The sequence below is a fragment of the Xiphophorus couchianus genome, chromosome 4, assembly GCF_001444195.1.
Source record: "Xiphophorus couchianus chromosome 4, X_couchianus-1.0, whole genome shotgun sequence".
Lineage (NCBI taxonomy): Eukaryota > Metazoa > Chordata > Actinopteri > Cyprinodontiformes > Poeciliidae > Xiphophorus > Xiphophorus couchianus.
Window position 1 is genome coordinate 34,247,319 of NC_040231.1, and position 144,179 is coordinate 34,391,497.

The 144,179-nt window shown below is 39.0% G+C and overlaps 5 protein-coding genes and 2 long non-coding RNA genes across 8 annotated transcripts; 4 read left to right on the plus strand and 3 right to left on the minus strand.

Moving 5' to 3' along the window:
• The first annotated feature begins 661 nt into the window (after positions 1-661).
• On the plus strand, positions 662-3,113 carry LOC114143152 (uncharacterized). The gene is made up of 2 exons (XR_003595180.1): positions 662-932; positions 2,763-3,113. It is a non-coding gene; the product is annotated as an uncharacterized LOC114143152 (long non-coding RNA).
• Positions 3,114-4,416: 1,303 nt separating this feature from the next.
• LOC114143113 (carboxypeptidase A1-like) lies at positions 4,417-11,981 on the minus strand. Its single transcript, XM_028014888.1, has 11 exons — positions 11,724-11,981; positions 9,904-9,985; positions 9,690-9,812; positions 9,472-9,567; positions 7,134-7,235; positions 6,893-6,994; positions 6,684-6,794; positions 6,414-6,504; positions 5,812-6,011; positions 5,593-5,677; positions 4,417-4,689 (listed from the first exon to the last, which is right to left on the minus strand). The coding sequence occupies exons 1-11, from the start codon at positions 11,825-11,827 to the stop codon at positions 4,502-4,504; spliced, it is 1,284 nt and encodes a 427-aa protein (XP_027870689.1). The 5' UTR covers positions 11,828-11,981; the 3' UTR covers positions 4,417-4,501.
• Positions 11,982-26,865: 14,884 nt separating this feature from the next.
• Positions 26,866-86,383, minus strand: LOC114143095 (voltage-dependent calcium channel subunit alpha-2/delta-4-like). 2 transcript variants are annotated; one of them, XM_028014852.1, is made up of 39 exons: positions 85,786-86,382; positions 84,356-84,437; positions 83,195-83,311; positions 78,739-78,798; positions 76,227-76,389; positions 76,009-76,140; positions 74,114-74,174; positions 73,168-73,318; positions 71,754-71,828; positions 70,757-70,846; positions 70,500-70,613; positions 68,956-69,034; positions 68,705-68,838; positions 68,534-68,551; positions 67,909-67,986; positions 67,275-67,355; positions 67,106-67,180; positions 66,145-66,231; positions 65,776-65,847; positions 64,676-64,737; positions 63,952-64,019; positions 63,684-63,729; positions 62,606-62,703; positions 62,409-62,499; positions 62,184-62,276; positions 61,583-61,704; positions 61,410-61,478; positions 51,794-51,855; positions 49,958-49,972; positions 49,826-49,870; positions 49,656-49,718; positions 41,807-41,877; positions 41,651-41,726; positions 41,434-41,486; positions 41,147-41,202; positions 32,007-32,027; positions 31,760-31,877; positions 27,997-28,383; positions 26,866-27,859 (listed from the first exon to the last, which is right to left on the minus strand). In XM_028014852.1, exons 1-38 carry the CDS (start codon positions 85,884-85,886, stop codon positions 28,230-28,232), a joined length of 3,153 nt encoding a protein of 1,050 aa, XP_027870653.1. In that variant the 5' UTR covers positions 85,887-86,382; the 3' UTR covers positions 26,866-27,859; positions 27,997-28,229. The 2 variants fall into 2 exon arrangements, with proteins under 2 accessions (XP_027870653.1, XP_027870654.1); XM_028014853.1 differs by lacking the exon at positions 32,007-32,027 and having other exon boundaries at positions 85,786-86,383.
• On the plus strand, positions 53,596-59,206 carry LOC114143116 (leucine-rich repeat and transmembrane domain-containing protein 2-like). Its single transcript, XM_028014896.1, has 5 exons — positions 53,596-53,742; positions 53,840-53,929; positions 57,373-57,493; positions 57,653-58,327; positions 58,419-59,206. The coding sequence occupies exons 3-5, from the start codon at positions 57,460-57,462 to the stop codon at positions 58,880-58,882; spliced, it is 1,173 nt and encodes a 390-aa protein (XP_027870697.1). The 5' UTR covers positions 53,596-53,742; positions 53,840-53,929; positions 57,373-57,459; the 3' UTR covers positions 58,883-59,206.
• Positions 86,384-106,346: 19,963 nt separating the features above from the next.
• LOC114142729 (uncharacterized) lies at positions 106,347-107,630 on the plus strand. Its single transcript, XM_028014142.1, has 3 exons — positions 106,347-106,475; positions 106,637-107,563; positions 107,610-107,630. The coding sequence occupies exons 1-3, from the start codon at positions 106,347-106,349 to the stop codon at positions 107,628-107,630; spliced, it is 1,077 nt and encodes a 358-aa protein (XP_027869943.1).
• Positions 107,631-108,133: 503 nt separating this feature from the next.
• On the minus strand, positions 108,134-110,334 carry LOC114143150 (uncharacterized). Its single transcript, XR_003595178.1, has 2 exons — positions 109,272-110,334; positions 108,134-108,996 (listed from the first exon to the last, which is right to left on the minus strand). It is a non-coding gene; the product is annotated as an uncharacterized LOC114143150 (long non-coding RNA).
• Positions 110,335-138,534: 28,200 nt separating this feature from the next.
• On the plus strand, positions 138,535-142,727 carry myod1 (myogenic differentiation 1). The gene is made up of 3 exons (XM_028014899.1): positions 138,535-140,592; positions 141,346-141,415; positions 141,731-142,727. The coding sequence occupies exons 1-3, from the start codon at positions 139,855-139,857 to the stop codon at positions 141,961-141,963; spliced, it is 1,041 nt and encodes a 346-aa protein (XP_027870700.1). The 5' UTR covers positions 138,535-139,854; the 3' UTR covers positions 141,964-142,727.
• Positions 142,728-144,179: the final 1,452 nt, after the last annotated feature.

Genomic DNA, 144,179 nt, shown 5'->3' on the forward strand with positions numbered 1-144,179 from the left:
GCCTCACCTCGTTTCTGATCGCTCTTCAGCACATGAAACACCTTACGCACACAGTTGGTGACAAAAAAACCACTGTAGCCTACATTATATACATAAGCTAAATTATGGAAAATCAGTTCATACATTAAATGTTTTTTAGCCATTTTATTGGCGACGTACAGACAGGAGGAACATGCTCTCAGAATGGCAGCCAGTGCAGTTAGCGAGAGGTTGCGCAATCCCAGGTGAGGCTCAGCTCGCTGCTGCCTCACGAGCTTCGCTTCCGAGCGTTTGAATGGGAAAATGCAGAAAATCAGCGATTTTGAAGAAAAAGTAATCTGAACGTTTTTAAATTAGATGAAAAATAGGTATAGTACAAACCACAAACCAGGGTGAAAATAGCAATATAAATGATTTTATCATTACTATTTTTCCATGATTACAGGTGAGGCAGAGCCTCACCTGCCTCCCCTGTTGTCTCCCCGTCACTGTTGTCTACAATTGCTACTCAGTGGTGGTTGTTGTGTGTCTTGTCTCTATGCTGCTGTAACTGCGAAATAATTTCCCTGCTGGGATGAATAAAGTAATTCTATTCTATTCTATTCACTTAGTATATTATTTTTTACAAGGGTTAATAATGTACTTTTCTCATTTTGAAGCAATATTATTTATGTTTACATTGTGCACATATTCAGAATTATAGAAAGCAGACTGTATCCCTGGTTTCTTGTGCCTTGGTACAAGTAAAGCAGAAATAATAAGATTTTTTCTCACACACTGTACTGTAGTCAAAGGTCAGAAGAAGGTTTGCTGGCTCACTTACCCGTGGAAGTCTTCTTTGTTGAGAACAGCAACAAGAAGAGCAGCAAATGCAACAAGTTTCTTCATCATAATGGAATAACTCAAACACTAGCCAGCCTGGGGCTTTGAGAATCTCGTCATACTCTGTGGGGGTAAGAGCTGGCAATCTTTTTGTCTTTGGCAAACCAAACTTCATCTCAAAATTACTGGTACACTGCAAAATCGTACCAAGTCTTTTTGGTCTAATTTTATGTGCAAATGTCCTACCACATTGGAGACATGCCTAAGGTAACTTACAAATAACTTATCAGCAAGACATAAGAGTTTGTTTTAAGTCAATAATTCTGTAATGCTGATGAAAAGGTTCCACTTATAATTTGGAGGAAAATGTCTTGTTATAAGTGAAATAGTCTACCAGAGAAACTAGAACTTTCCCAGTTATAAAAGCAACTTCTGAATCAGTTTCAGTAATGATGGTTCTTTGCTGGGAGCCTGTCAGGTAGGTACATCTTGCCTCAGTATTTTCATTTCTTGCCTTGCAAAACATCTCCAAACCTGTTCGATTTTAAAGATATTTCTTGTCCGCAACCCCTTTCAGTCCTTTTAGATTCAGTACTGAGCTCTGGCTAGGCTTAACATTCTTGTAAATAACCTTTTTTATTATTATTATTTGGATGTATGTTGGAGTCGCTACAAGTTCGACTTGTGTGCACTTTGAATGCAGATGCTTGACATTTTGCTCTACACCTGGCGTTTTGCCTGTCTGGTTTACATTCAACGGGCACCTCGAGGGCCTGTTACTGCACATTTCACAGCGCTATTTGAAGCGTTTTTAGTGTTTGACGCGTCCAACAAATAGGCCGGCAGTGGAAAACAAAGGCTAGAGCGATTTTGATGTGTGACGAGTTCTTGACATGCCTCCACATAGACTTTGAATGTAAACCCGACGCTTGGAATGGTAGGTGTAGAGCAAAATGTCAAGAGTCTGGGGTGCTATGGTAGCGCAGGAGTTAAGCACAACCCACATAAGTAGGCCTTATTCCTGGCTGTTACAAGTTTGATTCCCAGCTTGGTGACCTTTGCCACATGTCTTCTGCCCTACTCTCATTACCCACTTTCCTGTCAATTCACCAACAAATAAAGCCTACTAGAGCCAAAAAAACCCTTTTTTTAAAAAAAGGCAAGCATCTGTATTCAAAGTGCACGTGCTTAGGATGCGTTTTTGATGCACATAATGCTTTTTGTGTGAATGCACAATAAACCTAACTGATAACCCCAAAACACCAATTGTTATGTCCCACAAGGAGCAGCTGGTCCACACAACATAGTATGTGTTAGTAAAATAATCCTTACAATGTGTCAAATGCAAAGACACACACACACACTTTTCTTTTCTCTCTCACATCCTTAGCAGTTTTTCAAGTAATTATTTTTTCTACCTGCATGTCCAGTTACACATTAAATGGCAGACATTCTGTAAATTTTTTTTACACATTTTGTCACTGAACAGTGAGTTTAAGAAAGCAGCTTTTCAGGAAATGATCGTGCAGTTTTCCCAACCAAGTAGAAGCACATTTAGTCTTAGTAAAGACTTCACTTTACTAGTCACAGACATGTGATGGCTGTTCATGTGAGATCCTGCTACCTATCAGTGAGTTAGACATAAAAATGAATAATTACCAAGCAAAAAAAAGGAGTTATCTCTGCATCATCTCTTATGCTGTAAAACACAATGTTCTTTAGCTTGACTGCGTAATATGACCAATAACCAGCAGCTGTTTCTCAACTTCCTGTTTTCATAAACACGCAACATTAAGCGATTCATGAGCAGGTATTTCCTTAAAGTATTTTTTTTTTCATTCTATTTCTCAGTTTGCACCTCTTTCATCTAATTATTGGATTCCCTTGATTGTCAACCAATATTTTAGTTAAGCAATGTTCATGTTCAAGAGCCTTTGCTTTTCTCTTTCCTCTTCTCCAAGGTCTCAAGGTAATCGCCCAGAAGTTTCTAAGTGGAATGACAACCGACTCCTTCCCAGAGTCATGCCTGTCCGCTCCCAAATCCTCCAAGGAAAGGAAATTGTCTGTGGCCCAGCAGTCGGCGCAGGACGCCAAGAAACGCTGGATGTTTACGTTAGACAAGCTGGATAAGATCCAGGAGCAGATGGAGGAGCTGATCATCTCCAGTTACTCAAACAGTAAGACTGAAGCCAGTCAGAAACTAAAAAAAATAAAATAAAATAAAGAAACTGAAGGTACAATTAGAAATGTGAGAGTTAGCAGAAAGCATTTAGAAAGACTTACTTAAGTATAATAAAGTATAATTTCCTGTGCAGAGTTTCAGTTCATTTAAATTTTTTGCGGCTTTAATTTGGGGTGAACCGATTCTGATTTTGGCTGATCCAAAATTTTTTATTTATTTTTTTGTAAAACAATGACCCAAGTCATTTTTTGCCAAAAGTGGGGGGTTATGGCCATAGTTGTTTTTGCCATAAAATGACTTTTGCCATTATTTTAGGCCTAAATCTAACATTTAGATAAGATCAGTGTATAAGATCAGTTTCTCATAAGTATTAATCAATCTCCCAAAATTAAAGAAATTTGGACCAATTTCTTGTCCAACTGATTTACTGATGCATCCCTATTTATTATGGTTGGATAAAAATGACCATATGCATTTATTCTTTTGCCAAAATGTAAAAAGCCTTGACTGCTGTAAAAAAAAATCCAGTAAGCTGTCCAGTCGCACATCATTCAGCAACAGCCGGTCCAGAGCTACATAGGTCAGAACAGCAGACTCTGGAAATAACCCTGCAATCCCTTCAACAAGTGATGTTTAACTTAAATGAAGTGGTTGCATAATTTTATTCGTAAATAATGAATTTGACTTTTTTTTCCTGGAAAGACGAATTAGCTTGACTCGAACAAGAAGAAACCATGAATAAACTGACAAAAACAACCTGGGATAACAACTTAAGTCGCTCAGTTCAATTCTCCAGATACTCATTTCTGACGTCCATCATGGCGCTTCAAAGGATTAAGTAATGTAGTTGCAAAGGGTCAATTGATACATAAAAATGTTACTAGGGGAAATCATCCTGTAGTCGATGCTCGGCTCGTTTATTAGGAATCAAGCTTAGCATGTCTCAGTGGCTAAAGCTAACCGTCTGCTCAAAGTTTTATAAAACCTAACAATTTATACAACTATTTACAGAAATATCTATAAACGAAGATAGGGACGTTTGTCCTGTAAAAGACATTGAAAGTATTTCTGGTCAGAGCAACTTAGATAAAAGTGATTTGGTGAAAAACGCTAAATGTTTATACCGGTGGCCAAGGTGAATGCTATTTTACTATTACCAGTCTTTTGAGGTCAAATTCGTATTATGACGGCATTAGACGTACGCTTTACAATTTTCCCTTTTTATCTGAAGGTAAACGCATGGATGAATTGGTCAAGATCTTTATGGGGCATTATTCTTTCAATCCTGGAAATGTTCTTGAGGTGATAGAAGACCGACTTTGTAGTTATAACACATATAAGACCATGTTTCTATATATTTTTAACTAACCCGGATATAAAATGCAGAATCATTTTCAAAGTACTTGTTGCAAAAGTAAAACAATAATCCTTTATTTTAATGTATGCATTTTTATTTTCTTTGTTTTATATTTGCAAATAAAACTACATGGAAGGCCTCAAGGCTTTCACTCTGTTCTTTTAGTACGGGTTCTTGAAGGTGTGATCCATAATGACCTTCAGAGCCAGCCATGTCTCATTGGCAGTGGGAACAATTTGATTGGCAGGAAGGATGAAGCCAAAGTGGCCGGTGTCCCTCAGTTCAAAGGTATAGGAGTACTTGATTCCCTGGTTGTAGGTCCAGTCGATGGAGCCTCCACTAGATTGGTCTGCAGTGAAAACAAAGGTACTTTACACAATTGTTGTCTGATTTCCTCTGACTATTCAAATTAAGGTATGTTGCTGTACACTAGCTTAACAAGAAAAGGTTATATTAGTTATATTTATACACCAAAACACTACTGGTACTGGTAGACGTTTCTTGTATGCTGTAAGTGAGTCTGAATTGTTATGTACACCTGTTTTCTCTCAAGTATGGGGTGCTGTTAGTAAAATCACACCGGAAAAAAACATTGACTGCAATATTTTGGTTTCGTTAGCCAGTCTTAGAGGTGGGTGTTCATTTTTCAAAGTCAACATGTTATTCAGATATTTATAAAAATCAGAATCTCAAAATAAATACTTATTTCACAAGCTGAATATTTAGATTATAAACTATATTTAGTTTTCAAATTATATTTAGTCTTCAAATATTTAGTTAGGAAGCTAAGTATTTAGTTTTCAAAATATTTAATTCCCAATTGAATGTTTAAGTCTGAGCTAAATATTTATTTTGTAAACTAAATATTTAATCTCCAAGCCAAACTTTTTTTTTTTTACAAACTAAATACTTAGCTTGCTAACTAAATATTTAGACCACTAGCCAAATATTTAGCCCAGACTTAAACATTTAGTCTGGAACTAAATAACTAGTTTGCAAATTAAATATTTAGCTTTATAACCAAATTTTTAATTAGAAAGCTAAGTTTTCGTACTAACTATTTAGCTTCTAACTTAAATATTTAGTGAAAACATGACTTTGAAAAATTAACTCCCGCTCTTTTCCCCCTAAACCTAGAAATTGCTGTTAACCTTTTACTGTGTAACTTTACAAACAGCACCTTGTGCTGAGGATATAATCTCTTGCAAATGCACAATGAAGTTTACTGTGGCCAAATGATTTGGGGACTCACAGATAGTGGTGATGATGCTGCCATATCTGTAGCTGGTGCCATACAAGGAGGCCAGAGCAGTGATGGCCTTTTGAGCAACTTGGTCCTGCAGAATGAAACTGACCATAGTTACCAAACAAAAGCGCTTCAAAGGGATACAAGAAACCTTATATAAATTTTCTTGTTTTGAGTAAGCATAACAGACTTCTGTGCAAATGACTAGAGCAGATGTGTTTCTACCAGCTCAGCCTGGTCTTTGGCAGGTTTCCTGGTGTAACCGTAGGGGAACAAAAGCATCTGTGAGTAGGAATGGATGGAGATGAAGGCCTTGATGTTGCCGTGAGACCTCACAAAGTTTACAATGGACTTGACTTCAGGCTCAGAATGAGCCCTGGTTCCACGATAGATCTCTGAGCATGGATTGTTGCTGGAACCATGTCCTAAATGTTTTAAGCATCATAGAACAAAACAGGGAAGACAAAAAGTTTTATATACATTTTTTACATGGATTAAATTGAATTAAGTAAAAAAAAAATGCATCATGGAATTTACGAGATCTAAAGGAATGTCACTTATTGATAAGACACGGCACAACATTAAAGCTGATCAGAGTGTTGCACAGGGTTAGAGGAATAACTCACTAAATAAATTAAATAAGAATTAAAATGAAAGTTCAGTTAATTTACTAACCACCATTTTTCCATTTCTTATCCTGATTGTTATAGTTTTGGTTTAAAACCTAAACTACAACAATAGTTATATTGTTATAGTTAGTGCAACTAACTTTTTAGTTTTGCTCATCACCGATTGTTTGAATTTTCCTTAAGGACAAAAAGTTCTACCTCCAAACCCAGCATTCCAGTTCCGGTTTAGGTCCACACCAACACACGTGGAGCCCCGATTCTGCTTCCTGTTCTTACGCCACATTCGGTTCTGGAAACAACAGAGAAACTGTTTGATATTCTCTTTTCTTTTTCCTTTTCAGTTATCTACTTATGTACACCTGATCTGACATGTTGTTCAAATGACAAAGTTCCTAAAAAGATGCATATTTTCAGTTGTCTTAAGAACAACAGGGTCCTATAGTTTATGTTTAACTGTGCCCGTCTCACGTTGGTGTGGGTGAAGTGGTATCCATCAGGGTTGACCACCATCTCTAAGAAAACATCCATTCTGTTAAGGATTTCAGTGACAGCAGAGTCTGTTCCATATTCTGTCACAATCTGCGAACAAAACGCAACAAATAAATATTAATAAATATTTTTTTTTCCTGCTCAGAGGCAACAGGTACTGAGGTGTAAAATGTAAAGTATCAAACCACCTTCTTGGCGAACACAATGCCACTGGCCTGAGTGACCCACTCTCTGGCGTGGATTCCAGTGTCGATCCAGATAGCGGGACGGTTGCTTCCACCAGTACTGAACTGTAGAGACAAGAAGCAGAAGAAGAAGTCAGACACAACAAAGCGCAAATGGTAAATGTGTTGGTTGTGTGATTTCCCTTTCCATTTGAAGTCAGGGTTTCATTTAGAAAGAGAGTAGATTTTCTGAAACGTCTTCTACCTTGAGAACATTAAGCGGACGACCCTCATAGCTCTGACCGATCACCGTCTTGCTGACCAACTTTGGATTCTCAGCCACTAACATGTCCTGGAAACTGTAGATCTGAAAGGAAGTCAAAAAGATTAACCCTGACTCTGAAGTTGAATTTTGGAATCTTTGGTGCCATTTTTATTATGTAAGACAAAAGTAGGGCTGTATAATTATATCGATTCTACGATATTTATAAAAAAAATTCCCCCCTCGGAAAGTATCGATTTTTCATCTGCGGGTATCAATTATAAATTATGGGGGTCCAGAAGCTTATACACGCCTTTTTAACATGTCTGATTTGTGATGCCGTAGCAGCAAGACTCCGCCTCCCCCAGTCTCACTTTCAACTTGTGTTTAAAGTGCACATTATGAACTACACATTAGTTTTTAAATTGTGTTAATAGGGCAAGTAACAATGGATTTATGCCAAAATAAGTAAACCATATTTTTCCAAATGTCAGAGAAATGTCAAAAACCGGCTTTTCTGGGAATGTGAAAGGGAATGAGCTTAAAGCAAGTAAAATGAAACGCACCTGACAATTGACCTAGATAAAAATGTCTTCGTTATGACAACTTGACATTAACCAAGACATCATGATCTGACATAAACTTGTTATAAAAGTATTACCGATTAAACTTTAAAATTATATAGCTTTATGTTATTAAAGCTAAAGTTTAATCAGTAATACTTTTATAACAAATTTATGTCGGATCATGATGTCTTGGTTAATGTCAAGTTGTCATAACAAAGACATTTTGAATAATGTCAACTTTGTATTAAATGTGTCATGATTTACCGAATGACACTTTATGACAACAGTCATAAATGTTCATGAAGACTTACTCATGTTCCTGACAGGTGTTATGTCATGTTTATGACAGTGTCATGACAGTCTTATTCACAACCCGTCAAATAAAGTGTTATCCGCAACACTAGATTCCCTTGTCTTTGGAAATCTCAAATCTTAAATAACGATGGGCTGTATTTTGTTACTAAGGAACTAAGTAAAGTTGCGCAAGTAATCGTGAAAGAGAAACGGGAACGGAGTACTGGCAAATACAGTGAGATCGCAAAATTGATCGGAGCGATCGGTGTCATCCACTTAGTAATTTATTTTTAGCTTAGTGGTTTCTGTTCGGTATGTAAAGATTTATGTTAAGAATGAATCCGCAGCAGGCAGTGGCGCTCTGTTTTGAGCTGGAAGACAAAGTCGGGAAACTCGCAGCTGAAGTCTGTGGTGCAGTAAGGACTGCCATGATGGCGATGGCTGATTGATCATTCATATTAGTAACTGATAAAGAGAATGAGAGTATGATGAGATCCTAGCAGTCTGAGAGGCCACTATTCAGAGACCCCAGCAGGGGAATGGCAGCGCTATGCAGCTGCAAGGAGTCGATCACTACTGGGTGAGGCAATGCCACTCCCCCAGCAGCTAGTAGTAAGCAGCTTCCAGCCACGGCTAACTCCGGGAGCCAAGAAAAGCCTTTTTCCCATAGTCCAAACAACAGTCCAAAATTATAGCCATACACACACACAATTATACATTTTTGGCATTTTGTTTTGTCAAAAATTTTATACAAACAATTGAGAAATTGCCTTCATTTTCATTCTAATAATGTTATAAAACTATGTTACTTGCAATATTTTTACATCAGTTTAAGAAATGTAGACTATATATTGTCATTCTAAATTATAAAAAACTTTCATTATGAATATTTGAGGGTTTCAGTGAAATAAATTTTCATTTTTCCAAATCGGATTTCATGTTTTTCTGTGACTCAAGGTCCAAAATGCAAAAACAGTATGTACAAAAGAAAAAAATACGTGCAATCATTTGCATATTGAGAGTCTACAGAGGCTGATAATCTCCCCACTCAGCTACCGGATCACTGTTGAAACTTTGAGTTTTATGTCAAATCCACATGAATTAAATGACAGAAGCTCATTTTCTCACCACATCTTTGACTCATTTTGTCCAGCTGTACGTCTCTGTCCAATCAGAGCCAGGTATTGTGTAGTTGGTGCTTTTATTCAGTTTTCAGTTAATTCAATCCAACGGAACAATCAGAAAATGTCACCAAAATCACTCTGTCCCTCTAAAATCTTTCAGAAAATTGTAAAAGTGTATAGAATCGTATCATTTGCTGAAAATTGTGATATATATCGTATCATGAGCAGAATATTGTGTATTGTATCGTGAGATTATTGTATCGCCACAGCCCTAGACAAAACCCGATGTTATTATAATAAACATTCTCCATCTAATATTCAGCTCTGCGTATACACTGATAATGAACTTAAACTAACCTCACTGAGGGTGTGGTAGGTGGTGTAGTGGAAGGTGTCAGTGTTTCCAGCAGGAGCGATGGACTTCATCTGCCTCTGCTCCTCATCCAGCAAAGCCTGCAACATAGCTTGGTTAAGTGATGCCTCAGAATCAAAGAGTGTGATAGAACACCAACGCAGTTTCACAAACCTCGCCCTATAGAAGGTTACACTACATATTGCTGAGTTTTGTAGCATACCTGTAAGTCTTTAATCATGGTGAAGTACTTGATGCAGTGATTCTCTAGGTAGGTCTTGACAACCTGCAGGCTATGAGAGGGAACTCTGACATCCACAGGCGTCACCCATCTCCAGAAGTCCAGCTGTAAAAACACACAGATGTTTCACATGCTGCATAAATCTGTGTTGTTTCAACTTCTGCTGTCAAATGAATAGTTTCAATTGCAAAATTACCTCCAAGTCCAATATGTCTTCCAAAACTCTAACAAGGGCCAATTGGACATCATCTTTCGGGACAATCCGGAAAACCTGATGCCTACAAAAAAACACAGTGATATTATTCCAGCAAGTTACTTACTGAGGTGGTAGCACATGAAAAAAAAAAAAGTTGTGTGGCTCTGCTTTTGCAGATGTTGGATACTAAAAAAAACATTTATCTTCGCCAAGCAGCTCTGACATTGTTTTTTTTTTACCTTGGCCCTGTCTGAGTGTGAAATAAACAAAACCCTACTTCCTGAAAGGCTATGTGTCACTCTTGGAGAGTAATAGTACTTATGAAATGAACATTTTAATTGTCTTTATTTGCGAATTGCAAGCACCCAAGATCACATCTGACAATTTTGCTTTGGGAAAACAGTTTTACTATTCCTCCATGAATTATGGTGCAGGATTTTTTTAAAACTACTAATGAAAACTGAGATACATTTTTCTCAATGAGTAGTAATTGATGTTTTTTTAATATAAAGGACAAGTGCATGCTAGGAGTTAGCCAAATGACTGAGCAAGGATGTAAGGAATATGGTGTGCTTGGAGACAGAAGCTGTGTCTCCATTGACCATATTATATTAATTACTCAATTTGACATTTTGAAATTAAGTTTGCTTCATGGAAACACCAATTTTTAAAAAGGTTTTGCAGGTAGGATGAGGTGATCGCTTGAATAAACTCATTCATGCGTGATTGTAATTATCTTTTTTATTCAATGGAAACACCGCAATCGCAAAATTGTTGTTTTTTTTTTACATTAGTGGAATATTAGCAAAGTACTGTGCACATATAGAATGTAAGTGCTGCTAGAGTGTAAGAGGTGAAACAATAGCACCGCTGTTTTGTCATTCTGCCTTTTATGTCTTGGACCACAAGATGGGTTATTTACGGCTATGAGATGGATGCACGATGTACACCTGCCAGTCATTTTTCTCCTGCACATGAGTTGGTTACCATTTACACTTTTAAATGGTAACCAACTGACGGGGTTACCATCAGTTGTAAATATGTCCACCAAACATGTCCTCTGTTTCTGTGTGAAAATAATTCTGTTTTAGACTCATTTGTCCAACGAACATTATTCCAGACCCAGTCTTTTTCTTCAGTTTCTGTGATTATTTTCTGGCTTCATGTTTTTCCTACAAAGCAAAAGTTTCCTTCTCCTTATAAAGTCTGTTTCTGACTGTGCAAACATGGACTTTAATATAACCAGCAGTAAGAGTCAGCTGTAGGCCCCATGATGAGATTTTAGGGGTTTTGGAGTACATTTCTTCAGGAGCAGACCAAGCTGCTCCTGAAGAAATGGCTCAACAACTCAAACCTCCTTCAGAATGCAGAGTCATGAGGTTCTAATAATGTTCTTCCGACTCAATATGTCTATGCATATTTTCGGCAATTTTAAGTGGAAATGACAGTGGGGTATCCCAATCAACCCACAAGACACAGATTTTTAAATTTTTTTATATCATAATTCACTTAAAAAATTTAAAATGCATTTTCTTCATTTAAATTACTTGAAATTATCACTTACTTAGTGCAAACGTAAGTAAAAAAAAAATCTAAAACATCACTGATGTTTGCTTAATAACGTATGTTTCAAATTTTGAAGCATTATTACTTATTACTTGTATGTTGTCAACATTGTGTACATTCATAATAATTACAAAGCAGACTTTGCTCCGTGTGCCTTCCTTCTTGCACACTGATAAAAAAATAAGCAAAAATAACAGAATTTTGCTTGACTCAGTGTAGTCAATGGTCAGAAGAAGGTTTGCTGGCTCACTTACCCATGGAAGTCTCCCTTGCTGAGAACAGCAACAAGCAGAGCAGCAAACGCAACGAGCTTCTTCATCATGATGGAATAACTCAAACACACTCTTGGACCAAACATCTTTTTAAAGGCTGCAGTGGGTCAAATCCATCCTCAGTCCATATTCAGGAATACATTTGGGTTTCGTCAGCAGGAGTTGCACCATGCTGATTGAAGTTTAGGCTTTTAGACAAACATATGTTGCGTCCAGTTTACCAAGAAAGAGGAAGCTAGTTCAAAGCTTGTTTTGTCACACAGCAATATAACACACTTCCTCATAGGTGCATCTATGCACATTCTGTAAGAAATGTGGTCTGAATGTTGTTTGTTTCCCTGTTGCATTTTTTTTTCATATTGATATAAAATATATAAGCTTGGGAGTTACAGTATATGAAGGTGTTGTATTGTAAAGAAATAAATAATAGCTATTAATTGCGTGAAAAGTGTTCCATTTATGAGTTATTGTCTTATTTGTTTTGTTGGGTGTGTGCTTAGAACTTATTTTATGAACTTCAAAATAAATTTTGTGAGATATGCAGATACCACAGCAACCTTGCTGTTTTTCGTCCCAGACTGGTATAGATTTACCCTTAATCAAGCTAAATTAAAAACATTTAGCTTGATTAAGCTAAACTGATAAAACTGAAACTGAACATGTACTGTAGGTCCACATGTTTTTACATAAATGTAGTCTATAGACGTAAATTCAAACTGGGAGACTCTCTTCAGCCAACAGGTGTTATGCATCAATTACCACGCCTCCGTCTCAGCCAACCAGCACCAGACTGTCGCTTTGCTCCAGCCAATCACCACGCAAGAGCTCCTCCAAAAGGCCAAATAACCACAGATCCACCTGCTTCAGTCGTGCTTCGACCCACCTCCTCCCCGTCTCCATCCTCATTCTCCCGGGCATCTTCCAGACTCCCTCCAGGCTCCTTCCTCTCCAGGCTCCACTCCACCACCAGTGTCCGGGTCCGGGTTAAGACTACCCTGAGCTTCGCCCCGAGCCAATCATCCAAGCTCTCGAGAAGGACCTCGCTGCAGCAAACAGAAAGGGGCGGGGACGGACCTTTCCGTCAGTCCCATACCTTATTTGGGAATGGGACTATTGCATTCCGGAAATGAAGGGGGCGCTATTTTCATAATCACTGGTATAAATACCTTAAGACGCAGGTTAAGAGGAAAGGAAGAAGAAAGAAAGAAGTTTGAGAGGTTCTTCCACTGGTGTTCGGCACACGATCAACAATGCAAAACTCACAAAGTCAACAAAAGGTATTTTTACCTTCTTAAAATTTTTTCACATAGTAAATCAATACGCTTTTCTAGATTAGGTTGAAAATACAATTAACAGCTGTAAACTAGTGAAATTCGTAATTCATCCAGGGGAAGGCTAATTTTAGCATGTACCATAGCTAATTATTATCCCGCAGGGCACCATTAGATAAAAATAGAAAAGTAGATAACGTGTATAATTGAGAAATGTATTTTATTCTCAAACTTTGTTTTTTATTTTCATTATACAGATCCACGTATATATTTGCAACATGAACATAAATATTGCTATTCCCTTTGCTCATACAAGCTACAGAACCATTTAGCACAAACTGCTATGGTTCAACATAATGGTATGTATAACTACACTTGAAAAATATAAAATATTTTTTACATACCAGTTTTCTAGTGTTTCTCTTTTATTTTTAAAGGTTAATTGGTGTACAATATGTTTTGTACACCAATGTTAAATTTCTGGAAAGTCTAATATATTTTATAAACTAACAGCTGCCATTATATTTGGGTGTAGTACCCAGATGTGATACTCTAAAGACGAGTAGCACTACTTCAATATAGTTTTAGTAAGTAACTGCAATAAACTACACTAGTAAGAGTAACAAAGTATTTGGTGAAATGGCTATTATTAACTGCTGTTTTACTGATCATAATGTGCAATGTGATTTTTTATTTTGTTTGGTTTTTTGTTTTTTTCAGATGCCTCTGAAGGTTCTTGAAGCTGTTCTCCAGGAGGTGATACCGGCACAGGGAGACTCAGCTTACCTCACCTTGGCATTGACCTGCAAGTGCTTTGAAGCCGTTGTGTCTGAGCCAGTTTTCAGGAAGATGACTCACTTTGCTTAACTGGATGGTAAGGACCTTTGACCTTTTTCACCTAAAACATGTGAAATTAGATTTCAACTACATGAAATTGATTTTTCATTAACAGGTGAGATCAACTGGGGCAAATTTTCAAAAACATTCAAGGCAGAAAACCGGATTCCTTTTGCGGTTGTAACGTGTTCTTCCTGCAACCGGTAATATAAAGACTGTGGGCTTCACCGGCAATGGAAGACGAGGAGAGTACCCTGGTTACTACTGTGATGGCCGACCTGGACACTGCCCTGACTTCTCCTGAATGCAAGGAGAATATTAGTTGCTTTCCTCAGTCTTTCACACATTTCAGTTGTCACACATTGTTTGTTTATTTTTTTTGTGACATGCCATTTTAAATCATTTCTGCTAAAGAATATTTGCCTTTTGACTTGTGCAGTCATCCTTTTTAATAATTTTCAATATTATTTACATTTTTGAATGTTCCTTTTGTTGTAGTTCAGTTGATTTACATTATTTAGTTTTCATAGAAATGGTGCCGTTTCCACACGAAGTTACATTGTGGCTGTAATTTGTTGGAGAGAGTAGAACCAATAAAGTAGTTGTAAATATATTGTAACAGCGTTATTTAACAATAGGATAACCTTGTTTTAAAAATTTTAAATGCAAGCATAGCTAATAACTTGCAATATTTTATATGTGTAAATACAATGTTTTCTATACTTTTTGAACAATGACTGGAATCAATACAAATTTTCTTTACAAACCTGACATACAGCCAAGTTGTTTATGTTTGAACAGAATCAACTGTTGGGGTTTTTGTAATAAAGTAAGCACATACAGAAACATATTGTTCGGTTACAAAGTCATAATACAAACATAACATTAAAGGTATCCTGAGCCGGACTTGATGAAGGGAGATGAGCCCGGCGCCGTTAGACTGGGATGGAGACACATGATCAGGTGATTGGCTGAGCAGGTGAGATGAAGACAGTTATAGTTAGAAATTACACATTGGTTTAATTAATGTAACCAGTGACTTTATTCAAAAAGGTTTTCATATAGAAAAAAGATCATTCTCTCTGGCAGTTACCAGCGCAGTGTCTACTGCCGGGGTCCGAGTCCCAAAGATTATTTCTTGTCAAATAAACTTTCTAAAACCTACTTTCTGTGAGTCTTTCCAGGCTGAAGCTACATTTAAAGTTTTAAATGAATCCCTTTGGGTTTTGCAACAATTGGATATTTAAGGTCTTTATTTTATGAATCAATTGATAGAATTGATATGGGATTTCTAAATGGAATAGTGGGACACCAATCAGTTTACTGGTTGAACTGGAGTCCTTATAGCAAAAGTTTCCAATGAGACATTATGGTAAACAATGATAATAGCAGAGCCAGGTCACCTGCAACCAAAAATATTCTAGTTTTCAGAATGGCACTTGTTAGAAGTTCAGAAGTCCTTTGGTTTGTTTGTAAATTATATTCACAATGTGAATAATAAGAAAAGTATTAGGCAAATAAACAACAAAAGTGCCCTGTGAATGGACGTACTAAGTTGGCCAAAATTGTTGACTAAATGTTTTACTGACCAAACCTCTTTTCCATCTAGTTCTTATTTAATAAGCCAGAGGCTGTTATATTTTAGATTTTAACTTATTTATTTTAAGAGTACCATTCACAACATCAAAATATATTATTTGAACTTCATTTGTTTATATCTGTTTTCTTAATCTGCGATGGACTGGCGATCTGTCCAGGGTCAGCAGCCCTCATGACCCCACTATAGGGATCAATCATGATAATTAATGGATGGATAAATGTGCTCTTAATGTAATGTACATTTGTCTCCAAAATATTGATTTGATTCATGTTTTATGACTTTTGTTTGAGATAGATTGGGTGTAAGGATAGATAAATACATCTCCATAATGTTTCCTTATTGTTGCTTATTCTAGATCGTTTGTTACTAATATAATTTTAAATAAAGATTTAATAAAGATTTGAAAATAAAAAAAGTGACTTACCACGTGACAGACATACCACGTGACATATCACGTTTCGTAGCCATTTCTTTACTATTTAATTTGTATTTTTAACGTTGAACGTGTTCTTGGGTGTTTTAAAAGGCGTTGTCAAATAAAATACGTTATTATTAGTATAATTATTATAACACGATCGGCACAGGAAATAGTGTCACTAGCGCCCCCTTCATTTCCGGAATGAAATAGTCCCATTTCCATATAAGGTATGAGACTGACAGTTGTCCGTCCCCGCCCCATTCTGTTTGCTGCAGCGAGGTGTACGTACTTGAAGCTCACGGCAATTCTCAGAACGCACGTCTTCTGCCGGTGTCCGAGCGCCAAAGAACTTAGGGTCAATAAAACTTTCTAACTGCTGCTTTTCTCTGTGTGAGTCTCTCCAGATTGAAATAAAATTATAAGAAAACTGCATTGTACAGACGCAGATCAGGGCCACTGAAAAAAAGAAAGAATTTTGACTTTTGGTCTCAGAAGACTGAAGTAAAATTTCTGACATTAAAATTCTAAGCAGCTGATAATTTTATTAATTAATTCTGAAATTTTTATTTAGAGGAAGCTAATTGTGCTAAATATTTTCAATGTTAGCAAAAACGCTAAGTCTCAAGCACTAAACTGAAAATTAGCCCAACTACTATGGAGTGAAAATAGTGTCAAAAAGATTTGTGTGTGTGTAAAACGAGTGCACAACTATTTTTGAGACTCATTTCACGCCTCGGTGGAAGCTCCAAGATTTGTGTGTAGATGGTGCGTTTACATGCTAGTAAAAGCTGGGACATCTGAGTTTTCTTCGGAACTGTTTCTTTTTTCCATAGTTCAATACGCATTTCTCTCTTTACTTGTCTCGTGGCTTAGACATATTTTTGTGAGAGAAAAATACATATGTCATTACACCCACGTCTACTTTTTAATACTATAAGATTGTTTATATATGAATCCGCATTTGGGACCTATACAACTGTAATTACTTGGGTAAAAAATTCGACCACTAGGTGGTGGAAGTTTATTCCGCTCTGACTGGGAAAAGCATTAATTCAAACTGAGAGAAGAAACAAGAGAATGGCGGGTCAGCCGAGTGATCGTGTTTGTGGTCTACCGTCCGAAGTAAGTGGATGTTAAAATTTGCACGTTTTACTGACCGTTGTAATGCGTATTTTTTAGATTATTTCATATTACGTTTTACGTTTCAAGTAGTTCGACCCAAAGTTCTCGCCCTTCTATGTTAGCAATAGCTCATGTCTACGTTAGCTAAGCTACCATTAGTCCTCGATTAGTATCACGCATCGGTATAGTTTAAAACAGTATCTTCCTGGCCCATTACAGCTATGTCCAATATGTTCAATATAAAGTTCACATTCAATTGGGGCATGTAAATATGCTGTCTTTACATCCATCTGGTGAACAAACATGTTCTCCTGTACCACCTTTTGCATCAACACTCTGATGCTCGTCATGCTAGCAGTTGGTGAAAACGTTTCATCATAGTTCATACCTTTCTTTTGACTGAATGCTTTAGCAAAAATATCTAGCCTTATATTTGTCTGATCCATCACTATTCTTTTTGATTGCATAAACCCATTTACCCCCCACTACAGTTTTACCCTCAGGTAAATTGGTCAGGGAAAAAGTAAAATTGTCGTTTAATGATTGGATTTCCTCATCCATTGCTGTAACCCACTCTTTTGCATTCACAGATGTTACAGCTTCTTTGTAGGTTTGAGGTACTCCACTTATCAGTCTATAACAATAATCAATGTTAGCTATCTGTTCTTCATCATCAATGCCACATACATAGTCATCTAAATAACCTGGTTTCTTTCTTTCTCTGACAGGGTATCGCCTCTCAGGTTCTTCATGTCTTGTTGTGTGACTGGTACTCGCCATTGGTTCTTCTTCTGTGCTCAATTTCTGGTCAGAAACATTTACTGGATCAGCCTCTGAAGTTTTGGTTGCTCTGGGACTAATTCTAATCATATCATCATCATCATCCAAATTTACACCCGTCTCATTTTTCTCTCTGGATACAAATTTCACAAGCCTATGTTTCTGGATTTTCCTGCTGTTTGGAAAATAGACCATATAGGCTGGACTATTCTTGTCATACCCTATAAAAATGCCTTTTTCACACCTTGAATCCAGCTTCCCTTTCTCTCGTTTGTAAGTGTAACAAACACATCCAAACTTGTGCATCCTAGAAATGTTAGGCTGTCTGCCCGTCAACATGAAATAAGGCGTTTGGTTTGTGCGATTATTAAAACATCTATTTCGCACTACAGCAGCTGTCTGAACTGCATACGACCATAACATTTTTGGCATCTCACCATCAATTAACATACATCTAGCCATGTCAAACAAAGTTCTCCAATTTCGTTCTGCCGTACCAATTTGATGTGGAGAATATGGTGCTGAGGTCTCATGTCTAATACCATTTCTACTCAGTAATGCCTGATACTCTTTTCCTGTGAATTCTGAATTCTGTACCATTGTCTGACCTCATACATTTAATCTTTCCATGTGGAGCCATGTCAGCAATAAGCTTTTCAGTAGCTTGTACTGTGTCACTCTTGTTTTTCAAAAAGTATACAAAGACTGCACTGGAATAATCATCTGTGAAGGATAATGCATATCTGTGACCATCTTTGGACATTGGGTCTATAGGTCCTGCTAAATCTGTGTGGTCCATTTCTAGCGGTTCTTTAGCTCTTGCATCTAGCTCCTTGTTCCTAGTTTGAACACATTTTCCTTTTGTGCAGACTTCACAATATGGCTTCGGTTCACCTCTCCCTTTAATTTCCATGCCTTGAACAACATTTTCTAGCTTCAGTACATCTCTGTAATTGCAGTGTCCAAGAATCTCATGCCAACTTTGTAAGTCATAACATTTTTTACACTGATCACCACATTCGTTGTCCATCGTTTGTAAGTAATACAATTTGTTACATACGTGAATGGGGAACTTGGTATTGCCTCTGAGAAGTACGTTCTTTCCTTCTTTGAAGGTCACCGTTGCTCCGCTGGATGTTACAGCTTTCACTGAGAAGATGTCTTGCGGATATGAACTGATGTATAATGCATTCCTCAGCACTGTTTTAAGACGTCGACCTCTACTGTCGATCAAACACACTTCCGCGTCTCCTCGTTGCTTAGCAACCCCAAGACACCTGGATCCATCAGCCAATTCCATGCAGTGCGTCTCGGCCTGGAAACTCCCATCAAGCTTCCAAAACTTCCTGATGTCGGTGATTATGTGCGACGTCGCCCCAGCGTCCACCATCAGACATCTCCTCTTGATGTCGTCCACTTGCGTGTCAGCGTCGCTCACCCGGAAAGCAAACTCTTTATCGCCGCCCGTTTCTTCGGCTACTTTCCGTGCGTTTGTTACACAGCAGGAAATGATGGGCCGAGTCACTCCTCGTGCAGTATATTTATTCTGTTTAAACTGTAAAAAGAAAATACAGCGGTTACAGTAGAGCTCCCAGCATCCGCTGCAACAAGCTGTCCTCTCTGCAATGGCGGACTCCTACAGCCTGCCAGAGCGTCACCCGCTGTTGTATATGGTACTACAACAAATACACATGCTCTCTACTGACATCACTGTACATCTACATCCAACATACTTTCATTAACTCAACTGAACTCAAACAATACATAAGTTTAAAACACATGTTGCGGCCCTATTAAGCCGACCCACCGAGCCCACATAAGCGCGAGCCAAGCGTGAGCCGTTAGCCTCGCTACTTTAGCCTGGTGCTAACTCCTGCTTTATATCTAGCTCAGTAATGCAGCTATACTGAAGCGCCTTTGTTGTGTCATTCCGTACCCATCGGAGGCTACTGGCGTTACGAGCTATACATTCTAATACTCAGCTTACCTGTAAAAAGAAAATACAGCGGTTACAGTAGCGCTCCCAGCATCCGCTGCAACAAGCTGTCCTCTCTGCAATGGCGGACTCCTACAGCCTGCCAGAGCGTCACCCGCTGTTGTATGTGGTACTGAGCGCCCTCCGATGGCGAAACCAAAACATTGTTAACTCTAATAAACATTAACTCTAATAAACATTGTTAACTCTAATAAATTCTAACGCTAGGCTGTGAGTGATCATCACCAAAAACAAAATGTGGGGGGGGCTAGTTTCATGCCTCACTTTCCTAGTGCCACACGTTGTCTCGTTTTCTCCATCTGCAGGTTGCGTTGCTGTGACTGTTATTCTTACAGTAACTGCACCACTGCTTCCGCTGGCAGGTTCTGCTTATGTGGCCTTTACTCCCACATTTAAAACACACAATCTCAGAACTTCCTGCTCCAGGATCATTTGCACTTCTTGGTGCGCATTTCGTGCCAAAATGTGCCTTAGCTTTCATCACATTGTCCTCAGATACTGTGGCACGCATATTTTCAATGTCTTCAAAACTTCTGAGTTTAGTCTTAAACTCTGCAAAAGTCAACTTATCACCATCTTCACTTTGAGTGATATAAATAGCAAATGGCTTAAATGTCCCTGGAAGTCCTTTCAGGACCATGGCGATCAGAAGTCCGTCGCTCAGCTCCTCACCTGCACTCCTCAACGCGGTGATCGCGGTCTCAGCTCTGATGATGTACTCGGTAACTGTCTCACAGGGTGATTTCTGCAGTGAAATCAGCTCGGTATACAGGTTAATCACTCTGGGCTGTCCTTTGCCGGCGTAATGGGCCCGCAGGATTCCAAGCGCCGCACGTCCGTTGTCTGCCGCGTCATGCATGACTCTTGTCATCCAAAAACTGAATGAGCTCTGCATAAGCCTCAGCGTTTTTCTTTTCGTCTTCCTCTTCATCGTCTTCATCGGTGGGGCTTTTCAAAATTGTCTCTTTCAGCCCTTGCAATCGTAGATGTCCTAAAAACTTTGTCTCCCATAGTTTGTAATTTTTCTCGTCTCCATCAAAGAGAAGTCTTGACCAGCGGCTGTGCGGCAAGTCTTTTTCTCTTCTGTTCATTTTCCTTGTTTACTTACACAGCAGGTGTTCACTGTCTGTCGGGACATTTACCCGTTTCTTCATTGACTCTGGGCCCATAACCTGTTAGCAGAGTCACTCTTCGGCACAGCGTTCAACGTGACAGCATGAGACTCACACGGGTTGTGGCTTTTGTGTTGAACCCTCTTTGCATGAAGGACACACCCTTTATTGTACAGGAGTGTTTTAAATTAGACAGGTCACGTGATGTGACACACAATAATCCAATAATGATAAAAACAACAACAAATGAGAGCACAAAAACATTCATACTGTCAACAATGTCCTGTGTTTAAACATGTAACAGAGACACGAACTTTTAGCTCCTAACATATTTTTAAAATGGATGGCGTTATCAAAAACGACAAATGCTTACCTTACTTCTCTATGACTCCAGCTCACTTCGCATTTCGAAAAAATGTCCCGCCGAATTTGAACGCCTTTGGACTGAGGTCTTGGAAAAAATGGTATTCATCCGCGACTTTGCTTTCGACGTCCTTAATCTGGTCAGGTGGTGTTCCTCTTCTTTATTTAATATGCAATTCTAACTGGGATGGAGAACTTTATAAAGTTTGACTAAATCTTACATCATATTTAGTCCCTTATCAGATAAAGAGCGAATTTCCGGCACTATTTGTATCTCGCATTAATACTGCCAGTGGTGATCAGTTTTTATAAGATCCGGTTACCATTTTAAAACTCAGATTGTCAAGTTATGTTCACACATTTAAATTTATGTTTCACTGAACTGACTCACATCCTCGAGTTGAAATGCCAATAACTCAGGAAATTAAGTTGAAATTACATAACTCATTATGTTAATTGGAAGTAACTTATAGAAAAATGTTAATTGAGGGCATGACTTTTAACAGTGTACAGTCTAGTAGTACAATTTCACACTGATTTTGAGTTAATGGGGCACACGATTTGGAAACTATTGAAGAAAACATTATTTAATATTCAAATTTTTAAAATATTGAATATTACTTAAAATTTTAATAGAGGATAGTGTGCCTCGTGTAATAGCATGAATGATCACTTTTTTGTATCAGTTGGTCACAAGGCAAGGCATTTATTTACAGGAGTGTTTGGTTCGGAAATTGACGGTCTCCGAACCTCCGAGAGCTTGAGGAGGGAGCGGTAGAGAACAGCTGGCCGGAATTAGCGTTCATAAATTGGATCAACCTTGAGCTAAACGCCCCTTACTCCGCGGAGTGCGAAAATTCAATATCCAACTTGAAAACAACTTCAATGCGGTCGGTAGCACAATGAAAACGGGAATAAAGTTTGTTTTGATCTGTGGACTCAAAAACTGGCACCGAGCGACTGCGCGATATCTAAAATTCACACGCAGTGACGTCAATTCCAAAGCTCTATAACCTGATGTAAAAATTGTCAAGGCTTTTATTTTGACATTTTTATTAAGATTAATTTAAAATTGCCACACTAACCCTGTGTGTAACAATGGTTGGTTAAAATCAGTTATAAAATGCAGAAAACACAAGCAATTCTAAAGGCAGGCTCATTCCTCCTCTGTAGTAACTGACAGTTCTGCCATCTTGTAGTTCTAACCTGTATGTTCTGCCATAGTTCCATAGTTAGAACTACAGTGATGCGTTTTTGTAGTACTAATCAGCTGCTCTGCTCTGCTCTTTGTTCTGTTGCTCTGGTAATGAAGCCAGACAGAATTCTATTTCTTTGAGCCAGCCAGTTTGACTGAAAAAAGCAGTCCGCAAAAACTCCTTCCCGTTTGGGAACTGTGCTACGTATTCGAAAACCGTTTGAAGCGTCTGAGAGAGCTATTTGTCATCTCCAATAGTACCACGATTCATATCTCTAGCTCACTCAGTAATAACAGTGATGAGAGAAAGATGGTGTGCGCTGAGCTCAGAAATTTTTCAGAAATACATGGAAGTCAATCTGTGATTATCCTCAGAGGGATATAGAGGCTTTTATCTTGAAATTTTCAGTAAGCTTCATATAGAATTGTTGTTTGGGTTAAATTAGTTATTTACTGGCAAACAGCCAGTTGTTCTAAATGGCAGCTCAGTCCTCTGTTTTAACTGAGTGTTAGCTAGAACTACAGATATGGCGTATTTGTAGTCCTATCCATTAGCATTAGCCTTTGACCCTTTCCCTTACCTGAAAGAACAAGATAAAGCAGGCTAATATTATTGCATCGCCTATGGCGGTGCACTAACCTGACAGGAATTTGTGGCTTTTATTTTGAAATTTTCAGTAAGCTTCATTTAAAATGGCCACACTAATCCCATGTGTAACAATGGTTGTGTAAAATCAATTATATAATGCCCAAAAGAGCAATTAACTGATCTAAAAATTGTCAAGGCTTTTATTTTGAAATTTTAATTAAGCTTAATTATAAATTGCCACACTAAACCCATGTGTAACAATGGTTGGGTAAAATCAGTTATAAAAAGCCCAAAACACAAGTAATTCTAAAGGCCAGCTCAGTCCTCCTCAGTAGTAACTGACAGTTCCACCATGTTGTAGTGCTGACATTCAGCTCTGACCTCTTTTGTAGGCACTGAGTGTCCTCCATGTTGTAGTCCTAACCTTGAGTCATTGTAGTTCTAAAGAGCGGCTCAGCTGTCATGTGTGTGTGAGACAGAAAGGTGGAGAAAGAATTCTATCTTTGTGAGATACCCAGTCAGTTTATATGATAAAAGCAGTCTGAACAACTCCTTCCCATTCAGGAACCGAGAGATGTATTCAAAATCCGTTTGAAATGTATTAGAGGGCTATTTGTCGTCTCCGATAGTACCGCGATTCATATCTGTAGCCAGTGATGGCATAGTTACTTTGAAAAAGTAACTTTAATCGGATCACTGATTACTCCTTGAAAAAGTAACTCAGTTAGATTACTGACTACTTGATTTGGAAAGTAACTAAGTTACATTAAAAGTAACTTTTTTAGTTACTTTCAGCAGCTGCTAACAACAACACTGTGAAAATTACATTGATCTTTGCCAATACTTAATTGGAAGCTATTTTATATATAACATCAACAATGTGTCTCCACTAATAAGGTTGAACTGAAGGGGAGATTTTTTAATGGTTACAGTACAAAAAAACGTTAGTAATTTGTGCATGTTTCTGTATGGTCCACTATTGTCTGGAAAACTCTAAGAAGGATTTTAAATCCCCCCCCCCCCCCCAGCCTTCAGGCTGCATTACGGCCCTGCGTTTGGTGTCAGAGCGCAGTGCTCCTCCTGCGGCTCCACAATTCAGATGGCTGCTGCACAGATTTGTGACACTTATCTTAATATTAATAATTATAATGGCCTTTAGTTGCACAACTTTACGGACTCGTTCATTCGTGGCTATTTTCACATTTATTGCGCTGTTCATATTAGTCTCGATGTTTCCAATGTTCTGGATAGCTGGACGTAATTGACAGGTATTAACTTGACATTAACACAGACACAGCGGGACGGATCATCCGGGAAATGGACAGGGAGAGCCCGAGTAAAACTAATTGGAGGTTGGACACATTCTGGGGTTTATGTCTGCTTATTTTCAAGCCCAAATGAGCAACTTCACGTTCAAAAACGAGCCCAAAAAGAGCAAGCAGCGACTCATTAAATTTGCTAGCGACTTTAAAAAAAAGAAAAGCCCACAACCGCTTATAATAATCGGACTTGGCGACAGAAACTCAAAATAATTCCTGTTTTTTTTTTTACCAACAAAATGCGCATCTCCCGCTTCCCTCCATTGTTTACGTTTCTGTCGCTGCTGATACTGTCGCATAAAAACGGCGATCACTCGACAAGACGCGAAGAGGAAATAAAATTAGATTCCAAAAGAAAATAGTAACGCACAGTAACGCAAAAATGATTTTGATAAGTAACTTATAGAAAAATCTATTCTGGATATGAAATAGCAACGTGTTAGATTACTCGTTACTGAAAAAAGTGGTCCGACATCAGTAACGCGTTACTGACATCACTGGTTATGAATGTTACCTGTGATCTGTTTAGCCATATGTCTTTCTGTGAGAATGTTTATGTACAGAAGAAAAAACAAAAACAAATACATTGTATATTGTTTATATAGTAAAATTACTGGGAGTTACCATGAGAATGAAGTGTGTAGAATAACTTTCAGAAATCAAAATAAGGGACCCCCACCACAGCGCCTCGTCCTACTCTCGTGGGGTGGGACGTCCGCTGCAGTGATATACGTTATTTTATGGCAGTGTTTTTTGTCTAAGTGATCCATAGAGCAATCGTTCATGCATAGAGGTCAGTTAGAATACCCCCAAATTGTGCTCTAATTAGGGTAGCATACCTTAAACACGTTTAATTAAGCAAGTGTAATAAGTATTTGGTAAACTTCTCAAGTACTGAGTAATTGATCATAACACCTGATTTAATATTCAAAATGTATCCTCAGACTGCTAAAAGTGTACAAGTTATGTGAACATTCTGGTATTGTAAAGAGTATTACCAAAATATTTATACAAATATTCATGCAAAGAATATAGGCCTATTCATGCACCGCAAGCCTCTGGAGGATCCTCCACCTTGAGGTTCCAGAGGCAACAGCAGCTTCAAATAACTGTTTGCTGCTTTGTAAGGACATTTTAATAGCTGCTCTCTTAATCCGATGAATTTGTCTAACAGAAACCTTCCTCATTATGTCTTTATCTGTACAAACCCATAAACCCATCTTTGTTCTGAATCAGTCACAAATCTCTTCGCAGTACAATAATGCTTCAGTTTTTGTTAAATATCTAATGTTTTTATACCTTGTCATACGGCACTACACTATCTGATGATTTTCCAGCAGAGATCCTTTCTCTTTCCCATATTGCTTGAAGCCTGTGGCCTGCTTAATAACGTGGAACATCCTTCTTAAGTAGATTCCCTTTAATTGAGCTCATCAGACAAACTAATCAACCAGCTCTCTGAAATTAATTATAGTGATTCAAAGAACCCTGTCACACAATACCATCTATAAATTTAATAGCACAACAAAAATTTTTTATCTTTATGACAAATCCAATTTGCATAATAATTTGGAACACAGTGTAAATGCAGTGTAGATTTTTATCCAAACATGGTTCCTGTGATTGTGGCCAAATACTTAAATTTTGGACTCATCTGTCCAGAGAATGGACTTCCAAGTGCTTTCTGGCAAAGTTTAAATGGGCAACTTTGTTCTTTCTTGAGAGCAGAGGCTTCCTTCTAGCAACTCTCCCATGAATACCACGTTTATTGATATTTCACCTGATTGTAGACACATGTATATTTATCCCAGATGTCTGCAGCTCTCTGGAGGTGATGTGTGGGTTGATCTTTACCTGCATTATTGTTTTTTTGATGCTTCTTTCTGTAAGTTTTGACAGCCGTCCACTTCTTGGCAGAGTTGTGGTGACTCCTAGTGCCCTCCATTTGTAAATGATTTCTCTTACAGTGGATGGACGAAGCTGGACTCTTTTAGAGATGGTCTTGTAGCTTTCCCCAGACTGATAGGCAGTCACCACCTTCTTCCTGATGTCCTCAGGTGTCTCCTTTCCTCTCGTCATTGTTGATCTGTTCTTTACGCCTTGACCCAACAGTGGTTTGGTTAGTTTCCTCTCCCTTGCGCCTCAAAACGTTTCCCAATTATGTCTCATTTGATTGGTCTGCTTAGTTGATTACTTGAGCAATCACATGTGTTACACCTGAGTCTTTTACCTAATTGACTTTACCAGTGCAGCTGTGGTTCAATTACTTTTGCAGATGCTCTAATTCCATGTTTCATGTAGTCTGCTTGCAACTCACACATTTCCCTCAAAACAAGTACGGTAAATGGAATCGATGAACATAAACCTGACATTTCATATACAAAAACTGGTAATGAGAAAATAAGAAAATTGTGGCTAAAAAAAAAAGAAAAATCTAAACTACTCAACCAGTTCACTAGCTTCCAAGCAGCATATACTGTATATATTTATATTTGATCTTCTTTCACTACTTGGCCACAGTGTCACTTGACAGTATGCTTCATTGGGTTGCTAATCCCTTCACAATTTACATAACATCCTGCCTCAGTTGTCATCACTGTAATCCAGCCTTTAGTTTAATATATATTAATGACAATGTCTCAAAATATCAGTTAAGGTCAGAAGAAATTCTAGAAGATTCAGGACCTACTAGGTGCACGATAATTTAATGTCTTCTGAGTTTACAGCTAGCAACTAGATTATTTCTGACTCACCCTGTTGGTGCTAAAATAGCTTTTTCTGTCAATAACTATGTTGTCTTTGTTTATAGGTTCAACTCAAGGAAGTCCGCAGGAATATGCTGATCCATTGTGTTTTGGGTACTGAGTGTTTCATGAGTTAATAAAAACAAACAAAAAAATAAATATAAATTTTAAAGACTTGGAAAGTCTTGTGATATTTACAAATATTACAAAGAAAAGCAAGCAAAAGGAAATGAATCATGACTAAAGACTTTCACAGAGTGGTGTGTTCCCGGTAACCTCTGACCAACAGATATTTTTTACAATGTAAATCTCAACGCATACACAACATTTCTGTATGAAAAAGTAACAAGAATGCTACATCTCTGAGTACAACGGCAACGACTCGCACGCTGAAGCTGCACTTCTTAAACCTGACCAGCAGGAGGCAACAACTTCCCCCACAACAAGTCAGCTCAGGAGAGTTGGCTGCTGTTTCTGCTTCTACATATTTTTGATCCGATAATACGTATTTCAAAAATATTCTAAATTGAATTAAACAAAAAATATTATGGAAAAAAAATAGTCCTACACACAGTTAGCAAAGAAAAACACAGAATGCTTGTTTAAAACTGACTACAGCAAAAAATGCTTGGTGTTTTCTTGTCTTCTGGTGGTTTGATGGGTTTTTCCTGGTTTATGTCCACTGGAGGAGCACTGAGAAAAGCAGAGATGCAGCAAAAAGACAAAGAGACATGGAGATGGCAGATGCTCCTCCACAGTCCTTGGCATCCTCCTGGTGAACCAATCACACATTTTGACATTTTGTTAAAAATAATATTTGCTAAAACATGCCCAGATTTTGCCTATGTAGTTGCTCAGCACTTAAAAATATAAACCTGCAACATTAACATGTTCACTCTCAGCACTGACCTTTGGGTGGTAGGAGTGGCAGGACTCTGGACGCCTTCGCACCTTCTGAGATTTCATCCTGTTGCACTTCACAGTTGCGTTATGTTTACAGATATTAAGAAAAGCTTTCCATACACAGAGGGCAGGTGCTGAGCAGATCTCAAGGTACAGCAGCTACTGACGAGACGATATCAGAGATCTCGCTCTTATTTTTTATTCTTTTTCCAAGACCAGAACAGAACCTATGTATGCATTTAGTTGGGAGCCGTTTTGTTGAACAGTAGAAGGATATATTTAATTTCCTTTGGCTGCAGCAGGATGGGTCCAAACTGACGGGAGCAGTCACAGGTGGCTTGTGTCACAACCAGAACTAAGTTACTGTCAGGAACCTGCTGCACCACAAACATCCTGAAACACAAACGATGATGCCAAGTGAATTTAAAGCGACAGAGACCCACTGTCAAGGCCTTAAATTACAAAGTCAAATTTCCTTTTAAATCCTATTTGATATACAGTATATATCATTCTTATATAAACTGAAGGCACTATAGTAACTTGATTATGCTACACTGTTGAAAATGGACCAATTAATATAACTGTGTGTGTAGCACTTTAAGAGCTCAGGAAGCCGCCTGAGTAATGTTTGCTGTGATTGGTTCTGAGCAATGTTAAGCTGATAATGAGAGCACATGTTCAGTGGTAGACAAGCAGAAAGTTGAAGAAGTTGGAGATCGTTCAGAGCTGTTGTACAAAGACTGAGAGCATGTAAATGAATGAAAGTAAGTCTTGTTAGTGTTCGATCAGCATTTGTATACCTGTGCAGTTTAAATATGTATGGCAATGTAAAGAGTTAAGTTTGTGATAATGTGCTTTGTGGTTGGTTTGTTTGTGGTCTCTTGCTGCCATCTGGTGGACAAATGGGAAATAACCGTTTATAGCGAGCGAAAAATAATGGCTTTTTTGTTGTCTTCTGTATTTCTTGTAGAGCCACTCTCAGCTCGGTTAAAAAACCAAGACCGGAAAACTCTCCTCATTCTTTACCGGATGCTCGTGGTGGCTGTACTATTTAAGGAACTAACTCACAAAATAAAGGGAGCACAACATATACAATAGCACGATGTGTCTGGAAAATAGATACTGCTCCTTAAAAGCTGCTTCTTTTATTAGTATCATCTATATGCCACAAGCCTTAATCTCCTTATTTTTTATGTTGACAAAGATTAATAGGAGGTTAAAATTAATATCTGGATCATATATTGAATAAAGGTCTATTTTATTGCTTTTAAGGAGTTCTTTTTTTGTATTTGAATGAAGTTATATCAGATTTCTTAAAAGGTTGAACAGTAATTGAATGCAAACTTCAGAAATTCAAAATTGGTGATGTTGATAAGGGAACAAAACGATGAGGCGTTTTAGTTTTAAGCATATCTCTTTTTTAACAGTGATTTTGATTATGAGTTTTGTTATGGTTTAATAAACCATAGAAGAGTTAAACATAATCTTATTGAAAATATGTCACTTAGAATTTTTTGAATGGAGATGAGTAAAAAAACAAAAGCTGATTATTGTCCCACGATGCAGCCTTGCTGAAGCCCGGACTAAGTTAATACCTAGCCATAATAATAACTCATAATTCAGTGACTTTCCCTTCAAAACTGTGTTGACAGACAACAATACATTAAACATCTGCACAAGCAAGGTTTATCAATAAAAGCATTAGCTCCTTTCTAAAAGCAGTTCTGCAATAAACTCGCAAATGTAGAGGGGTGGAAAAACAAGTTATTAGTGAATAAAAACCAAGAAGTAGAAAAATAGGCACCCCAACATTATTTTTCATTTTGTATTTTTAATTTTTGTAATAAGTTAGATAGTTTTGTTTAATTTCGTCCGTGCACTTCCGCGCGCGGCCGCTAGGGACGCTGTCGCGTTGGTGGTATAGAAAGGACTGAGCACACAAGAAGAATAAATCTTCCTGTTATGCTGGCAAAAGCTTAACGTGTGTGCCTCATCTTTTCTATACCACAGGTTGGTAAAATGTATTTTTTATACATATATATTGATGACCGTCGGGAGTTAAAGAGCTCAGTGAATCGGTTGTTGACTAATGAGTCATTTTGTCCGGTTTGCGTTGAGTATTGAGTGGAAAACGGGACACAGTTCTGGAGGTTGGGGTATGCTAATGCTAGCGGACTTTGGTTTCTATGTATTAAGCTAGCTGAGAAACGGCCAAAGAACTACCAATTTCATATTGTTTCTTTTCAGTTTTGTATCTATTTATCTGGCAGATAGCTGTTGTAAGATAAGATGCTTGGACATTAAAGTGTGTTTTACCTATGCAGAATAGGTCGTGAAGGCTATTAAAATATCGAAAAGCAAATTCATGCACTTTTATTTGAATTGTTAAAAAAACAAATATTTGAACATATGTTCATTACAGGATTGCACAGTGGCGCAGTTGGTAGCACTGTTGCCTTGCAGCAAGAAGGTCCTGGGTTCGATTCCCGGCCGGGGTCTTTCTGCATGGAGTTTGCATGTTCTCCCTGTGCATGCGTGGGTTCTCTCCGGGTACTCCGGCTTCCTCCCACAGTCCAAAAACATGACTGTCAGGTCAATTGGTTTCTCTAAATTCTCCCTAGGTGTGAGTGTGTGTGTGAATGGTTGTTTGTCCTGTATGTCTCTGTGTTGCCCTGCGACAGACTGGCGACCTGTCCGGGGTGTACCCCGCCTCTCGCCCGGAACGTAGCTGGAGATGGGCACCAGCAACCCTCCCGACCCCATTAGGGACAAGGGTGAACAGAAAATGGATGGATGGATGTTCATTACAGAAGAAGAATAAATCTTCCTGTTATGCTGGCAAAAGCTTAACGTGTGTGCCTCATCTTTTCTATACCACAGCACCACACGTTGAGGGAAGACCATCACCTACATTACCCTCAGCCCTCCAAGGTTGCGGGGTAACACAAAGTTGAACTGCCTCTAAGCTCTTTATGACCAGTCATAAATCAATTGAAGATGGCGATATGCTGCAGAGCTGGCAGTTTTAACAAAATAAATCCTGAATTGTAAAATACCACAATTCCACAACAACACCTGCTATCAATGCAGGTGTTGTGCTGCATCAGCAGCATGCATGCATAATATCTGAAGGCTCTCATACCATAACTCCATATTACGCTCTACGATAATTTGTGTCTTCATTGTAGGTTTGTTCTGGATTCTTGGAGCCATTTTGCTCAGCCACACCCTGCCGGGAAGCTCCACCACTGTTGTTCACTGAAGTTCCAAATATTTAGAAATGGTTTTCCAAACTTATAGATGTCAGTTATTTTGTTTTTCATTTATTCTTAAATGTCACTAGACTTTAAGAAAAGTCTGGTGACTTATGTCTTACTTCCTCAGGAAGTCTTACTTCCTGAGGAAGTAAGATATGTTACTTCCTGAGGTCTTTCAGCCTACTTCAGATGGGATCTATTTAAATAATTATTGATTGTAGAAGTAACCATGTGCATGGCTAATAAGACTGATTCCAAGAAATTGGAAATCATAGTTCATTTTTGATTTAACAAAGGGGCATTTACTTGGACATCTCTCTCCCCAGTACATGGAACCATTGTTTGAAAACTGCAATTTATTTAAACCTAAGGTATATCTGATATTAAAATTTGCTTAAAGATGTTAGCACAGTTTGGTCCCTTATAAAGATGATCTGAATAAAGAAATAGGCCATAAAAACAGGACGTTATTGGAAAGTTTTAGATTTGTGTGTGTGTGTTAACATTCATACTTCTGACAGCGTCCACACTTGATGAGACTGTTGGCCTCCCTGACCGATGAGTCATACATGAAGCCGGGGTAAGCAGTGTCACAGGGCTGCAGCGCATCCACTTTCTTTTGCTTATGAGCTGAAAATACAAAAGCACAACATGAATGAATGTTTACATTTCTGATCAGTTCAGATGAGATAAATTTAAAACAGGATTTTCTTAGTAGTTGTCCTAATACCACCACACACTCAGGCATGTTGTACTCACATGTGTGATAGCCAGCTTTGGCTGAATGCATGGAGAATGGTAGTGACCACACAGAATGAGAGGATGGTGTTGGAAGTGATGATGATGATGAAAATGAAACAGCGTGTTGCATTTGAAAATGAGAGATAAAGCTGTCATATGACGAAACGTAGAGCAAAAATAACACATCTCCAGGCATCATGATTATCACACACAGTTTCGGAATGAGTTGGGTTTCTGGACAAAAAGAACTAATGAAGCAGCACCTGTCATTAACTATGGACACTTCCTATTGAAATGATTCCGGGAGCAACAGATGAGCCTGACTACTGCAGCAAGACAACAGCTGCTCACTCAGTCTCATCCATATCTTACGGAGTCCCCTAGGGAGCATGGGGGAAAAAAATTATTTTGCATTCCCTTGCAAAAGAAAATTTTGCAGGAACTATTGTGTTACCGCTCAATAAGTTTTGCATTCCCTCACAAAACCTATTTTGCATACTGTCAGAAACGTCAATTCAAAATTTCAAGTATACACATAAAAGAGACTCAGTGAAAACGTGTTTATATATTCCTAACTCTGGTGCAAAAAACTGATTAAAAACTGATTTATTCACTGCATGTTTACAAAACAAGGTTAAAATGACTTAACTTCACAAATGTTGTCAATAAATCTAATACAAAGAAAGTACAACACAATCATCATAAAAAGTATCAGAAATAATTAAATATAATCTAATTCTTCATCTAGTCGACAACATACAAGTGGTCATATGATTGGTTTCACTCAGTCTGTGTTTGGATGCAGACTCATCTAAATACTTTAGAGCTGCTTTATGTTCTAAAGCAGCTGGTTTTGAGCATAAAGCAACTCTAGATGATCACAGACAGTGTTTCAAATTCAAAATAAAAAAAAAGAAATCATTCCAATCATACATACATTCCAATTGAGCCTAGTTACTGTGCAGTGCATTCAGGTTCTAATTACTAAAAAATTGGTTCAAAAATGTTTTCTGTTTTAAGAAATCCAGCAGATTGCATCGAGTCATTGACTTTCTGCATCCACTCCTGGACATAGCAACAACAGACAACGACCTGCATTATGTCAGTAACTTTGCAGCAATCCACCTGGTGGTGGTTTGAGAATACACAGCACACAAACAAAAAAGAAATAGGAGCTCTAATTCCGGAGTACTGTGTATAAGTCAAAAAGAAGACATTAATAGCAGTTGTAGCTCTCTTAGTAGCTTCATCTAGGAGAGAAGCATCTCTGAGATGAGTTATGACCTGGATTTAAAGGCTAGAGGGTAAAAGAGAAGATATGCAGTTAGTCACAGCAAAAGCTTGACTAGCAGCTTTACAGGAGACTGGGCTAAACACTGAAAAACACCATCAGCTGTATCATGTATAGAAAGAAAACATTAAAACTGCCAGATCAGATGTGGCTGTAATGAAGAGTAACAGACAGAGAACATGAAGCTTAAAGTTGAAATAACAGCAAGTAAGTTAATTTGGAGACGAGCAGATCCAGCGCTCACGTAGCAGACCTCACTTCATTTAAGCGACCTGACTCTAACTTCCCAGAGGATCCATCACTCTGCGTTTCTGAGGTCTGAGGCCGGGGTCCAGATTTTATCTTTACACCCTTCTTACTCCAGAATGTGTCTGGCCCCCCGGCACTGTCCGGGTCACTACAAGAAAATTTACAAGAAACAGAAACATAAAATACAGCTGTTTTCAAACATCAGACTGTTCCCTTGCCTAAAGGAACCTCAGACTGAAGAACTCTTGGCCTCCAAGTCACTTAAACTAGCTCTTTTTTCCATTTTTTTCTCCGAAGAGTTTTTGCGGCGCTAGTGGCTCGTATTTTTTTCGACAGTAGGCAGACAGGAAGGAGGGAAGACATGCGGCAAAGGTCGTCGGGACCGGGAGTCGAACCCGCGACATCCGCGTCGAGGACTAAGGCCTCCAAACGTGGGGCGTGCTAACCCCCTGCACCACCACGGCATGCCCCTAAACTAGCTCTAAATACAAGATCTATCTGTGCTAAAGCTCTATTAATTAATGATTTAATCACTGAGCATAATATCGATGTTATGTTTCTGACAGAAACATGGTTGAATGATAATAATGAACCGATCGTACTAATTGAATCTGCGCCTCCTAACTACAATTTCTTCAGTGAGAATAGAAAACACAAAAAAGGAGGAGGCGTGGCTTCAATATTTAAGAATACCATAAATTGTAGTAAAATCTCTTTGGGTCTCTTCACCTCTTTTGAGTATCTTGGAATTGAGGTTAAAGGCCACAAACGAACTTTGACAGTAACTCTATACAAAACTCCAACTTTTGTGGAAAATTTCTTTACTGACTTGAATGAGCTTCTATCTCTCATATGTATTGATTATGATTGTTTAATAATTGTCGGTGATTTCAACATTCATGTTGACAACCCCCAAGACAGAGGGGCAAAAAAGCTCGCTAATATTTTAGAGACTTTTGGTCTAACACAACATGTCAAACAAGCAACACACACTCAAGGACACACACTGGACCTGGTTATCAGTAAGGGTGTGAATATTTCCAATGTCTCTGTAACTGATGTCGCCCTGTCGCATCACTTCCTGTTATCTTTGAAAGTTCTTTATCTTTTAACCCACTTATACAAACAGCAACCATCACAAAACGTTCTCTCACTGAAAACACAGCAGAAACTTTTAATCAAATCTACTCTTCTTCCTCACCCTTAAGCTGTAATGATGTAGATAAGTTGGTAAATGATTTTCAGTCTAAAGTCTCGGATATTATTGATTCCATTGCCCCAATTAAAATGAAGGTTGTGTCTGGTAAAAAAGAAATCTCCATGGAGAAATACACAAACAGTTAGATCTGCAAGACAACTTTGCTGTAAGGCAGAACAAAAATGGCGTAAAACTCAACTCCATGTTCATTATGACCAGAGGTGGGGACTCGAGTCACATGACTTGGACTCGAGTCAGACTTGAGTCGTTAAAATCACGACTTGAGACTTGACTTGAAAAAATGCTCAAAGACTCGGACTTGACTTTGACTTTCATGCCATTGACTTGGGACTTGACTCGACTTGAAGCTGTTTACTTGAAAAGACTTGATATTTTTTACTCAAAGTCTTAAAATTTAAAACACATTATTTATAAAGTGGCGTCATTAATTAATGTCACTCATTCCGTATCAATATGCGCAGACCGTCACTATGGTTTTCCTCTCTCCTTATGTATGTATGTGTACGTAGCTGCAGCACAACCAATCAAATTAACAGGATTTGGACGTTTAAAAAAACGCGGCAAAGCTACAGAGCTCAGGGAACGAAATACGAAATAACCGCTTGAATATGCTTCCGCGAGTAATTTCTTTTGACTACGTAGGTTATGAACTTTCGACTAAAAAACGAACTGCAACTTGTAAAACATGCAAGAAGAGAATATCGGATGGAGATGCCACGACGTCCAACTTTGTCCGGCATTTGAAGCTTCACAAAGATCGGTAGGTGGCGCTTTTCTTTTGCTGTAAGATAGTTGACTTTAGCTAACTTCGTGTTAGCATGTGTACTCCGGGTTAAATTGGTGATGATTTACCATAAATCCGGTCCTTCAAATGCCTCCACAAATAATGTGCACCGTGTTAGCTCAGGAAGCCGGTGGATAGTGAGCGGGGCTCCGGAACAGAAAGCAGATTCTGGACCTGAACACAGGGAACAGAGTCTCTCTGTCCCATCATGATGATGAGCCGGGTCTAGTATCATCTAAGGATGGTTGGTGTATTTGAAGACATCTACGTTGGGAAATTATATTGACAATATATTGTTTTGACAGGTCAGAAAAGAGGAAAAAAACTGCTGTTATGGTTCTTTGTATTGTGCTGTGGAAATGTCAGCATTTTCGTCTTTTTTTATTGAATATCAAGTTTAACAGAACTGGGCAATAAAGTGGTCCAATTTAAAAATGTTTTTTATACTTTGTGTTCAGCTACACATGTTCTATCATTTGAGATGAATGCATATTTTAAAACGAACAAATGGTCTATTATTTGAATTTTATGTATAATTGCAAATTATAAAAAAAAAATACAATAAAAACGACTCGAAATGACTTGAAATTAAAGGTTCCTGACTTGAGACTTGACTCGACTTTTGCCTGTCTTTACTTGAGACTTGACTCGGACTTGAGGACAAAGACTTGAGACTTACTTGAGACTTGCAACACAGTGACTTGGTCACACCTCTGATTATGACATCTATAAAGAAAGACTACGTAACTATCATTTAACACTAAAACATGCAAGAGAGGCTTTCTTTGCAGATGTCATAAACAAAAACATTAACAATGCTCGAGCTTTATTTGCAACAGTTGACAGAATCACAAACCCTCCTGTGACGTTACCGCCTGAATTCCAATGTATTGCCGCCTGCAACCAGTTTTCCAGCTTCTTTTCAGAGAAAATTCAAAAAATCAGAGGATTAATCTGTACATCCACTATAAAGTCAGTACCAATGCTGTGCCCAAACAAAACAAATACAGGAAAAATGACCCAATTCCAACTACTTAATTATAAAATCCTACAGGAAATCATAAGTCAACTAAGCTCCAGTTCCTGCTGTCTGGATGTTTTACCCACACATTTCTTTAAGAAAGTCCTGCCTGTTATTGCTGATGACCTGATCCAAAGAGTAAACTCATCGCTCTCATCAGGCGTTTTGCACCAGGCTTTGAAAACAACAGTAATCAAACCACTGATAAAAAAGAACAATCTGGACAAATTACTACTGCAGAATTACAGGCCGATCTCCGACCTCCCATTCATCAGCAAAGTTATTGAAAAAGCTGTGCGTAAACAATTAACTAGTTTCCTAACAATAACCAACCGCTTAGACTCCTTCCAGTCTGGTTTCCATGGTTACCACAGCACGGAGACCCCCCTCGTAAAAGTGTTCAATGACATACGATAAATACGGACTGTGGGAGAACCACAGTGTTGGTTCTGTAGGACCTCAGTGTTGACCATGACATATTACTGAATCGACTGGAGAGTTGGGTCGGACTCTCTGGTCCAGTGCTTAACTGGTTTGAATCCTACATAAAGAACAGGAATTTCTTTGATTCAATTGAAAACTTTTCATTAAAGAGGTCAAAGGTCACATGTGGGGTACCCCAAGGTTCAATCCTAGGACCCCTCTTATTCAATAGTTATACGCTCCCACTAGCTCAGGTTATAACAGGAAATAATATTAGCTACCATAACTATGCAGATGACACACAGCTCTACATTACGATGTCACCAGGTGACTCTGAACCCATCCAATCACTGAACAGATGCTTAGAACAGATAAATGTGTGGATGTGCCAAAACTTTCTCCAGCTGAACAGAAACAAAACTGAAGTTATTATTTTTGGACCTAAAGAGGAACGATCTAGAGTCAATGCAGAGCTTCAGTTATTACAACTGAAAACCAGCGATCAGGCCCGAAACCTGAGAGTAGTGATGGACTCTGACCTGAACCTCCAGAGCCACATAAAGACAGTTACAAAGTCGACCTTCTATCACCTGAAGAACATTTCCAGGATTAAAGGACTAATGTCTCAGCAAGATCTAGAGAAACTCATCCATGCGTTTATCTTCAGTCGTATTGATTATTGAAAATGCATACTGCGCCACAGCCCTGCCCCCCCTTGGCAGGTCGGACCACATCTTGGTAAGGATGACTCCCAAGTATGTCCCTTTATTGAGTAGGCAGCCTGTGCGCATCAGGACGGTGAGGAGGTGGACACAGGAGGCAGCTGAGGCACTGCAGGACTGCTTTGGGTCGACAGACTGGGATGTGCTCTGTGGGCCTCATGGGGAGGACATCGACAGCATGTCTGACTGCATCACGGACAACATCAGATTCTGTGAGGACACTGTCATGCCAGCCCGGACCGTGAGCTGCTTCTCCAACAACAAACCCTGGATTACCAGTGACCTGAAGGCACTCCTAAACAAAAAGAAGATAGCTTTCAGGTCTGGAGATAAGGAGGAGCAGAGGAGAGTCCAGCGTGAACTCAGAGAGGCACTGAGGACATGCAAGGACTACTACAGGAGGAAGCTTGAGTCTAAACTCGAGCAGAACAGTGGGAGAGATGTGTGGAAAGGAACGAAGCAAATCGCTGGGATGAAGGGGAAAGACACACAGACATCTGGGAGCCTGGATAGAGCAAACCAGTTCAACCAGTTTTTCAACAGGTTTAGCTCACCTCCTGCTACTCCCCTACCACCACCATCCCCCCACACATCCACACTGCCCCAAGTTGTTCAATCCACCTACCGGCCTCTGCTACTGGATGAGAAGCTGCGGAGGATGGGTGTCAACGACTAAGTGATCTCCTGGGTGACTGACTACTTGACAGGCAGGCCACAGTTTGTCCGTCTGGGCAGTGTCCTGTCTGATGTGGTGGTCAGTGACATAGGAGCTCCACAGGGAACTGTGCTTTCTCCCTTTCTCTTCACCTTGTACACCACTGATTTCCAGTACAACTCTGAGTCATGTCGCCTACAGAAGTTTTCTGATGACTCAGCGGTTGTCGGGTGTATAAGGGATGGAGGGGAGGGGGAGTACAGGACACTGGTGGACGGCTTTGTGGAGTGGTCTGAGCAGAATCACCTGAGGCTCAACATTAGTAAGACCAAAGAGATGGTGATTGACTTCAGAAGGAAGAAGATACCTTCACGGCCACTGAAGATCAAAGGGGAAGTGGTGGAGGAGGTGGAGGATTACAAATACCTGGGAGTTGTAATCGGCAACATACTGGACTGGGCATCTAACACTGACGCTGTGTGCAAGAAGGAGATGAACAGACTCTATTTTTTAAGGAAGCTGAGATCCTTCAATGTGTGCAGCAAGATGTTGGAGACCTTTTATCACAGTGTTGTTGCTGGTGCCATCTTCTTTGCTGCTGTGTGTTGGGGAAGCAGCATCAGAGCCAGCGACTCTAATAGACTAGACAAAATCATCAGGAAAGCTGGCTCTGTACTGGGACTAAGGCTGTAGTCCCTGGAAACTGTGGTGGAGAGGAGGACACTGAAGAAGGTTCTGTCTATTATGGACAATAAACAGCACCCTCTCCACCACATAGTGGACAGACAGCGGAGCACCTTCTCACATAGGCTGCTCCAGCTCCGCTGTCGTAGGGACAGATACAGGAAACCCTTCCTGCCACATGCCATCTCACTGTACAATAAAAGCTAAATCATTGTTCTGCACTAATCAGTCCAATTTTGCACAACTGCACTGTGGCACACTTGCTGTACATATATTTACATATACATATCTGCATTTTTTGAATCTGCAAGGACTGCTCTAAGTTGCTTTTTATATTAACAGCATTTTATATTTTACAATTTATAGCATTTTATATATATTTTTTTAAATTTGTATTTTATCTACAACTAATACTCAGTGGTAGTTGTTATTGTGTCTTGTCTCTATGCTGTAACTGCGAAGTAATTTCCCTGCTGGGATGAATAAAGTACTTCTATTCTATTCTATTCTATTCTATTCTATTATTGCAACAGCGTCTTCACAGGTCTGTCCAACAAATCAATCAAACAGCTGCAGCTGGTCCAGAATGCTGCTGCTCGTGTTCTCACTGAAACCAGGAAGATAGAGCACATAACACCAGTTTTAAAGTCCCTACACTGGCTCCATGTAGCTCAAAGAATAGACTTTAAAATACTGCTGTTAGTTTATAAATCACTGAACGGCTTAACACCACAATACATTAAAGATCTGCTGTTATTATATCAACCCTCCAGATCTCTCAGGTCTTCCGGTTCTGGTCTACTCTGCATCCCAAGAACCAGAACCAAACGAGGAGAAGCATCTTTCAGCATCTATGCACCACAAATTTGGAACAAACTTCCAGAAAACTGTAAAACAGCTGAAACACTAACTTCTTTTAAATCTAAACTAAAAACCCACCTGTTTAGAATTGTATTTGAAATGTAATCAATTACAAATTTAATGATGGAACTTGACTTAATGTCATGTTTTGATTGTTGATTCTAAGTTGCATTGTGTTTCTGTGTTTGTAATGATGTAAAGCACTTTGAAATGCCTTGCTGCTGAAATGTGCTATACAAATAAAATTTGATTGATTGATTGATTGATTGATCCAGGAGAAATGGTCAGTTTGTCCTCCTGCAGACTAGATCTACAGTATAGCAGCATAGCTACAGAGGTTAGCCTAAGCTACTATAAGAGTACTATAAGGTAGTATAGCCTAAGCTCTAAGTTTTAAGCTTAGTGTTAAAACAAGACAGGTTGTCTGTGTCACAGACTTAAACTGAGAGCTGGTTCCACAGCAGAGTGGTCTGAGAACTAAAGGATCTGACTCATATTCTACTTTTGCTAATTCTAGGAACCAGCAGTGAACCTGCAGTCTGAGAGCAAAGTGTTCTGTCAGGAATATATGGACCAATCAGGTCTCTGGTGTATGATGAAGTTGGTTATTGAGAGAATCTTATATTTTATTCTGGATTTAACAGGGAGACAATGAAGAGAAGCTAAAACAGGAGAACATAGAATAAATATGATCTTTCTAAAATTATAATCTCTAAGGTTCCAGTTCTGTAATAGGTGCTAAATCTTACCTTAAGTCCATCCCACCACAACAGCTATTCACTAGTTGCTTTATTTTATGATAAATCCAGGTCAAACTGGTTTCCAATATGTGTGCAAGGAAGCATAACTCTAGACCTGCTCAAAGTCATATGCCTTTACTTCAAAACGCCAAACTCTCCCTGCTTCAGAAACACGGTAGAAGACTGTGCCTCAAAGTTCTAACTCACACTGCAAACATCAGAAAAAAATGTCTTGCATGGAGATTCTCTGATCACCTGGCGTTATGGGACATTTTGTGAAATAAACTCATCTCAAATTGGAAAAATGGGTGTTCGGTGCAATCAGTTTATAACGCTTTCTGACTAAACTAACTTCACAGAGTTCTAATGTATAGCTTAGCATTTTTGGATGAGTACACACATTTTTATTTGAAATATTTTATTCAGACTTTTTCTTTTTTTAACTGTGTTTGGGAGAGCTTAAAAATATATAATAACTAAGATTGATGACCATATTAACTTCATCTTACCATCAACAAAATAGTCAGAGTGCCAGAGACCGCAGAAGTTGAAGTCCAGCACAAACCTAAAGGATAAAACAAACACACACCTTAGAAAAAAACAGTAGTTTGATTTACCAGGAGTCACTGAATGTGAACATTAAAACGCTGGGTTGGGGCCAGTCTAATTTTCTTCTCTGTTACTGACCCAACAGTTGAAACTTTCTTTGGTACCAGTGTTTGAGTGGTGGAAATCAGATCCACAGTAATCACAGAGTATACGGCACTGATCCTCCATTACAGATACAGATACTTACATCAAAGCGTTGGAGAAGAGCCATCTCATCAAAGCCAAAATCATGTAGAACGGCTAAACAGGAGGAAGGAATTTGCAGATTTCAAAGGAAAAAAAATATGTTGAACTACACACAATAATAATAACAGTCATAATAAATGATTTCCTGTGATTCACTCTGATCTATGCTGTCAGAACTCTATTATATCACAAGTTGCTAAGTGTGCTGAGAGACTTACACTAAGCAAAGGTCGAGCACTGCTGGCATGATGGTGGCTGTTCTTGCACATAGCCTGGTAGTCAAACAGAGACACTCTGCAAATAAACATTCAGGTTGGGTTGAGGTTGGCAGCAAACAGAACGGCTCAGCTGAAAGGTGTCTGACAAAGTCCTACTTTTTAAACATTCCCATTTTGATCAGTGAAGCCATGACGGACCCATCCACCTCCCCAAAGAAACGACCAACCTGCAAAGAATATTGTGTTTTATTACACTCCCATAACATAGACATATAGCACAGTTCTATTTAAATTAATGTTAGCATTTAGCAAACTGGTGCTTCATGTACTATACACTGTACTGCTCTTCTGACTGGTTTCTGTCAGAATGTAAAAAATACAAGTCAGAGCATAATAACACTGAAGATCCAGTCTGCGGTCACCTATAACAGTACTTATGTGAAAAATTTGACTATGCTTGTGATAAACAATGGAATACCATTTGAATGAAGGAGAGATTATCATTTTTTGTATATTAGAAGTTTGACAACATCGGACTGTTTAATGAAATTTCTTGTAAAATTGTTATAAAAGTCACCCTATGCTTTTACAAGTGTAGCCCAAACTATAACACTGTTATAGCTTTCTAAATTAGAAGGAGTTAAACTAGAAGGAGTTCTGACCACAGGTGACCTTCCTGTTTACATAAATAACCAACTATTGTTTAGATTTGCTTATTCGGACAGGGAAGCTGGTGCCTATCTCTAGCGGTCACTAGGTAAGAGGCGATGTACAAATCTCTAGTCCATCAGACTGTATGACAAACGACCATACACGCAAACCAATTCAGTTTATTTATAATGTAGCGCCGATTCACAATGCATTTTTCACAGCACTCAAATCATACAGTTCAAATCACATACACGCAGTTCAGTTGCATACATTCCAAATTGATTCTACAATGTGCGCACAATTATGCAAGTCTTAATTTGAGAATTGATCACAGGGCTCCCTTAATCCAAAATGTTTATATACTTCAAACATCAACGTTTAAGAAAGCAAATGAGGTTTTGGTTTTCTTAGGAGAATATCTGTATATCACTGTCATTGTGCAAAATTATTAGGCAACTGTCATGACTCAGCTCATGCCAAAACAGAGCAGTAGAACTGCTTGCTATGGGGAGAGTAAGAGCAGTCTGTGGTGGAGTTAGTAGCTGACTATGTGATCCCAGTGAGTTGCCACACCCACGACCAAAAAGAAAGGATCCCAAAGGGAACCCTACAAATGTTATACAAAACAAAACTGGCAAAAATGTCTTAGCCAATACCATGGCTAGACCTAGTGATACTAGGTCTGTCTCACTACCTTCCTCACTCTGGAAACTGGAAAAAGTGTAAGGGGTTTGGACGGAGCAATAAAGAGAGCCTTAAGAAGTTGCATGAACCCTTCATATGTCTTTCCTTAAACTTGGGTCAGGTTAAATGACCCAACAGGGCATTTATTGCACAGAGATTTGAGATTCTTTATTGGACTATACACCATTTGGTCATCCAAACAGTTTGCTTCTAGGAGGACAGCATGCTCTGCTCTGCCAGGTCTAGCTGGATTAATCACTGATTTCTACTTATGAAGTACAAACTAATTGTAAATGGCCTTTACTTCTATAGTGCTTTATCAAATCCAAAGGACCCCAAAGCAGTTTATACTACATTTACACAGATTCACACCCTGATGGTGTCATGCTACATCATAGCCACAGCTGCCTGAGGTCAGACTGACAGAAGAGAAGCTGCCATGAACCATCGGCGGCCACCAGCAGACAAGGCAGACAACTGAGACAGACAGAGTGGGAGTTAGAACCGCCAACCCACCGGTAACAGGATGAACTCCTACCTAGGCCTAGGCTGTCACAATAACAAATTTTGCTGAGCGATTAATTGTCTCAAAAATTATTGCAATAAACAATAATATTGTTTGAATACCTTTGTGCAGTGATAGACATTATTTTATGGCAGTGTTTTTTTTTCTAAGTGATCCATAGAGCAATCGTTCATGCATAGAGGTCAGTTAGAATAGGTCGTCAGTGTTTTTCCATGGCAACACTTGAAAAAGAATGAAACAAAAAAAAACACAGAGCAATACTTCATTTGAATAAGTGAGCCAAAGAGCCACTTGTGTCACCAGAGATCCAGGTTGCAGATCCTTGGCAGATGGAAAGCATGATCATATACAGTAGCTAAAAGTGGAGCAATATAATTTTTAATTAATTGTTAAAGTAAATTTATGAAGGTTAAAAAAATCCACCACTGAATATTAACATGAGACATTTAGTATAATAACTGCTCTCCCTATGCATTGCTATGGGCAGGGCCCAACTAGAAAATCCCTGAAGAAATTTAACTGCCTGCCAAAGTGTGCCCGTAGGTTTGGACCCAGCGTTCTGATGCTAAAAATTAGCATCAATGCTTAAAAAAAGCTGCAATGTAATCAATAGCATGAGGAGAATGACAAGAATGTTTACTAACATAGACTTGCACCATTCAGTTTGATAAAGTAAGTGTATCAGCTAAAATTAGCCAAAATGCTAATGTTAGTGTGAATGCTGTCAGTAGCATGTGGGGCATCACTAGGATGTTGTCTATAATTGACTTACTCCATTCAGTATGCTAGACATGGCTAATAAGTCAGAAAAATAGCTAATACCTTATTTAAGCTAAAAGGTTAATGCTAATTGACCCAGCGAACTGCCTTGCATAGCAAGGCAGTTCACTAACCTAAGAGAGAAGATACAGGCTAATATTATTGCACCGCCTATGGCGGTGCACTAACCAGGGGGGAGTATTAAGGCTTTTATTTTGAAATTTTAAGTAAGCTTCATTTTAAATGTCCAAACAAATCCCATGAGTAACAGTGATTGGGTTAAATCATTTCTATAATGCTCAAAAGAGCAATAATCTCATGTAAAATTTGTCAAGGCTTTTATTTTTAAATTTTCAGTAAGCTTCATGTTAAATGGCCACACTAATCCCATGTGTAACAATGGTTGGTTAAAATCAGTTATATAACGCCCAAAAGAGCAATTACCTGATGTAAAAATGGACTGTTCATTCAGCAATAAGCTGTAGCACTCATAAACAATTAGCATTGTCATTAACGATCCAAGGAGAAAATTTTAAGCACCTTATGAATGTTGATGTTAGTTCTCTGAAAAGACATTTCAGATTAAACTTGTCTAATCTATTTTTATATAGAAAAATATTTAATTCCTTCAGTTTTCTAGTTTCTAATCTAGAGGATGAATCACAGGTATTTGGATATAATAGTTAACATTTTTGCAACACAAACTTAAAATCTCTACTCAAGCCTTTTTTGTTTTTTGCTGGGTCGCCATGCTCCCTACAATTTTCTCTGCTCTTGTTTATTCTTATTAGTAGTGATGTCATTTCTCTACTGTAAAAGTGTTTGTTGCAATATTCTGTAGGCCTAATGTTTACGTAATGGTGGTGTAGCACTTGGTAGATTCTCGGTGTTTCCACACCTGCCTGCAAAACTCAGAGCTCAGCAAACACGTCAAAGCAGCACTTTGTCATATGCTTAGTAATGCCACTGGGAATACAGTCAACATGCAAATGAAAAATGAGCTTCTTCTGCAGGTCACTTTAGATCAGACTATATCTGGGTACGTAGTTGTATTTTCTACATTTGAACACCACTTAGCTGGTAAGTCTAAACCTTACCGATTAAACATTTTTGATTTAAAAAAAGGTTTAAATAGAATAATTTATCTGTTTTGTAAAGTACAGCTGACCTGCCGGACGTGTGTGAATGTGGTGAATAAGTATATTTATAGCAAGTTGGTGGGTTTAGGATTAATCCTCATGCTATGATTCTTAGCAGTTAATCCCGATCTCACAGGCAGCTGTAATGTGGACATCAGATTACTAATCCATTTCTGTCTTGAGTATACAGTATTACACTTCTACACAAACTCCAAAATTTTACAAATCCTACCCCAATCAGGAACGTAAAAAGTCTACTGACATAATTTAATAAGTCTAAAAACAAGCTGTACTATTTGATGCATAAAATAAATGCACAATTTGCAGATTTTAACCAAATCTCGAAAGACCAAAAGTGCTGATTACTAGCAAATAGCTCTCCTTATGCATTGCTATGGGCAGGCCCCAATAAAGAGGAGTTCTATTGGGTGTAGAACAATAGGTGCCTGCCATGCAATGCATGGAGGCCCATAGCAAAACAATGTCTCACAAAAGGACTTATCCTTCAGGGAGGGAGAAAAGAAAGAGGAAAAATAGAAAAAGCCAAGATAAAGGTGTATTTTAATGTGTCTTGGTAACATAATGTAATGTAAAAGATTTATAAAGCTGCTAACAGAAATTAGCTGGACCTGGAATGGTCCAGTTCAACAGCCAAACATTTATGCTAGGTTCTTTGTGTTTGTATGAAACTGAGTTTAAACTTTAAAGGAGTTGATTCTCCTGCTTGGCTCTGTATATTTCTGAGGTATTTTTGACTTGAAAACAGTGTGTTTCATAACGTTTGATAACAATAATTAAAACTTGTCAATGTTTGACATTGTCTAGCAAAATGTTTTTATGTCAGGCTACATAGCTGCTACGTGGACCTTAAAAAGCTCCGCCCACAACCGACCGACGCAAGTCTCACAAACAAAGCCTTTGTTTCTATGTAAACATGACTGGATTAGTGCATCATTTCTACCGGATTTTCACAATATATCAGCTACTACAATGGACAGAGGAACTAATAAGTCCATGTCATCATCTGGGAGCAGGTTACTGGTTTCTCAGTCACAAGCTGGTTGCAAACCTGAGGCCAGCAGGTGTCAGTCAGTTATGGTAGATCTGAAATTTGGTTTGATGACTGAAATATGAGAAGCTACAGACTGATAGGAGGAACCAAAGAGCTCTGTAAAGGTAAAGGCAAATCTTCTGAAGTTGAGATATAATTAATTTAATTTCACGTAATTACCACGGTAATTATGTGAAATATATTTGTTCTATTTGATATTTGTTGTGAATGACGTATACTCACAAACGACCGAGGAAATTAGTCCAACATTTAGAAACTACAGCGGCTGTAATGCGCCACAGCAAAGGTAAACAAAGATAAAATAACCCGAACAGGTGATCAACTCAAAACCACTCTCTCTCCCTCTTTGTAGTTTAAGCACACCTGTTACCGTGGCAATCGCCGGCGCCCCGCAAGACGAGCAAAGATTACGTTAAAAACATAACATTCAGTTCGTCACAATATCAAGTTTCCAGGCTTGATATTTATTTCTCGGTTATTAATCAGCGCTTCCCTGAAGCGGGGCTGAAGCGCTGATTAATAACGGCGATGGTTGATTGACTAGCTGTACTTAGTGTACTAGAGTGGCTAACAGTTTAGTCCAAAGCCTTTTCTGCTCAAATAAAATCTTTAGTGTATGTCAGATACAGACACATTGGATATTGATCTGTTTAGCTAACGTAAGACTGTGTAGCAGACAGGCTTCAAGGTGTAGAAGTTGTATCAGTACTGCCATTACGCTGTAACGGAAGCGTGTGTTTGTGAGACGGCCACGCACGTGACCATGTAGAATTAGCATCAGCCAATGAAAAGCAGTCCCTGTGGTAAGGTCCATTGATGAACTGCTCTATGCTGTAGTTGGGGATATGTTTCTTGCTGCTGAGCATAATCATTTTGTGGCTGAAACAAACATTGTTTTTACATCAACTTCTAAGTTATGTGAAACTTCTGTTAAAATCATTTGAAGGCTCAGAATCAGTCCGGTACCGGTCCACATTATCAAGTGAGAAAAACTCGCCTGGTATAAATTACATTTTTAGCTATTGGAGTAACGCTTAAGAGAAATTTATTTAATCAAAGAATGTTATGAATATGTGTGCATGTATTCCATCTTAAGTTGGACTGCACTGATTGCAGTTTTCTGGCCGATCCCTGGTTACTGATCTTTAAAAAGCCTGACCTGCCAATTTTGATTTTGGTTGATATGAATTTTTTTTTGTCTGAAATGTTGCTAAATGTAGCAAGAAAGTCGCTGAGTTGGCAACAGTAAATATTGCTAACTCTAAATGTTCAGACCTGACCTGGTGGGTCAGTCTGTCAGTCACACCTCTCACTGTAGAGCAGAAGAGGACAGAGACTGATTTTTAAACCTTTGATGACAAAGATAAGATTAGGAGATAACATGGGCTTCACATGTAAGTACCGGCCAATCATGATCCCCCAAAATTAAGGAAATAGACGCCCAGAAATCAACTGGTCAATAAATCAGTTGGCCAATAAATGTATCCTATTATACATGTACATAATGTAAACAGCACTGCCAGAGATGCAATACGTTTATAGCAGGTGTGTGAATGGTCTAATGATCGGACTGCTGATTACAGCCAGTCCACATTGTTAGCAGAACTAGAGGGGCCCAAAACCAAATTTTGCTTAGGTTCCCATGGAGGCTTGGCCCGGCCCTGCTGCTCAGTCTCGTCTGACAGACATAACATTGTACAGTTTTTTGAAAAGCAGGTTTGATGAATTTCCCTGCATGGATATAAACCATCAGACCTTCTGCAAACTGGCACCTCTCTATAATGCTCCACCAAGGTCAGATGACGCTAGCAGGTGTAACAGCTGCTGTAATCTCCTTAATGCAGCATAAACACGTGGGTTAAATCCTAATCTGCATTTAAATCCCATGAACCATCCAGATGTTTTTGATAAGACCATAAAATGATCCAAAGAGTCGCAAAACCCTGAAATTCCTTTTTCATCCAAAATAACAGTCAGAGAGATGAAGAGCAGTTCCACAACTAAATCTGAATAATTATTTTAAAAAAAATGCAGCTTTGGGATTCCAAGTAGCCTGGACTTATTGGTTCAAAAATAAATCAAACTTAAATTAATTTCAAAAACACTTTGCTCACCACCATAAGGAAAAATATCTTTAGAAAGTATTTAATCAATATGTACCTTTTGCTTAATGCAGATCTTTGAAATACAATACAGGACTACTGAGAACTGCAGATGAAACCGATGCATTTTATGACTTTATGTTAGGTTAAACCCCAAACTACTTAAATCATTGGGAGACTTTGGTAAAAAGTCATTTTTTTATCAGCATTTTTCTTTTTACTGGAAGAAATATTAACATCTGTTCCAAAATTCTCAAAATATTAAAAAAACTATTTGTTTTTTGATAATTGCATTGAGAAATCAGCTGACCGGGAGTAACTATTTAAATGTAACAGACTCACATCGAGGCGATTCCCACTTAATAAGAAAATTACAATATTAATAATAATCACAAGAAAGTCAACATGTTACTTTAAATGTTTTGTCATATTTAGTAGGGTTTCTATTTGTTGGCGTAGTCAGTGACATTGCAAATGAGAAAGGTACTAAGACACTTTGAAATACCTACTGAAGAAAAACCAAAATACAAAAAAACATATTGATCACAGTAATTTGTCAATATTGCACAAAGAACCATGTGTGATTTTATATTTTGCTTCCAAAGTTTTAGATTAAGAAACCTCTGGGAGCAGAATTGGTTACTCAAAGAATCAGATTAAACATTTCATTGTCTGGCTGTGCTGCCATTTTGTTGCGCTTCTCTCTCAGACTATTTTAACGAATACAAAACTGTTGTCTTTAAATTATTACATGAGACAAGATGTCTTCAGCTAAAGTGAAATAAATAACTAAATGCTAAAAAAACCCTCCAGAATCAAGTTTTTATTAAAAAGGAATATCATAGTGTTTTAACTCCATTATGACCACGTTTATATGTAAAACTAATTTTGATTTTATGGCTGTAGAAGTAAGGATTCCACACAGACAGGCACCAGATATTACTTCTTTTTTTAGCTGCTCTTGTGGTTTAATTGTAAATAAAATATAACTTACCTGTTATTGCACAACTGTAGTATTTGTTTAAAGCTACATCAGAGTTATAACAAGAGCAGAATTGCCGATGAAACTTACTTCATTCCTCTCTTTAGACAGCAGGATGAAACCATTGTTGTCAACTAGGTAGCAACTCAGGTCCTGATAAAATATGAGCAAAACTAATTCTTGTAGTTATTTGTTGTTAAAATCAAAGGGAATAGCTTTTGTGAAGATCATCATATAAAAAGGTAAAGTCATGTACTTACATCACTTTCACAGCTCAGAGGACACACCCCCTCAACATTTGAGCACTGAAAACAAAAGAAAGAAGGTCACTTTAACTTGATGAGATAAAATTGATGTGGTAAAAATAATAATAATAAAACCTAATTACTTACATCTGTGTCACTGGGCTAGAAGAAACACACACAAAGAAAAGTGATGAAGACAAAAAGATACAGATTTAAATCAGTTCAACATTATCATGCTCCACACACCAGTTAGTCCTATATTTATGACTTGGGAGGGAATAATTTGAGGGAATGGGAAAACAAAAGTATTTTCTGATGCATCAAGATGGACGATTCTGACTTTATTTACAAAAGACAAAATTTGATTATCTTCATGATTTGAGAATCTGGGCATTTTGATGTTGAATATAACATAAAAAAACAGAATCACTTTTCCAGGATCCATGGCATGGGCAGAATGAGTGACAATGAAATTAAATTACTTGAAATACAAAAAAATAAAACAATATTAAAAGTTTCAGTTTGGAGGTTGATGAAAAACAACACTGCAAGCCAGAAGCCAGTCAAGCTAATGATTCCAAACATTTCTTGTTAGTCAAATAGGCATTCCACTAAAACCTGATCCTGAACCTTTACCTACCGAACACAACAGGTAAAAAACATCTAACAGTGATCTATTTTGATACAATCTTACATCACATATGCATATTGTCATATTTTCAGCATGTTGTCTGCTCCAGACAGGAACAGTGAAGAAGAATCATGAGTGTCCAGTAGAGGGATTTAGTTTAGTTAGAGATAAAGCAGGTTTGTGGCTGGTCCTTCCCACCTCTAAACAACAGAGCAAATCACTGATTCCCTTCTTTTCACTTTTGCTTTATCTCATCTTCATGTTTGCATAAGTCTGGTTATGGTTAATTTAGGAATGTCTATTAATAATGATAATAAAAATGATTATGATTGTATCTTCTATTTCATATTATCTTAAGGCACCAAGATCAAATATAACTTAACATCTTGTTCCATGATTGTCTTTCATTTTCCATTTTTGTTACCCAGACAGTATTGACCAGTGAACAGCAAAATACTAAGCAGATAAACCAACAAAAAAAGAAAGGAAAAAAAACCCTGTATGAGTCTTTTGGGGGTCTGTGAGCTAGCTGCTGTCGCTCACCAGACATTTAGACTTTGAGTTTCAGTTTAGTTGAGGACAGATATTTAATACAGAATATATACTTAGCTACTAAAACAACAGCTGGAAAAAAGTATCTTTAGCTTGCTTTTTTTTTTTTTTTTACTGAATGTAAGTATCAGAAATTAAAAAGGGATTTTTGGAAATGTTAACATTGTGGAAAAGAGTCTTTGTTATGTCACTAAGCAAAGATATGTTTAGTTCTACATTGTGCAACAAGCAGTCTGTAAGAAGATGTTTTTATGTTTACAGAAAAACTATCTCAATTTTCACTTTTTTACACAGATTGAGGATGATGCATCAAGAAACACAATAAAATAAGGAAGGTTCAATGGTAGTGTGAGGTATCTATTAGGAGTGCACCAATTGCAGTTTTCTGGCCAATTACCAATCTTTAAATCATGAGTGCCGAGTGAAATGTCGCTAAATATAGCAAGAAAGTCATTGAGTTGATAACAGTGGGAACGATTGGACATGACCTGGTAGGTCAGTCAATCCTCTCTCACAGCAGAGCAGAAGAGAACAGTTGATTTGTAGACCTTTGCTGAGGTAGATAAGATCAGAGAATAAGATCAACTTCACATGGAAGTATCAGCCGATCATCAATCCCCCAGAATTAAAGAAATCAAGGCTGATTCATCAGCTGGTCGATTTATCGATTCACCCCTAATAAATATGAACTTGAGCAAAGGAGGGCACTTAAAAATAAAAAGAGACGACTAACAGTCAACATCATTCAGTTTATCAAACATCCCACAAATTGCTCATGAGTGCTTTTGTCTTGCATTCACCTGCTTGGCAATGGCCCAGAACCTTTTTTCCAGCCAATCCAAGGACATCTGTACCCCGATAGCTAAAAATAGGAGACACAAACACACACACAGTGTCAGAACAGCTGCAAGACAAGTTGGAATCTGCAGAGGTAACATTTTGTTTTGTTTGCCAAAGAAGGACTAAGGGCAGAAAATCGCCCAAGCCTTACCTCTGTCTGTACAGAGGATGGAGCTGTTAGCACTTTTGCTTACAGTGGCATCTTTCTGCTTAGAAATGAGCATATCCCACCTGTGCATATATTGGTAGGATACATGCACAGGTAAGAGCTTTCTCCCCCTACCCCAAAACATGCAGGTTATGTTTACTGGCCTCTGAGTTGCCATTAAGTGTGAGTGTGTGCATGTTTTTTTTGTCTATTTTTTGTGTCTCTAGTTTGTCCGGTGTTGGACCTGCGACCTGTCCAATGTGGACTCTCCTTTTCTCATAGGAATAGAAAATGGATGGATGGATTTATGGAAATAGGAATTTAACTTTTGCTTAAATGACTGTAAAATTTTACTGACATGTGTTCTGTTTCCCTTCATGATAAATATAGAAGCTGTCAGACAAAAGTCCTGCATCTTCATTTTAGGTAGTGGTGGGACTCTATTAAAATTGCAGGGTCTGTAAATAATTAATCATAATTAATCACGTTTTAATCAAACTATTTATTATCAAAATAAGCAACATTTCAAATTCAAAGTCCCTTTATGTTGCTAAATTATTGAATAGACACATGAGCTCAACATCAAAGATATTTAATGTTTTTAGTCTTTTATTTAGGTTATTTAAGCATCAGAATGGTGCAAAGTGTTGCTATACCCATTAGAATTCAAGTGTTTCAGGAAATGTGAACTGTGAGTGTTAGCATTAGCATTGGCGACATCTGTGCTGCTGTTAAATGTTTAGCATTGAGATGCTATTTTAGTCTTGAAAAGCTTCGCTGCAAGGCTAACTGCTTTTAGCAAACCTTGAACACAGTCTTACAGAGAATTAGCTCTCACTGGGAGAAGCAACTTAATCGTCAACGCTGTTGTTTCTAAACTCTGATTGTGCATCAGATATATGGGCATACCAGAAACACACAAATACAAAGGCACCTTTGTATGTAAAAAAAAAATTAATTAATTGCGTAAAAAATTTCAATGTGTTAAAATCTATGCAATTCTTTAATCAAAAGTAACCACGGTTTATCCTGGTCCTATTTTTAAGTAATTTAGTTTTTGTGTAAGAATCCAATCTACTGGTCATCTTTTGTGTTGCTGTCTGGTTCCCATTAATTAATAAACTCACATTGGAGATAGAAGGTTTAAGTTCAACAGAGATAACCATATTTATTTTTTTATAGAACATAAATTATTAGTCAAACTCCAAGTGAAAACTTTTAGGTCATCTGTAAAGAATGACCTTTAAGTCATTAAATGTTCAAAGAAATGATTACAATGATGATGCTGATGATAACTCATCTGTATTATAAAGAAATATTTCATGATAGAAAACAGATTAGGAACTATTTTGGAAAAGTAGGTGGAGTTAAAATAGCATAAAAGCTTTCCAAAACTTAGTACTAAACCTAATCTAAAAGCAGCACTTCTTATGAGGCCCAGGCTTCGGGAACGATAAGAAGAAAAACATAGTATTTGTTGGGAAATACTGTGGAGAACTGTGTGTGTGTGTGCAAGAACACACACCCCAACACACGCCCGCACACACACAGCAGGAGCTCTGTGTGTCTTGTCTAGTCTCTGTTTGCTCTCTTTCTCTCTCCTCTGCTCAGTAAGTTGGCAGATTGCACGGTGGATGGAGAGCTCTGCCTGACCTAGGAAGCTCAGTGAGCCAGTGATGACGATGAAGAGGAGGAGGCAATAATCACGGGTGGATGAACTGGACTCAAATCCAGCTATAGATTCCTACTTTACAAAGAAGAGTAAGTTCCTGTAGGTTTTATACATTTTCCCTTTCAGGGTAATTCTAGCTCGTTCAGAGTCAAGATTTTTTTCAAGCTTAAACCCTTTTCCGTATAGCAGGTACCTCAGTGAAAAATGCAGATAAAGAAGAACAGGAATGATCTATCTTCGCTGCCTCTCTCTGGAGTCTAAAAAGCCGAGCAGACGGTGAGTTGCTTGACAGTTTTGTGCAGATTATGTGCACAAAATACAATAACCTAAGTTAAGTCGTTCTTCTGGACGTTGTAAAATTTCAATGCTGCAATAAACCACACATAATATGGTAATCATAATAGCTTACAATCTATTTCTTATTATCTTTATCTAGTTTGAAAACTGTTCGAAAAAACAACTATATCTTAGTTTTCTAAACTTCTGTACAGTACAAACATTTTGCAGACGTGTGACAAATGTTAGTAATTCTGTTTGCTAAATAAAAACAGCAAAAGTCGGTTTGCCGATGTGAGTGGGGAAAGATGTAGGAGGATTTGCAGAGATTTTACCTTCACCGCAGCCACTGCCTGACAAGTAAGGTTATACTGGCTGAGAGAAAGACCTTCAGTGCTGAGCTTCTCTTTTTTTATTGATGTTCTGTAAAGGAGCAGCAGCATGACCCTGAGGATCAGCAAACACACAGAGATATAGAAGTATAGTCTGTAATCCCCATGATGTTGGTGACATTAATTCATTGTGATTTAAAGTAAAATGGGTGCACCATTATATCACACTGAGTGTGTATGTCTGTGTGTAAATGCATTAGCATACTTTTTTCCCTGCTCATCTCTGCCTCAGTCTGGATGCTGCAGTGTGATGGTACTGCAGAACTTTTGCCCTGCTGTTTCTCTCTAGCTGTTTGAAAGAAAAATTGCTGCACTGGGGCTCAGGGGAGTGGGGTGTTAGTGAGATAGGGATGTTAACTAAAAACTGGAGGAAAGTGGAGAAATTGCGAACAGCAAAACGTCCAAAAATGATTGGAAGTTTTGAGACAGACACAGACTGAGACTGCCAGTTTTCATGAAACAGAATGCTACTTGTGCCTCCTGCCAAAGGTTCCTGCCCCCTTTATTTGTAAATAAAGGGGGCTTACCTCAAGCTCACCCCAAAAGTGAGCTTGAGGTAAAACAGCTGTGTTGTCTAAATTTGTGTTATGATAACATTGTGGCAGCAGGTAGAGATATTTTCTATTCTTTTAGCTGTCTTCAAATATGTAGGTGTTGTGGTATAAAATAAAACTTCTTTGGGAAAAGAAAAAACAAATCCACAGGGCCACAAGTGACTAAGGGCTTTCATAGGAGTAAAGCTTCTGCGCATTTCAAGAATATTTAAAGAGGAAGTAGATGATTTAGAACCAATTTAGCCATTTAGCCTATAGTAGAAAATGTTATATCTGTTCCAACAAGTGAAAAATGGAAAGGTAAACATGCCAGATTTACAGTGAGTTGTAATATGACTGCATTGGAAATAATTATGTTGAATAAAATTAATTAGATTGCATGTAAATAAGAATTAATTTGAAGGACCGGGCCAGGTGTTTGACCACCATCTGAACAGGCTCCTGGAGCCTCAGTCTTACTCTACACCCTTCAACTGTTGGGTTAGCTGTCTAAACTAGCTGCTGGTGCCACAGCTGTTTCACTGGCCCTCTAGTCATCATTCCTCTTCAGCAACAGCACAAACTTTTACTGGAACGTTTGCAGGGCTGGTCTGGTTGGAGAAAAACGCTGGTCAACCGATTAATCCTTACTTGGCTACACCTATCAGGTTAGCTCCAGCCCCATCAGATCATCAGCTACTCAAACCAAACACGCTAAGCTCTGCTTATTTCTCCCTGGTGTTCTCCCTCCATTAGCTCCTTCATTTTCTCCTCCATAATTTCTATATCTCTTCCCAGTCTTGTCTTCTTCCAGAAGTTACTGTTCCCATTCAACAGGATAACCTGGACAAAGATCTGCATCGTTTGCATGTTCTTTGTTAAAGAAACTTTTGAGCTTTTTTCCTGTCTGCTGAGCATCTAACTTATGTGGACCAGAAGCTTAAATGACATGTTAGGCTACGTCTGGTTTTAAACAGTCCTTAGAATGAATGAATTTTTTTTTTACTAGAAGGTACAATAACTGACTCAAGTTCTCAGTTAAAAATGAGAACCTGAGTCAGAATTTTGTCACACAGATATATCAATAGTCTAATGTAGCCACTGGGTTTCCTGAGTTTCAATATGAGTGATGTACAAAACATACATGGTGTATGTACACATAAGACAATGTTTAGTATTATTTTTATGTGGTGGGATGGAAGGGACTGATGTAGGACGGCTACAGTGGAGGTGGTGATTATTGGGTATGAGGGTGATGCTTTGTATTATCCAGATTTGTTTACCCATTTTACAACAGCAGTTGGTCATACTGATCATGCTGCTACAATCATCCAAAGTATTTACTTGTCTGCCTTCGCCCACATACAAATGTAAGTATCATTTCAAACTTTAATCTATGATGGTTGTGCACCCCTGCATAAGCTCATCAAGAAAGACTTTTCACAAGATTTAGGAGTGTGTTTTATAACTACAGAAACACATTTATAAGGATAGACACAGACATAGGATGAGGCCTGGCTTACAGCATCTACTCCACTAATAATTTACCACCTTTAGAATACTAATTCATACCAAAGATGGTCTTTTGGGTTGAAGACAGAAAAAAATGAATGCCAGTCAAGTTCTTCCACACCAAACTCTTCCTTTGTCTTTATTGTTTTGCTTTGTTCACTTTTTTGGAGTCACGTGGGAAAAGGAATAGGGCCACCCCCAAATCCCAAATCACTGGGAGCATGAAACTTTTCAATGTAAGAGTTCCTTTTACTGAAACTAAGAGCCTGAGACCGGCTCCTGTGAATCAACCCTACGGCTTAATCCTCACTACAACAAACCTTAACATTTAACTCAACCGAGTCGAACAAGTGCTGTTCTTCAGGGAACAGTCAAATTCATATTTGTCCATCATATTGTCAAACAGTAAGGCATGATTGAGAGAAAGTCTGATGCTCAACAAACCAGTTCTCTACATCACCTTTCATTGCAACATTTAGACCCATCTGCTTGGCCATGGGGACAAGTTAAATTAAGCTTCCCAGGCAACAGAAGGTTGTACGTAGTTTGAAAGTTGGTAGCTAACGAGTGTGTAGAAATTTGAGGATGCACTATGCTGCACTGACAGCATAGTGCACTGATTCAGCTCTGTAATTTTTTCTGCCCTACTGCCTTAGGGGTGAGTTGTTACTAGTTTCTTCAAAATTTTTGTAATAGCATCAACAGTTGACTATGAATTATTTAGTAGTGAGAAAAACTCTCTACTGTAGTTAATCCACTAGTGACATCCTGTCATGGTACAACACATCAATTTCTTAAACCCCTGAGAGCGACTCATCCTGCCACAAATATTATGAAAAGTATCCTGTATCCCAGATTTTATAAACCTGTCTATGGAAGTGATGGACTCATCTGAATGTTATACTTTGGAAACATGTCTTTTTATGTTTTCCCCATCAAAAACTCAATTCTACTTCAATTTCATAACCCCATTGTACTTTAACATTTTCTTTAATTACCTCTTCAGGTTGAACCTGGATGTCAGGGTTACCCAGCGCCAAGCAAGACCAGCCAAATGTAAACCAGCGCTTACGGCAGAGTTAATGCTGAAGACATGAGGCATGGACAGAGTCACCATGGGAGTTTGGGTGAGTTTCTATAAACCCACCCTTCACACTGTAGGAATGCAGTTACTCCTTCTGTTGTTGTGCAACTCCAAACTAAGAACGAATTTGTAAGAATTTTAATATCTCTGTCCACAGGAGTGTTTCTAAGAATGCTATTCTTCATTTGTTCATGTCTTATAGTCTATGAGGCTTCCACTGGAGTGGTGCTGGTTCTGCTGGGGCTTCTGGGCTCAGTCAGTGGCTGTCCTACTATCTGCACCTGCTATCACAACACAACTGACTGCTCTGCTGTGGGGCTCGTCTCTCTGATGCCCATCCAAAAGCAGCTAGGCTTGGATTCACTAGTGCTCCATCTTTCTCAGAACAACCTGTCCTCCTTGGGTAGCAGTGACATGCTGAACCTCAGCAACGTGGAGCTCCTGGATCTGTCCCACAACCATTTTCACAGCTTGCAGCCTAGAGCTTTCATTGGCCTGAGCAGCCTTCAGTGGTTAAATCTCTCTTCTAACTACCTTGGTGTTATTGTAACAGCCTCTGACCTCCCTAACAGCACAGTGACTGGCCACGGACTGAATGGAAGTGTTGGTTTAAGCAAGGAGGTCTTCCAGGGATTGTGGCAGCTTCAGGGGCTTGATCTGTCCTCTAATAGCCTTCTATTGTTGCCAAAGGGCCTCCTGGATAGGCTTCAGAGACTCACCTGGTTGTCCCTGGCTCGCAATCGGCTTAAGACCCTGGACAGAGTTACATTTGAGCCCCTAGTTAACCTCCAGCAGCTCCAGTTGGCTGGAAACCATTGGGAATGTGACTGCAAATTGAGGGATTTCAAGAACTGGATGGAGTGGTTAATTTACAGAGGTAAGCAGGTCAGCGTGTCCAAAATAGGTGATGAGAGTAGTTTGATACAACATTGTCATGTTGTCTACTCACATGTCTCTTTGTCTTACAGATGGGCAGGTAGATGTGATGCAGTGCAATTTTCCCAGGAACCTGAAGGGCAGGGACATCCGTAGCATTCCAGCAGAGATGTTCACTTATTGTGCAAGTCCAACCAAGAATATTGCATTGAATCAGGCCACTAAGCCTCCCTGCCCGCCAGGGCGGCTCAGCAGCACGGATGAGTGTGTTCGGCAGCGACATAGGCCAGTCAGCGTACGCAGAGCACATGGCACACAAATAGTGGCGGGAGTGGTGTGTGGCACAGTGTGCATCATGATGGTTATTGCAGCAACTTACGGCTGTATCTATGCCTCACTCATGGCTCGGTACCAGAGAAAGATGAAGAGCCGCGGGCAGCCTCTGATAGCCAAGTCTGGAACTGAAACTGACCTGGATGACATCCCAGCTTTATCTACTGACACACCCAAAGACGGCTATGACTTTGTGTATGGATATCGAATCAGCAGCTTCTGACACGCCGAGATCCAATTGCTTTGGCAACTTTGCTCTTCAGTTCTCAAACAGTGTCTCCACGGAGAAACTCTGCAATTCTGTCACTGTGCTAAAACTCTTTGGGTATGGAGTGATTGTATAACTACTTTAAAAAGTTAGACTAGGTGAAATTTAAAAACTGTAGCACATTTGAAATGCATTGGCGTTCTGCATATGAAATATATAGGTGTGCTGATTGGCACATCTGGACATTCTAGTTTTTTTATTTGTTTTCCTTTCTCTATCAAAGCACCTGACTACAAGCTTAAGATGCATAACAATACAAATTAAATTAGTTTCCCACCACTTCTGTCCGTTTAATATTTGACAACTTGTAAAATTATGTTAATTTAGTATTTTTCTATCATATCTTCTCAGCACAGACAATGATATATGAGTGAATACAGCTTTAAGCTTTAATGTAACAACTACATCTAAATACTTACAGACTTCTGCTGTCACCTAGAGGAGAAGCTCTGAACTACAAGCCCCTTCTGTCAAGGTACGACATTTATGGCAACTCTCCTTTTAAATACCAACTGCTGCATAAACATGTGAGGATGTCACATGACCAATCCTTAATAATCAAGGATTTCTCTAGAAGTTTCTCTCTTTTGAGGAATGAATTTGTTTGAAACATTACCTCAAACTCAGTTGCACTCCTCATCAGGCTAAGGATAGCAATTCATTTTCTCTCAGCAGTATTTTTTTTCAAAATAACTTCACAAAGTTCAGTTTTTGGCCAAATTACATCACAATGACAGCATCAGCTGTGATTTCCAATTGAATCCCTTAAAAATGTGTAAGTTGTGAATCATCTGAGGTAGGTTTTATTTATAAACCTGGAGCATTATTCTGTCCTGATTTCTTCTGGATGATCTCTATCTCAAAGACCTCTGCTGTTTTGAAAGGTGGGTCAGAATTTTTATAAATATCCTTTACTTACACTACTGTAGGGAAATTTCTGATCATTATCAAATTATTATTATCAGCGTTTTCATTACCAAAATGCAACATTTCTTTAGGTTATTCTGTTTTTTTAAGTGAACTTATGATAGAAAATGAATTCACACCTAACATCTGTGGATAAAAGTCAGTGGCAAACCTTTCCTCTCACAGCTGTGTCATGTCTACTTGGATGACAAACAAAATGTAAAACCGCCACCATCAAAACAGTCACCAGCTTCAGTGTTGAACACAGCTCACAGTGGTTCAACACTGAAGCTGGTGACTTATTGAACATGTTCAAATGATGAATATCAGCATGAATTAATTCATTTTAATCAATTAGAAAAATTGGTTACAACTTATTTGACAAGTTGGGCATAAGACTGACTTGACACTGTCATAAATATGACATAACAAACAGATGAAGGCGCCTTCATGAATGTTTACGACTGTTGTCATGACATGTCATTTGGTAAATAATGACACTTTTCATGCAAAATTGACACATTTAGTGAACGTTTAGTGCAAAATGTAATGCAATTATGCATGAAAAGTGTCAATATTTACCAAATGACACTTCATGACAACAGTCATAAACATTCATGAAGACTCCTTCATGTTCATAACAGATGTTATGTCATGTTTATGACAGTGTCATATCACTCTTATGCACAACCTGTCAAACAAAGTGTTATCAAAAAAAATCTACAATGAGAGCTGAAGCAAATTTCAGTTTCATTGGATTTACTGTAAAATAATATTTGGTGTGATGTTCAGATGACTGAGCAAATCATGAAGTAGTGGTTTAAGACTATACATGCTTTAGCAACCAGATTGATACATCTTTTTTTCCCTGTTTTATTTAATTTTCAGCTGAATGCTACAGAATGCTAGATTTGGAAGAATTATTCTTTTTATGCCATTAAAAGGTGGCAAGTTGACACTAGTGATTCTCTGTAGTGACTGATCTGTCAGGGACTGAATTGATCCTTCTCAAGCTGCTCCAGAGAGAGGTTATATTATAACCCACCATTAGCAAGATCAGTTAAATCCCAGCAACTAATATTCTGTAGCTGCAGGCGACACATTCTGAATTATGTCTGAATTTGTTCTTTTTATGTAAACAAAAATATATCAGGAGCATCAGTAGATTTGAGTTAAATTTGACACTTTTTTTTTTTTAATTTTAAGAAATTTTTTGTCAAAAGTGATTTATTTAGGCAATAAATAATCAATAAATAAATACTTTTGGCAAAACAAATTGACTAAGCACTTTTTTTTAGGAAGGTGCCCATATGTTTGTTTTTTTTTCCAGCAGGTCCACTTCAGACAAGTGGACCTGAATCCCTTAAAAATGATTAAGGGATTCAGACTAGGTGAAATTTAAAAACTTCAAATCAGAAACTAATTGCTTTTGATTTTTGATAAAGCATGAATCCATGTTAACATCAAATGTTGTTTTTTATTTCCTTTATCGTGATCAATCCATATTGTTAGTAGAAAATGTATTTGACACGACGTTCTCCAGAAAGTGGATCAGGACTACAGCAGTGACACTGACCTCCAGCCATGGCCATTCTTTCTCCAGATGACACGGTGACAGCTGTTGTTGCTATAACATACTTCGCTCCTGTTAGGAGAACAATAATTCTCAATAAACTCATATATTTACTGACTGGTTATTTGCAAAGAATAAAAACCAAATATGTTTAGTTAAGAGATATGAGTGTAGACCTTTGTCATTAACAGCATAGTACAAAAATCTCCCAGGAGTGTTTTCCACCGCCAGGCGGTACCAGAGGGGGAAATGGTCAATGGTGAACAGGTTGTCTTTGTCTGATGGAGTCAGGAATTTTCTGTAAGTGATAAACTTAACTTTAGATCAACTTTTACTTTGTTTGTTTTAAACAAATTAAAAAAGTGATTTTGTCCAATATCACTTTCAACATCACTGAACATCAGATTTGTTCAGATAAAAGTACATCAGAATAAAACACATGTACAGTATTTCTAATCTGTTTACTACATTAAAAGTACATATTAAAAAACAATCTTTAACTTGGCATTAAACATATTTTCTATTCTAAGAAAGTAAATGTCATGTTTTCAGTAGTTTTTAGAGGAAAATCATCATAATTAATTGAAATAAAAGTTCAGTTTATATACTGTGTTTCACTTATTGAAGTGAACTACTGAAATAAACAAACTTTTTGATAATATTCTAATTTAATGAGAGCCACCAGTATGATGTATCATCTACATGTTCTGTTACGTAAGTGAGATTTACTTTCTGCTACAGAGACAGACTATGACAAGTTGGTGTTCTCATCCTTACTTTGCCACTCTTTTCTCCGTTCCTGCATATCTCATTAACCTCAACAGGCCCGAGCGAGTCCCAAGAAAAGCTGTCTCCACCCCCGGCTCTACCCTGCACACCACATCACAATACATTAGACAGGAATGACATACATATTTCTATCAGAGAACTTAAATTACTGTTACAGCAGCAGATTATAGTCCAGTTGTAAGCTCACACGAGGTTCAGTTTCAGGGGTCTGACCTGTCATTAAGCATCACTGAGTTCCAATAAGCCTCCAGTGGGGCTGTTATAATGGCATCAAACAATATCTGCTGGAGCAACAATTCATCACCTAAAACCAAAACACGTGTGGAATCAAATACAAGCACATCATTCTGCAAACTGAAAGCATTTACTCAAATAATGTTAAGATGTTTTTGTGAGAAGGTAAAACCTACACTCCAGGTCAGGCTCCTTCCCCTGTAGGTATCTGATGACTGCTTGATACTGAGTGTATTTTCGGTGATCTGGGTCGATGTCTGTCTCACAGTAAGTCCTGTAGAAAAAACAATTTCGTCAATTGGATAAACAAAGCAAAGGACTGTTGATCCAGTTGGAAGCCTGATTTGTTGATACCTACAGCTCCCACTGGCGAACGAGAGGAAGTATGGTTCTACACTCATTTTGGATGTCTATGCTCAATATCCCACCCCAGATCTGAGCTCATGTAGCTCAGTTTTTGTTCACGCAGGCCTGATTTTCAGTGAAATCAGTACATTTTTGTTGAGATCCAGCTGTTTGTTGGATCTCAACAAACAGCTGAGATCCAACTCAGCTGTTTGTTGAGTGACCAGTGATCAGATACTGATCACCAATATCTGATCACTGGTGATCAAATACTCTGATCACCAGTGATCAGAGTATTTGAAACCAGCTCTCACAATGGAACTTTTCTGTAACACTCCCCACCGAGGCGTGAAGTGCGCTGCAGGTACTATAGCACACATTTGCAGAATGCACACCAGCCGGACAATCAACATCCAGTAAACAAAACGATATAGAGAAAAGAGCATGGGCACTGAGAACAATTCAGTGCACATTATAATAATTTTCTAAAGTATGTTTACATTTTAACGTTAGGAAAGTAACTTGTTTAAATTGCTATTGTAGCATGTAACTTAACTCCAAAAGTTCTTAAACAACTGCAATGCAAAATCATTTCCAACTTTAACATTCAAATTATGTATTGAATATAAGCAGCTAAAAGTGGTAATATTCAGGAAAAACATTCAGCACTGACATGTTAAGTGGGACTGAAAAACATTTATTCCATATTTTCAGTAATTTTGTTTCAAATATATAAATGTAAATACCTATGTTGTTGTACCGTTGCTGTAAAATGTAATTTAACATCTGCATAATTTAGAGTTGTTTTGGGAGTAATTTTAATAGCTTTTTGTCCGTCACTAAAAAGAGTTAGAAGGACTATAAATTCTCTAGATTTACTCTAAATGTCAGTTCACATTTCAGACGTACCACTCGGAGGCGATGCTGAGGTCAGGGGAGGTCATGTCATGCAGACCTATAATGGAAAGTAAAAATATGTAAGTCAGGAAAACAAATCACAGGAGATGATATCAGTTGAAGATCGTATTGTTATGTGTTGAAGTTTCATTCGCTATGCATTAATAACAGCATTCAAGAGAATTGTCAGATAATTCAACTAAGTTCAATATATTGTTTGATTTCTTATAATGACAAGATAAAATATTGCTGGTGTGTAGAACATAACCGAAAATCCTACCTTCTTCCACTGATACATTTCCTGTAAACATCAGACTGCCATGACCCTTGGTCAGCACCAGGCCAAAGCTAATGGGTAAAACAGGAACAAAGGTAAACTTTATACCGAATAAACAACCGATAGATTCCACTGGTGTTATTGAAGAACACAAGCCACGAAAAGGACATTCATTTCAGTAGATTTTTTCCATTTGTATATATGGAAATCTTGATATATATATATATATACATATATATATATATATATATATATATATATATACAGTACAGTACTGTATACAGTACAGACCAAAAGTTTGGACACACCTTTCTAATTCAATGGGTTTTCTTTATTTTCATGACTATTTATAAGGCAAGAAATCCCACTTATTAACCTGACAGGACAGGTTGACCTATGAAGTGAAAACCATTTCAGGTGACGACCTCTTGAAGCTCATCAAGAAAATGCAGAGTGTGTGCAAAGCAGTAATCACAGCAAAAGGTTGCTACTTTGAAGAAACTAGAATATAAGGGCTATTTTCAGTTGTTTTACACTTTTTTGTTTAGTGCATATTTCCACATGTGTTATTCATAGTTTTGATGCCTTCAGTGTGAATCTACAATGTCAATAGTCATGAAAAGAAAGGAAACTCATTGAATTAAAAGGTGTGTCCAAACTTTTGGTCTGTACTGTATGTAAAACTTTTCTGCAGCATGACAAAATGAAAAGATGAACTGTGTTATACCTGAAAGGCGTTTCAGCAATGTCTGTATAGAAGTAGTTGTTGATGAGGTACATTGGTCTTTTCTGTTGGATAAAAGACATATCTGTTCATGCAATATCCAAAACAAAAATTGTAATTAAATTGCCCATAGCATGTATAGAACATGATGCATGTTAATAAACCAGAATAACATCAAAACATTATTTCAGGAATTCAATTCAAAGTCACACTTATATGGATTCATTACACACAGTGATACTGTATATATGTCAAGCAGTTAGTTCTGTTAGCTTTGAAAATTATGAAACCCCAAAATTTAGTTTCTCAGAATATTATAGCATTGCATTAGATCAATATAAAAACATATAAAAGTGAAGAAATAACAAAATGTTTTTACGCTTTAACTCAATATATTTCTGTTTTTCTTTTCTCCTGGGTGGCAGCTCTAAGAATCTGAGGTTTGAAATCTATACATTTTATTTTAAGGTCATCTTATGGGGAAGTTGGCTGTTCAAAGTGTGGAAGTTGTGCGGTAGAAAAAGGCGAGGACAAGAAACAGGGATAAAAGAAACGTTGTTAAAGCAGTCCTGACACAGAGACAGCTGGGATAAATCAAATAGGACTGTGGACTGTTGCTCAGTGGCAGACTGTCCTCTTTTCAGACAAACAAAACTGACAAGCAATGATTATGGGAGAAGCAGACCTGATGAAGAACTGATTCCAGATACTTACAGTGAACATAAGTTTCAGTGTTAAAAATCATTTCTTATTGCTCTGATTTAATATTTAATTTTACAATAAACTGAATTGTGGGTTAAGTCAACATGATTAGAATTACTGACATGAAAGAAACTTGTTTATTAATCTTCCAGTTTCTGAAGATTTCTCTGAGCACAGTCAGAATAATATCACTACTTCCTGCCTGTGAGATGCCCAGTTGTTAACTCCAGTTTTTAGCTCCAGTTTTTACAGCGTGAGCAGAGTTACAACAACAGTACTGGTAAAACAGTCATTGTGGGTGAACAAGAATCACTTAAAGTTAATAATATAACACATTTTATTTGACTACAGTCGTCTCTAAGGATGGATTAAAAAGCTTTCGTTGTACAGAACTTTCTCACCCCTTTATCCACAGAGGCTCTGATGTTCAGGGTCATGCTGCCTGTCTGTCCTTTCACCATAGGTGTCCTCAGCTATAAGAATAAAAATACAGGTTAGACTAGATAGAACTGAACAATACTAAAGCATGACATCTGCATCCACATGAACAATTACTAAGCAAATATCTGTCTGTCTTTCAGTCAGTGACTCAACAACATCTCTGTACTTCACATGTTACACACATGTAACACTTTAAAATTGCAATAATAGTGCAAAAAGATTCTTCACATAACTAAATCAGGTCCATAGACACAATCTGTTGGGTCTTTCCTTGAATACATTCAGATTTAAATTGCAGCCATTTTAGTCTTAATTCTGTGTGTGTTTACCATTTCCTCTGTGTCCTCCCACTCCACCTCTGACAGATCCACACTGTTATAGTTTGGTTTTGGCTTCAGCTTCTTGCCATCTTTATACTGTAGAACAGAGGATCACTATTACTGTGTATCTGTGCTGGGGTCTCTGCTAAAATACTCAAAGGGCTGGCCAGACTTCATTCACCCAGGACAAAAAATCTGAGTCAATAGCAGAATAAACTGTCTGACATGGACAGAGGAACCTAATCTATGGCACCAGTTGATTTTGTAAAGATTTATTATAAAGAAGAATTGATATGAAAACAGTGATAGACCAAACACATATTACTCTACTTTTGTGCTAACTATATACTGTATGTGTATGCATATGCTATTGGGTTATGTTAATGTGTGGTATATGAGTTCAGATCATTCCTTTTCATTTCCTTCTTCTGCAGAATTTCTTCTACTTTTTTTTGTTAAATTCTTTGTGCATACTTGAACTTTTTCCTTCTTAAATTTTGTGTTACTGAAGAGCGGACTGTTCTATATTTTCCATCAAAATTGATCTAGTGAATAATATACAAGCATACTTTTGTTTCCATTGTCTATACATTAATATAATAATTTTACATCCCTCTAACCTTTGGATAAATGCGCCTCCTCATGTTCTGACTGTATTGAGTGCTGGAGTTTGTTGTCATGAATATGCTTTGTCAGCATAAAGTAAGAAAGGAAGGCAGAAATGTTCTGCTTTTAGAAAAAATAAATAAAATATTACGTCTGACCTGTTCTGGTCTTTGGCCACTAACTGAAGAGGATTTTAAGTTGCCTTAAAGTCTGTTCTGTTGCTAAGCAGTCAGTGACAGTGACTGCCACAGTTTCTTACATCTTTCTATTTCTGGGCACTAAGTTTGGATTTAGTTTGATGCTCAGCAGCACTGCTTTATCCATCACTATGTCAAAAAACAAAGTGTTCAGAAGCTGAACTCACCAGAGGTCGGAGGTCAGGATGAGCCAGGATGTAGCCATTGTTGTTGAGGAGGAAGGCATAGCCATGCGGGCCCAGCTAATAACACACAAAACACTGCTTTCAGCTTTATTCACAAGTGTGTGAATAAAAGTTTTGAAAAGCTGGAGAAGTGAAGAACACTCGGCCTCACTATGTATCTCGGTGCCAGCTTCATCACCTCCATGAGGGGAACATCAGTGCCAACCACACCCAGCAGGATGCCATGCGACAGCTGAAGACAGGAGCATCATGAAGGCAGAGTTTACACACAACCTCTCTTAAACGTCATGTTTCAGTGATTCAGTTATTTCTTTCTCTGGTAATGTCAGTGTTTAAATGTCTTCTGTTAATATATGAATATTTTCAACTATGAAAACTATTAACTAGATCTAAGATGATTTTTTGTTTTGGATTTGTTTCTATTCTGGGTCGGACGTTGGTATAAATTCTCAAACCTGTTTGAATGTGTGCAAAGCAATAAGTTGAACATCTTTTAACAATTTGTAATATTACCTTTCTTATTTATTTTATTCACTGACTGGTTTTAAACCTACTTTACATAATTTATATTGTGGGTAATGTCCACATTTTTTATGTTGAACATGAAAAGAAAAAAGCTATTTCTTTCAGCCATGTATGAATGACGATAAAGTTCACTTATCAATTGTTCAGAAAGTTGTTCCATTACAATTTACACTGAAATATGGATTAAATATTGTACCGCTGATCAAATAAATATGAATCTGATTTGCAGAGAATATCATCGGGCGAGTTGTTGAACTGACCGTTTCCTTCTTCTTGCTGAAAACTGGCATGGCCACCGAAGTCATCAGCAGCAGACTCTGAGCTTTGGTGTAGAAAAGCTAAAAGACAATAGAACTTGGTTCCTCATTAATTCAATTGAGTTCATATACGTGCATATTCACAACAAGGCATTTACAAAGAAATATCATTTCAGAGAGCAGAAAACTGATTGACCAGATAGCATCATGAAGCTGAATTTTGTTTTGTGTAAAATAAAGGACATTTTAAATGCATGTTGACAATTCTGCCCATCCCAGCCAGTAGTGTGAAGAACATCAGATTATGTTTTCTGCATTCCAGATAAGTGGAAAGTAAAGAAGTTCTTTTCAGCAGAAGTTTGTGCTGCGCAACATTACCCTGACTGAATGCTTGGAATCCAGATAGTTTGAACTTTACTAGCAGACAGTAACTAATAACATAATAAGCATGTCGATAAAATATTTGGCTTCTACCATAATGGAAGAAATTAACTATGAGCACAAAGTTTGCAATAGGATCAAATATTTGGCCAGAAAAAGAACTTGAAGAAATCAATATGACAGAAACGGTCAACATTCATCTCACAGGAAAAAGTTTTTATTATTCTTTTTATTTATTTATTTTTACCTCCTTTGTGTTGGGAAGCTGCCAGCAGGTTCATGGGAGAATGAGTCCAATTACAGTTTAAGGAAGTAGAAAGATGGACATGAAGTCACAGACATGAGGGAGATGAAAATGAAGATGATGAGCAATGTGCAGCATGTTTGGGGAAAGGACACTGTGGATGGCTCAACTTACCACTGTGTCCATGTAGGCTTCTGTCCAGATGATGTCATGGTCGTGGTTGATAACCATTGGTCGACTGAGAACATGCAGATACTCCATGACATTCTCCTGAACGTCAGCCAGAGTTGAGATGTGTGTGTAGTAACCTGACAAAACCACAAGATCATAGTCGCTATGACTGTGCCCGTTCACAGAGTGGTAAGATCTAACAACCACACACACACACACACACACCCCCCCACCCCCACACACACTGGACTGACCCTTGTTGTTGCAAGCAATCCACTTGGTTTTTTGAGCAAATGTCATCTCTCTACCAATCAGGTAAGTGAACACTCTGACCTAAACAGAGAATAATGTTAATGGAAAGGTGTGTTTTATACAATATTCACAAATTGTTACGTGTTGTGCTGAAGATGTTTTCAACTTTGATGTAGAAAGAATCATGCTCACATAAAAAGTACAGTTCAGTATTGTGAGAGAAGCCAGATGAGAAGGTTTAGGGAAAACACTTCATCCATAAAAATCCAGGTCAGTGAGCTTTTCTAAATGCAAACAATGTTTTTGCTCTACTGGACAAGTTGGAAACCATCAGTGTGTCTTATATTGTCACAAACGTAGAACTTTATAAACATATGATAAACATTTTCCTATTTTGCACATTATTAACATGACGTTATATGCATTTATGTGATATTCACATGTGATATTCACAACATAAGTAGAAAAGAAAATACATCATCTAACATTTAAAAAAAATAGAAATCTGAAAATCCATTCATTGATGTTCTGAAAAGGTAAAACATGAGTTATTTCAGGCACCATGCTGAAACAGAGCTTTAGGCACAGCAATAAAAAAACACCATCCAGAGGGGAAAGCCATCAAGGTCATTGCCAGACTACCAACACTCAGCAAGAGTGGAGACAAGGGCAAATATAGAGCCTGGCATGCCTGACCCTTGAATTTACCTTTTACTGGAGGTTTTAGTGTGGGTTAACTGGATGAACTTGGACAGTGGTGACACTGACTCCATGTACAGTACATACCAAAACAGATATTGGAATAGATAAAGCAGACAACCATCAGGTTTATGGAATGGTCCTAAGCTCAAAACTGGGAAGATGTGCAGACAATTCTGTTTTAGAAATGTACAGTAGTCAGTCTAGTTTGGCAGAGGCAGCAGAGGAAGTGAATGAAGTCATTCAGTCTGTGTTGGCCACGCTTCCAAATAATTGGCAATTAAAGTCAGAGCAAGAGGAATCCTTAAGATATTTTAGATCAGTGGTCCCCAACCTTTTTAGTACCGCAGACCAGTCAAGACTTGAAAAATTCGCTGCGGACCGGGGGGGTGGGGGGTGGGGGGGGGGCGGGGCGGGTATTTATATTTAATTATTTCTTCCACGGCCTGGTACCAATTGGACCCGGGGGTTGGGAACCACTGTTTTTGATGATGATGCAGCTCGGGACGTCTCGCTTTGCAGTAGGGGGAGGGGTTGTTTACAGCATTTCATTTTTCATAAATTTAAGCTTCATAGCGTAGCTTCCATCATGATTGAGTTGGCGCAATACATAGGTCATAGCCAAACATTAGCGATTGGGTAAAATCAGATTCAATCGTTTAAAACCTCATCAGAGTTCAGGCCTCCAGCATGCAATATTTTCTCCATAGCCAAAGGTCCAGTAAAGAGTAGAAAAAGAGACTGGTTTTTACCAGGCTAATGAATATCAGTCTCTAGGGAAAGATGGAAACCTTGATGCTAAAATCATATTGGTAAGAACATTATTGAATTCCTTCCTATTCCTTACCCTGCGCTCTGGCCAGTTAAATTCTTCAAAGACAGACTCAAAGTTCTCCATGGCTCCATCTGTGATTAGCATGATGGCCTGGTTGCACATGCTGCCCTGACCATTCATCCTCGCCTGTGGGCAAACATACAGATGGCAAAAAAAGATGATGATCAGTAAAACTCCTCCCCACATTCAAGGCATTCCTTTCTGAATGATTGAAAAATAACAAAACAGCAAAACTGACTTCCAACCCATCATTCCAAAAATAAACAAACCTCATTTAGGATCTTAAAGGACTCCTTCATGGCATTCTTTATTTGTGCTTCTCCTTTAACATGCAGCTCCTCCACCAGAAGCTTAAAGTGCTAAAAGAGAAATGGCAAACTCTTTTACACCACATGCAACACTTACAGAATTCTGGCCAAATGGCAGAAACTGTGTTTCAGTTGTGATAGTAAAACAAATGTGTCACTACTGTTCTAACAAGGAAAGATACTTGGGCTCTTCTGTTTTATTCAGTCTGTAATTTAGAGATGAAGACATTTTGTATGATAATCTTTATACTACAGTATTACTCTGTTTGCACTGAACAGTCCCATGGGTCACTGCTATTCTGATGCTATTTTATTATCACAAAATCAATTCCACCACCAGTTGGTATCAGACTGGGTTAAAAAAAACGTCCAACATGGCATCATACAAGTGCAACAACAATTGTAATGCACTACAATGCCTTGAGCTTGTTGCAGTATGGACAGCTGTATATAAACCACTTTTACAATAGAAATAGACAAAATAGCATACAGAACTGACCTTTACCGTAATGCTCTGTGGAAACGAGGCTAAGAGGCTACTAACCATAGTAACAGGCTTCCAGAAAAGGGAGTGAGTGGGTACTCTTCAGATATTCCAGTTTCCTCCTATAATCTATATATAAACATACTAGCTCAATTTGTCTCTCCAAGTGCCCAAATGACTGATGGTTTCTGTAAGTATGGATGTCTGTCCCATGTGTCTCTGAGTTGCCCTTTGATGGACTGATGAGCTATCTAGGATGTACCCCACCTTTCACCTAATTACCACTGGGAATGCCCCATCCCCTGGAGGTCAGATAACATTCTAACCTAGATTTTGACCTGGCATTAGAACAGACCATAAAACTGATCTTAGAAGTTGTGTGTGTGCATGCGCGCTTGTATGTGTTTGTTAAATGTCAGCTGAGATGCATGCTCAGCTCTTTAAGCTCTCTAAAGAAGATGATAATTATCTTACCTCCCTGTTGTCCAAGTCAGCCTGCACCAACGTTCCTCTAAAACATGGCTCCACGTATCGAACATAGTCAGTGTACTACAGAGAGGCAGACACAAAAAAAAGTACATTCAGAAAGCATGTGTGAGACTACTGAGGCTGCTTCTGAGGCTTTATAGCATATGTACCGCTTCTGATTCACTCCCGTTATGATGTGCACATGTGAAAGCGCTCATAAGGTCCCTTTGAATTAGCATCAGTTCATTGAAATTTACAGAATTCCGTTGTACCAGGACAGATCGTGTTTCTTTTTTGTAACAGTGCAGTCTGATGTCTTTTATATTAAAGGAACACTTGATTGTCTGGAAATTTCATTTTAATGCTCTATAGCAGGGGTGTCCAAAGTCGGTCCTGGAGGGCCGCCATCCTGTGTGTTTTAGTTCTCTCCCTGGTTTAACGCACCTGGATCCAATGATGGCTCATTAGAGGCCTTAGGAGAACATTGACAAGCTGAGAAGGTTGTTACTACAACCAGGGAGAGAACAAAAACATGCAGGATGCCGGCCCTTGAGGACCGACTTTGGACACGCCTGCTCTATAGGGTCAAAAATAGCCATATTAACTTTCAGTGTCAAGCATTCGGTATTTTGAAGTGAGACAAATGTCTGGATGTAATGTTACGGTTTTTAAATCACAATTGTGGTGTTTCTGTAATAAAGGTGTACATATGAGGTATACGTGTGGGACTTGTGGTACTCTTACAATATAATTTTTCAGTATGTCCAAAAACTACATTTTGCTAACATGGTTTATTTAGTGATCAATTTACGTAAGCAAACTGACAATATATGAACAGTATTTTGCTATGATCTCATCCCTTCCAACACTTCCTCAATGAAAGTCTGATACATAATAGTGTTATGGTGGAACAAGCACAAAATTGAAGGATCAATCTGTCCCACCCCTTCTAACTAACACAGTGTCTAGAATAGAGACACAAATTAAATTTGGTGTCGGCTCTAGAAAAGATTAAAATTGTTAGCTTCTTGCATAAGAAAGGCCAAAAAAAGCACACTCCTTTGTCAGGTAGTCCATTTTAAATAACAGATTTAAGGTCTTTCTTCAGTAATGATTTCAACAAAGGTATTTCATAATCAGTAATGCCAAACAGATCACCCTTCCTACAGTCAATAACATGTTCAATAGTAGGCTCTGCCACACAATTTTCAAAATTAAACTTCACCATGTTCAACAAAAAGATCCCGGACAAGCCCCCACTTATGAACTGTGGGGATGTAACACTTATGTTGCATCCTAGACTAACAGGGTGTAATATGAATAAAGAAAACAAGTGCAACTCAGTAAGCACATCTAAGCAATCACTTGCAAAGTAGCATTGTGTTTGTGAATAAGGAGACTTGTTAAAAGTGCATCTCACAGCAATGACATTGACAAAATCATTCTCTCCTAGCGTGTCCAGGATGGTGTTAATCGTGTGTTTGGCTATGGTCATCTTTAATCCCTTCATGCTGCCACTGATATCCACCATGATGATAATATCCTTGGGAGATGTAGCTGCCTGGATATACCTGTGAAACATTGGAGCAAAAGACACATTTATATCACTATCAGAAACCTAAAGTTAATTATTTAATTAAAAATGTATTCTCACATTTTTTTAGAACACATTTTCATAGATCTAGCAGTGTCTGGGGTCTCAGGTGAAAACTCGCTTTGTGGTGAAATGTTCAGGGACATACAGTTCTCTGGTTTTATTTAGAGCGCATGAACAGTCACATATGGTGCCATGTCGGCTGCAGTGACCTGGCTGAGGAAACAGCTTAACGTCTTTTAGAGACGTCTTTTAGAGAGGATCACAGGTCCAGGTCGCCATTCAGCCTACTCACATTCAGGCTGAATGTGAGTAGGCCAGGGGAACCAGTGAGAGACCAGGGGAACCAGGTCTCTGTCTGACCAGAACTCTGCAGAGCAGAGTTATTCCTGCTTGTTAAAAAAACAAAGAGCTAAAAAAAATATGCACCATGCAACACAGTACTCTGGTGTGAAACATTGAAAGAATAATAAATTCCCATGACTTTATTATTCTGCATGTGCAGTTTATTTATCTCACAAGTAAGCAGAAAAAGACCATGTCTAGTAAAAAACAAGTCGAAAAAGTAAAGTAGCTAATGAAGGGTCAGTGAACCAGAGAATCTATTAGACCACATCAATCTATTGCCTAAAAACCATTCAATAGCCAAAATTCATTCTCCACATTTACTCCAGAGACACCAGGGCACAAAACATAATAAGAAATCCAAAAAATGTGAAAATACACATCTAATATTGATGTCAGTGTGCTCTGAGAATTGGATAGTACTCACCAGTTTCTGTTTCTACTGTCAAAGGCTACCACACCGTTGTTGTCAGGAGTCCATTTAATACCTGGCAGAGGTAGTTTACAGTCATGAACGTTGTCACAATAAAAAAGTAATAATTTGATACCAATACTAAGAAAATTACTTGAGATTCATATCACTCAAAACTTCTGCAACATGAGTTTAAATATGAGCACTTACAAGGTGAAAATATTTCAACTTCCTTAATTAGGGCAAAACCAATAAGTAAGGCACAGGTTTGTCTTAGTTAATATATTTTCTAATGAAGAAAATATGACTTAAATGTGTCATTTATTTTCTTTTTTTTGTAAAATAGGAAACAACATAACAGTATAAATAAGTGCTAGCTGCTAATTGTCTTATTAATGTGCACTTCCATTTTCCTTTCAAGTTGATGTTGATACAAACAGATATTACTACTAAGGGAAACAATGAATTATTCTATATGACATAACCACTTTTCAAAACAAACATGCATCTGGTGCATATAAAGCATACTTTTTGAAGAGCAAACATGTATCTGGTCGTTGCATTCAGCTGCTGGCCTGTACAGTTTCTGTTTCTAGAAATTTTGGTAAACATTTTCCTAATTTTTCTGCTCTATTTGCCAGGTTCACTCCAATGCTGTTACAACTAAAGTTTAAATTAAAGAATAATAGAGGGGGGCACACTGGTTTCTTTTGTCGCATCACTAACATCAACTTGAAAGGAAAATGGAAGTGCACATTAATAAGACAATTAGCAGCTAGCACTTATTTATACTGTTATGTTGTTTCCTATTTTACAAAAAAAAAAGAAAATAAATGACACATTTAAGTCATATTTTCTTCATTAGAAAATATATTAACTAAGACAAAACTGTGCCTTACTTATTGGTTTTGCCCTAATTAAGGAAGTTGAAATATTTTCACCTTGTAAGTGCTCATATTTAAACTCATGTTGCAGAAGTTTTGAGTGATATGAATCTCAAGTAATTTTCTTAGTATTGGTCATGAAAATTATTCTGGGTTAATTCGTTCCAGAATGGAGTGGAGGTTTGAATAATAAAAACAGACAATTGTATAATTAGAATGAAGAGTTGTGCATTTGAAAGTTTGCACCTGGGAATTGAATCTCAATTGGATAACTCAAATATGACTGGGCTGGCTGTGACCACGAAACTAATACTTACACTAATAACATTAACATGTCATCAGGGAGATTTACTACTTCTCTGTTGCAGATACAGGAGCTTTACCAACATTTTTAAGTTGCTCTTAATCATCAGTGTTGTAGTGTTTGCTTGTAGCATTTTTCCCATCTCATATTTGGCATCCTTCAGAATTTAGTTTGTTTCCTGTCCATACGAAAGTACCTCTAACAATGCTTTTGTGGACATTGTCATCTAAAAAAGCTTCCTCTATGTTTTGGCATCTTCCTAACATCCACACACCTTAGGGAAGACTTTGATGAACCAACTAGCTTCTCCTTCATATCACAAGATCAAAATTAAAACATAGAAGTAATCAAATATTCCTCTACATGTTCTCATTGCTTTTTTTTTTTTTTTGACTGATTAAGTATGAGATACTTAATAGTTCCCAGAAGTCCTAATTCTTCTGTATTTTTCCACATTATTCTAGTTTTATTCTATATACTGTTTTGTGGTTGTCATGGTTGTTGTGGAGCACTTTGGTCAAATGCTGATGTTTTAAAAAGTGCTAAAAAGACACATTTGTAAAACTTTCAGACATATGTTTCAGAAAGAGCTTCTTTGAACCTGATGTGATAATCCCACATTTGAAACAGGCACAAACAAACATAAAAGAAACTTATTGAAATAAATTTGCAGTTTATTATACTTAGAACCAGGAACATAAGAAAGGTTAAGATAAACTTACCAGGGTAGATTCTAAAAAAGCCATAGGAACTGCCAAAGTACTGCCAAGTAAGTGTGGGATCTCTCAGAAAGTTGTTAACGTAGACATCATTCAAAGCCTCGGAGTTGTAGATGGCATTAAGTAGTTTGGGATCTGCTTGGGAAAATGACAAAATTGTGAGAAAGATTTGGACAATTTTACTTCCACGAGCAGTTGTGTGATGTGATCCTGCTAACAACCTTTGTTGTAGACATTGGTGGGAACCTGGATGTTGCTCTGTTGAGTATTCACAGGCAGGTTATTAAAATGTTCGTTTTCTTCAAGCGGAAACTCTCCACCCAACTCCACATAGTTCCCGTCTTCATCCATCGTGTTGATCAGCATGGAGTTGTAATAATCAAACTGAGAGACACAGTAAAAGGGAATTAAACTCTTCTTTACCAATCATTGCAAATTAAAAAATGTGAAGAGTTTTTCAGAAGAATTAGATGCAGTTCATCTTTTGCTTAAATGACAAAGAATAGTCATATCACCAAAGACACTGTTGTAGAGTGCCATAAAAAGTCTTTCCTCCTACAGAATTCTGTTGTTGCCTTTTTATCACACTTAAGTATTATCTATCATCAAACAGACAAATTTAACATTATGCTCACAAACAAGGTGTTGCTAATGTGATGGGTCTAGGGTAGTTATGGTGCTACGTACTGGGACGCCCTTGTCAGAACTGATGGGGAAAAAAAGTACATTTTGAACTTAATTCAGAGGTTTAGTGAACCTCTGAACTTAATTCTGTGACATGACTTTAAACTCTACAAACATTCTTTAAAACCTTCCACTATGGCAGATATAAAACAGTTTCATGAAGAAGAAAAGACCTATGCTACTCCACAGAGATAGAAAAATCTGATGTCAGTCTGTGCAAGCACTAAATGGGAGGTGTTAAAGGCAAAGGTGGCACAACCCGTTTATAGGTTTATGGGCCAATTACTTCTTCATGTTGGGCCAAATTAGTGTAACATTACATTGAAAGTCAGATGGGTAACTTTAGAAAAGATGAATATCTGCAAAAAAAACACAAAGGGCATTGTGAATCTTTAGTTCTTCTATATTCATGACATAGATGTCTCTAAACATTTTTTTTTTTGTTGCTACTTTCTTTTTTATAGCAGCCAGCAGAAATTGGTTATGTTAGTGGATTCACATAGGATTTTTGTTAGGACTTCTTGCATTGGTGTTGACCCATTTTCCACACAGCGAGCTAAAGTTGATGTAATCTAATTTCAGGTGTCGGCTGAAGTCGTAAAGCTCCTGTGTGTGCAGCCCCAGCTCCAAACAAACCTGCTGTTACCTCCAGTTCACTCACAGTCAGCATTATCCATTATCTAACAGTGCAGGCCAATTATACCTCTGACTAACAAATTAGATAGACACACTCATACATGCCCCTATTCATTCACACACACACACACCCACACACGTGTCAGTATTCCCATTTAAATGGCACCACATTTTAAAGGAAAATGCTTTTGTGGGTTGAGCAGTAAATAGGTTTTTGTTTACATGAAAAATCTGCCAAGTTGATTCTGTCAATGAAAAACAGCTTTTGGTGTGAGCAGCCTCTCCTCTCCTACCACCTTATCGTGGTGGAGGGGCTTGAGTGTCCCAATGATCCTAGGAGCTAGGAGGGGTCACCCAAGGCAGACAGGTCCTAGGTGAGGAACCAGACCAAGCGCAGTCCAAAGACCCCTTATGATGAACAATAACAATAGATCTAGATTACCCTCGCCCGGGTTACTGGGGCCCCACTCTTGAGCCAGGCCTGGAGGTGGGGCACCATAGCGAGCGCCTGGTGGCCAGGCTTTTATCCAGGTGAAGAGAGGTATGGAGCTGTCCACTGACCACTACCTGGTGGTGAGTTGGCTCTGGTAGTGGGGGAGCATGCCGGTCAGACCTGGCAGGCCCAAACGTGTTGTGAAGGTCTGCTGGGAACGTCTGGCAGAGTCTCCTGTGAGACGGAGCTTTAACTCCCATCTCCAGCAGAACTTTGAACACATTCCAGAGCAGGAGGGGGACATTGAGTCTGAGTGGACCATGTTCCGTGCCTCCATTGTCGAGGAGGCTTATCGGAGCTGTGGCTGCAAGGTTGTTGGTGCCTGACGCGGTGGCAACCCTCGAACCCGTTGGTGGACACTTTCGGTGAGGGATGTTGTCAGGCCGAAGAAGTAGTCCTATCGGGACTTTTTTGCCTGTCTGTGGGACTCCAGAAGCAGCTGATGGGTACCGGCGGTCAAAGTGGCATGCGGCTCGGATGGTTGCTGAGGCAAAAACTCGGACGTGGGAGTTGGAGAGGCCATGAAGAAAGACTTTCACACGGCTCCGAGGTGATTCTGTTCCACCATCCGGCATCTCAGGAGGGGGAAGCAGTACAGCACAACACTGTTTATGGTGGGGTAAGTGTGCTCTGACCTCGACTTGGGACATTGTGGGCCGGTGGGCAGAATACTTCGAAGACTTCCTCAATCCCACCAACATGCCTTCCATTGAGGAAGCAGGGCCTGGGGACTCTGGGTTGGGCTCTCTAATCTCTGTGGACGAGGTCGCCGAGGTGGTTAAAAAGCTCCTCGGTGGCAGGGCCCAGAGGATGGATGGATCTTGTGGGCAGTGTTGTGTGGAGCAGCATCTCCCTTGCTTGAAAAACAAGGTTTTTAGACAGACAGATGTGTGTGATAATGAAAAGGAGGATCCACTAACCTTAAGTGAACTGTTGTATTCATGGTACAGGTCAGCATCTTCTGCAGACTCTGCTAACCTCTAGCAAGAAATAGACCAGACAAAATAATATTAAATTAAAACTAGACATTGGATGAACAATGTCTAGAACCTCTGTGTACAGTGACTAGAACAAAAGAATTGGTTTTGCACCAATGCTGGTTTCTATGTAGTTTGTTGTGGTCTCACCTGGAGAACCCTGTTTCACTTCTAACACTCCAGTGGTCTGGAACTGTTTCCAAGGTACAAATCACCTTCAGTTTCTAATTTGTTCATACAGCTGAAGTTATTTGAATCAGCATAATGACAATCAGTGAGAGCCTTAACCATTTCTAAACCTTTTAAGTAGCCTGACATAATCTGCTCACAACAAAGACCACAACCCAGATCTTGTTGTAACATAAAGCCTGTCTGCAAATAGATGCATTACCTCTTGTGTTTACCTTGGTCTGTCAGACCAAAATTACTTCTGTTTCACAGATGATGGTTTTAAACTCCATGAAATTCTTTCTTTAGACATAAGACTAACAAACACAGAGCAAGCATTTTATTGCTGGGTTTGTGACCCGGATGACGCTCAAAATTCAGATGGAGGTCTGGAAGTGGATTTCTTCGGTTCAAAACAAATGAACCGAACCAAATGCCCTAAATAGGCTGGAACAGACGAGGCATCTCGAAAAAAATACCGTATATTTAGGATATGATCCGTATTAAAAGTCTTTTAAAAGACTTTTAAAATTATTTTAAAAGATGTATTATTAAGTCTTTAAAAGACTTTTTAAAGTAAAAAATGTCTTTTTTTATAAAAGATAATCCAAAATATGTCTTTTTTACTTTAAGAGAAGTAAAAAGGACTTCTCTTACAGTCTTGAGGATTTATCCAGTATAGAGTCACAGCACGGTGACTGTATGGCTGGGTAGGTTATATTTACCGTATTTTTCGGACTATAAGCCGCTACTTTCCCCCTACGCTTTGAAACATGTGACTTTACAGCCTGGTGCGGCTTTTCTGTGGATTTTTCTTCAACCGCCACAGGGCTCTTTAGCAGGAAGTGAATCATTGGAAGTCAAAATTGGAAATCAAAGAATTTTCATTTAGAACAAGCACATGCTAGTGTAACATAGTTAATGTTGTATAGAATTCCACTTGTCATTACTTTCAAGTTTGGGTTCATGTGTAATGGGTGAAAGAGCACCCATAAGGCACTCGTAAGGTGCTGTACCCGCTGTGATGAACCTAATTCCTGATCAGTCCATATTCTGTTCCGTCATCATTTCATCTCATCCTGTCTCCTGGCCCTTATTCACACAATGCAGAACTGATTTGAACTAAGCTAGAACTCAATCACAATTATCGAGGTTACACTAGCAGCAGGCACGACTGGAAAATGTTTTCAAACTTATAGCCTCTCATCATGTAACAACACGCAGAAGTTCATATAATGCCACTTTTAAGTTGAAGGATGTCGATCTGGCACTATCGATCTTTTTTTTTTAAACTTTATTTATTATAATAAACAACAATACAATTGTACTGTGAACAAAACTCAGGAAGATAATAATAATTTATCAGGGGGAGCATAAGATAAAGCAAGAAGATAAGAAAACGACAATCAATATAAATATGTATAAAGGAAATAGCACAAATTGTGATATGTGTGCCAGATGTCACAGTGCATTAAAATAAAAGATAATCCAAAATTACAGGTTGATTACAAGCCCGTATTGTTGATTCTGCTTTTTGATTAGTGGAGGATTAAATTGTTAATAAATAATGTTTAAGTTCGATCAAAAAAACTAACGCTGTACCGGTCCGTCGTGGTGAAGAGAGAGCTCAGCCAAAAAGCGAAGCTCTCGATTTACCGGTCGATCTACGTTCCCACCCTCATCTATGGTCATGAGCTTTGGGTCATGACCGAAAGAACGAGATCGCGGATACAAGCGGCCGAAATGGGTTTTCTCCGTAGGGTGGCTGGGCTCTCCCTTAGAGATAGGGTGAGAAGCTCAGTCATCCGGGAGGGACTCAGAGTAGAGCCGCTGCTCCTTCACATCGAGAGGAGCCAGTTGAGGTGGCTTGGGCATCTGGTCAGGATGCCTCCTGGACGCCTCCCTGGTGAGGTGTTCCGGGCACGTCCCACCGGGAGGAGGCCCCGGGGAAGACCCAGGACACGCTGGAGGGACTATGTCTCTCGGCTGGCCTGGGAACGCCTCGGGATTCCCCCGGAGGAGCTGGAAGAAGTGGCTGGGGAGAGGGAAGTCTGGGCCTCCCTTCTGAAGCTGCTACCCCCGCGACCCGACCTCGGATAAGCGGAAGAAGATGGATGGATGGATGGATGGAAAAAAACTAAAAAATGTGTTTTTTTCTTCAAAAATTTGCATTTATGTAGGTGAAATTTAGCCTTAATAATTAGTAAATTGATAAGGAAACTCTTTACATTCATTCCTCCATTTTGTTGAAATCCAAATAACTGGCACTATCGATCTGCTCTTACACTGCAGGTAAGCTCGGCATGAACAAATCCATGGTTTGGTGTTGACGCAGGACTGGGTCCTTAATAGCAGATTTATTAAGGAGGGCAGGAAGTAAATGCCCTTCTTAATGTGGAAAACCGAGAGCGGCGGAGATACCAGCGCCTCATGGTCCGGTGCGGCTTATATATGTACATTTTCAGTTTTCTTTAAAAACTTTGTGGGTGCAGCTTATAGTAAGGTGCGTTCTATAGTCCAGAAAATACGGTAATTTATTTAGCTTTTTTTTATCATGAAAGTCCCTCTGAATAAACATTATATTTTCTGTACGGGACTAGGCACTGAAAGGAAGTCAGTGTTTCAACTGTTTTACAGTTTTCTGGAAGTTTGTTCCAAATTTGTGGTGCATAGATGCTGAAAGCTGCTTCTCCTCGTTTGGTTCTGGTTCTGGGGATGCAGAGCAGACCAGAACCAGAAGACATGAGAGATCTGGAGGGTTGATACAACAACAGCAGATCTTTGATGTATTGTGGTGCTAAGCCGTTCAGTGATTTGTAAACTAACAGCAGTATTTTAAAGTCTTTTTCTTGGAGCTACAGGGAGCCAGTGTAGGTCTTTAAAACTGGTGTTATGTGCTCTATCTTCCTGGTTTTAGTGAGAACGCCAGCAGCAACATTCTGGATCAGATGCAGCTGTTTGATTGATTTGTTGGACAGACCCGTGAAGACGCTGTTGCAATAATCAATACAACTGAAGATGAACACATGGATGAGTTTCTCTAGATCTGGCTGAGACATTAGTCCTTTAATCCTGGAAATGTTCTTCAGGTGATAGAAGGCCGACTTTGTAACTGTCTTTATGTGGCTATGGAGGTTCAGGTCAGAGTCCATCACTACTCCCAGGTTTCGGGCCTGATCGCTGGTTTTTAGTTGTAACTAGCTGCTAAAAACATTAGCACTCTGAGGACAACAACCAGTGTGTAAAAATAATATATCTTACCTTACATATGAATGCTTATCTTTCTAAGTAACTGTCCAATAAAATATCTGAAAATACAATTTAAATGAGGTGATCGTTACCGGTTAGAAAGTCGGCGCTGCAAACTCTGGCATTGATAGTTTTCACACTGCCTGTTTTTAGCCGTAGATTGTTGATCCACTTTTCTCCTCTTTTTTCGGTAAGTTTTTCTTAAAATTAACTCCCTTGTGACCAACTACCTTCGAAACACAAAAATAACGTTTATCTTTGTCGCTATTAGAACGTGGAACAACCGTACAGGACACAAACTTTAGACATTTTGATGCTGGATCAACAGAAATAAATGGGCTGCATTTACTTCCTGCCATCCATCTGCATTGGGTGACCTTGGTGCTACGTCATCTGAAACCCAAAAGTTGCATGAACCTTTGGAGAGTTTGACATCTTCTGTCAATTTAATACAGAAACTGCAATGAATCTGTAATTGATAGATTAATGCAGCTCTGGCCTTCCCACAGAGAATGGAGCTCTGCTGCCACTGTTCCAAAAAATGAGCTGCACAGACGCAGACCAGAAAGCGAGCTCATATGAAACCATTTTTTAAGTCACTGCATTTGCTACATGTACAATTCAGAATTTATTTTAATGTTGTTTAAAGATGTTTTAAAAAGACTAAGGTTCTCAGTCTGCTCTATTTATTGGATGTGATTTTGATTGGCAGGCTTCCTATATGGCTCTGAATTTAAAATACCCAACATAAGAATGAAAACCTACATTGAGAACCGATACGCTTAATACAAACACAGAACTGTGAAACAGCCTTACAGAAAACCCAGCAACTCGGTTTAGGAAGCAAACGTAAGACTTTTCTTTGATCCAACATTCAGCTACATTTTAATATTTTGTTCTGCCATTAACAACAAGAACTAGGTCTTTCAAGCACTGTGTTTAAACATGCTCTATTATAACCTAGGAGGGGTTTTTGTTTTACCTTTACAGACTTCATCTTACTTCCCAACATTCGTTCGATTTCCTCAGAGTAGTCCCTCAATAAATCATCTCCATTCAGCTCCGTAATCTTGATAATGGATTCTACATCCTTTAGTTTCTGAAAAGAAAAGCAGATCTAGTTTCAGTTTGAGCAGAAACAACAGCAGATTAGTTCAAATTACGTTAAGTTATCTTTGGTGTCAAATTATCCACCTGTACCATAACCTCGCTACCTGGACTATTTGTAAAAGATCCAATAAGTCATCCCAAATATCTCTGGTTCAAACTGTAAGGAAGATATGCTCAGTGATTAAAATAGTAATAATGGTTTGATGAAAGTACACTATGTCTCCAAAATGTTCGTCAAGTAAATGTAACCAGAACTACCCACCTCTGAACAACAACAACAAAACTAGTTGCCTAAGCTTGTCAACAAGCTTAAGGTGACATATTGCTTTGGATTAACAAAGACAGCTTCACATTACCTTTATTACTTATATTACTTGTCCACACTTACCTTAACTTCTTGCTGTCACACTTAAATTTAGCCATTGGGACCAACACTTTTTCTATTCTATTCTATTCTATTCTATTCTAACTGATTGGAGGTGACTATTTTAAACCTGAAAGATAAACAGATTTTGACTAAAATCAGATCAGACCAGGTCCTGAATCACAATGATTCCTACATGTGTGTTTGTGTGTGTAAAAATCTAATAACACCTAGCCTTATAACATGTCTCTCATTACTGTCATTTAGACCTGCTTTATATTCGCTTACTTTTAAAAAAAATGTATTTAACAATATATTTTGTTATTTTTCTGCCACAGTATTTCATTTATATACACTTGTTGGGTATTCAGCTGATTCCCTCAAGCTAATTCTTAACTCTGCCCTACGACAGACAGGCGACCTGTCCAGGGTGTACCCCATCTCTCGCCCGAAATGTTCGCTGGAGATAGGCACCAGCATCCTTCCCAACCCCAGTAGGAACAAGGGTGTACAGAAAATGGATGGATGGATGATTCTTAACTCCTGTATTGGATTATTCAAAAAGGGAATTTGTTTGTCTAAGTGTGAGCAAATGAAGCAAATTTAGTGAAAAATCAAATCATATCCATCTGTGAAGTTTGTCCATACATTAAAGCATTTTTGTTTTACCTTCTGAAGTAGCAGAGAGCCAGAGAATTTGGTTGAAAAGTCTCGGAGCTGAACAGAGAACACAGATGCCCACTGCTGCACCCTGGACAGAAGGTAGACATGCAGTCAGAAGGATAGCATCGTTATGCAACAGAATCTGGACCATGTCTACCACATTACTGTGATTTCTGACCCTCTTATTTGTCATTCTGTTTTATCTGGAGCCAATTACAACTTCAGGGAGTTTCCTTTTATATTGGTCTTTACGCTATGGCTTTGAAACTAAATGGAAAGCAATCTCTGTAGTTATGCTGCTATGGGTTTCTGCTAATGGAAGACAAACTGACCACTTTGTTACTCTACTACTTTCTTCTTTCCTATTTGCATTATTTGCTGTTATCTCAACAGCTGACTGTATGTTTTCTCTGAGTTTTTTTCACTATCATAAAAGTACTTCCACATAAGGTCTTCTGTTTCTTCTTGTGCATCCTGCTCTGTCTTCTCAAACCTCCAGTCAGTCATGGCAGCTGGTCACTTGTACTGGGCTCGGTTCTGGTTCTGCTGAAGGTTTCTTTCTGCTGTTGCTACATATAGTACATGCTCAGTATGAAGGATTGCTGCAAAGTCAACGACACAACGCAAGCAATTGTCTGCAATTGTCTGCTCTCAATGCACGTAGCATTGAGAGTTGCTACGTGCTCAACTCTCAATGCAGTCTCCTGGGTTTCCTTTAATAGAAAACTTTTTAAACTGAAAGATGAACTGACATCTATTGCAAGATACAAAAGTTATTGAATAGACTGATGAGTAGTTTTCTCAACTTATTAGGTACTTGGGAATCTATTGGACTTTTTTAGTAAAAGTCATCAAGTACTTCTGCTACTGCACGTCTCCAAATCAGTTATGTCTAATGGACAGAAATGAGTAATTTCACATTGTTTCAAATTTAATGATGAGTCTTTGAGGTTGAAATGCCTCTGTGCCATCACCTTAATCTGGATCTCCTTCCACGGATTCAGAGTCAGCAGTATTACTCTAGACCAGGGGTCTCAAACTTCAGTTCTCGAGGGCCGCTGTCCTACAGTTTTTAGATGTGCCACAGGTACAAAACACTGGAATGAAATGGCTTAATTACCTCCTCCTTGTGTAGATCAGTTCTCCAGAGCCTTGCTAATGACCTAATTATTCTGTTCAGGTGTGGTGCAGCAGAGGCACATCTAAAAGTTGCAGGACTGCGGCCCTCGAGGACTGGAGTTTGAGACCCCTGCTCTAGACAAAAGAAACTTGTTTGCCAAGAAACTTTTAAACTTTCAAGGTTTAAAAGTTTGACCATCACGTCCAAGAGAAGTTAATTCATTTGCTGGAAAACCCTTTACTGTATGGTGCTCCATTTTGTGTGACTGAGAAGAGAAAATTAACATCCATTAGAAACAGTACAAGGTAGAACTTACGTCTCTGGTGGGATCTTCATTTGAGCATCAGCCAGAATCCACAAGCAGAAACATCCCAGAATCCTTAGTAAGCTCCTTATTCCCAATGTTCCTGTTTCCATCCTGCTTTCCCAAAGTTATTCCCAGTTCATATGTCTCAGAGAATTCAGATTTAAAGTTCAAAGGAATAATCAGGAGTTTGAAGAGAATGGTTTCCTCATGCTTGCAGCAGGCAAAGAGTACCAAGGTTTCTGCTGATGGACTTTTGACCCTTTGTGGCTTCCGTACTGTCTTGGTAAGCGTGTTCTTTAGGTGGCATCTTCTGTCAGCTCTGATCCTTGTCAGGGAAAAAGGCAGTCCTTGAAGATCTCAGAGCCATCTGCAATGAACTGAATGGAAAACCTAGCACAGACTGCTAGGACCTGACAAAGACAATTTTATCTGTCTTTGGCTCCTTCAGTTTTTGCTTTTTTTTTCACACTCGCAGTGGTTTCTGCTCCTCTCCGTGGCTGCCAAATTTGCTGCACAATCCATTTGGATTAAAAACTCTGCTTCCATATGTAACAGGCAGGCAGACAGAGGGAGAGAGAGAGAGAAAAGTAGGAGGGGGAAAAGGATTGGTGAAGGGGATTGGATGAAGGTTCTGTTTTATCTAAGAGGATTAAAGTGATTGCTGGAGACAGCCTTTCCAGCAACCAATCAGCTGTCAGAGGGGAGCAGCATTACAGTGCCCTAACACACTGACACACTCATGCAATTATCTGATTATGATCACAAACACCTTTAGACTTCCTGGACCTAACTTAGTTGTTGGATGAATGTTTAAAGTCAAACATTCTGATGTGTAGGTTTAAAATATCTTTCTGTCGTTTGAGAAGTAAAACAAACACAGCGCAGCATTGCAGAAATTCAACTTCTTTCATAATTCTGTTAGCCTGTAATGTTAACTTATAAAAAAAAGGTCCTCAACCCAAACCAAATGTAACACATATTTAGTGTATTATCTCATCTTGGTGTTTGTTTTTGGGTTTTTTTTTAATTCTTTATTATTATTCTACCTATTAAGAACTAAAAAAAGAATACCTTTGCATATAGTTCAAATCTTTAAATGATGGTATATTTGTAACAATCTACTGGCCTCCAAAGTACATTAGAAATATATCTCTAAAGACGTCTCTCCTGCTGTATATTGTCTGTATAGATTTTGCTGTATATTGTCTGTATAGATTTTGGCTGTAGAACCCAACAGTTCATGAATTGACTGTCTTCACTTTTACGTCTTTTATTCGGAGCAGAGCAGACACTAACTATTGGCCTATTTTTCCCAAGAGAGCAAGAGCAGTCACAGTCTGATCAAGATTATACAATATTACACAAGCAGACATGAGAAAAACAAGTATAGAGGCAAAAATATTATAACCAAAAAGCGTGGAGTGCAGAACTTCAACCTGGAGAACACATGCAAAACTTATCTGGACAAAAATGTGCTTACTGGGAAACCAAAACACACATTGTAAAAGAAAGCAGAGAAGAAAACAGTCAAGTTTATGTCGTGACATTATTAGATGGTGAATGGAGTAAAAATAATCCTTCATAAGAAAATGTTGACAAAAAGATTACGTGACCTCCTTTGCATGTCATCAAGTACTGCAGAAGCCTGTTAATCCCCCATTTATTCAAGTCAAGCTTGTGGCAGAAGGGAAACACCTGAAACATGCAGGACGGTGGCCCCTGAGGACCAGAATTGAGAAAAACTGAACTATAGGCTAAAGATCCAAAAGAAAGCATAACCAAAGGAGACAAGTAAACAGACAAACATGCCAAACTAAAAACAATATGCAAGAGGATTCTAACAGCTGTAGTGAGGAGGAGTACTCCACGTGGATTCCCCTTCAGCTGTTCATTATAAAGGTACATTGTGTAAATATCTTTTTCCACAGGAAAAAAGATATTTAGACTTTTGTAAAAGTTTTGTAAAAACTATTAAAAGTGGGAAAGTAATAGCATAAAGAAAATGTCTATACAAGCTGCATGAGTATTACTGTGTTATATTTATTCAAACAGTCTTTTAGAACTGTGCTTGTAATAGTTTGACTTACCTGTATTTTGTAAAATCTACAAACAGAACCAGTCACATCATATAATCATAAAGCACAATCCATAATGTTAACCAAATTAAGACTGTACTATATACTTCATATGAACTTATATGTCTCCGCCATTAGAATTTATCTGGCAAATTCAGAAATTCAAGTTTATTTAAGAAGACTGTCACTTAAGCAATATTTAATATCTAAATATTCGACCCAAAGTTTTCAAACACACACAACCCAGAACCTCTCACAGAAGGGTTAGATGTTCAGACTCTGAAATGCCCCAGAACTATGTATATGTACAGGTCTACTGGCAGAAAATCAAACATTCCCATGAATAATTGATCACAGCCACTAGAATAACCACAGATTAATCAATAGAGCAAAGTGTCAGATAAGATCTGATCCCTGCCTGCTATGACTGACCTTTTTATATCAAGATGCAATCTATGATATCTTGACATTCTCAAAAGCTCTGCTGAGAAAATCCTAAATTACCTCACAGGCTGTCAGGGGTTTTATGTTAAATTGGGAAATGCCAATGTGCAAAAGGACTACAGTTCTCCTCAGTATCCCATAAAAGATTTTCTCCGTTATAGCAACTTATCAAAGTCTGTACTCTTGACTTTTTCAGACATTCATGTGAGGGAGAAGTTTTCTCCAAATGATGAATCAGTACTGCCCTCTAATGACCAAATGTGCAACATGCAACTACAGTCATGTTATGCTTGCACACTGCTGTTTGTTCACTTCCACCCTGTAGCGCTGGAGACAAAAGCTGGAGCCAACTTTGATTTATTCTAAGTGCTGAACAGCAAGTTTTCGAGACTCTGAGTTTTTTGGGTATTTGAAGGGTTGTGCATAAAACGGATATGACACTGTTATAAACATGATATAACACCTGTAATGAACATAAATTAGTTTTCATGAACATTTATGACTGTTGTCATGAAGTATCATTTGGTAAGTAATGCCACTGTTCATGCAAAGTTGACACTTTTAGTAAACTTTTGATGGACTTTTAATGCAACTTTTAATGCAACAATGGTGGTAGGAGATTGTTCTGCAATTGATTGGTTGTTTTCTGCTCCGTTTATCTCTGTTGTGTCCTTGGGTAAGGCACTTGATCCGCCATGTCTGGTGGTGACCAGAAGGGCATGGTGCTGCCAATGTATGGCAGCCTATGTCAGACCGCTGTGGCTACTATCCAGTAGCTCACCATTGGATAGTAGAATGGGTGATTAACTGAATGTAGTGTGAAGAGCTTTGATAAAGCTCTATTAAAGTTCACATTTAGCATTCTTTCCAATCAAAGAGTGCATTAGAGTGTTTGTACAGATTGAAGCTTGATCTGTAAAATATAAAATGCTTCTTTGTTCTGTTATTGTCTGTAGAGAACTTTGTGTGTTTTGAGCAGTGAACTTTCCCTGTTCTCATACAGCAAACAGCTGCAGAGTTTTCAAAACATATCACCATACTAATGACTGTTGCTGTGTGTGTGTGGAGTGGGGGTGGGGGGTCAAAAGGTGGGTTCATCCCTCTTCTATCCCAGGCTTAGCTGGCTTGGAACACAACAATGGCTGTATTGATGGACTATTTTCCCCCACGTGGCTTGGCATGGTCAGAGTTTTATGTAAGTGTTTCGGAATTATGTTGAGGATTTTGTAGAGGAGGGGACAGACCTTGAGCCCTGCAGCTGTTGCTTGGCACGCTCCAGCCTTAGAGAGAACAGACAGCTCACATCAGTTCCAAGTATCCTGCTGCGGCCAATAGTGGGGGGTCTCTGTCATCACTGGGCATCTGGAGAGGTGCAACGGGTGGTAGACCAGTGGACAGCATCTCCTGAGCTTAGGCTTCTCCTGTCAGACTTCTGAGCTTCAGGTCACCCAGCTGGCCCATGCTTTTATTGCCCTTCATGGTGAATCATGCCACACTTTGAGTGTTGGGGTGTTTATATCCTTAACACTGTATGCAAAAGGTTGTGAAAGCCCAGCTTGAAATATGCATATTTTTTGGGCATCCTCAACTCTCAGAAAAACAGACAACAGACCGTTTGACCTCAGGCAGAAAAGCATCAGATATCATGGATCGAGCCATCAGATGGGGTCTTCTTCATCATTGAGGGAAAAATGGAGCAGGAGATTGATGGGGGGCTTGGTGCTGATCTGTTGTGGTGAAGATCTGTCTTGTTATAACGGTCAATCTACGTTCCAACCCTCATCTGTGGTAACGAGCTTTGAGTTGTGACTGAGGGTTAGGGTTAGGTTAGGGTAGGGTGTAGGGTTAGGGGTTAGGGTTAGGGTAAGGGTTAGGGTTAGGGTAAACATGCCAAACTAAAAGGAGGCTGTGCAGCAGGCTGTGCCAGCTGAAGCTGTGCTGCAGCTGGCACAGCCTGTTGTGAATGCTCTGATTACAGTGGATAAACTGCTTTCCAGTAATGGTGAGTTGTTTCTCCACCATTAGCACACTTAGCTGTGAGTACATGAGGTTAATTGACAGTGTTAAGACCTGCCTCCTGGCTCTAATTGGTTGTTTTTGGTCGGGAGCTTTGCATTTCTTCAGCCGGTAATAGCAGCTCAGGGTGGAGGTGGAGGAGAGCCATCTCTTCACAGATTATCTGTCACAACATAGCAACAGTTTTAACAAATATGTATTAAAAAAACAGCAACAACATTTTTTTCATAAAAATTACATACAGCAGCCTTAAAAAAGGCTGTCCATTTACATATTTTGCATTAACTCCATTCTACCCCTCAGCTTTGACTGTCAACAGGTATGCCTGGGATGGTTGGCAGACAAAAGTCAGCTTTTGCCTGGTTTACGTTTATGTAGTTAGAATAGAATTTTTTTTTCAGCTCTTCTCCCATTTTCCAATAATGCTGTCAGTTTCTGTTTTGTGAGCCTTTGTCATGGAGTTATCTGTGAATGTTGAACTTTGGAGGCATAAATACAACATGTCAGACAATGTTTGCTTTCATCATGAAGAACGTCAGACACAAACAATCATTTTATTTTAGGTGTTATAGTTACTAGATGCAGTGAGTCAGCGCAGGGTGCACCACAGCTCACCCATGTGGTCACTGTCGTAGTGCATCCATACAACTGCAGTAGCGCAGTGACAGGCCGCTCAGGTCCAGATCTACGTGCCGATGGTATGTTATGTATGGTAATCGTGTTCTAAAAACAGTAAAACATCTGAAACTCACCCAGAAACTGAAAAGTACTCCTGCAGACATAAATTCCTCTGATCATATAAGAAGTACTGGAGTGATTTCTTTTCACTGGAATCTTTTTGGTGGAAGTTATCTCTGAAGTAAGGACATACCCCTGCTGGCTTCAAGATGTCCAATTATTCTCATGTCCTGCCACTCTCTTTCTGCTTGTTATTTTGGGAGATAAACCTCTGACCAAGTCTCCAGCTGCCTATAACAGATTTCCAATCAAGACTGAAAACAAGACAAGGTTGTATGGAAAAGAATAAAAAATACCATCCATCCATCCATTTTCTGTTCACCCTTGTCCCTAATGGGGTCGGGAGGGTTGCTGGTGAAAAGCAGAAACATCAAAACCTGTCAACTCACATTATATGGAAAAACATTTAAAGACTTACATCAGGGTAGGCTGGATATTGCCTTCCTTTGTGGTTAAAATCTCTCTTTACAGATAGTCTGGTCTTCTCCCATTTACTTGGATTCCCCCAGGAGATTTTCTACTGGACCAATCAGTCAATAGAAGGAGACGTTGTGAACGACGATGTTGATTTTCTGCACTGTTTTAGAATTGTAACCTGCCTGTATCTTTAGCAATAACAGCAAAGGAAGTGAACGAAACCGTTCGGTCCATGTTGGTCACACTTCCAAATATTGAACTAACATTCAAAGCCGCCTTGTTCAGATTAATACTTCTCTCTTCACAGTGGAGGAAGGTTGTTTACAGTTCAGGCAATTTCCAATAAACTTCATAGCGTCGAACTGGCACATTACATACGTCCCAGACAAACGTTATTGACTGTGTAAAATTTCAAACCTCAACAGAGTCCAGGGTGCAATCATTTGTTCCCTTAGTATTATGTGAGAAACTCCAGCTACATTCAGAAGTTAATTGTGATAAATCAGTTGTTCGATATGGAAATGAAAAAAACACATTTCTTGATTTTTTACAACCATCCAACTAAAGAGCAAGAAAAGGCAAAAAAATTGGGACATATTGTGACATGAAAATTAATTTAGAGTGGAGATAACCTCACTTCTGGTCATTTAGGCCTTTTTTAGGGAAAAAAGTATTAAATAAAAGCTCCTGGAGCTTTCCTTTAAAGAAGTAGTAAAAGTTTGAAGCCCGGCCTTGATACTAGAACTTAAAGCGCTCTGTGTGCAGGGTTTTAACGTCTCTAGGGAAACACACACATGGAAGTACTGCACAGCCTAATCCCTGTAAAACTTCAGTTTTAGCGCAATTCACAATGCAGCTGTCCACTGCTGGAAGAAGTGAGAAAATGTACAGCTGCAGGAACAAATGTCTCAAACCAAAGAAAGCAAGAACCAAGACGGACTCCAGAACCTCAATACTTCAAATAGTTTATTAACCACACAGACACTGACCCATGTACAGCATGAACATGCACATACCACAGGCTGAATGAAGCAGCATTATGTGGCTTTCAGACCGAACACAGCATGTGCTAAGGTCATCCTGTAAATTGGCAGCAAACTCTTTATCGCTACCAAACATCAGTTTCATAGAATCTGTTTTCAGATAATGGCTGATTCTATGTAAAAAATTACAGTCCCAGCAACTAGCATGGATATATGTATCCCAAAGTAATACTTTACAACAGTTACTTCTAATAAAAGTGTTAAATGATTTTTCTTTCTCACATTTTATTTCCAACTCTATAAAAACAGTTTATCAAAATGCACAACAATAAAAATAGGTTAGTACTTAGTACGCCATTTAATTTAGAATGACCTATTGCTCACTTCAAAGAGCAGAAATGAAATTACACAATTGTAGTAGCCATACAGTAATGAAACAGATAATGTTGCTGACATTATCAGCAGCTCAATAAAAGTTCAAGTCAAAGTATCACAACTGTTTGTATTTTTATATGTATTTATCTTGTAGTGATACATGGTTGTCTTTTATAACAAATCAAAAACCCTAAAATCTCAGACAAATTTTAATTGCATCTGTGCATCACATAGTGACATTACATAGGGAGGACTGAAAGCACTCTTCCTGATGGCTCTCAGCCTTTATGCTCTGAGTTCCAGGTTCTGCCTTCTGGCCTCCAGCTCAGACCTCTCTGAATGAACAGTAACTGGTACAAGCACTCCTTTATCCAGTAATTTCTCTGTTTAATGCAAGACAAGGTAGTAGGACTCATATCTGATTGTTAGGTGGATTTCTATTTTCATTTAAGATATTTCTGAATGACTTATATTCTTAAAGATAGACACTGGTCTCAAATGTCCCGTTGAAGAGGACCTGGGGGTGCCATTTGTGAAACATTATCATAAATAAATTATGACTAAACCTAAATTAAGAGCAATGTTGAAAACTGAAAACTAAAATTAAACTGACAATGTCATTTTCTGCAGGTGTAGAATATTGATTCAGAAATCAATATTCCACCAAATATTGATTTCTGAACTCTTCCTGAATTAAAACATTAGTATTGTTATTTCTAAACAAACATGAACTTGTTTTCTTTGCATTATTGAGGTCTGAAAGGTGAAAGCACTGGATCTTTTTTGTTATTTTGACCATTTCTCATTTTCTGCAAATAAATACATTTTTGCTTGGAATTTCAGAGACATGTTGTCAGTGGTTCATGAACAATGTTCATTTTACTCAAACATAAAGAGTAAAATCAGATCAACTGATAACTTCAAGTGGTTTCTTAAGGTTTTCTTAAGCTGTATATGAATAATTTTTTAAAAGAATGATATTAAGAAATGTCATCCCTTTCTACTCAAACAAGCCATACAGGAGAGCTGGTCCCGTCATCTGACCTCAGACATGCAGACTGTGTATATACAACACTGAGATTCTGATTCCATCCGATCTACACACAGACGAAGATTAGCCACAGCTCTGAAAGGGATCTGTTGTTTGAACTCAAAACAAAATGAAAACAAAACATATCACAGCGTTCTCCCAGTTTTCTTTTTCGTTTATATTTGCTCAGAAGAAAATAACAGACCTATTAGTGCTGAACTTCAGCCATAAATATCAAACAATTTCTCGACCCAGATGGGAAGGATTACGCTGGTTTAAAGTCATTACCTTCACATCCTTTCCTTAAGCTTCCAATTCCCCTCAGCTGCATTGTAATACCCTACCATGGATCATTTTTCCATTTTAAACTCACTGTTTGCTTATTAATGCTATAGCTTTTCTCTGCAGGGACAGTGTCCTCTACTCAGGCATGCAAGATTGATGAGCTTGATTAATTTAATTTAGTCTCAAACTGGTCTGGAAGCTTTGAAAATTCACACAAAGTCGCAGTATGTCTTTTTGTAGGTGTTGTAAGGACATAATTTCTCATATTCTACCTCTTTTGAAGTGAAGACAGGCAAGTTTCATGCTGGAAGTGGCTACCAAAAGTCAGATCAGGCTTATAATGGGCTGTAACCTGAGATCACAAAGGGACTTTGGTTTCCCACAACAGAGTTTTGATATCAATTAGATTTGTTGCCACCTGACACCTCCGACTGAACATCTGCACGGGATAATGAGAGGAGGAGAGGGGCCTGCAACTCTGCTGTGTGATATCAGAACTGCTGGAACACACAAAAAGCATCAGTCAGCACTGATGGAACAGATCCACACAGCAGTGTAGTTTATTAAACTAACAATCGAAAATACATAGTAGCCATCTAAAATACAAAATTTTTGCTTCGAAGTTTGGAGACATGATGTCAGGAGTGCATAGAATAAAAGAACATTGTTCATTTTACTCAAACATAAACATAAAATCAGAGAAACTGATCATTTTAAGTGGTCTCTTAATTTTCTCATCAGCTATAGATAGATAGATAGATAGATAGATAGATAGATAGATAGATAGATAGATAGATAGATAGATAGATAGATAGATAGATAGATAGATAGATAGATAGTATAGGTTGGGTTCTGCATCAGCAAAGGCCTTAAATAGGAGTGGCTTCCCTGAGGCAGACGCCAGATGATTTTGCTTCAACAGTGGTACACTCTGGCTCTCTGTGCTGCCGTTACTGTGTTTAACTTGTTCTGATTCCTCTCTCATCTATTCCCTCCTCAGAGAACCAGCTCTGATCACCCCCTGGTGCTCAGACTACCTGAATTACCTGATCCTCGCTGCTCTGCTAAAACTAGCTCCTGGATACCTCCACGACCACCAGCCAGCTACTGCCAGCACCCTCAGTCTCGTGCTGGAACTCCTCCACCTGGAAATCCCACACTGCACCAACTGCTGGGAAACCCATGTACCCACCTCTGCTCATCCTAACCCTCAGATAGTAAGCCATCACCAGGTTACACCATCATTCCCTTCATTTGCTTCCTTGTTTAACCGCTCACCTTTCCTCAGTTCCTCCTCTGGCCCGGTTCCTCCCTGCTGCAGATCAACGCCTCTCCATTCTCTCCCCATTGCATTCAACTATTCAATAAATCTGTTAAACTGCATTTGATGTCCATAGTTGTTGCTTGCCTTCGAGTCCTGGTAACCTCTCACCATGACAATATATGTGGGGGTGGGCGTGTGTGTGTCCTGAGACACACACACGCACACACCCCCACATACAGGTTAGTGCTGCTTTGAGTCTACTTTCCAGATGGTTTTACGTTTTTACCAAAACACAAAGTTCCTTGGATACATTTCTCAGATAATGATATGACAAATAGTCATGTAAACTGACATCCAATATTACACAATTTGTTCTAAAAGGAGCGGGTAGAAGATACTCAGGCCCCATTTTTATACTTGATGCCTCAAATTTTTGTTTTCTTTTCATTTTTTTAAATCTGTGCATCAGGTGGCCTGCTTGTGCCCCTCAACAATAAGTACTTAGTTAAAAATACAAATTTAGAAAAATAAATGACTCTGGCTACCCTCTGTCTAAAGATGATTGAACGATTCTCAGTGCCTCTGCCTCCATGTTGCTAAGACACCCGACTCATGGTAAATAGCGGCGGAACTGTGCCCTCTAACTATCAAATTATGGACAAGAATATTTTCCCAAAGGTCTCTGCACGGCCCTGCAAGGTCTTATGATTTTCGGTGCAGTTGTCCTGTTGTTCCTGTCCAGCTTCTTTTGTCTCAAGGTCACTAGTGCCTCCAGCAATTAAAGAAAATAAGGATTAGCATTAAGAGTAAAGAAAAGTAAGACAAATAATGTGGATATGCAGGACTGGCCAGAATGACAGCACACTTCCCCTAGAGAATGTGAGTTTCTTTTAAAAAGCCCAGTGAAGACAAACAGGACGGGTGTAAACCAAGTGTAAGTTCCTTCCCACTATAACTGTAGAAGAACCTTCAGCATCATCAGTGATGAAAACTTCGCTTTTGCCCAGAAACACTTCGTTCAGAGTTTATAACTAAATTACTTCATGTTTGTAATTCAAATTCATACTTACAGTACAAGTCCAAATAATTTTCAATTCCTTCATTGTGTTTTTTTTTTACTAAATAAAACATACAGCAGTCACAAAACTCTCATCTTTATGGAAAATGTCACTAGTATAGAGAGCTGCTTTTTCTGCTGCTAGGGATAACTCTTAAGTTCTAAGTTCACCAAAAAAGTTCACATCACTCATGAACCTGCTTTAACACAAGTTAGCAGCAAGGACTTCATCAGTCTTTCACATTGTTACAAAGGAATGTTGACTGCAGTTTGTAACTCCTGCTCCAGTCCAAAATATTGGTTGTTTATGTTCTGTTCCATCACACTCTGCCCTTGACATTGAGTGTTTTGCCTCTCAGTAATCTAACTGAGGTCAGCTCCTCCCCTTCCATCCATGTTGACCCCTCACAATAGCAGGCCTGAATTTACATTCTTCACCAATCCTTTAAGCTCTGCAACCAAGACACTCTCATCCCCTGATCAAAACAGACCTGTTGACACATCCAGCTAAGTCCCAATGCACAGTTTGTTCTCATCAGTTCCTCTAATTGGCTTGCTGAGAGGAAAAACAATTCTTCAGAGGGTTGAAAGAAGGAGGAGATGCCCATTTGGCTAAAACCCTTGCTGCAGACCGTCTATGCGCTGTACAACTTTATCAAAATGTAAAAATAACTTTCTATATAAGACCTGCAAAAACATATACACCAGTTCTCATGTCAACACTGTGGTGGTTATCCCTAACTTTAGAAAACGGGACCCTTTTAAGGCATACTGATGCACAAAAAAACACACTTACCTAATTTCACTGTCTGCTCATCCTTTGCAAACTCTTATTTTTGCAAGTATATGACTAAGTATCATATTTTCCAGTCTATAAGTCATTCCAGAGTATACATTGCATTAGTCAAAAAACACAAGATGGAGAGGAAAGAAACATATATGAGACGCATTGTAGTGCATTTATTTCGAAATTGTGAAACATGAGAGGGAATTTATTCATGTTCATTGTGTTCAATTGCTTTTCAACTCACTCACAGAAACTGTGGAAGTCTGTTGGCAGATTCTAATGCACCAATGTCCATGCTCTAAATCAGGATGTTCAGGAGTGACTATGCTCCGCCCCGAAGAGGTAACAACAAGAAGGCCCGACTGCAGAGTCATTTATATTAATCTCCTTACCAGGGCCTGGAGATGTAACTGCATCATTAATAAACCCCAACAGCAGTTCCAGCAGTTTCAACAGATAGGGCCGACAGATATCTATCTAGATAGGCTATGATATGAGAACCTGATAAGGTAGCACAGATCGTCATAACAACAAAAGCAAATTCTTTATGCATCCATGTGTGAAATCGTTCCTCCAGTTCTGACATTCAGCCCATGAGACACTTGTAGAAAATCAGGTATCAGTGTTTGCTGGATTTCCAGTGAAATAGATACTAAAAGTTTTCATTCTTGCGGGCTGAAGGGTTTCTCAATCCGACTTTATTTCTAGCAATGACATTTAATCTTAAAAATGTACTTTAAAATTGCACCCATAGTCATTTCTCAAACATAATTAAGTTTGCCTAGCCCAGACATTGCCTTCATGTGCTATACCACGTGATTCAAACCTCGCTTACATCTCAATTGAGACTTTCTCCCATTATCTTGGATTCCTCTGGTAGAATTTCTACAGGCCAATCAGCAAACAGAAGCAAAAGTTGTAAATGATAACATACATTTTCTATGCTGTTTCAGAATTGTAGTCTACCTGTAGTTTTAGCAATGACACGGACTGAAAGCAGTCGTTCAGTCCGTGTTGGCCATGCTTCCAAATATTGAATTAAGATTACTAGCCATCTGGCTCAACTCCACAGTTCTCTCTTTGCAGTGGAGGACGGATGTTTAAAGCACAGGATATTTCCAATAAGCTTCTTAGCACCAAACTGTCGCTTACATATGTCACGGGTAAAATGTAAAACTTCAACAGAGTCCATGCCTCCAGGAAGCAATTGTTTCTTAACAACTGACAGCCCAGACTCTGAAGAGTAGTACAAGGGGATAGTTTATATCAGGCTACAGTTATCCCAGTAGATGACGATAGTTCAGTCAGGAAGATTCACAATCATCTCTTGTAAGTGTAAGTTTGGATCTCAATGAGACAAAGAAATTACATTTGTCATTGTTTTTATTTTACAATAAGTATAAGAAAGATTCACAGCTTTCTGAAAAGAAGTTGTGGTATAAAGAACCACCATGAGGCATGAGCTGTTGCTGGATGTCTAAGGCCTGACTGTCATAAAACTCATTCTAATCAATTACAGCTTACATCTGCTATGTGTCCAACTGATCATGTTTCCATCTCCCAGCACCTGTTATTGTCGTGATCACAACTCTCTGAACCCGCAGCCTGCTGAAAATCCATCGACTCAAAGCAGACTCACAGTTGGCCTGACTACCAACAGAGCACACTCACACACAGTCGAACGTATCAGCTTACACAGCGGCATGCATGCCAACAGCTAACACACTCCTCTCCCCACAGTCTTGAGAAGTATGGCAGTTTATTTTCATGTTGCTCACAATTTCACTCATCTTTTTCCATCGGAGGGTAAGAGGCCGGTAGGCTTCATGGAACACCCAACACCTTGGTGCTTGATGATTCATTTGGCTCTTCCCTGTCCTTTTCACATAAATAAGAACAAACTGTGCTATTTAACCCTGTAGCATTACAGCAAGAAGGTCCTGGGTTAGGATCCATGAATTTGCATAATCCTCCTGTGCACTGATGGGTTTTCTACAAGTACTTCAACCAAAACAACTGCATACATTTTCAATACTATTGCATAATGCATTATACAGTATATATATATTCTTACTGTGTTATCGATACATTTGTAAGGATTGCTCATACTTCAAACATGTTTTTACAATAATGATGAAGGAGCCTTGTCTGCTGCCAGAGGGGGAGCAGACCCAGGTGCACAACAAGGTTTGTTCCATAAAAGTACATCCAACTTTTAAGTGTGTAGCAGAATGACAGTTGGACATTTCTCCCCTAAAGACCAATGAAGGACGATCCGTTGAGGGTCTGTTTACTTGTGGATTACAACTATTCTCGGTAAGGAGTTGAAACGTCACTCACTACATAAAAAGAGTAGAAACGCAACTGTAATGTTAAAGTTTTTCTGTCAGATTAAGATTTTCCTTAATCTTAAAGGAAAAGATTAAAAGCTGTGTGCTCGAAAAAAGAACTCCCGTAAAGGCAAATGTTAAAAATATGACCTGAAATACAACTGCTGGAGGATCAGTTAAATGTGGTGAGGTGATCACAGAAGTGGCAATTTATTTTCAGTGGCAATTTATTTGCCACTCTTTGTACTCTGGTACAAAGAGTACAAACAAAAATGTTTCCATATCTGGAAGAACTTGTCAGCATTTCCTGTTTACCTAAACTTGATTTTTTTTTTTCTAGTTTTGAGAAAGACATGACATCCTTCATTCAGAGTGTTGCCACCAGGGGGTGAGCAGCTTTTCAAGTCAATAAAATTCGGCGTCGTGCCAATAATGAGGCAAAGGTGATAACATTTGCTTTCGACCAAGGTTCATCGTGGAATTCTCAGGAAAATCAAAATTCACCACTAGTGGGCAGGGTTTTAGTGTAACATTCAAACCATAGAGAGCACAACAAAATAATAAAAAAAGTTTGAATCAATGACCAGCTGAAAAAGATATGAGTTAAATCACAAGGGGAGGCATTCCATCTGCTGCACAGTTCACACACACTGGGATATATTTCTGATAGTCTTGATTTTGATAATGAAGGTTGTATTCTGTCTTAAATTGAATAAGGGAAAGCCTAGCACAAGATGATGATATACGAATCCGGTCAGTTATTTTGTCCCAATAATCTTTCCCAATTTTAAAACCCAATTCCTGCTCCCATTTAGAAGCAATGTTTTTTATTGAATGATTGCCCGAAGCAGCAATAATAGTATGTACAGTATTTGTGATATGAAAACCTTACTGTTGGGTTTCAACTCAAAAAGATCCTCCCACAAATGTTTGGATATAAAAAGGTTATATAGTTTAGTAAATGTTCTATTTGCTAAAAGGTTATTTACACATAGAACACTGTCGAAATTTGGAGCATAAACATTCATCACAATCACTGGGTACCCTGATGGATTGTTCATCAGGGTACCCACAGCAATTAAGTATCTCCCATTCTTGTCTGAGATTATCTTATCAAAAGAAAAGTGTATTTTATTCTTAATTAAAATTGCCACGCCTCTGGCACTACAATAAATGTTTGAATGCAATATGTGATTTACCTATGGAGATTTTAGTCTGCTTTGGTCTCAGATGCACAGATGAGTTTCCTGGAAAAAAATAACATAAAATAAATAACAAAAAATAACATGTTTACTGAGATCTTCTCACTTGACTGCTTAGGCCATTCACATTCCAGGGCAGGAATCTAACCTTACCACTCATTGTACTATAGTGTATCTATACTATAGTTAGAAGTAAATGAAAAACTGAGAATATGAAAAGTTGACAGGTTGTAATATGGTAAAAATAAAAAAGACAAGATAAACGCCACACTCACACACAATAAACACCACACACACAAAATAATGGGAAAAAAAAGACACTTGGTGGTCCACATGCCATTGGTCTGTAAAAATAAAAATGTTCTAAAAAAACAACTCAGTATTTCAATTTTTTTAAGCCAACCAAGCTGACAAATTCAGTTATGAGGGTTACTACAGGGGCGTAGAGTTCATCACTTATAAAGGAGAAGGTTTTAATCCTATCAGTATGTAAGTATATTCTGTCTCCTTGTCCACTTCTTTTTCTTATGTTTTATCTTTTCTTGTGAAATAAAATAAAACTAAGTTTGACATTTAAGCACTAGCTATTTCTATCATCAGTCTGTTATTCTCTACTTTAAGGTTTAATATTAACAGGAAGTTAAGAAGTGTCAGAGTAGGTGGGAGGGAGGGGGTCCCAAGTGGCAGGGGTTCCTGTGAACGGCAGCGGTGGGCTTCACCAGGCAGGGGAAGATCAGGTTTTATTTATGAAGCTGGGATTCTGGTTGCTGGTACAGACAGGAGGGCCTTTACCTTGCCCATGGGGATAGGAAGTTGGTCATGGGGTCAGAAGTCGAGGGGGCGGGGAAAGCATTTATGAGGGAGCATGTTTGTGGGCATGGAGGGGGTTGGGTTCAACAGGTGGGACGCTGCTACTGAGGAGCCCCACCTGCCACGCCTGTCAGTCAGCGTACAGCCGCAAGTGTGTATTTGCCGTAAGAACGCCAAATGTTTCTTCTGAATGAGATGAGAGTTGCCCAGATTTGGACTGAGAAGTCAGACAAATGTACAGCAGAGACGAGGCAAGTGATTATTCATGGCTTCAAATATATTCTGCTAAGGTTTTCATTGTTGTTTCTGTGAGTGGATGAATAAATTTATGAGCTATATTGTTACACAGTCACAATAATAATTTGCTAATTCTTAGTTTCTGTACATGTTGAATCTTTTTTAATTTCACTAAATATTCTGATTACAAAAAACAAAACTGAGAATTGTTGAAAGACAAAGCATAAACACTAATGGTCCGTACTTTCCCCAGCTGATTAATATCTAGCTGGATGTCAGTCTCCCAGCATGCCTTGTAGTAAATCAATTGGACATTGTTCTCCTGTGTGTTTGTGTGTGGACATGCATTTGCTGTGTCAGTGGCAGGTGCAGATAAGATGGCTGGTTGTCCTGACAGTTGCAGTTAACTCAAAACAACATGTGCAACATGTTCTGAAAGACAAAGCTGCCGTAGTGTGTGTGCCTGTTTGACACTAGAACTGCTAAGCTTTTTAATTTTGGGGGGGAAATACCAAAATCTACTAAGTCTGCATAGATTTGTGTAAGCCTCCAGTACCATTGTCTGGTTATTGTCGTGCATATTTATTCACTGACTAATCTGCAAAATTGAAGGACAAAGGTTCACAATATCTGGAAAACACAATTATTATTTATAGAGAACTAGAGCAGAAACAGAATGAAATGAATAGAATGAAAACATGCTAACACATCAATCTATACCAGGGGTGTCAAAGTCCAGTCCTCAAGGGCCGGTGTCCTGCAACGTTTAGATGTGCCTCTGCTGCACCACACCTGAATAGAATAATTAGGTCATTAGCAAGGCTTTGGAGAACTGATTTGCACAAGGAGGAGGTAATTAAGTCATTTCATTCCAGCGTTTTGTACCTGTGGAACATCTAAAAACTGCAGGACAGCGGCCCTTGAGGACTGGAGTTTGACACCTGTGATCTATACAAATGTCATAAGCTGAGTGAAGTGCCTGGTTGATGACACACTCTTCATTTTAATGTGTTATCAATTTGTTAGACCAGCATTTTTGTTTGTTTGGTAGGGGTAATATGTGTGATTTCTCCAGCTTTGCGTGTTCTTGAAAAAAATACCAAAATTGTAAAAATAAAGATGGGGAAAACACTTAGACTCTGTTCCAAGTTGATCTCCTCATCATCTGTCTACATTTTGTCTCAGATATTACTCTCCTGGTTAAATGTGCTAGGAGGTTTTGATGAAAGCATTCTTCCAATTCCATCTCCAGACATTGTAAGTGGGAGTTATTTCTTCCTTCAAAGGAGCAGTGGTATGTAAAATTGACATAATACACAATCATCTCATTTTTAATGTAAACAAAGCAAAGTAATGTCTGGAAATAATGATGCAAAGAAGGATTCTTCATATAGTCAAGAAAATTATGGACAATCCTGACCATCCTCTTCATGTGAGGCTTCTTCAAATTCACTGTCATACAGAAAGTGATCTTTCCTGCCAGCAGCCATCACTATCTACAATAACTGTTTAAAAACTTTGAATTAATGGGTTACAATGTATCACTCACGATGTGTTTACAGTTTATAGAACAGACAATCAGACCAGTGCTAGGTTCGGCTACGGGAGTAGAGAAATGTGCAGGTGTATTAATGACCACAGACCAGAAAATAAGTTTAAACTGCCGGCTTATTATTTGTTGAAAAGAAAAGAAACAACAATATTACAAACAATTGACGTACAATGACACAAAATTAAATCCAAAATAGTTTCCCCGTTTCTTTCAGAATATTGTATTTATCCCTGCTTGAAATTTTAAACCTAATGTTAGGTATTAAAGGATACTATTTATTTTAACCTAGGTTATAGTTCCATGTAAGTTCAAGTTGATACTGTTAATCTATTTAATTTACAGTTTGGTTGTTTTAATCTTTTAAATCTAATTTTAATTATTTAGAGTTCTTTTAAGAAGTTAAGGTTTTTTAATTTCCTGTTTTAACCATTTCTTGTTTCTATTATAACCAACAGACAATTTCACATTAAACAATAACAATGGATATTGAATGTGGTTCGAGAAAAGAAAAAACAATAAAACACAACAAAAACAATCCAGCAAAAGACCGAATAACATGTGCTTCAAATCAGTGTCTTTTCTTTCTGATGATCCTTAAGGGTTAATCCCGTTTCTCTGAATCCAGTGCTATTTCAGCAGGAAAACATGGGCAGGTCATACCAGTTTGGATGAATTGCAATGTCCAGCAGAGGGCGTAGCTCCTGCTAGACGGCGGTTACAGGGCTCCTGGGTTACGGCTCGCCATCTTGTTTCTCACTAGCGGAATCCAACTCAGCAATCGACTCGGAATTTCCCGGTCCAATTTCCAGCAGAACCTTAAAAGGCCTGGTTTAATAACCAACAAAGCATAACAAAAGTTCTTTTAGCTTTACTTTGTACTGAATAAAATAACATACTCGCCGATTTGGCGGCTGAACATCGTGTGTGTGGAGGAAACATGCTTCACACACACCAGCTCATCCGTTACTTCATCGATTTTTGAACATAAAACAACATAAATGTGCTACTTTAGCTTTCCGTTTCAATGAAATAAAATTGTCTTACAAATACATCCTTCACAGAAAATAAAATACACTTTTTAACTCACCAATTCCAGTTCTGTAACATATAACTATGGAAGCCCATTTCCGCCATGAATAAAAAAAAGACCAACAGGAAGTCATAATTTCGACTTTCAAAGTCATAATTATGAGATTCAAAGTCATAATTATGAGATTTAAAGTCATAATTTTGACTTTCAAAGTCATAATTATGAGATTCAAAGTCATAATTTCGACTTTCAAAGTCATATTTATGAGATTTAAAGTCATAATTTCGACTTTCAAAGTCATAATTATGAGATTCAAAGTCATAATTATGAGATACCGAAGCAGTTGGAGACAAGCCTCCTTAGAATAACAGCATGCTCCGCTCCAGCTCCCAGTTACATATGATCCGAAATCCAAGGTCCAACCTTTGCTACTGCGTTAAGAGTCAGTAAAAGGTAGGTTCGCCTTTTTTGATTTTGTTTAGATTCCTTCGTTTTGAATGCGTGGTGTTATGTACATCGTTCATTGTTTTAGCAAGATGAGCTAGCTGCAGGTTAACCGTCAAAGCGTGCTAACCTTGTTATAGCATATTTAACCGGGTTTTTTTTAAGTAGTCCGTTAATTAGATTGTTTTTATTTCAGAGTGCGATAAGAAGTTTATACTCCAAAAATTCAATAAGTTAATATGTATAATTTTTTTGTGGCATTAATACAAGCAATAGCTAGTAGGTTAAAACAAGCTCCACAGCTTGTTGTATGCACGTTTTGTTATGCATAATGTGATTCACTATCTTTCCTGTTAAATTGTTTTTGTTGATACATAGACAAGAGTAAAATATGGAAGTACAAAATGCATCAGTTTTCAAACTGTTTTCTTAGCAGTTTTATGTACACTTATGCTAATGCTGGAGATCTACAGCTTTACATTGACAATATTTACAAAAGCAATTCAAAATAAGAAAAATTGAAAAACAAGGAACTTAAAAAATCCCCAAAACAGGCAGGCCCTGTTGAAAATTTTAACTCCTCAACTTTACTCAACTTTCAGGATACCTACAAAAGAGACAGAGGAGGTTCCTTTGACCTGAACCTAAACCTAAACAGAGGTAAGTTGCAACTCTTGTGAAAATCCAATTTATCATATTATCTGTTTAAATGAAAGTAATTAAGATCAAAACTAAAATCATTCTGATGATGTTCATGCACTTGACTCTTTTATAAAGATGGGAATTTCATTTTGAGAATTGTTCAACCATTGAAATATTTTAGGGGAAAAATGTAAACAGAACTTTCAGACCTAAGCTCTACACTTTACCATTTAGTTGTGGAGACACTGGTAGATTTTTCTTTATTACTTTTATGTAGTTTCTTTGTGTATTGGTTTATTTTTGCAGATCTGTACAGCTGTTTTGTTGTCTATTGTCTTTATTTTAGCAAGAGCTTGAGTCTGAAATACAGTTTCTATCTGTCTTGTAGGGTTGGACAATAAATCAGTTATATGTATCACGATACACAGGTGATCAATATCAATAGATAGTAAGTCTGACAGAATATTCAATAGAATATTCTCTGAACTCTGATTCAGAACCACATACCATTCTGGAGGATGTAGGCACAGTCAAGGCTTCTCAATCTCTCAAGGCTAGCTCATCTAGGTTGATGGCTTCATTTAACTCACTGGTGAACTAGCAACAAGCTGTTGAGTATCTTGCGGAGCAGCAGTTTAATGTTTCACCACTGTGCCTCATAAATGTTTTTAAAAAACATTATGGTGTGAAAGCTGTGGATAAAATGGGAAAGGTCACATCACCAGTTTGGCAGTATTTCAGATATAAAAAAAAAAATAATTGATATAAAATAATAAAAAATGCTTGTATCGTGAAATGTTTTTCAGTAATATCATTCAACCTTATTCTCATGTTCATAATAAATTTTTTGGAATGTTATGTTTTATTAGACATTATTCATTAGTTATTGTGTGTAATTGTCACAGGATGGATGATATATATGACTTCTTAAAATCACGGGATGTTTCAGAGGAAGTCATACAACGACTGCATAAGGATAAGGTAGCTAGATTGCTAAGGAAATCAGTACATTTAGAAGTTATCATACAACACTATTATAGAGACATGGTGAAGACAGATCAGTTTTATCATGTGGCTGTTTTTACTGGGTTTTCCCCCCCATTTTTATAGGTTAAATAACTGTTTTAACTTTTGTTTTCTAGATTGACTCCAGTGTCCTTCTGTTCATGACAGATGAGCAGCTTAAGGAGTATCTCCCATCTTATGGTGACCGACTGGCACTTCTCGGATATTGCAGACGAAGGGAAAATGATCCTGCTGGCCGGAAATCAAAACCTTTTGACCGATTGAGAGCCAAGATTTCAAGGAACAAAGGCAATGATCAAAAGCAGATCTCAGAAAATGTTAGCATCAGAAATGCTCAAAAAACTGTTCGAAAAGTTGAGATAGGATGGATGAATTCTCGAGATGGGAAGCTTTTACAAGTTCGGACAAAGAAAGGTGGTGGAACAAGAAAAATTGATGTGTCAAAGGACTGTAGAAAAAATGACTTAATTGAAAAGGCAGTGGGTTTGTTTTTTCCGTCTCAAAGAAATTCACATGGAAGAATTACAGATTTTGAGGTTGACATGACAGATTTCCAGGAACATTCACTTGATGAACATATTACAGTTGGAGAACTTTATGAGCAGACAAAACTACCTGTTTTGCGTTTTTACCTAACAACCAAAAAGCAGGACACTGGCAGCGACTCAGAACCAGACAACCCCAGTGGAAATGACCAAGACACTTTAAGGTTTTCTACTCACTCTCAAGTTTGCACACCACTGACTCAATCCAAAGCACCAGACAGCATTGATGCCATATATGTTGGAACCAGCAGTGTCCTGACAAACAGCAGCAGTGATAATGTTCACCTAGTTTACTCTACTGATGACATGGGTGATTTGTCCAATGTCCAAGAGCTAGATGCAGGAATCAATGGGGACATTTTAGAAGACAGTGGCACTGTTACCTTTTTCACAGGACACATTTCTGACACAGATAGTGTCAGTCTTGATGACACCCTTCCTCTGTCTCCACAGCCATTTATTTTTCTCTGGAGTATTTATAAGACCTGCAATGTCATAGTAGGTACTCTACTACTAGTGTTTTTGGGTTTTTTTTCTGTTAAAGTACTCCAAAGTTAAAGTTTAAAGCATAAATTTGAGTTGGCAGTAAAATGTATTTTCTCAATATTTTCTTTTTATTAAATTTAAATATTTTATATTGTTACTAGAATTTTTTTTACTTTTAATTTTACTTGAGGCTGCGAAAGCTGGTTTGTTACACAATTAAAAATACAATATGGCCGCCGCGCTTGTAAACAAGCAGCCCTTAGTTGCATAAATAATTTATGAATAATTTCTGATGTTTTGTTTCTTATATTAGTCACATAATTTAAATGTTCAGTGGATGTACATGTTGCTACTCTGTTTAAATGCAGTTATGGAAGAAATGGAGTAAAGTGTTTCATTTACCCTTATTCCTCAAAAATTTTCTTTTGTTTACTCAGCATTTTATTTATATTTTTGTTTTAAGTAAACATAACCTTAAAATATTTTCAATAACAGATTGGTGCCATTGCAGTAGCTCAATATCAGATTTAACCAGAAAACCACTGAAAAAAAAACACTTTTTTTTTACACCTTGAAGCATTGTCATTATCTTAAAGAATTATTTTAAAACACTCAAAGGCTTCTCTAATAGCTAAATAGAGACTTTAATTTTGAAGTTCAATAAACCGCTTTTTCCAGTTTATATGTGTGATTTATTTGGGGCGGGGGAAGCTTTAAATCAGCATTGGGTTGCACACCTGAAAAATAATGAGGTTTCTACAGCAGTTCTCAATTCCTTTATTTCCTGTTTAATAATCAGCATAATGTTCAAACTGTAATGCAATGATATTGATAATAAAGGGAAAATATCAAAACCAAAAATCATCTGTCCAATGCATCAATATATTTTTCTAATGTCAGACTTATTTTATCAGCTCAGCATGATTTATCTTATTTTAGTGTCTCTTCTTGCTTAGTTACAGAGCTTGTGAATGGCTTTGACCCATCTTTATACTGGTGCAACAATGTGTTGAAGCAAATGCTGCCACTCACAATGTCATCAAATATCTACTGAAGTCCAAATTAGGGACGAGGTAGCAAACTGTCAACGCAACAAAATGTTTTTACATTTATCAATGCAGCTCCAAATCTCTGGTAATCAGTTGTCTGAGTCTTATGTATAGATCAGTTGTTGCAAACACATCATCTGTGACATTCAGGTTATGCTCTGAAATCAGGTCCACACAGATACTGAAGACATCTTCATCGCATGGAAAGTCTTTGAAAACACAGTTTTCCAAGCAGGCTTCAACCCTGTTCAGATCAATGCTGTGTAGATAGTCTCTGGTTCCATACACCAGAGGTACTGTGTACATCATGAATGGTCGCCCATGAGGACTTCGTGAATTGTGTGTTGGACGTATCCTGTGGTGGTTCCAAGCTGAAACAACTTCATTTAGTTCTTTCTAGAAGAAAACAAAAACCAGACTAAACTCATAGCTTTGAAATAAACATTCAAAAGTAAAACGGAAGTGTAAATCTAGCATGACTGTTATTTATCCAAAAACAGGGAAGTTTAAATCAAGCAACTACCCAAACATGCAATCTGTGCAATATTTAAGATATGCTATTAATTAAGTATCATACTCAGAAAATAAATCTTTGCACATTATAACCACTTTATAGCAATCATAAATTTTTTCAATAGGTGAGAAGACAGAGCAGCTCAAATCAAGCTCACCTGTATTATGTGGAGAAAACAGAACTGGATCAAGGCTTTGTCCAAGAAGTTATCCGAGAAGTGTCCATCTGCTTTCAGTTTGTCAAAGAGGTCCATCCAGAACTGGATACATTCACTTCGCAGGGCCAACTACCATCTTTCAATCCGCTGATTTCCAGTGCTTGGACCAAATATTACATTATCACTTTGAGGTTGGTCTTCTGTAAGATGCAAATATCTTTGCATGTCAGCTGCATTAACATTTTCTGTCCCTAAATCCACTCTAAGTCTTTCAGGACAACCCTCAGCTTTAATCACTGCATCCATGAAGTATCCAGCAATGACTCTTGGATCGTTATTTGTTTTGTATGCCTCAAGCCATATTAGCCTTCTGGAAAAACCGTCAATGCAACCATTGATCCCAATTCCAAATGGTTTGAGCGTATCGTAGCCGTCCATATGCCAAACATAGTTTGGACCACGACTATAGTAAATCCGTCTCCTCAGTCGATTTCTTGACCTTAGGTCTACTCCTTCACCATCTAGTAAGCGTAAAAGGACTCGAACTGTTTCCCTGTCTGTAACAATACCATTCATCCAGCATTTTTGGTGCATCCATCGATATCTGTGACATTGTCCAGAGGTTTCAAGTTGCTGACGAATGAAAGCTGCCACTACACTCACATCACTTTTGTTCTTTCGGCGCCAAAGTTTCTTCTTATTAAGAATCCTTTCTAGTGTCCTCTTGCTAAGAATTACCCCATGAACCTCAGCCAGCAAAGCAAGAATTTCATCATTGGTTAAACCACATCTGAAATACTCCTCAATTTGTTTATAATCCATTAATAGGAGAAAAATCTGTGTTTTCCTGGTTAGACAGATCAAATGGAATACTGTGTAAATGTCACACAAGACAGCATGTCTGCTTTTTTGGAAAAATCGAAATTATGACTTTGAAAGTCGAAATTATGACTTTGAATCTCATAATTATGACTTTGAATCTCATAATTATGACTTTGAAAGTCGAAATTATGACTTTGAATCTCATAATTATGACTTTGAAAGTCGAAATTGTGACTTTGAATCTCATAATTATGACTTTGAATCTCATAATTATGACTTTGAAAGTCGAAATTATGACTTTGAATCTCATAATTATGACTTTGAATCTCATAATTATGACTTTGAAAGTCGAAATTATGACTTCCTGTTGGTCTTTTTTTTTAATTCATGGCGGAAATGGGCTTCCATATTATAACACTCCGAACGCAGTCAGTAAAAAAATGCGGAAAGCTCCTCCTCCGAAGAATGGAAAAGGTTTCCAGTCAGCAGGTAGACTTTTTAATCGTTTATTTTCTCTTATCTCCCTCTCTTTCACAGTGTAACAGAGTTACAAATGTGTCTTTTTGTTAAATTATTATTTCTTATTCACTTTATATTGAGAATTTGTGAATTTTATCTTATTCAGTAATTTTTATTTATTTTGTTGTTTTTGCCTGCGGGGGTCGCCCTTCTGCTCTCCGCCTCGTTTGTGTTTCCTGGGCTTCCGTAGTCTATTCCAGCCCTCGTAGCTCCTCTGCCCCCCCCCCCCCCCCCCTTTTCCGTCAGAGCGTTGTTCTGCGCTGCTGTGGATAAGTCTGCTGCTGAGATATGTTTGTTTTTCTGTATGGATGTTGTTCATGTTGAGGTCTTTACCACATGTTGTTTATTATTGTTTGTTAGTGTGTTATTTTGCAGTTTTGACCGTCATTGTGGGGTTTTTTTATAAACAGTTTTATTATAATTTCCTTTTTTTTTATTTTGGCGCGAACGACCGGTGCTAGTCCAGCACAGCTCGGTTGAACATTGTTTTTATTTCCACATTTTTAGAGCAGGAGTGCAGGGAGATGGAGTTGAAGAAGTTGTTAATTTGTTTTCCCTTCTTCCCACAGGTATGTGTTTTTATTTTTAATTTATACTTTTTATCTCTGTTTATTTAACTCTGTCCCACTATAATGTGTTGTTGTGGCCACCAGGTGGCGTTTTTCTCCTCTTGTTTTTAGTTTATGATTTTTGTGAGAAGATTTCTTTTCTTTGTTAACTTTTGTTAAGTCTGAGAGAAAAAAAATGTTAGCTGAGAGCGTTGTTCTGCGCTGCTGTGGAGCCGGAGTGCAGGGAGAAGGAGTTGAGGAGGTTGTTAATTTGTTTTCCCTTCTTCCCCCAGAATAAAAAAAAAATAAAATATCTGGTTGAGACCCACCTGAATGACTTCTGAGACTCATTGATAACACCTGTTACAACAGCACAACTCTTAGCTTCTTCGTTCTCTCTCCTTCTTCTTCGCTCTTTCTGCTTCGTCTTCGAGCGCCGGAGAATGTAGCAACCCGGTTGGCTGGAGCAAGTCACATGGGCTACACATCAATGTGACCCTTATGAATAAGAGATTTTACTCAATTTGACGGTTTTAGCTGCTGACAAAATAATACTCTGTTTAATACAAATTTTTAACCAAATAAAATATCATAACATGAAATACAGCATTCTTAATGTTTGTAATTATTACTTTTTATATTTTTAACTATTTTAGGACCTATTTATTCTCTATTTATTTATTTCCTATTTATGCATTTTATAGCTAGTTTCTATGGAAAGGCTTATTTTTAATGAGGCTATATTAACCTGGGTTACAACAACAATATTTAATTTCCCTTTGGGATCATTTTCTTACACCCTTGTGTAACATAGTTAATTAGATTAGATTAGATTAGATAGCATTTATTGTCATTGAACAGAATTCAACGAAATTTCCATTGCAGCTCCCGTGCAAAAGGTCAAATATATACAGTAGAAATAAGCAAACACACAATAATAATAATAATATATACAACTAAATTAACTAAAGGCACTCAACCATCCAAATAAGTAGCAGCAGGTCCAATTATGGCAAAGTACAGATAATGTGACAGTGCAAAGTGCAGAACAATGTGGCTGTGTGGGGGTGGGGGATATGTGTGACTGCGAGGTTATGATATGTGTGGGAGGTGGGGGCAGCAGGGAGTAATGGCTCTGACGGCTGTGGAGAAGAAACTGTTTCTCAGTCTATTTGTTGTAGTCCGTATATTCCTGTACCGCTTGCCTGATGGCAGCGGCACAAACAGTCTGTGGCCCGGGTGGCTGGAATCCATCGCTATGGATCCAGCTCTCTTCTTGACCTGGCCTATGTAAATGGAGTCCAGGTCTTGGAGGGGGCATCCCACAATGCCTTGTGCTGTTCTCAATGTTGTATAGAATTCCACTTGTCATTACTTCCAAGTTTGGGTTCATGTGTAATGGGTGAAACAGCACCCCCTTCTGGTGGTTGGCAGTGTTAAATATACTGAACACAGATATCTCGTTGCTAGTTCATGAGAGATGAGCGCGAGGTAGGTTCACTGAGTTTAACGCTCTGGTAAAATGTTATGTTAGCTTGATGCTAACATGAAATACTATTCCTTGTAAGGTGCTGTACCCGCTGTGATGAACCTGATTCCTGATCAGTCGTTATTCTGTTCCATACAGGTACATATTGTTTTATTTCTTTGTATTTCTGTCTAATATCAATGTATTAAATACGGCCGTTGGCCAGTTCATGAGAGATGAGCGCGAGGTGCTGTACCTGCTGTGATGAACCTGATTCCTGCTCAGTCGTTATTCTGTTCCATACAGATAAAAATCATTTCATCTCATCCTGTCTCCTGGCCCTTATTCACACAACGCAGAACTGAGTTGAACTGCGCTATCACGATTATAGAGGTTACATTGGTGCCTGTGACCAGTTCTTCGACAACTTCAGCGCGGGTGGATGCGTCTACTTCCCGGCGCCTCAGCGGATCGTGGGTGGCACATCAGTCCCGGTTATCAGACACAGTGCTCCGTGTGGACTCTTTGTCGCTTCGGTAGTGTGGCGGTGAGCAGTCTAGAAAGTGTGGAGTTATTTTTTAAATTATTTTAACGGTTTTGTTCCTTACCACACACCTCCCCCCAGACAACACTACACTGACAACCCCCCCACACACCTCAGCACAACCCCCGCCCCACATCACCACAGACCAGGTCAGAGAACAGCTGAGGAAGCTCAAGCCCAGGAAAGCAGCAGGGCCGGACCAGGTGTGTCCAAGGCTGCTGAAGACCTGCGCTACTGAACTGGGAGAGCCACTACAGCGGATCTTCAACCTCAGCCTGCAGCTAAGGGAAGTGCCCACCCTCTGGAAGACATCCTGCATCGTCCCAGTGCCCAAGAAGAACAGGCCGAGCGAGCTGAATGACTTTCGGCCCGTGGCACTTACTTCACACCTGGTGAAGACGTTGGAGCGGCTCTTCCTCGGCCTCCTCAGACCCCAGGTGGAACATGCCCAGGATCTCCTGCAATTCGCCTACCAGTCAGATGTTGGTGTGGAGGATACCATCCTCTACCTGCTGCACCGGGCCCACTCCCACCTGGATAAGGGCAGCGGCACGGTGAGGATCCTTTTTTGGACTTCTCCAGTGCCTTTAATACAATCCAGCCCCTTCTGCTCCAGGATAAACTAAACAGCGTGGGAGTAGACCCGCACCTGGTCACCTGGATCCATAGTTACCTCACCAACAGGCCGCAGTATGTCAGGCTGAAGGACACCGTGTCTGACACTGTGGTCAGCAGCACAGGAGCCCCCCAGGGCACAGTGCTGGCCCCTCTTCTCTTCACCCTGTACTCCTCTGACTTCCACTACAACTCGGAGCTGTGTCACATACAGAAGTATGCTGATGACACAGCCATAGTTGGATGTATCAGGGACGATAGAGAGGAGGAGTATCACTGTCTGGTGAGGGACTTTGCTCTCTGGTGCCACACAAACCATCTGGAACTCAACACCGCTAAGACGAAGGAGCTCGTTATAGACTTTGGGAGGTCCAGACCAAAGCCGAGACCAGTCGCATTAGAGGGAATTGAGGTTGAGGTCGTGGACTCCTACAAATACCTCGGGCTGTGGCTGGACAGTAAACTGGATTGGTCAAAACAAACTTCACTCAGGTGTCAAAACACACTAGCCACCTGTATGGGAAAGTGCAGAGCAGGATGTACTTCCTGAGGAGACTGCGGTCCTTTAACATCTGCAGCAAACTGGTCTGGATGTTCTACCAGTCTGTGATTGCCAGTGTCCTCTTTTACACCGTGGTGTGCTGGGGAGGCAGCATATCCAAGAAGGACACGTCCAGACTGACCAAACTGACCAGGCGTGCCGGCTCTGTGGTCGGCATGAAGCTGGACTCTCTGGTGACGGTGGCAGAGACGAGGACACTGAACAAACTGCTGGACATCATGAACGATAGCAGCCACCCTCTACACGCCGTCATCAGCAGCCAGAGGAGCCTGTTCAGTGACAGACTGCTGCTTCCCAAGTGCCGGACCAATAGATTTAAGAACTCTTTTGTCCCCCATGCCTTCAGACTGTACAATTCCTCATGGGGGGGGGACACAGGACAGAGGGTGGAAGGAGTAGTGACCCCTTGTATTTTTCTCCATACTTATCAGGTCAAACCACAGAGTGCAATACGATATCACTGGTCAATCTATCCGCCAAATTCTTACATTTTTTTTGTGTTGTATTTATATTTACTTATATTCTATATTCATATTCCTTGTTTCTTGCATAATTTAAGGTTTTTCTTGCATAATTTAAGGTTTTGGTTAGTGTGTACCTTTGTATTTAATTTGTATTTTTGTATTCTTTTGCTCACTGTGTGTTATCTTTGTTTTTTGCCTGAAAGCTGCTGGTAACTTCAATTTCCTGAGGGAGTCTTCCCAAGGGATCAATAAGGTACAAGTCTAAGTCTAAGTCTGTTTATCCAGAACTGCCCTGACCCTGAACTGTTGCTCATATTCAAATGTAGGCAGCTGAAAGACTGGACGGTGGCTGACATTCACGAGAAGCTTGTTGAACACTGCAGAAATCGCAAGCGACTAACCAAACACAGAATGTCAAGTTTCTGGTCTTCCCAGCACCAGGAAGTCACCTCCTCTGTGCAAAGTGCGACACTCAGTACTGAAGTATTACCTCCAGCCCCAGTTGTTGCACCATCTATTGGGAAGTCAGCTGAGAACTCACCGGACCGCCTGGACCAGGTCATCGCTCTGCTCGAACGTGTTCTGGAGCAGCAGCCACAGCAGCACAAGTTTCAAAGTAGGTTCAAGGCAAACACACAGGGGGACCAGCAGACGAAAGTAAAGCCTGCCGTACCTTGTGCTGTATGCAGCGAGGGTGGGCACACTACTCAGTATCACTGCAGGTCCAATCATCTGTGCTTTAGCTGTTTTGCACCTGACCACATCCGAGCGGAGTGTCCAGGGGCTGTGGTGAGGAAGCCTAGGAGCGATAAGCAGGTGGTGCAGTCTCAGGAAAACTGAGTGGCCCGCATGTGGTGGGGGAAAGTGTTGGGCCTAAAAGTGATCCCCCTGTTCCAAATTTTGAAGATGACATGGATTCTATGTGTCAAAGTGCATATGAAGTGAGAGATATGGGATATACACCAATATTCCCAAACATTCAGAGACTCGAACAGCATGACAACTTGTTTTATGAAGATGTGACACTGGGAGGAGTGGTTACGGTCAGAGCCTAGCTGGATAGTGGGTCGATGGCGTGCACTCTGAGCTCTAAAGTAATACCTCAGCTGTTACATAGGGATGTTTTAAGGAGCCCCACCCTTGAGCCGACAGCGACTGTGTTGATTGGGTGTGGGGGATCCAGGACCTTACCTTCTGGCATGTGCGATCTGGAGATGGGTCTTTATGACTGCAAAGTGATTGTCCCGACATTGATTGTTGAGAACCAGAATGAAGAACTGATTGTTGGCAGTAACCTGTTGAGATACATTTTAACAGGTTTAAGCTGAGGCAAGATCTCCAGAACCAGGGCCCCACAGCACTCTGTGACAGTAGTGATGCAGAGCAGAAAATGCTAGGCTTGTTGGCAAGGGTGGAAGCTGCCGATGAAGACGTCCATGATGCAGTTGGAACTGTCAAAATCAAGCGAGCTGTTACTCTTGAACCTATGACAGAGCATCTGATTTGGGGCAAGTTGCCACAGGTGAATAATCTGTTGGCTGGATGTACTGTTGTGGTGGAGCCAACAACAGCAAGATCTAAACCGAGGACAGTCTTAGTGGGGAGGTCGGTGTCAATTCTAAGAGCAGATGGGTGGCTCCCATCAAAGGTCATTAATCCATCAGACAAGCCGGTTACCTTGAGACGTAATGCTAAGTTGGCTGATGTGTGTACTTGTTGTTCAGTGGAGATGTTTGCTGGATCCCAACTTGGCATTCATCAACAAATACAAGTGCCGTTGGACAACAGTACAAGACACAGCCTCGTCTCAGAGGACTCCACCTTGCCAGATCATCCTCACCTTGTGACACCGTGTACAGTTGACACCCCTCAGGCAATGCTTAGAGCAATGTTTTTCAACCACTGTGCCGCGGCACACTAGTGTGCCGTGAGTGATTGTCAGGTGTGCCGTGGAAATTTCACCATGGTCTAAAAAAGATTTTTTGAAAACAAATTAATTATCTGCAAATAATATGCTATCTTCGAGTGTGTGTGCAGTAGTAGTGACTAGCGGCATCATCATGTAATTTCCTTACCACTAGATGGCAGTAGGTACATAGCATTGTACGTTAAAACAAGAGAATTAGTGATCCGTGAATGTGACAGGTAGCAGTGAGAGCATTGTATCTAGCAAGACTGTGATGACAGTGATGGAAAAGTTTATGAAAAGAAAAATGACTATATATTTAATATAGGTGGCGATAGAGTATCATTTGTTTACATTTTTGGTTGGTGGTGTGCCTCGTGATTTTTTCAATGAAAACAATGTACCTTGGCTCAAAAAAGGTTGAAAAACACTGGCTTAGAGGACTGGGACTGTCGGATATAGATATTGAGTCATGTGACGTTGCCCCTGAATATAAGGCTAACCTGGCTGAGCTCATTGTTCAATACCAGTCGATTTTCTCAAGGGATAAACTGGATTGTGGTAAAGCCACGGGTTTTCTACATCGCATCAGAGCCATGGATGAGAAACCATTCAATTGAGAGAGGCACTGGATGAGATGGAGGAGCGTGAAATCATACGGAAGTCTAGCAGTGAGTTTGCATCTCCCCTGGTACTCGTGTGGAAGAAGTCTGGTGACTTACGGATTTGTAATGATTTCCGATGGATCAATGCACGCACTGTCAAGGATGCACACCCACTCCCTCATCCAGCTGATGCTCTAGCAGCCTTGGGGGGCAATGCCTTTTTCTCAACCATGGATTTGACTTCCGGCTATTACAATGTGGAAGTGCATGAGGCTGACCGAAAGTACACTGCCTTTTCATCGCCGTTTGGATTGTACGAGTCGGATGCCTCAGGGACTCTGTAATAGTCCAGCGACATTCATGAGAATGATGCTAAACATCTTCGGTGACCAGAACTTTATGAGCTTGCTGTGCTATCTGGATGATGTCCTGGTGTTTGCTCCAACAGAAGACCTAGCGCTTGAGCGTCTGCACATGGTCTTCCAGAGACTCCCGAATCATAACCTCAAGCTCGCCCCAAAGAAATGTCACTTTCTGAGGAGGTCAGTGAAGTTCCTCGGTTGTTCTGTGCTGAGGATTGGACAGCAGATTGTCAGCAGGCTTTCTGTCGACTGAAGCAGGCTTTGCTAGATCGTGTGGTGCTGGCCCACCCGAACTTCAGTGAGCCCTTTCTCCTGTCTGTGGATGCGTCTACTGACGGACTTGGTGCAGTCCTGTCACAAGTGCCTGCTGGTGGTTCAACAGCCAGACCAATCGCTTTTGCAAGTAAATCACTAAGTTATGCCCAATCTAAATATCCCGCGCACCGACTGGAATTCTTCGCCTTAAAATGGGCGGTGTGTGACAAATTCCATCACTGGTTGAGAGGTCACCAATTCACTGTGTGGACGGACAATAATCCACTAACCTACATCCTGTCCAAGGCTCGGCTGGATGCGTGTGAGCAGAGGTGGATCGCTAGGTTGGCGCCGTTCCAGTTCGACATCAAGTACATCCCTGGATCAAAGAATGTGGTGGCTGATGCCCTTAGCAGAGAGCCCTTCGTACAGTCTAGTGCGTCTCACCGTTTGACAAGAATGCCTTATGATGAGCTGCTGGCAGAGGCGGCAGTGGTTGGTGCTAATGGGATCCAGGAGGTGTTTCGCTGGTCAGCCAACCCACCTGAAGTATTTGAGTGCAACCCACAGATATCTCAGGGTGTGGCGGTTGTTAAGACGGGAGCAGTATCATCACTGGAGGTTGCTGCTGTACTCCAGGGATGCAGTGGAAATGGTCCTGTGGTGTGCCCGAATGCTTTTCTCCTGCCACAGTTCTCACAGACTGTTCTAACAACCCCAAAAGTCAACTCTGAAGTGCTCTCGCTTGAAGTGTTGCAGGAGAGGCAGAGAAATGACCCGGTTCTAAGTAGGGTGATCTTCTTTGTAGAGAGGAAGTGGAGACCTTCCAGGAGGGAACGTGTCAAGGAGTCATCAGAAGTCCTCAAGCTTTTGAAAGGCTGGGAAAAGCTGGCATTGAGAGATGGAGTTCTGTACCGGGTAGCTGAAAACCCTGTCACAAAGAAAAAGTCCTACCTCTGTTGTCCCCTGTTGTCCCCCCCTCACTGCGCCAGAAGGTGTTACAAGGTGTTCACGATGAGGCTGGTCACCAGGGTCAGCAACAGACTCTGTATCTGACTAGACAGAGGTTTTATTGGATTGGCCTAGTGCATGATGTTACTGAGTATGTACAACACTGCAGACGGTGTGTTGTCAGCAAGTCACCAGAGCCAGAAGCCAGAGCTCCTTTGAAAAACATAAGGACCTCGGAACCTCTGGAACTTGTCAGTATTGATTTCTGGACTGCTGAGGATTCTTCAAACAATTCACTGGATGTGCTAGTGGCTACTGACCACTTCACAAAGATGGCACACGCTTTCTTGTGCCCCAATCAGTCGGCTAAAGCAGTCGCACACCAACTGTGGACTTACTACTTCTGCATCTATGGGTTTCCCAAGCGACTACATTCCAATCAGGGGGCCAGTTTTGAGAGTTCGCTCATTGCAAAGTTGCTGAATGTGGCGGGCGTGCAAAAGTCCCACACTTCGCCTTATTACCCCATGGGGAATGGCTCGTGTGAGAGAATGAACCGGACTCTAGGCAACATGATTCGAGCACTGCCACCAAGAGCTAAACATCGTTGGCCTGAGGCCCTGAAATCTCTGACATTCGCCTACAATTGTACAGTGCATGAGACGACAGGGTATGCACCATTCCTGCTCATGTTTGGGAGGGTGCCACGTCTTCCAGTGGACGTCATCTTTGGTTCGGTGCTCAGTGATCCAGAGGTGGTGGACTATGATCGCTATGTTGAGACCCTGCGAAAGGACATGAGAGAAGCTATGGCCGTAGCCCAGTCAACAGCAACTAAACGGCTCCAGCGTCACACTGAGCTATACAACCGGAGAGTACGTGGTGTACCGGTGGAAGTGAACGACAGAGTACTGCTGGCCAAAAAAGGAGAACGTGGAAAAAGGAAGCTTGCTGACCGCTGGGATAGCACGGTGTATGTGATGGTTGGAAAGGATGATGAGAGCCACACCTTCAGGATCCAGAATCCCACTACAGGCCAAGTAAAAGTGGTTCACCGCAATCTGATAATGTCGATAAACTTTCTGCCTTTACCTCAGGATGACAAGGAGGAGGTTGTTCTGTCTCCGACATCAAGTTCACTTGACCTCAGTGTCAAGAGGTCAGCAATCAGTGATGTAATTTCTGAATCAGCAGAGTTTAGAACAAGAGTGTGGGTATCTGACCTACCTTTGGGAGCAGGCAGGGAGACAGATGCAGAAGATGCTGAGCAGGTGGAGGGCACTGTGCTGGAGGGAGCTGTAGAACCTACTAATGCCCTACCAGAGGTGTTGCCTCTAGCCCACCCAGTCCTTGATCAGTTACAACCCTCTGATGGAGCTGCTTTGATGGACAGCAGTTCAGCAGACTCTGGTTGCTCAGCAGTCCTAATGGCTTGCCCAGAGACCTTTCCGGCTCCTGTTACGGACACTCTCACTGATGTACCTGCTACTAGTACTGCTACAGTGACAGTAGTTGATGGTGCAACTGCCCGTAGATCTAGAGCTGGGCGATTGTTGAGACCAGTGACTAGACTTATTGAAATGATGCACCAAAGAACAGCATTAGTTTGATGAGTTCTTACTTATAAAACTACAGTTTTGTTTGTTTCAATTTTGACCTTGAGGTTTTGTAACAATTTTGATATTTCATGTTTGTTTTGCTATTTGCGAGGTGAGTTTGCAGTTGCATATTAACAAAATATGTAAATGGACATATTTGTTTTCCCCTATGTATATAGGTGGGGTCTGGCCAACCTTTTCTCATGCTGATCCTCATGGGATAGTCTAAGTGACTGGGTATTTGTAACTGTAAATTCGATGTGATTGTACCTCACAAGTGACTTTGGAAACGGTGGTTGTGTATTGGTTTCCTGTGCATTTGAATAGAGTTCTTACTCCATTTTGTGCGTTTGTACCTGTGGTTTTACTGGGGCAAGTGGAATTCAGCAGGAGGGAGTGTAACATAGTTAATGTATAGAATTCCACTTGTCATTACTTCCAAGTTTGGGCTCTTGTGTAATGGGTGAAACAGCACCTCCTTCTGGTGGTTGGCAGTGTTAAATATACTGAACACAGATATCTCATTGCCAGTTCATGAGAGATGAGCGCGAGGTAGGTTCACTGAGTTTAACGCTCTGGTAAAATGTTATGCTAGCTTGATGCTAACATGAAATACTATTCCTTGTAAGGTGCTGTACCCGCTGTGATGAACCTGATTCCTGATCAGTTGTTATTCTGTTCCATACAGATAAAAATCATTTCATCTCATCCTGTCTCCTGGCCCTTATTCACACAACGCAGAACTGAGTTGAACTGAGCTATCACGATTATAGAGGTTACACTTGTCCCTAGTAGGGTTGGGAGGGGTGCTGGTGCCGATCTCCAGCTAACGTTCCGGGCGAGAGGCAGGGTACACCCTGGACAGGTCGCCAGTCTGTCACAGCCCTTTGGGATCAATTAAGCGTTTTTGAATTGGAATTGAATTGACACTTTTCATCTACAAGTTACTGTGCTCTGTGAAAGAATCACCGTTCACACAAATGGATGATTTCGAAGATGCTCTTGCAGAGCAGGTCCTCTTGCATTGGCATTTATATAAACCTTCTATGAAGCCTCATTTTCTGAGAATACGGCTCCAACTTACGCATTAACCATAAGCGTCATAAGCGTTGCTATATTCTCTAGCGTGTGCTTAATGCAAACTTTCAAAAGCGCAACTGTAACTCAGCCTTTACTTTTATGTTACAGCAGCAACGCTACAGAGTGATTTTCTTTTGCTGATGCATTTTTATTTCTTATCTGCATGTGTTGCACACTTAAATACGTCCATGTAGTTGGTCTCTATTGTTGGACAGAGGTTGGTGGGAAGAAAAGAAGTACAATCGGCACACAGGGATGGACACAGATGATTGTGCTAAGAGACAAACTAGCTTGAAGGTTTTATTAAAGTTATAAGTGACAGAGGTGTGACCAGATTTCATTACAGATTAAATCAAACCATAAAGTGAGATGGAAAGATGCTAAGTATTAGATGATTCAGATAATTGTAGCATGAATGGTGGTTATTGTAAAAGAAGTGCAAATAGACTGGCAAACGATGAATCAAGGAAATAAAAAAAGTAACTGAATCAGATGTAGAAAGGAGAGAACTATACAAATGGAACTCCACAAGGAAGTGTATGTAGACCAATACTTTTTAACATGATTAATTAAATCTTTAATAATATAGATTTCAGCATCAGTAAGCACTATGCATATCATGAGTCATTATGGGTGAGAGGTGGTAATATTAACAATCTTAAAAATAAAATGCAATCAACGATGATAGAGTTGATAGATGGTCACATGAATGGGGTTTTGTTTGTATGTTAAAAATACACAATATGCTTCTCAAGGAAAAGGGCCAATCCTACAGTGGATCTTAGATTAGATGGGCAAAAACTGAAGCAGATGGTAATGTGGCACATAGGCCATGTTGGTGTAATAGTCGATGTAAATTAATATTGATTTATGTGTTATTTACTTGTCATGCTCTTGGGGTTAGATCAGAAAGATTTGATAACTTTGGTTATAAAAATAGTAACATGGTGTGTGTATTTAGACGGAGAAACCCGCTGCCTTTCTGAATCCAACTGCGATATGTAAAATATCAGGAATGTCTGCTATGTTTGACTCTATGTTGATTTTTTTGGGAAATATGCGTTAGATAAAAAGATAACCATTGCTAAGATGATTCTGTATAAGCACCACTGTGTAGCGAGTGTACTTCTAATAGTTATTTTGTGTTACAGACTTTCAATTAAATGTTGCAGCATCAATCAACAAATCTCTTTTGATTGTTTTGCACCGTAACAATAACATAAGGTACTTAGGTGTATAGTTTGATGTAAAACTCTAATTTAAGTTACATGTACAGAAGAACATTGATAAACGCAATGTATAATGTTTTAATTTGGTCTATGTTGGATTAAGGATACATTGTTTATTAATTAGCTGCTAATTCCTTTTTATTAGATTTAGACAGGATCTAAGCTGAAGCACTCCGGATATGTTCTGGTTCTTTTAGAACTTCTGCAATCCCTGCCCTTCAGATGGAAACTGATGAAATACTATTGGACCTAAGGCGAATGAAACTGTCAGTACATTATTGGTTAAATGTTGGGAATATGGTCACAATATTAGGAATTTTGGATGAGAAGGCAATATCTATGCAGCTCATTTAGGGATAGCATGTTGTTTGTTAGATTTTAAGCTGTCAATGAAACGCCACAGAAGAAGTCTCTGTTGTAGCATATTTTGGTCACCAGAGGGCACTGCTGAAAATTGATAACTTTTTTCCCAAGACTGGGCAAGAAATGCATTTTGGGACTTTCTGTTTTGCTGTACTAAGCTTGGATGTGAACTGTCATTTATCATAAGGCGCTAATTCATTTACATTACATTACATTATTAATTCATTACAGAGACTCATTTTACCAAAATGCAGCACAGAGTGGCACAGAAAATGTTTTCTGCCAGTAGCCATCAGACTTTACAATGCCCAACTCTTAGTAACTTTACTTAAATATAATTTTCTCTGCACTCATTTATAGATTATTTATAGACTAACATATTTGCATGTGAATGCTTATTTATTTATTTATTTATATTCAGTCATATTGAAGTACTTACACCACTTATTTAACAAATTTTATATTTTATGGTTATATTCTATTATTAATATTTAACACCTTGGATGGGGAAGCTTGTCAACTAATAAACAGTTTCCCCTTGGGTTTCAATAAAGTACATTTTATTCTACTCTATTCTATTTTATTTGCTTGTGCAGCCAAAGACCACTGACTTCTTTTAATTTTATCTTGTATTTTCTTATGTGCATTTTGTTATTCTGGAAACTTGCAATATTTTATCTGTGGTAGCCAAATACAAGTCTATCTTCTGCTTGTTGAACTAAACAGACAGGACCGTTTTGTGTAATCTTCTATGATTGAAAATAGAAAAACACCCTGCGCATTAAGAAGCCTCATGTGAAGCAAAATTTTCCCTAGTCTACATGAATATAGCTTTTCATGTTGCTCAATGTTTTTTTCTTTTTACTGAAATTATCGGACTAAAACAATATTACAGCATTTAATTTACACAGCCTCAGTTTTTTGTTAAATGTTAAAAAAGGTGAAAAATCCTGGATCTGTTTCTTCAAAAGTATTGGATCGGGACTTGGTGTCGGCCAGTACTCAAAATCAAAGGACTCAGAATGGGGGAAAAAAAGAAAAGAAAAATGATCGGGACATCCCGAGTTTAAATTACAATTTATTATTGCTGCTCCACCACAAAGTCTTTTTGTTGTAATTTGCATGCACTTTCTTTCTAATATGTTTCAGTTTCAGACCTTTGTTGTTAAGAACAAATACTGTGAAAGAATCATCCTATAAACATGTTCAAGCATTTTTATATACAATTACTCTCAGCTGTAAACTTTAGGCATGAAAACTGTCCCATTGATCAGCAGAGGCTCTGTGTTTAGGAAGGAGGCAAGGCAACAAAATGCAGTCGAGGTAGATTTATTTGGAGCTGCAGGTCACATCTACATCAACACCCATTTCACAGTGAGACAAAGAAGCTGGCTTTTATACTTTGGACAATTACAACACTCATACCAGGCAAAGGGGTGATAAAACAAAAGAAATGAACATTACTTACACAAGCCTAACACAAAACAATAAATGGTACCAATAAATATTTACATGCATGCAAATCATTAGAACTAAACTAATCTAAGGTCAATCAAAGAATAAATTTAACTTAATATAACTCCTTGGAGTATTACCCCTCTTAATTGAAAATGGTATGTGCCAGGAACTTTTCAGCAGCACCTGGAGCTCCCTTTGCTGCTCCACCCTGTTGAGGAGACACACCCAAAAGGTAAGACTCAAACAATTAACCTCTAATTGAAACAAACTGACATTTTCCCTACAATCTCCCCGTACAGGAAGGATGGCCAGTCCCTCTGCCTGGAAGAATGTTTAAATGTCACAATGTAACTGAAATAAAGAACTGAAACAAAAAGCATTTGTTCTGTAAATAAATTAAACATAATATCAATACTCATTTACTAGGGATGGGACCCCTGGTCTCCATCTCAAAAACATATTAAAAGACATCAACACTTAGACTGCATGATGATGACTAACCAGGTAGTCTTCTACTCACCATTAAGATTATGGATGAAGTGTGTATTTCCTTTCTTCCTGAGAGGGACCTAGTGCTGTTGTGCTGCCTGTGTGTGAATGCGTGCACGTGTGTGAGAGTGCGTTTTGAAGGCCATGTGAGACCCAAGGGAGTCTCTAGTTGCAGGCCTGCAGACTGGCTGGCACCCTCAAAGTAGCTTCTTCATCCTGGAAACAGCTGTTGTCTCTGTGACGACATATTGAGCCAATAAGGATTGGGGTGGAGAGGGATCTGGAGTTTCATGCATGTGTGTGCTTGCAGGTTATATGATGTAGTGTGTGTTGGTGGTCGTAAGAAGTGTAAATATTGAAGTGAGGTTATTAAAGAAATGTGCCAAGATGTGTCCGAAAAGGAGCTCCAGTTCTGTTCCAGTGTGTTTGATGGGCTTTGAAGCCCAGTTTGAGTTTTAATAGCTGTGCTGCAGTGTTTGTGGTAGTCTCACAGGCCAGTTGGCTATGTGCAGTTAACACCATTCCTTCAGTCCCACTGAGGCAGAGGAAAAGGCTCCCCATCAGTCCAAGAACAAGGAAACATAACGCTGGATCTGATTCCACAGTGGAAGTCTGCCATGAAAATTCCCTACTGGGAGTAGAGTCAGGCCTTCCTACAGCAGCACATAGGAAAAGACCGGTTCTATGTACTTTGATATCCAGCTGGCATAATCATACAATAAAAACAAAAAAAAAATCACAAATCCTTCAATGTTTTTCTTCAGTTTCCCAGGTCACTTGAATTTTAGGACACATCAATTACAGATAACTCAATAAAAATGGCATAGGAAAATATCTAACAATTGTTGGTGCTTATGAGGAGTTTAAATATTTTAAAATGCTTAATTGTCTCTTTAAAGTGTGGTTTATTGAAGAAGAATGAGGTGCCGTAAGAGGCCGCGGCATTTGTTCCTACGGAAGTGACCTACACCTTGATTATGTTTTGCCCTGTGAACTTGTGACCTTCACAGAGGGCAAAGTGCTGGTTTAATCAGAGCACAGTCATGGGATTAACTAAAACACATCTTCTCAAAGGCAGAAATCAGTCAAAAGAGACAGGTGTTTAAGGATGCAACATCTATTGTTTCGTTCCTTTATGAAACGAAACAAAGGGGTACTCTGCATTTTCACCACATTTTAAATTCACATAAATAACATATAAATCCATAAATTTACCTGTTTGGTGGAGTTGTTGTGGAGATAGCAGAAGAATCTTGATGCAGGTGAAGGTTTAATAATGTGAAAGAGAATTGGAAAAATAAAAAGTCCTAAGAAATCTCAAGGCAGGGATGACATAAATCTGGAACCAGGAATGGAACAGTGTTAATAGGTATATTTTAGGTCCTAACCTGCAAAGAATCAACCAGAGACACAAATTACTTTTCTGCAGAATAGGAGAGCTGAAAACAGACGCGGATAGCCGCCATCAAACACTGTCTGTGATCAACTCTACCAGATCTCTCTCTGCATTTGCTCTTTATTATGTATAGAAAAAGGAGGTTGGGCTTCTTTACACAGTCACACAGAAAATTGACCAACAATCTTTACTATAGGATGTTCTGGAACCTTCTGTGGACATGCCCTTATAAGGGCATGAGGCTGACCGCAACCAGTCAGTTTCACAGGAAACTGATAACACATGAATGTTTTAACGTTTTTAGCTTCCAGGCAAACATCCCAAACAAAGTTAATAATGTACTACAAAAGATTAATAAAGTACTACAAAAGAGAGAAGTTAAGTAAACATAAAACAGAATAATAATATGAAAACATAACTGTTAAAATAAACGCATAAGTAAATGAACCTAGGTAATAATTCTTCTAACCAGTGTGGCCAGAGGAGAATAAACGGATCAGCCTGGAATAAGGAGAAATCTGACAAGGAGTGACAGAAAAAGGCTTACAAATACTGGAAGGGGATTAGTGGCACCGGAACAGCAGCTCATAGACGGTGGAGCTCTGGGAAGTTGACTAAAGTCACAAACTATGAAAAAATTCTATAATCCAGGAAGTAAGAACTGATGCACGTTAAAAAAAAGTCTCATTAAAAGGCACGAAAAGCTCAAAACACAAGAACCAGAACTCAGACAAAACCACACTGAAAACAATGGTTTCAATTTATCTCCCAATGACAAAAACCTTCTTAGAACAACTTCATCTTGTTTTTAAGTGTGTATGGAGTCCCATCCACCTCTGCCTTCTGAAACGCTAAATTCTTAGGAGAGGAAGAAAAATGGAGCCCATAGTAAAGTGGTTGGCTGTGGTGCTTAAAAGTGAATAGTTTACCACAATAGTAAAGGCATGAACCCTTTGACTTGGACTTACAGGATAGATGCACTGTTTTGGTTAGTTAAATTCTGTGTTTATAATCAGTAGAACTTAGTAAATATCTCACTTTAGAATTCCAAATCCCATTCACATTTCCCCACAAATGTTTCTGATGAAGTGGTTTTAATTTGGAAAAAGTTAATCATTCTCCTGAAAAACGGTAGCAACTTTTTTAGAAAGTAAAAAAAACAATATCATTGCTGTGTTGATTTTTACAGACTTATTAAAGCTGTATTAAGTCTAACACCACAATTTCCCAAAATATTTCACAGACAGTTGATTTCTGTCATTAAGTTAAAATAACAAGGATTGCTTTTAATTCAGACCTTCTCTGAAAAGAAATCTCAGCAAAATCTTTTGAGATGGAGTGCTTTAAAACCCCAAAGTCTATTTCTTGGACAGAAAGTTATTTTTCAGTATTAAGGTGGATCGTGTCAGGGCCATAAATGTAGTTGCAGGGATTAGGATACAACAGTTGAGCAAACATCAGTTGAAGTATCACTTTCAGCCTGGCTGTTGGCCTCACCTGAGGGTAAATAAAAGCAGCAAACCTGTTCAAGTGATCAGGTATTCAACTAATTCACAAATGGTTCTACAATTCTTATTTTATTCATGGAAGCAAGGTGTAAGCAGACAGTGATCTTATGATCTGTTTTGTGTGGGTGACGGCCTCACACAAAAGGTCAGCATGTGGCAGGCGGAGTTTTAGAAAACTTTATTATAAAAATAATAAAGTAAGTAAGGAGGTGTGATCGGGAAATTCTTCAGGCACAGCGGGGAAACCAGGAGGACTGGGAACCAGAGGGAGACAGGTAAGTTGTGGAATTTGAAGAATAATCGATTCTGGACCCTTCTTACAGTTCTCAATGCAGGTTTTTCGAAGGTGCTGGCCATTGTCTTCATGTGCAACTCTGCTCAAAACGAATTCTTGCTTCCAGCACAGTTTAGGAATTCTCCTCTTGACTCACATTGTGAACAGAAGATGAAGTTGTGAATGTTGATATCAGTTTTCTGCACTGTTTTAGAACTTTAGTTGCCCATAGTTTTAGCAACCATCCTCTACTTTAGAGTAGAGGATGGTTTACAGTGCAGGCAATTTCTGGTAAGCTTTCTAGTATCAAACTGTCATTTGCAAGGATTAGTGATTGATTAAAATTTAAAACATCAAAAGAGTTCACGCCTCCAGGAAGCAATCATTCCTTAACAACCAAGAGTCCAAACCCTCTAGTGTACGACTGGACAGGTTTGATTTGTGAAACATGAAAGGGTAGCATGGATCCCAAGGCTCAAGGAAACATGGAGATACAGAGCTGGGGAGGTTTTCATCTGGACCTATGAATTTGGGAGATAGTTTTCTGGACATGGGTTTTAATGTGATGTTATGAGATGAGAGTCAGACCTTTTGACCAGGTGTATACTGGGGTGATGGGGTTCTTTTCTGATCGGCGAAGTGGCAGGCAGCAAAGCGGTTACGCTGGACGGATGTGATGTGACCAGATGTGCTTGCAGCGGTGGCTGTGATGATGGACCGAGGTAACGGAGATGTCATTTTTATCTGTGAGGAAAAGTGGAGTTTGTGCACACAGGACTAGTGGCTGCTAGTCTAACATTTGCATTTGAGCAAATGTAGCATGTATTTTGTTATAGACTTATAGATCTATATTAAAATAGATATATTGGCCTGACAAGGTACAGCTTATGTTTACAGTGTTAGAGGTATGGGTTATAAATTGTGTAGTTATAACAATCCAGCATTTTAACCAACTGGTTAGTAACCATCTGGCAGGTATCTCCAGTCAGCTTATCAACATTTATTTTCAACAATACAGAAATCCTCAGTCCTCTGTCCAAAACAAAAATGCAGTTTACTGATGACTGACAGCCCTTATCCAAGCGATACGTAAAGAGTGGACAATAAGGTTACAATATTGCTGCAACGTTTTTGTGCCTGTCTTGAAAAACTAAATGTCTTTCCCATCCCCTTTGATACTGTACACTTTCAAAGGAAGCTTCACAAGTTTACATGGGACTTCTAACAAGACTGTGTACACTACCCATTAAGTGAACAGTGAACAGTGAACATAAGTGAACAGTTTCATACTGAAAATAAACAAGGAAAAACAATGTTGGCTTACAAGAAAAATTAAATTGAATTGGCCTGGCACAGTGCAGCCAATTTTTTAAAAAAATCCTGGCTCATCAACCAAATCTCAGTTATGCCAGTAAGAGAGAGAAGTCTCAGAAGTAGAACAATTGTAAAATTGTTGCTAACATGTTTTTAATGTTTCAATAGGAAAGGGTGTTCATCCTAAATACTCAACTATTTTCTTCTGAAAGATTACTTCAAAAGCTAAATCACCAACCTAACTACTCACAAAAACATCAGCACATGCCTGCCTGCCAAACTCTGCCTTGAGCCAAACAAAGGTTCTTAAGTAGCAGAGGGCCAGAGCAGAATAGATATTCAAGTTTTAGAGCTCTCACAGAGATGAAACATGAACCCATGTTTTTCCAAAACAAAATTATGAAGGCGAAAAAAAGCAGGGATGGTTGCGTGAGTGTGCCAAGGGTAACTGAGGAAGTTGAAGCAGTAAGCTGTCATCTCCATTTGGCTTCTGCCACACTCTCTTCATTTCTCTTCATTTCTCATAAGCTTCAACATTATAAGATCCCTGAATACGAGCAGACAAACACGACAAGAAGGATGTGCTTATCATATCATGGTTTACTAATGATCTTCTTTTCTTGTCACATACTGTAAGTATCAGAATATTTGCTTATTAATTGCAATAACACTACCCGTAACTCAAAGATTTCAGATTTACTGATGTATTTTTTTTCTTCTTTTAAAGGAGCACTATCATATAAAATCCTTTTTTTAGGATTGATTTTGTCCTAAAAACAAAAGGACTCATAATTATGTTATGAGTTACTCAAAACATAATTATGAGTTACTCATAACATAATGATGTTATTCATTATAACATGAGCAACATCATGTTATAATGTTACTCAATCATCAAAAATATACCTTGAGTGTTACTTGGATTCTTTTGTACATGTTTGAGGTGTTGCGAAGTCAAATTTCGTTTAATTTTTGTTTGATCGGCGAAATATAGCACTACTTGATAGTGGTATAAAATGGCTCAATGTGCCTGGAAAATACATAAGTGTCAGTGTCTTCTTCAGAAGTTTTCGTGTTGGTTTTTGTCAGTGGTTCTTGGTGTAGTGCCACCACAGGTAAGGGTGTAAACAGGCTTCATTTGACACTTTCGGATTTTGGTCAGACGTGAACGCCCATAAAAACCAATTGTTGTCGAAATAATGCAAAACTTTATTTAAACATGATAGAGCACAGAAATTTCTCCCATTTTTTTTATCATGTTCATTATTTGTGATTGATAAAACAGTATAAAAATGGTTATTTGATTTATATATAAATATGTAAATGCAATGGAATGTCAGGCTACAAAGAGGCATCAGGAGAAGCCGAAGTGAGAGCTGTTCCTTTTCCTGGTGAGGGATTGTTGCCAAACCGCAAGCTGTGATCCAGTTGTGAACTTGGTGAATTTTATATTCAAAGTACTGGTAGTAGTGGCGTCAAACAGCCTTTGAGTCAAGAAAGAAAGGGGCTTTCTAACTGCATAAGCACAGAAACAAGAGTTTTCTGTCTGTGACAGTGTGTGAGCTGAGCCAAAACAAATCTGCGCCCGTAGACATTTCTGAGCTTTCTGGACTTTTTCATTTTGTACTTTACATTAACAAACATGACAATATGTCAAATGCTATTTCTTTGATGTTCTCCTTAATAGTACAGTGATATGAATGTTAGAATGTGTCATCATTAATAAAATTGTACTAGAGCACTTCTGGATAGATGCAAACTACATCTTGTTACTTGTACTTGTGACAGTGCAATGACAATAAAGTTGAATTCTATTCTATTCTATTCTATTCTATTCTGTCCACTCAATAAGATCTTCGTTCCTTCCTCCGTCCGGGCCCATTTTCTTCAGTGGATCCACGCATCAAGGTTTTCTGGTCATCCCGGCATCAATCGCACCGTCGCCCTGGTCAACCGAAGGTTCTGGTGGCCATCCGTCCACAAAGATGTCCGGGATTATGTTCGTTCCCATAATAAAACATCCCATCCACCTCCGTCTGGTCTCCTTCAGCCACTTCCCATTCCGAAACGCCCATTGTCCCACATATCGATAGACTTCGTCACCAGGTTGTCACCCTCCAAAGGCATGACCACCATCCTCTCCATTGTTGACCGCTTCTCCAAAGCCTGCCATTTCATTCCCCTCCGTAAATTACCCACAGCCTTCCAAACAGCACAACTTCTGGTTAAAAACGTTTACCGGCTTCATGGCATCCCGCAGGACATCCTATCAGACCGAGGACCACAATTCATCTCCCAGGTTTGGAAGAATTTTTGTTCAGCATTACACGTCAATGTTTCACTCACATCTGGTTTTCATCCACAGTCCAATGGCCAAACAGAACGTCTCAATCAGGATCTCGAAACCACCCTTCACTTCCATTCGAAGCATCCCTCGGCTATCAACCACCTCTACTCTCATCCGAGGAAGAGAATATTTCTGTCACCTCCGTCCATCACCACATCCGTCGCTGTCAGAAGGTTTGGAAGACGACTATACACAATCTCAACCGCACCGCCGAACAGATTAAACGTCAACAGGTTTGGTTGTCCTCCCGAGACAATCCCCTCAAATCTATGTCTAAGAAATTAGCTCCCCGTTATATTGGTCCATTTGCTATAGAAGCCATCATCAATCCATCCATTGTCCGTCTCCGTTTGCCCACCTCCCTCTGCGTCCATCCCACCTTCCACGTGTCCCACATTAAACCCGTCCGGACCAGCCCGCTCCGCCCTCCGGCTGACACCCATCCTCCCCCCCGTGAAGTTGATGGCCACCCTGCATATTCCGTTCGCCGGATCGTGGACTCCCGTCTGCGAGGTTGCGGCTGGCAGTACCTCGTCGACTGGGAGTGTTACGGTCCGGAGGAGCATTCCTGGGTCCCGGGTTCTTTTATATTAGATCCATCCCTCATCACCGACTACCGTTCCTCGCTGCCATCCGGTTCTTCTAGGCCGCCAAGTGGCCATTGAGGGGGGTGGGGTGGTACTGTTATGGTTCGGGGTCCTTTGGTTCTTCTTTGTGGGTTTTCTGTGCATACACTCACCTTTTACTACAGATGGCGCGATACTCACCTGACTGGAGTGTGTGTGGACCGTCATCAAGCACACCTGAACCTGATCAACCTATCAGCAGCATGTACTAAAGGAGGCTTCTGCCAGTCCTTCGGCGCCCGAGTGTTAGCCAGTAATGGTTTTTCCCTGGTGAAGCCCCGGAGAAGCCCTTACAGATCCTGTCTGTTTCTCTAATCAAGATTCCCCTCGTGACGCCGTGGGTCTTACCCACTGGTTGCCCGAGTTCCCAGACTCACCTCCTCAGTCTGACTACAAGTTCCCTCCGGATTCCACGACTGGCAGTTGCACCGCTCCTTTGTCCCCGCAGAGCCCGAGCCTACCTGTCCGCCCTCTGACGCAATCCTCTATTTTCCTCCTGGTCACCAGCCGTCAAGCACCGTACCACCTGGACCACTTAAGAGACTAAGATCTAAGATCCCGAACCTTTCAGTAAACTCTCCTAAGACCTCGAACCATCGAACCACAAGTAAGCTCTGTCTAGTTTGTTCTGTGACTGTCTCGTTTCCGACAACCCTGAACTCACCATTCTGCTCTGCCTCTTTGGTGAGCCGATCGCTCCGTGAACCCGTTTCCTCCCTGGACCAGACCAGAGCTTCCACTACCTTCGCTTGCCGTGTTACAATAAACCAGTTGTTACCGTATATACCTATCCTGAATTGTGTTCTGCATGTGGGTCTGAAAATAGTAACCCATCATGACAAAGTCGGGCTTTTGTAAAATATTGCTGCATCCAGAGTGTTTAAAGCAAAGTGAATGTTTGTGCATTAAATTTAATATGTTTGCAGTTAGTCATGTGATATTTAGTTCTACAATCTTAGATCAATATTGTTGAAATAACAGGTTAATTCTCATAAGGTAAGTGAAGTATTCTTTGGCATAATTTCCTGGTAAGAAATCTATTTTTTGACTTTTACAACAAATCTTCACAGCTGAATTAATCCAGAATTATAAATAACATATGAATATTATGAAATGATGTTGACGTCTAAGTCAGGTCCATGTACTGTATGTCATTTGAAATGATCTGAAGTTCAATAGAATATCTTCACGTAATTTAATGAAACCTTGTGTAGAAGTGTCAATACTGAGCTTGTTAAATAGACACATGATGTTATGTTCGGCACCATTTAAACAAATAAAGAATGTAACAAAGTGTGTAGGCCAAAGGCACAGAGAAGGCGAAACCCCCAGGAGTCACTCTTGTTAGCCAGCCAGAGAGGAGGGTCCAGCCTTTTATATGCTTCAGTCTTAGAACTATGCTCAGGTTATCAGCTGCTCCCTCATACTGTGATCTGTGGGAGTTAACCTTTCAATGCTATGTGCAATGGGTGGGCACCAATTAGCCATCATTGTGTGCAGGTATTGTTAGATAGAGAAATTTATATTGTACAAAATATAAATAAACCAGAACCCTCATGAAATTTTACCTCTCTAATTTATTCTTCCAAACTATGTGTTGTTTGCTCAGACCTGATGAGGGTTTATCCCATCGCTCACCTCAAGACCCTCAGCATGTTCAAGCATGGAGGACCTACATGTATCTTATTATTCCTCTTGACTTTTGGAAAGTTTTTGGAAATATTGTAAGCTTGTTCTTACAACTTTGGATTTTTTTCCCAAAGTTATTCAGATGCATGTAACTGAGGAATTCTAATTATTACCAACCTCTCTCTGTAATTTCAATATTTTAATTTAATATTTTATTTTTGGGTGCTCTGTTGGAGATGGGAACTACAATTTCCCTGAGGGAAAATCCAAAGTTTCTATCAATTTATCTATTTATCTATAATTGAGTTATATTATAAGTTTACACTGTTTCATTACAAAGTTTTTCTGTTTTATTTTTTTTACTCTATATCTTTTTGATTTTGTTGCGCTCATCTCTAGTGGTGTAATGTGTTTGGTTTTTTAACTATACTTTCTCACACTTGACTGCATATTCTGTAAATAAAGTTTCCCATTTTGCCCTCACAAGTTTATAGGTAACAATGCCCTGTTCCTCCCTCCAAGGTGGAGCAATGTTGGTGGAGGGAGGAAACTTTAATCCCCCAATATTGCTTATTATATTTCAGGTGATGAGATGTAAGCAACATGCAGATTGTGGATTGAAAAAGTTATTCAAAATATGCTAATTATTCATGTTTCTCTTTTTCAAGACACCAAGATAATTTTCTTAAACTTACAGAAATGTGTAGGTCCTCAGAGACAACCACTGTGAGCTGGTTTCACTCTGTCACTCTGTGGGAAGATGATGTTTGGATGTTTAACGTGTGAAGAGCAGCAGCAGGGACATAGAGACTGAGTGTGTTGATTCAGACACTGAAGGTCTGCAGGGTAAAGGGTGACAGACCACACAGACAGCTGGGGGACTTCATGACCACACATACACATGCATGAAGGCACACACACACAACAGGAGAGAGAAATGGACACACATAGACAATGACATAGAAAAGACCACAAACATAAAATGTAACCTGAGTGTCATTAGTCCCTGAGTGTCATTGGTCCCTGTGATCTGTTTTCTGGTCATCACAACATTAACTGCTGTATGACATTCTCAGCAGAGTGTATAAGGCTACTTGAGTGATTAACACCATCACACACACACACACACCCCCACACACCCCACACACATACACCCCCACACGCATGCAGATGCCGTTCACATTTATAAAAAGTGAGTCATTCCTTCCCACTGCTGCTGCCTGCTTGCTCAGGAAGACGCTACATTTGATTACATTGTACTGCATTACATGTACTGTGATATATGTACCTGAATTTTAATCTGTAAAATCACACATTATCATAATGGTAGGAGACGTTGATTTCTGAAATAATAGCTCCTAAGAAAATTGTAACTTTCTAAACTGTGTTTTAAATATTAACACAAATGTTCTGGTCTTTTCATTCTGCTCCTCCATGTTAATTACATGAAATAAAGGAGCTTTTGTTGGAAACCTGAACAGGAATAAGTTGAATTAAAGCTATCAAAACCTGAAAAAAACCTTCCCAGGTTAGGAAACGTTTAGTTTTCAGTCCTGCTCCGACCCCTAATGTTCAGAGTTGGGCTCTACTAGATTAATAGTAAGTCTTACTATTCAACTAGTAAACTTTCTCTAGTTAAGTAGAGCACCTTAAATTTACAACACTGTTTAGATAACCCAGCTCTAGGATAACACTTGTCTCTTTCTGTGGCACTGCTACATTGGAGAAAGCGCGCTGGCAGAGGAAGGCTGCCCAGGGGCTAAGGATCCAAAAATACTTGTTACTGTTAGTGCATCCAGTACCTAATTACAGCTGGATCCTTTATTCAGAATTCTGCAAAAGGAATCTTGGAATTACAGGTTCCCCAAAATTGCTGCTGGCAACCAAAAACTGGTTGCCTCTAAGGGAGAAGATGAAACAGCCTTTTGAACTCCAGAGCTGAGAGTCACAGCTTGACCGAGTGTGCGTCTGACAGCCAGACAGGAGCCAACAGGATGCCTCAGCTGTTCAAGCTGACCTGTACTAGCCATGCATAGCTGGTGCTAATTATTCTGATTATTTTGAGAACCTGAGCTGAGAAACAACATTTTACCATTGCTGGACACTCATGCCAGCCTGATGTGGAACTAAAAACGCCACGTTGCGAGTCTTCTTGCTGTACATCACACTCCATAAGCTGTTAGCCAAGCAGCTAGCTTCTGACAAAGATGCAGCCAGGCGAACAATTAAGCCCACCTTGTTCATTGGAACTCTATTCACAGTCCGTTGATTCTGGGCAGAAATAATATCTTAGGAAGACCAGTGTAAGTGTTTTTATTCTATATTTTCATTGTATTTTTCCATTAAAAACTTAGAAGCGTTCCAGAAAAAATGGCCTGAGAGCTTGGTGCATCTAAAGCTAATAAGAATTTGGATTGTTCAAACTTCTTTCCAATGAGTGTTTTTAATGTAAGGTGAGTTTCTCTTTTATGGTTAATTTTGTCCCTTTATTTGGCCACTCAGTTACATAAGATAGTTCTAAAAATGTTCTGAGATGTCCCACTTTCTTAAATCTAATGGCAGCTAAGCTACATGTGACTGACGGCTACTATAGCATGAGCAGCATATCCTCATGCTGCTCATGTAGGCAGTGAACTATTGATGCTCATAGACAATCAATATTGTTATTTTGATTATTGTTATTTGAACGTAAGAGATTGTTTAATAAGCAAAACATTAAAGTCTTTGTCTTGACTTAGGCTGCTTTTGTGCTATTCTAAATTATTAGATAATTGCTAAACAATAACTAAGAATAACTAGTTTGCTTTTTTCCTTTATCATCAAGTTGTGCCCCAACTTAGTAATTTGGATCTTAATAACAAAGATATAGAAGCAGGTTAATTAATTTAAAGTAAGCATGTCAGATCGTACATTTAACCCCCCAATCTGACATGACTTGACCTCCCCAATCGTTCCAGAAAACTGGAAAGATTAATGTTGCCACAAAGATAGAACGGTGATGATGTTGTTTCCAGGTGGCTGATGAATCGGTGGTGTTGGTTTGTCACAGCATGGCCTTTGACCGTTCTCTGCCCCAACTTTATTAGCTAAACCCCAGATTAGCACAACAAAATTCTCTGACACCTCGTGTTCTGGTGTTGTGTACCACAAGTCATGTCAGATTTCTTTCTGTTACTCATAAATAATGAGTCAACAAGACAAAATATGGAGAGAATCTGACTGAGCTCCAATGTATTTCAAACTTTGCCAACTTGACTATTGAATTTAAAATAGATTTGTCAATGTATAAGGAATGGTACATAAGCTAAAAGGTATACACAGATGCTAGCAGTACATATTGCTAAGAATGTGATGCTAGCATTCTCATGAGACAAATACTTAAAGTTAGAAATGAGAGCAGCAGAACTCTGAAGGCTTTCTCCTCAAAAGGACATTTGATGGAGAGAGTTCCTAGAAATGTGTCTATTATTTTCATACTTTACAAGGGTAATGTTGTTCTGAAGATGTGGGATTTAATACCTCCAAGAGTTTAATAAACTAGAATTTTTAGCACTTAAAGAAGTGAAAGAAGAAAAAGAAAGGAGTGGAAACTATTTCCCAGAATGCTTAGCAGCATGTTCTTGTATCATGTGTGTGTTACATTGATATGACTCTTGTGTGTTATTAAGGCAAATGTTTATTTTAATGCAACTGACAGTTTGCAAAGCTTGTGGATAAAGTCCTGTTCACACTAAATGTTTTTGAGCAGAATTCATTACCAGATCAGAAATTTTGTTCATGCAGTTTGAAACAAGAATATATATTATTCTAAATGTTAAATTGTTTATTACAGTGTATGGCTTAAGGTTTGGACGGTAATACAAGTGCATTCATTTTTATTCAGAAATCCAGGAGCTGAAAGTGTGATTAATTTATGCAGAAAATATAATATCAGATATGCCAATTGTAAATGTAGACAAAATTAGGTGAGGCAGAGAAAATGAAACTCCATAGAATATTTAAAATCAAACTATATACGAGAATATTTAATATTTCCTTGAATTATGTTTAGCAGGGTAGGATACAAAATTAAAAAAGAAAATTGGAAAAAATTAAAAGACTACTTAAAATCAGTTTATTTTTTATTGGTATATGTTTGAGTAAAATGAGCATTATTCTTTTATTCTATAAACTAATAACATGTCTCTGAGGTTCCAAGTAAAAGTTTATTAGTATTTATTTTCAGAAAATGAGAAATGGTTAAAATAACCAGATGCAGAGCTTTCAGACCTCAAATAATGCAACGAAAAAAGTTCATATTCATCCAGAAACAACAATATTGATGTTTCAATTCAGGAAGAGTTCAGAAATCAATATTTGGTGGAACGACCAGGAGGTTTTCAACGGGGTTCAGATCAGTGGTCTCCTCATTTTTTAAGATAATTTTTTCCCAGATATTTTATATCTTATTTTATATATAACTTTGTTGTTTCTGTCGTGTTTGGAAGGTTAGTTCACTACATCCTCAGAAAAACGAAAAATAAAATCAGTGTTCACTGTGAGTGGAAATTTTGAATTATGGATGAAATTGTAGTAGTAACAGCTGAGGGGTGGGATGCAGGTAGCCGGAGGAGAACGACCCCCGAGAGAGCGCAGGGGAGGGGTTCATCTGTCTAAAAATACGCCCTGACATTAGATGTTTTTTGTTTGTTTTTTTCATGTAGTGTTTACATTCTCCGTGGACGTATTTCCAATATGAACATGAGCTTCTCTGAGTTGGGACGGAGTGAAGTTTTAGAGTTGGTTGAGAAATTCATTAAGTTAGTTTTATTGTATTTATACTCATATGACTGTTTCCAAAAATAGTATGATCACATACTACTTTTACTACCAGTATTACTATTAATAATAACAAAGATTACATTTTAAAACACCCTTTTGTTTTATCAACACCGTTTCTACAAGATTTACAATTTAGCATCAGTTTCAAACTTTGCCAAACTTTGAGGAACTTATTTTCCACAAATCCGACATTAAAACTCCTTTTTATGTATAATTTATGATATTATTTCAAGAATTAAAATTTACAGTACAATAAATATTGGTACAAATATTTACCCTATGATTTTTCGAACCATTTTACAATCACAATTGATTTTATTCAGATTTTATGTAACAAACCAACCCATTGTTCTCTGACCCAATTCTAATTTGATTTACATTCAACTTTACAATCGAATTACAATGAGAATAATTTTTAACAATCCTCTTGCTTGCTCTTGCATAATTTGATCTGGTTCATTTCTTGCTCTAATCAACTGCACGTTGTTGATTAAATAAGTAACGGATTGTCTTGTAAAATGATGCAAAATTAATAAAAACACAAGAGCAATCAGAAACGAAAGAAAATAAAAATCATGCAGAGCTGTTTCCCGTATGAACATTTGCGTTGTGTCTTCGTGTTGTTCGGCTGCGGGTTTCTGGCTCCATCTGCACTTTTAAAAAAAATCTCCTCTTGGGTTAATTGCAGGACTGAGCTAATTACCGTGACGCTGTAAACCCCTCCTGCTGGCAGCAGATTGGTCAGGTCCGGGCGGACCCCCAGTGCCCTGACCCTGCCCGCTGCGACGGGGCCATGTATAAGACACAGGGGCCCCAGGCTGACAGCTGCTATGATAGCAGGAATCAAACATCACTTCTTCTTCTTCTTCTTTCTTCTTCTTCTTCGCTGTTGCCTGAACACTTCACATCGACTGAAAGCGAGCTGTTGGTTTCTGCTCCGGCGGATCTGTCTCCTGCTCTGCTCTGGTTTGGACTCACTCATGGAGCTGTCGGATATTTCCTTCTCCATTCCCTCTGCTGATGACTTCTATGATGACCCCTGCTTTAACACCACTGACATGCACTTCTTCGAGGACCTGGATCCGCGGCTGGTGCATGGGGTCCCGCTGAAACCCGAGGACTCCTTCTCCCCCTCCTCCTCCTTGTCTTCATCATCGCCCTCACCGTGCTCCCACCTGCATCACCAGCTCCAACACCCGGAGGCAGAGGACGACGAGCACGTCCGCGCCCCCAGCGGGCACCACCAGGCGGGCCGGTGCCTCTTGTGGGCCTGCAAGGCTTGCAAGCGGAAGACCACCAACGCGGACAGGCGGAAGGCGGCGACGCTGCGTGAACGCCGGCGGCTCAGCAAAGTGAACGACGCCTTCGAGACACTGAAGCGCTACACGACGGCCAACCCCAACCAGAGGCTTCCCAAGGTGGAGATTTTGAGGAACGCCATCAGCTACATCGAGTCTCTGCAGGCGCTGCTGCGCGGCGGCCAGGAGGAGGGCTTCTACCCAGTGCTGGAGCATTACAGCGGGGACTCGGACGCGTCCAGTCCCCGCTCCAACTGCTCCGATGGGATGGTGAGTCCAGGAATGGACGGTGCGCTTTTACACACCGACGATCTTTAGCATTCTACCTGCTGACCTGATACCGTCTCAGGCTAGTCGTAACTTTCCTTCCTATAAGACTATTTTAATTTCAACGAACACTATAAGATGAGCAGTGCTTTATTGGTGGCACACGTTTATTTTATTTTTTTACTTAAAATCTCAAACGGACATTTGACATTTTAAATTACCTGCATTCACCTGCTTTCGATTATTCGTTTTTGTTCATTTTTTTAGTCCACTATTGTGATTTATGAAGTAGACAGTACAACACACACACCTGGTCCTCTAAAATTATTATTATTATTATTATTATTATTATTATTATTATTATTAACTTGAGACCATTTCCTTTGATTGGTGTATTGTGAATTAACTAAAATGCTATTTGTTTTTTCCCATTCTTTTCAAATGCGCATTTTAATCTAAAGGTTTATGGAGAAATGCATTAAGATGTTAAGTGTTAACATGTATCAAAAGCAGAGATACATAAAAACGAGACATGAGTTGTTAATATTTCAGCGCAGGCACAGGATGTGTGATTTATTTTGAAACACGTAAGGTCAACGAACGAAATTATAGTTTTCTTTTGTTTCACTTGAAGAAAGTTAAACACTGACGTTTATCTAAAAAATGGTCTCCGGAAAAATACTTCCGGAGACCATTTTCACTTTTCCTGTGAAAATGCTGTCTGACGTCAGCAAGCGGCCTTTCTTTTCCTTCCAGATGGATTTTAACGGACCGAGCAGAACAAGAAGCTTTGACAGCAGCTCTTTCTTCTCTGAGACGCCAAACGGTGAGCGCGTTTCTCAGAGCCTTTCGATCAATCAATGAGTGTTGTGGAATATTAGATTTAACTGGTTATGAATTTGAACCACTTCCGGTCGCATAATTTATAACTAAGTTAAATCGTTGAAAAATTCAGAGTGAAAATGTCTTGCATCAAAGTCAGAAATTTAAGAGTCCAATTCCCTAATAGAAAAAAAAAATCAAGTAACTTTATTTGTACAGCACAAGGGGGGAAGCAACAAATTTATCTACAGTAAATGCCAATAAAAATATCAATAAATATATTTGTATCAGATGCATGTTTGTTGTACTGTCTGTGCAGCTGGTCCTAAGAGGGGTCGCAGCTCTGTGATCTCCAGTCTGGACTGCCTGTCCAGCATTGTGGAGCGGATCTCCACGGATGGCAGCAGCCTGCAGCTCGGGCTTGAAGCCTCCGGCTCCCCGGCCTCCTCAGCTCCGCTCAGCGAGGCAGGAAAGGCCCGAGAGGCCACTCAGATCCCCTCCTCTTCCTCCCCCGACAACCAGGACCCAAACCTCATTTACCAAGTCCTATAGAGCCTCCCGCTCAGCACAGCTGGAAAATAACACGCTGCCTTGTTGTAGAGTTATTACTGGAAAACACGTACAGTAACAAAATGGCCTCATTATTCTGCTTTTAAAGAGTCTCCGGCAGCTGTTAGCAGCCTGACACGCATCCATCATGTCAAAGCTCCTTCCTGTCCGGAAGAAAAAACTAATTTATCTCAACTAACTAAACCTGTCAAAGTGTTTATCAGAGGACAGTGGACATTTTTTTATTAGTTTTGAAATTTAATTTAATGTGATTTTATATTTCACTAGTCTTAATTGAAACTTTAAACATATTAATGAACCTCAACATATTTTTCCAAATAAAAATCTAAAAACTAAGTGAATAGACCAAACGTATTATTATTATTATTATTCTTATACATTTTTCATCCCTGTTGAAGAGATAACTAAGTAGAAACTTGTCACTACTTTGGTACCAGAAGGTTGATTGTATGAATGCTAAACTAATAGCAATAATTTATTTTCTCACCACAGATGATTTTCAAAGACTACATTATTCCACTTTTTGGGTTAAGTGAGTGGATTCAACATTATTCTACTAATAGCTTTTTTTCTATTTAAGTTATATGAAAAAAAGAATTATTTTGTTCATTTGATTAAATGAGTCCGACAAGCATCCAGTAACATTCCTCCACTCTCATCCTTCCTTCTAAAGTCCTGAAGGTTCCAGTAGATCTGAAAATACTAAAAAAAAAAAAAAAAAAAAAAAAACTCCTGCAGAGAAAACCTACTGACAAAATAACAGAGACAGACGAAGCAGCAGTTGTTGGAGAAGTAATCTACTGTTTGTGTTTTATTGTTTAGTTTTAATCTCCTGTCAAATCCAGACCCAGACGTCTCCGTCAGGACCATTCCGTTTTATTTAGTTCTTGTTTCTGTACATATCATGTAAATAAGAGCTGATTTGTTTCATGTGAAGTCATGCATTTGTATTTAATGTTCCTGTTTGTATTGTTTGTAGTTGTGAGAAGATTGCCACGTTTATATTTATACTGCTGAAAATTGTGTGAAATTTTTAAGGAAAATAAATCTACTGGCTTATTTATACAAAAAGCCTAACGTTGATACTTTATCGCATTTCAAGAAATTTTATTTAAAGATTAAAATAATTTTAAAAATTACCTCTGGATGGATGAAACCTGACCCATCCTCAGGTTGGCTCAACACAGACCAGCAGGTTTTGACAAAGGAAGGATGTTGACAGCGTCATCTGCTGGTAAAGCTGAGAAAGTACCATGTTTTTTCCCCCCAGCTTTTAAAAACATTTTTGGGATTTCAAGTAAGTCGTTATAGAAGACATTTAGTCATGAAGCTTTGATCGCTCATTGATGTGTGCCTCACTCTTTGAAATGCATTAGAATGTGACAAAATGTTACAACCCATTTTGGACAAAACAGCTTGAAACACGCTGATCTATTTGAAATATAAGTAAAGATATTGGAAAACAAAGGAAACAAACTCTTTCCCTGTCACTAAATGTTGTTTCTAGTCTTTTGTTTAGACAATAAAAGTTTAGTTTCCTGTATAACAGGTTAAACCTGTTTACAATAAAACTATATTTAACTGTGTTAGGAGAAATTCTATAAAAGTTTTCTTTTCTGCATTATTGATTACAGGAGCAATTCTTTGTGTGTTAATGAAAACAGTGAGGTGTAATTTAAATGTAAAGTCTGATGGAGAGAGAGAGTCAGATGTTCTGACTCAGAACTTGGACCGGTTCTGATCTACATGTTTTGGGTTTCTAAGGGCCACTTATCTGCTCTGAAAACAATCCATGTTCCCAGAGTCATGGTCCATTCCAGACGACTCCTAGTCAACATGGATGTTGCCTTTGAACAAAGTTGACACTTGGTTTCCTTTAGGCAGCAGAAAATTGGAAGTGTTGTACCACACCCAGCTGTTTCTCTAAATTCTCTAAAACTACTGATGAATGAATTACATTCACAACACTTGAAATCCCATCATACAAAATACTAAATAAGCATAATAATCCTCTGTTTCAATTATCACCAGTATTTTAATATCCTAACAGTAAATTGATTGCTAAATTAAAGAAAATCAGCAGGACAAACTTAAAATTTTATTTGAAATATTTCTCTATGCTGAGCCATGTAATTAATTTCTGATCAGGAAGGATAGTGGATCATGGATCATGTAACATAGAAGCTCTTGAGAATGGC

Coding starts and splice junctions, on each gene's coding strand:
- LOC114143095 (XM_028014852.1), bottom strand. CDS start 85,886: ATGGAAACAGGAACATTGGGAATAAGGAGCTTACTAAGGATTCTGGGA. Junction 84,438..85,785: donor ATGAAGATCCCACCAGAGAC/GTAAGTTCTACC, acceptor CCTTCTGTCCAG/GGTGCAGCAGTGGGCATCTG. Junction 41,203..41,433: donor CTCTTCTCCAACGCTTTGAT/GTAAGTATCTGT, acceptor TTTATCCTTTAG/GTTTGTGCTGGACTTCAACT.
- LOC114143116 (XM_028014896.1), top strand. CDS start 57,460: ATGAGGCATGGACAGAGTCACCATGGGAGTTTGG. Junction 57,494..57,652: donor GAGTCACCATGGGAGTTTGG/GTGAGTTTCTAT, acceptor CATGTCTTATAG/TCTATGAGGCTTCCACTGGA. Junction 58,328..58,418: donor GGAGTGGTTAATTTACAGAG/GTAAGCAGGTCA, acceptor TTTGTCTTACAG/ATGGGCAGGTAGATGTGATG.
- myod1 (XM_028014899.1), top strand. CDS start 139,855: ATGATAGCAGGAATCAAACATCACTTCTTCTTCTTCTTCTTTCTTCTT. Junction 140,593..141,345: donor CCAACTGCTCCGATGGGATG/GTGAGTCCAGGA, acceptor TTTTCCTTCCAG/ATGGATTTTAACGGACCGAG. Junction 141,416..141,730: donor CTTCTCTGAGACGCCAAACG/GTGAGCGCGTTT, acceptor CTGTCTGTGCAG/CTGGTCCTAAGAGGGGTCGC.
- LOC114143113 (XM_028014888.1), bottom strand. CDS start 11,827: ATGTTTGGTCCAAGAGTGTGTTTGAGTTATTCCATCATGATGAAGAAG. Junction 9,986..11,723: donor AGCAAGGGAGACTTCCATGG/GTAAGTGAGCCA, acceptor GTTTTTTTGTAG/GCATCAGGTTTTCCGGATTG. Junction 6,012..6,413: donor CTGGAATGCTGGGTTTGGAG/GTAGAACTTTTT, acceptor TAAAACATTTAG/GACATGGTTCCAGCAACAAT.
- LOC114142729 (XM_028014142.1), top strand. CDS start 106,347: ATGTTATGTTTTATTAGACATTATTCATTAGTTATTGTGTGTAATTGT. Junction 106,476..106,636: donor AACGACTGCATAAGGATAAG/GTAGCTAGATTG, acceptor TTTGTTTTCTAG/ATTGACTCCAGTGTCCTTCT. Junction 107,564..107,609: donor ATAAGACCTGCAATGTCATA/GTAGGTACTCTA, acceptor TTTCTGTTAAAG/TACTCCAAAGTTAAAGTTTA.